This window comes from Ictidomys tridecemlineatus, chromosome 3, assembly GCF_052094955.1.
Source record: "Ictidomys tridecemlineatus isolate mIctTri1 chromosome 3, mIctTri1.hap1, whole genome shotgun sequence".
Lineage (NCBI taxonomy): Eukaryota > Metazoa > Chordata > Mammalia > Rodentia > Sciuridae > Ictidomys > Ictidomys tridecemlineatus.
Genome location: NC_135479.1, coordinates 70,042,674 through 70,186,852, shown reverse-complemented (window position 1 = coordinate 70,186,852; position 144,179 = coordinate 70,042,674). Strand labels below are relative to the sequence as shown.

At 36.1% G+C, this 144,179-nt stretch overlaps 1 protein-coding gene across 1 annotated transcript; it reads right to left on the bottom strand.

Moving 5' to 3' along the window:
* Positions 1–32,612: 32,612 nt before the first annotated feature.
* On the bottom strand, positions 32,613–120,081 carry LOC144375669 (adhesion G-protein coupled receptor V1-like). Its single transcript, XM_078041116.1, is given in 37 exon segments — positions 32,613–32,815; positions 36,927–37,131; positions 37,457–37,679; positions 43,839–43,961; positions 44,742–45,006; positions 52,951–53,058; positions 53,386–53,532; positions 53,630–53,787; positions 55,358–55,482; positions 56,226–56,401; positions 58,863–59,125; positions 61,963–62,104; positions 62,692–62,830; positions 62,950–63,028; positions 65,034–65,127; positions 67,153–67,316; positions 67,900–68,079; positions 68,699–68,798; positions 69,384–69,514; positions 76,197–76,406; positions 78,947–79,758; positions 80,533–80,714; positions 81,967–81,992; positions 81,995–82,210; positions 82,900–83,115; positions 85,783–85,998; positions 92,702–93,311; positions 94,842–94,981; positions 96,759–96,779; positions 96,782–96,835; positions 99,869–99,947; positions 99,949–100,000; positions 104,605–104,806; positions 106,932–107,112; positions 110,496–110,672; positions 118,750–119,123; positions 120,027–120,081. Coding segments are annotated over 37 exon segments (6,816 nt in total). The 3' UTR covers positions 32,613–32,644.
* Positions 120,082–144,179: the final 24,098 nt, after the last annotated feature.

Genomic DNA, 144,179 nt, shown 5'->3' with positions numbered 1-144,179 from the left:
CCCCAAATCCTAGAAGCCTACAGGACGCCGAATGTGCAAAATCATAAGAGATCCACACCTAGACACATTATAATGAAGATGTCCAACATACAGAATAAGGAGAGAATTTTAAAAGCTACAAGAGAAAGGAAGCAGATTACATTTAGGGGTAAACCAATCAGGATAACAGCTGATCTCTCAACACAGACTCTAAAAGCTAGAAGATCCTGGAATAACATATTTCAAACGCTAAAAGAAAATGGGTTCCAACCAAGAATCGTGTATCCAGCAAAATTAAGCTTCAGGATGGAAGATGAAATTAAAACATTCCATGATAAACAAAAGTTAAAAGAATTTGCAGCTAGAAAACCATCTCTTCAAAAAATCCTTGGCAAAACACTACAGGAAGAGGAAATGGAAAACAACAATGAAAACCAACAGTGGGAGGTAGGACAGTAAAGGGGGGGAAAAATCAAAGAGAAAAACAAATCAGGTTTAACAGCATTAATAAACAAATATGGCTGGAAGAACAAACCATATCTCAATAATAACCCTAAATGTTAATGGCTTAAACTCACCAATTAAGAGACACAGGCTAGTTGAATGGATCACAAAACAAGATCCAACAATATGCTGCCTTCAGGAGACGCATTTGATAGGAAAGGATATACATAGACTGAAGGTGAAAGGTTGGGAAAAATCATATCACTCATATGGACTGCGGAAACAAGCAGGAGTGTCCATACTCATATCAAATAAAATAGATTTCAAACCAAAGTTAATCAAAAGGGATAAAGAAGGACACTACATACTGCTCAAGGGAACCATACACCAACAAGACATAACAATCATAAATATATATGCCCCAAACAACGGTGCTGCTGCGTTCATCAAGCAAACTCTTCTCAAGTTCAAGAGTCTAATAGACCACCATACAATAATCATGGGAGACTTCAACACACCTCTCTCACCACTGGACAGATCTTCCAAACAAAAGTTGAATAAGGAAACTATAGAACTCAATAACACAATTAACAACCTAGACTTAATTGACATATATAGAATATACCACCCAACATCAAGCAGCTACACTTTTTTCTCAGCAGCACATGGATCCTTCTCAAAAATAGATCATATATTATGTCACAGGGCAACTCTTAGACAATATAAAGGAGCGGAGATAATACCATGCATCTTATCTGATCATAATGGAATGAAACTAAAAATCAACCATAAAAGAAGCAAGGAAAAATCATGCATCACTTGGAGAATGAACAATAGGTTACTGAATGATCAATGGGTTTTAGAAGACATCAAGGAGGAAATTAAAAAATTCTTAGAGTATAATGAAAACACAGACACAACATATCGGAATCTATGGGACACATTGAAAGCAGTTCTAAGAGGAAAATTCATTGCTTGGAGTTCATTCCTTAAAAAAAGAAAAAACCAACAAATAAATGATCTCATACTTCATCTCAAAATTCTAGAAAAAGAAGAGCAAAACAACAGCAAAAGAAGTAGAAGGCAAGAAATAATTAAAATCAGAGCTGAAATTAATGAAATCGAAACAAAAGAAACAATTGAAAAAATTGACAAAACGAAAAGTTGGTTCTTCGAAAAGATAAATAAAATTGACAGACCCTTAGCCATGCTAGTGAAGAGAAGAAGAGAGAGAACTCAAATTACTAGCATAAGGAATGAAAAAGGCAAGATCACGACAGACACTTCAGAAATACAGAAGATAATCAGAAATTATTTTGAATCCTTATACTCCAATAAAATAGAAGATAGTGAAGGCATCGATAAATTTCTTAAGTCATATAATCTGCCCAGATTGAGTCAGGAGGATATAGACAACCTAAACAGACCAATATCAATTGAGGAAATAGAAGAAACCATCAAAAGATTACCATCTAAGAAAAGCCCAGGACCTGATGGGTTTACAGCAGAGTTTTACAAAACCTTTAAAGAGGAACTAATACCAATACTTTTCAAGCTATTTCAGGAAATAGAAAAAGAGGGAGAACTTCCAAATTCATTCTACGAGGCCAACATCACCCTGATTCCGAAACCAGACAAAGACACTTCAAAGAAAGAAAACTACAGACCAATATCTCTAATGAACCTAGATGCAAAAATCCTCAATAAAATTCTGGCAAATCGGATACAAAAACATATCAAAAAAATTGTGCACCATGATCAAGTAGGATTCATCCCTGGTATGCAAGGGTGGTTCAATATACGGAAATCAATAAATGTTATTCACCACATCAATAGACTTAAAAATAAGAACCATATGATCATCTCGATAGATGCAGAAAAAGCATTCGACAAAGTACAGCATCCGTTTATGTTCAAAACTCTCGAAAAACTAGGGATAACAGGAACATACCTCAACATTGTAAAAGCAATTTATGCTAAGCCTCAGGCTAGCATCATTCTGAATGGAGAAAAATTGAAGGCATTCCCTCTAAAATCTGGAACAAGACAGGGATGCCCTCTCTCACCACTCCTGTTCAACATAGTTCTCGAAACACTGGCCAGAGCAATTAGACAGACGAAAGAAATTAAAGGCATAAAAATAGGAAAAGAAGAACTTAAGTTATCACTATTTGCAGATGACATGATTCTATACCTAGCAGACCCAATATGGTCTACAAAGAAACTGTTAGAGCTAATAAATGAATTCAGCAAAGTGGCAGGTTATAAAATCAACACGCATAAATCAAAGGCATTCCTGTATATCAGCGACAAATCCTCTGAAATGGACACGAGGACAACCACCCCGTTCACAATATCCTCAAAAAGAATAAAATACTTGGGAATCAACCTAACAAAAGAGGTGAAAGACTTATACAATGAAAACTACAGAACCCTAAAGAGAGAAATTGAAGAAGACCTTAGAAGATGGAAAAATATACCCTGTTCATGGATAGGCAGAACTAACATCATCAAAATGGCGATATTACCAAAAGTTCTCTATAGGTTTAATGCAATGCCAATCAAAATCCCAACGGCATTTCTTATAGAAATGGAGAAAGCAATCATGAAATTCATATGGAAGAATAAAAGACCCAGAATTGCAAAAACAATACTAAGCAGGAAAGGTGAATCAGGTGGTATAACGATTCCAGATTTCAAACTATACTACAGAGCAATAGTAACAAAAACAGCATGGTACTGGTACCAAAACAGGCGGGTGGACCAATGGTACAGAATAGAGGACACAGAAACCAACCCACAAAACTACAACTTTCTTATATTTGATAAAGGGGCTAAAAGCATGCAATGGAGGAAGGATAGCATCTTCAACAAATGGTGCTGGGAAAATTGGAAATCCATATGCAACAAAATGAAATTGAATCCCTTTCTCTCGCCATGCACAAAAGTTAACTCAAAATGGATCAAGGAGCTTGATATCAAATCAGAGACACGGCATCTGATAGAAGAGAAAGTTGGCTACGACCTACATGCTGTGGGGTCGGGCTCCAAATTCCTCAATAGGACACCCATAGCACAAGAGTTAACATCTAGAATCAACAAATGGGACTTACTCAAACTAAAAAGTTTTTTCTCAGCAAAAGAAACAATAAGAGAGGTAAATAGGGAGCCTACATCATGGGAACAAATCTTTACTCCTCACACTTCAGATAGAGCCCTAATATCCAGAGTATATAAAGAACTCAGAAAATTAGACAATAAGATAACAAATAATCCCATCAACAAATGGGCCAATGACTTGAACAGACACTTCTCAGAGGAGGACATACAATCAATCAACAAGTACATGAAAAAATGCTCACCATCTCTAGCAGTCAGAGAAATGCAAATCAAAACCACCCTAAGATACCATCTCACTCCAGTAAGATTGGCAGCCATTACGAAGTCAAACAACAATAAGTGCTGGCGAGGATGTGGGGAAAAGGGTACACTTGTACATTGTTGGTGGGACTGCAAATTGGTGCAGCCAATTTGGAAAGCAGTATGGAGATTTCTTGGAAAGCTGGGAATGGAACCACCATTTGACCCAGCTATCCCCCTTCTGGGTCTATTCCCTAAAGACCTAAAAAGAGCATGCTACAGGGACACTGCTACATCGATGTTCATAGCAGCACAATTCACAATAGGAAGACTGTGGAACCAACCTAGATGCCCTTCAATAGACGAATGGATAAAAAAATTGTGGCATTTATACACAATGGAGTATTACTCTGCATTAAGAAATGACAAAATCATAGAATTTGGAGGGAAATGGATGGCATTAGAGCAGATTATGCTAAGCGAAGCTAGCCAAGCCCTAAAAAACAAATGCCAAATGTCTTCTTTGATATAAGGAGAGTAATTAAGAACAGACTAGGGAAGAAGAGCACAAGAAGAAGACCATCATTAAACAGGGTTGAGAGGTGGGAGGGAAAGGGAGAGAGAAGGGAAATAGCATGGAAATGGAACGAGACCCTCGGGTTTATACAAAATTACATACAAGAGGAAGTGAGGGGAAAGGGAAAAATAATACAAAGGGGAGGAATGAATTGCAGTAGTGGGGGTAGAGAGAGAAGAGGGGAGGGGAGGGGAGGGGAGGGGGGATAGTAGAGGATAGGAAAGGCAGCAGAATACAACAGACACTAGGATGGCAATATGTAAAGCAATGGAAGTGAAACTGATGTGATTCTGCAAGCTGTATAAGGGGCAATATGGGAGTGCATAACCCACTTGAATCAAAATGTGAAATATGATATATCAAGAACTATGTAATGGAGGGGTAAGACAAGATAATACAAATGGAAGAAATGATTTACAGTAGAAGGGGTAGAGAGAAAAGGGGAGGGGAGGGGAGGGGAGGGGGGATAGTAGAGAATAGGACTGACAGCAGAATACATCAGACACTAGAAAGGCAATATGTCAATCAATGGAAGGGTAACTGATGTGATACAGCAATCTGTATACGGGGTAAAGTTGGGAGTTCATAACCCGCTTGAATCAAACTGTGAAATATGATGTATTAAGAACTGTGTAAGGTTTTGAACGACCAACAATAAAAAAAAAAAAAAAAAAAAAAAAAAAAATAAAATGTAGTATATACAAAAAAAAAAAAAAAAAAAAAAAAAAAAAAAAAAGAACACATTGAGAATGTATTACACAAACAGATAAAAGAAGAAGTTAAGCACCTTTATCAGGAGATAGAGATTATAAAAAAGAATCAAACCATAATCTTAGAAATGAAGGAAACTATAAACCAAATTAAAAACTCAATTGAGAGTATCACTAACAGAGTGGAGCAAGTAGAAGCTAGAACGTCAGATAATGAAGACAAAATATTTCATCTTGAAAAGAGTCTAGCCAACTCAGAAAGGCTGGTAAAAAATCACGAGAAAAACATCCAAGAGTTATGGGATAACATAAAAAAACCAAACTTATGAGTCATCGGGATAGAAGAAGGTACAGAGATTCAAACCAAGCGAATGAGTAACCGGCTGAATGAAATAATTACAGAAAGCTTTCCAGAAATAAAAAAGGAAATAGATATACAAATTGAAGATGCATACAGGACACCGAGCACACAAAATCACAGTAGACCAATGCCAAGACACATTGTTATGAAGATATCCAATATACAGAACAAAGAGAAAATATTAAAAGCTACAAGAGAAAGGAGACAGATTACATTCAGGGGTAAACCAATAAGGTTAACAACAGATTTTTCATCACAGACACTGAAAGCAAGAAGGTCATGGAACAATGTATTTCAAACACTGAAAGACAATGGATGCCAACCAAGAATTCTGTATCCAGCAAAATTAAGCTTCAGGTATGACAACAAAATAAAAATCTTTCATGATAAACAAAAGTTAAAAGAATTTGCAGCCAGAAAACCAGCATTGCAAAGCATTTTGAGCAAAACACTACACGAGGAAGAAATGAAAAACAATAACCAAAACCATCAGAAGGAAGTGCCTCAGTAAAGACAGAGGGCGAGGGGAAAAATAATCATGGAAAAACAAACTAAATTTTTTTTTAAAAATAAGGATAAATAATCAAACATGGATGGAAGTACAAACCATATATCAATAGTAACTCTGAATGTTAATGGCTTAAACTCTCCAATAAAGCGACATAGGCTGATATCATGGATTAAAAAAACAAATCCAACAATATGCTGCATCCAGGAGACACATCTGATTGGAAAAGACATACACAGGCTGAAGGTGAAAGGATGGGAAAAAATATACCACGCACACGGTCCTCGTAAGCAAGCAGGGGTGGCCATCCTCATATCGAATAAAATCGACTTCAAGACTAAGTTAATCAAAAGGGATAAAGAAGGACATTATATACTGTTGAAAGGAACCATTCACCAACAAGACATAACAATTATCAATATTTATGCACCAAATAATGGCGCTGCGACATTCATAAAACAAATTCTCCTCAAGTACAAGAATCAAATAGACCACAACACAATAATTATGGGTGACTTCAACACACCTCTCTCACCATTGGACAGATCCTCCAAGCAAAAGTTGAATAAGGAAACTATAGAACTCAATACCACAATCAATAACGTAGACTTAACTGACATATATAGAATATATCAACCATCATCAAATGAATATACTTTTTTCTCAGCAGCACATGGATCCTTCTCAAAAATAGACCATATATTATGCCACAGGGCAACCCTCAGTAAATATAAAGGGGTGGAGATAATACCATGCATTTTATCTGATCATAATGGAATGAAACTGGAAATCAATGATAAAAGAAGGAAGGAAAAATCCTACATCACATGGAAAATGAACAATATGTTACTGAATGATCAATGGGTTACAGAAGACATAAAGGAGGAAATCAAAAAATTCTTAGAGATAAATGAAAATACAGACACAACATATCGGAATCTATGGGACACAATGAAAGCAGTTTTAATTGGAAAATTCATCACCTGGTGGTCATTCCTCAAAAAAAAAAAAAAACAACAAATAAATGAGCTCACACTTCATCTCAAAGCCCTAGAAAAGGAAGAGAAAAACAACAGCAAATGTAGCAGAAGGCAAGAAATAATTAAAATCAGAGCGGAAATTAATGAAATTGAAACAAAAGAAACTATTGAAAAAATTAACAAAACTAAAAGTTGGTTCTTTGAAAAAATAAATAAGATCGACAGACCTTTAGCCATGCTAACAAAGAAGAGAGAGAACTCAAATTACTAACATACGGGATGAAAAAGGCAATATCACAACAGATGCTACAGAAATACAGAAGACAATTAGAAATTATTTTGAAAACCTATATTCCAATAAAATAGAAGATAGTGAAGACATTATAAATTTCTTAAGTCATATGATTTGCCCAGACTGAGTCAGGAGGATACACACAATTTGAACAGACCAATATCAATGGATGAAATTGAAGAAGCCATCAAAAGACTACCAACCAAGAGAAGCCCAGGACCGGATGGGTATACAGCGGAGTTTTACAAAACCTTTAAAGAAGAATTAATACCAATACTTTTCAAGTTATTTCAGGAAATAGAAAAAGAGGGAGCTCTTCCAAATTCATTCTATGAGGCCAACATCACCCTGATTCCGAAACCAGACAAAGACCCCTCAAAGAAAGAAAACTACAGACCAATATCTCTAATGAACCTAGATGCAAAAATCCTCAATAAAATTCTGGCGAATCGAATACAAAAACACATCAAAAAAATTGTGCACCATGATCAAGTAGAATTCATCCCCGGTATGCAAGGCTGGTTCAATATACGGAAATTAATAAATGTTATTCACCACATCAATAGACTTAAAGATAAGAACCATATGATCATCTCAATAGATGCAGAGAAAGCATTTGACAAAGTACAACATCCCTTTATGTTCAAAACACTTGAAAAACTAGGGATAACAGGAACGTACCTTGACATTGTAAAAGCTATCTATGCTAAGCCTCAGGCTAGCATCATTCTGAATGGACAAAAGTTGAAGGCATTCCCTCTAAAATCGGGAACAAGACAGGGATGCCCTCTATCACCACTTATATTCAATATAGTTCTCGAAACACTGGCCAGAGCAATTAGACAGATGAAAGAAATTAAAGGCATAAAAATAGGAAAAGAAGAACTTAAATTATCACTATTTGTAGATGACATGATTCTATACTTAGAAGACCCAAAAGGGTCTACAAAGAAACTACTAGAAATAATAAATAAATTCAGAAAAGTGGCAGGATATAATATCAACATGCATAAATCAAAGGCATTTCAGTATATCAGCGACAAAACTTCTGAAACGGAAATGAGGAAAAACACTCCATTCACAATATCCTCCAAAAAAATAAAATACTTGGGAATCAACCTAACAAAAGAGGTGAAAGATTTATACAATGAAAACTACAGAACCCTAAAAAGAGAAGTAGAAGAAGATCTTAGAAGATGGAAAAATATACCCTGTTCATAGATAGGCAGAACTAACATTATCAAAATGGCGATATTACCAAAAGTTCTCTGTAGGTTTAATGCAATGCCAATCAAAATCCCAATGGCATTTCTTGTAGAAATAGATAAAGCAATCATGAAATTCATATGGAAAAATAAAAGACCCAGAATAGCAAAAGCAATTTTAAGCAGGAAGTGTGAATCAGGCGGTATAGCGATACCAGATTTCAAACTATATTACAGAGCAATAGTGACAGAAACAGCATGGTACTGGTACCAAAACAGGCGAGTGGACCAATGGTATAGAATAGAGGACACAGAGACTAATCCACAAAGTTACAACTATCTTATATTTGATAAAGGGGCTAAAAGCATGCAATGGAGGAAGGATAGCATCTTCAACAAATGGTGTTGGGAAAACTGGAAATCCATATGCAAAAAAATGAAACTGAATTCCTTTCTCTTGCCATGCACAAAAGTTAACTCTAAATGGATCAAGGAGCTTGATATCAAATCAGAGACTCTGTGTCTGATAGAAGAAAAATTTGGCTCCGATCTACATATTGTGGGGTCAGGCTCCAAATTCCTTAATAGGACACCCATAGCACAAGAGTTAATAACAAGAATCAACAAATGGGACTTACTTAAACTAAAAAGTTTTTTCTCAGCAAGAGAAACAATAAGAGAGGCAAATAGGGAGCCTACATCCTGGGAACAAATTTTTACTTTTCACACTTCAGATAGAGCCCTAATATCCAGAGTATACAAAGAACTCAAAAAATTAGACAATAAGATAACAAATAACCCAATCAACAAATGGGCCAAGGATCTGAACAGACACTTCTCAGAGGAGGACATACAATCAATCAACAAGTACATGAAAAAATGCTCACCATCTCTAGCAGTCAGAGAAATGCAAATCAAAACCACCCTAAGATACCATCTCACTCCAGTAAGATTGGCAGCCCCTATGAAGTCAAACAACAACAAGTGCTGGTGAGGATGTGGAGAAAAGGGTACTCTTGTACATTGCTGGTGGGACTGCAAATTGGTGTGGCCAATTTGGAAAGCAGTTTGGAGATTCCTGGGAAAGCTGGGAATGGAATCACCATTTGACCCTGCTATTGCCCTTCTCGGACTATTCCCTGAAGACCTTAAAAGAGCATGCTACAGGGATGCTGCCATATCTATGTTCATAGCAGCACAATTCACAATAGCTAGACTGTGGAACCAACCCAGATGCCCTTCAATAGATGAATGGATAAAAAAAAAGTGGCATCTATACACAATGGAGTACTATGCAGCAATAAAAAATGACAAAATCAAGAATTTGCAGGGAAATGGATGGAACTAGAGCAGATTATGCTTAGTGAAGCTAGTCAATCCCTAAAAAACAAATACCAAATGTCTTCTTTGATATAATGAGAGCAACCATGAACAGAGCAAGGAGGAAGAGCAGGAAGAAAAGACTAACATTAAACAGAGTCATGAGATGGGAGGGAAAGGAAGAGTAAAGGGAAATTGCATGGAAATAAAGGGAGACCCTCATTGCTATACAAAATTACATATAAGAGGTTGTGAGGGGAATAGGAAAATAAACAAGGAGAGTAATGAATTACAGTAGATGGGGTAGAGAGAGAAGATGTGAGGGGAGGGGAGGGGGCATAGTAGGGGATAGGAAAGGTAGCAGAATACAACAATTACTAATTGGGCATTATGTAAAATTGTGGATGTGTAACCGAAGTGATTCTGCAATCTGCATTTGGTGTAAAATTGGGAGTTCATAACCCACTTGAATCTAATGTATGAAATATGATATGTCAAGAGCTTTGTAATGTTGTGAACAACCAATAAAAATAAAAGAATCTCCCCCAACTCCCCCACCCCCCCAGCCCTAAGCCTGGACCTCAATGCTGGACTGTCCTGTCTGGTCTGGGGATTGAAGCCTCATACCCTTCCAGTCTATGGGCTCCCTGAACACATGGCTTCCTCTTGGTTCTCAGGCATCTTCCTGGGAGTCCAGGCTAAGCTCAGCTGGTAAGATGCTCCGGATTTAGATGGAAGAATGGATGTATGCAAGGGAAGTGGGGGAAGGACTGAAGGACTCACTAAAGGAAAGAGATGCCTACTGGGTGCAGCCTTCCCTGCACCCAGTGCAGCCCAACTGCCCGGAGAAGAAATGAAATCAAAGTGGTCAACTTTGCTAATAATAATAAAAGAAGTACAAACAAAAACAATGTGCAATGTCTTACTTGCCTGATGGGCAGAAAGCAAAAAGGGCACGGGGGGGGGGGAATGACAGAAACAGAGAAGAAAGAAAATCTCCTAGGTGGGCAAGGGTTCAGAGGAACATGCCATGCACCTGTGCCCTTTTGTTGAAGAGTTCCCTGCCACAGCCTTTGCACAAGGTGACTCACAAAGATCTACCAAATTGCTGGGTGCAGTGGTGCAAGCATGTAATCCCAGCAGCTCAGAAGACTAAGACAGGAGGATCATAAGTTCAAAGCCAGTCTCAGCAACTCGAGGCACTAAGCAACTCAATGCGATGCTGTCTCCAAACACAATAAAAAATAGGGCTGGGGAAGTGGCTCAGCAGCCAAGTACCCCCTGAGTTCAATCCCTAGTACAAAAAAAAGTATCAAATTTTTTTAGTGATACCCTTAGACCCAACAATTCCAATTCTAGGAGTCCAGGCTAAAAAATACTCAAACAAGAACACAAAAATGGATACCTGAGGATGCTTGCTGCAGCACTGTCACTAACAGCAAAACACTAGAATGCAACTGTATGTTCACTGCTAGAGGATTGTAAGTCCTGGAGGGCTGAGAATGTAGCTCAGTGGTCCACTTCTTGCCTAGGGTACTGAAGGTCCTGGGTCTGATCACCAACTCCATTAAAACAATTAATAATTCTGGTGCATCCTCTCCATAGAGCCCCTCTGGCTGTAATGTGGAGATGTGTGATGCACACGTGGTGCTAACTCCTTCACCAACTTCACCAATCCTTAACCCTGGCTGCACATTCAAGTTTCCCAGGAAGTTTTCAAAGAAACACTGACCTGGAACCCCTTCTCAAAGACTCCAGATGCTGGGCCCAGGTCAAGTTATTATTATTTTTTGAGTGCCTACAATGATCTTAATTGTGAAACCAAAACTGAAATCTCTGCTACGTGAAAATATGAAATGAGAGTCAGTGTAGCCAGGGAGTAGGAGGTACCATCTGTGTTTAAACTGACACACACAGGTGTACACACCCAGGTCTAGTGTAAAGGTACCACTGTAAAGGCTCTGGGTAAGGGGGCACCCAGGATGCTAGTGCTCTGGGAAAAGAGTGGGACTGTTCTTTAAGATGTCAATCCCCCCCCCAGATTGAAACATGGACAGCCCTAAAGGCAGAACTCCACGGATGGACACATGGGTGGGAAAGAGGGCTCCCCTTGGGGGTCTTTATTCATGGCTGTCTCACCCAAACCAGAGGTGGGCCTCTGCTGTCCTTCACAGCCACAGAGTAGTTATAAATAAAGGTGGCGGTGACTGCTCAGGCTCTGGACCTAGATAAGGCCTGCCCCCAAATCCCAGCTCTGCTACTTCCAGCAGTATGACCTTGGCCAAGGGACTTCTGTGCCTCAGTCTGTGCACCTGTGAAACTGAGATAAGTAAATCAGAAAGCTGATGTGAGAATCTCATGGAGGAATGGGGGACAAGAGGAAGACAGAGCCCAATGGTGCCCAAAGAGCTAGGTCCTAATTATCCCTCCATGTGTCCTCCACAGGGATCAGGGCTGGTGACTCTGGATGGATATGTGTCTAGCCTGGTCACAACTGGATTACAGCAGCACCCAGATGACCAGCAACGCTTTGCAGAACACCTGGATTTAAAGAGCCTGGGACACCCCCAGCTGGGACCAACAATGCCCATCACCACCAAGTCTCCCTCTCAGACACCTGGAAACATCACCATCAAACCTCAAGCCTCTTCTAATCTGTTGCTCACCCTAAACCTTATAAAGGGCTAGAAAGAACCAAGCTGCCCTGTAGCAGATGCCCTAGAGCAGTCAACTCAGATGTATCCACTGTGGACCCATCACTTGGAAAAGAAACTTTTTTTGGGGGGGGGGTACTGGGGATTAAACTCAGGGGCACTCAACCTCTGAGTCACATTCCAATCCCCATTTTATATTTTATTTAGATACAGGGCCTCACTGAGTTGTTTAGTGCCGCGCCATTGCTGAGGCTGGCTTTGAACTTGCGATCCTCCCACCTCAGCCTCCCGAGGTACTGAGATTACAGGCCTTCACTACCACACCCAGCTTAGCCTACATTATTTTAAAACCCAAGTTTTGTGTGTTTGACACTTCTTGTGTTCCAGGAATTAAAATCCTATAGTACCTAAGAAATGCAGCTGATCCAACTGGTTCAATCCCATTTCATAGATAGAAAAATTAAGACTGAAAAAGGACACTGTCTTTCCCCAGATCATGGAACACATTGCCTCCAACCCACACCCATCCCCCACAAGAAAAATAAAGCATTTTGAGCCTCACGTTGGAGACAGGGTTGTTCGATTTTTTGTTGTTGTTGTTGTTGTTGTTGTTTTACAGAACTGAGGATTATTGAATGCAGAGGTGCTTTTCCACCTAGCTATATCCCCAGCCCTTTTGATTTTTTTTTTAAATTTCTAGATAGGATCTGGCTAAATTGTTAAGGGCATCACTAAAATGCCAAGGCTTGCCTCAAATTTGCAATCCTCCTGCCTCAGACTCCTGAGATCACTTGCTGGGATCACAAGCATGCACCACTCTGCCAGCTCAGAATGAGCCTTGGTTTTTTACTCTGGGCATTAGGTTTCCCTGTGAGCACTACCTATTTCCTCCCTCCTGCTTCCTTCTCCCAACCCTACCCCTCACTCTTAGTGCTAATCCTAGGGCAAACCCTCCGTGAAAGATGAGGAGGGTCCTGAAGGCCACTCAATGGTAGCTGAACTGCCCAGCACTGGCCAGCACCAAGCTAGTTAAGGATGTGCCATCTGACCCCTGAATCTGTGGCAGGATGAACATAAGCACCAGGATGGGAATTTATTGAGTCAAACATTCTGTTTTATTTCAAATTAATATAAAAATCTCATATTGCTTTTATCATTTTTAAAAGACTATTTTTCAAGCCTAGGACCATACAGGGCAAAGGCCCCCCGTGAGTAGCAACTACCATCTCACCACATGGAGCACCTGAGAAGGAAGAGGATGGCACAAGCCACCCCCAGCTCTGGGGCATGAGGGCTGGCAGCCTCACCTCCTGAGCAGGAAAAAAGGCGTAGGGAGACCAGGAGGTTAGAAGAGACGAGAGAGAGTAACACCAACGGGAGCCCAAGTCCTGCCTGGGAGCTCACCTACTTGCTGTTTCTCTTAGAAATTCATTAGCCACAACCTGATCATTCATTCACTTACACACTTGCTCACCAGTTCATTCCCTCAACAGTTTACACCTTCACTCATTCAGTTCAGAAGTCCTTTTATTTTTAAACACAGTAGTCCAGAATCCCAGCTTGGGTCCTCATCTGTGATGGAGCATGAGGTCCTGGAGCCCCCCCTCAGGCTGCCATGTGCCAGGCAAGGTGCTCTCCCATGAGGAAGGCAGGAACAGCCTGAACAGCTCTCCACAGGGTTGCTTTGGGGACTGGGAACATGAGTGGTTCTCTGGGGCCCCAACAGGTGGAATGAGTACACACGCACCCAAATTGTGGGAGCCAGATTGCAGATGGATGTGTGAAATTAAAGATGCATGGATGTGGCACAGAGAGAGAAAGAGAGCTCCCTGATAACAGCAGTGTTCAGGTCCAGTCTCTCTCTCTCTCTCTCTCTCTCTCTCTCTCTCTCTCTCTCTCTCTCTCTCTCACACACACACACACACACACACACACACACACACACACACACACACACATCTGAATGAAGGAACTCCAGGGTCCCTTTTCTGTGGTTTTCAGGATTCTGAGAGATTCAAAGGCAAAAATAGTAAAGGCCTGAATCTTCCCAATATACATGCCCAGCGCCCTGGCTGACCACTGTCCCTCTTGGGGGAACAGGGCATCTGCAGACACTCTTTTGGGACACCCAGAACAGGTGTACTGCTCACGAATCACCAGAGAACCCAGTGCTCTCTGCAGCCTCCACCTCAGGTGACAGGAAACTGTCCCCTTTTTTCATCTTCCAGCCACCAGCCTGCCAGCCTGCTCTCCTACCTTGTCCTCTCCCTGGGGAGTCCCTGGAGCTGGTGATTGTCTCCCGTCTCCCCAGATTCAAACCTACAGCCACATGGGGGCTAAGAACAAAACCAAACCTCTTGTTCAGGAAGCAGAAACACACTGTATGCTGCTGGTGCTCCATAGTCCCACCACACCCAGGACAAGGGGCACAGCTCCTCACCTGCCACACCCCCCTGCTATCTCCAGGAATGCCCTGATCTCTGACCAGGGCCAGATGGCCATCACTCTGCCTTTAGGCAGGTAAAATTTGGTGCCACAGGAGTTAGGTGAACAGTATGTTTTATTTAATTAGGATCAACAGAAGAGATAAACCTCACAGCAGGACAGGGAATGACAACGCTGCACAAAATAATTCATGCCCAGGTAACGAAAGGGCAAATCTCAATTACAGGGTAATCAGGGGAGGAAAAAGTTTTCCAGCACTTTGGAGGAGGCAGAGGAGGAGGAGACTGCATGCTGAGGCAAAGCCCAGACCTGCAGGCCCAACATGGGGCTTCAAGGACACCACAAATCAAGGCAGCCAGGTGGCCATCCTATAACAGCTGCTTCTCCCTTCTCCCCATCACAGACAAACCTGCCCCAAGTGCACTGGGCTGGGTGAGCTGATGCTGCCTGGGCCCTGGCAGGCAAATGTGGGAGCCACTCAAGATCTGGCCTATGGGGGCCATTAGGGGAGCTCACACCCAGCCAGGCTTAGTGTCCAGAAGAATGGCACCCCCAAAGAGAGGGCAAATGTTCTAATCCTGGGAATGGTCACCAGATCACTAGAGAGTTCCTGTCCTTGTTGCTGGCACCCCAGTCCCACTGGCCCTGATGGGGCTAGGCTCCTGCTCTCTCTTAGTGGCAGGCAGAACTGACTCACCTTTCACTCTGGAGTAAGAAAAAGAACCATGAGCTTTTGAGACTCCACATCATCTTCTGAGCCAGTTTTTTTCACATCTGCCCTGGAAGACTGAAGTTTGAACTGATGGTCTTCCCCCAACCATCACTACTTGGGGGTGGTGTCAGCTGCAATGTTGGGTATTTAAATACTACTTAAAAATGGTTAAGATGTAAATTTTGTATTATACATATTTTACCTCCATTTTTTAAAAAGGAGGGAAGCAGAGTTCTGAGCCCCTGTTCATGTCAGCCAGGTGAGCAGAGTTCTCTGGGATCCACGCCCAGGAATGAGTGACTTTAAGCAGCTTCACCATGCAACAGTGAAAGGACTGTCAAGTTGGGGACCCATACATCTGTAGGAAGCCACTCTCCCCCTGCCATGGCTCCCCTTACCTATCCCAGCACAATGCTTTGAATTATCTCAGCAGGGCTGGGGATGTGGCTGAAGCGGTAGCGTGCTCGCCTGGCATGCGTGCGGCCCGGGTTCGATCCTCAGCACCACATACCAACAAAGATGTTGTGTCCGCCGAGAACGAGTAAATAAATATTAAAAATTCTCTCTCTCTCTCTCTCTCTCTCTCTCTCTCTCTCTCTCTCTCTCTCCTCTCTCACTCTCTTTAAAAAAAAAAAAAGAATTATATTAGCAAATATGTCTCCAGCAACAGAACATCCTCAACAGTGAACTCTCCAAGAGCTCAAACAAAAAGATTTTTATTGGCACTGTCTCCCTCCCCAAAAAAACCCCAAAGGACCATAAGGAGTGCCACCCAGGCCCCCTTCTCTCAGCTCCTAATCCTTGGCCTTATGTGACATAGAACAAGCAACCCCCATTATGGAAGAGAGAGAAATTGCTGTTAGATTAGTGAGCACATCCACAGAGCCCCATTTTATATCCCAATTAAGAAGATGACATGAACATCTGCTTTCACTTGAAGACATTAATTTTCAATTATTGGAGAAAAACAAAATCAGTCCTGACAAATTGCTGGGGAACACAGGCTCTTGTCTGGTGGTTCATAATAATAACTTCGGGGGCCTACAATTAGTGTCCTCGGACGGAGTTTCCTGATGGAGCCCGTCATCTGCCGTCTGCAGTGGTGGCTGGCAGCACCAGCGCATCTCCTACATCCTGTTCTGTGGGGCAAGAGAGATGGTTCTGCAAGCCTCTGCTCCAGGTGACCCGCCTCTTCTGGGACCAGGTTAGGAAACTCAGGACTTTCAGATTTTCTGGAGAAGGGAGGGATGGTGAAGATGGCAGGTAAATAAAAACACCCTCTGGAAACATTTTCAGATTTAGACCTGTTGAGGCTTCCTTCCATTCAGTAGCAAGATTTCACATGAGGATGTAAATCTTTCCCAAGCCCAAGTTTGCCCCAAAAGGCAGACTGGAATCCCCTCAGAACAACACCTTATAACCCGATTTGTCATCTTCAGTGGGAGAATGGACTGCATGCTTCTCCTATGAGACCCCTTCCACCCGTAACAAAAGGCCATCCAGGATCCTAAATCCCAAACTCAATGGCTTTAGCTGAATGCTACATATGCTATAATAATTTTTTAAAAAAACTGTTTGTCAGGGGCCCATGTACCAGGGTACCTGGTTTAGTTCGAATTGCAGACTCTCTGAAGTGGGAGGAGGAAAAAAAAATTTAAAAATCAGCTCTGAATTTGCCAACCTTAGTGACCCGCAATCCAGAGAACAACCCACTTGATAAGAGATTATCAACACTATAATCTTGTTGGATGGGTTTTTTATATATATCTTGGCTGCTGTGGTCATTATATCAATAAGAAGCCACTGAGATGTGAATGAGCAGAAGAATTCAGAGATAATAATGTAGCGGTCTTTGAATTTGGATGGTCACAATTGAAACCAGAGTGTTTGCCTTGCTCACATGTTCAGACTCTGGGAGGGCATGGGGGGGTGCTGTTAGCACATGGAAGGGGAGGTAACCAGAGAGTGAGGCAGATTCAAAAGGAAAGGGAGAAAACAAAACAACAATAACAATACAAAATTATATCTTTAAGAAGACAATGAAAGACATTGCTACTTCCAAAGTCAACTGGGCAACTGAGCTCCGACATTGTGTAATTGACTTTGCAAGTAGAACAACAGCAACATAACAAAGAAAATGTCAGTGTTTTCACAGCACTAATCTATAATGCCGAGAGGCCCTCCCGCTGTCAGGCAGGGCTGACAATACAATAGCTTTCAAAGGGTTATTACCATCATGCGTTTATTCCTGACATCAATCAAGACAAAGAGAACCCTTTTCACAAAACATTAAAAATCAAATGGGCTACTGGATACAGGTGCAACCTTAGCATCATCTCTCGTCAAGAATGGCCAAAACATTGGCCATTACAACAAGCCACTCAATCGCTTCGAGGCCTAGGAGTGGCGACTAATCCCGATAGAAGTGCAATTCTATTAGATTGGAAGGATCCTGAAGGATGTGAAGGAACTATACAGCCATATGTATTGGATCATCTTCCCGTAAATTTATGGGGACGAGATGTCTTAGATCAATTAGGTTTGACATTAACAAATAATATCAATCAAAATGCACCCACTATTATGGCTAGACAAGGTTTTAGGAAAGGAAAAAGATTAGAAAGACAAGAACAATCTATAGCAGCACCAATACAAATAGATCAAGGAACAGACAGACATGGGTTGGATTTTCACAAAGGGCCACTGAGACAATAAAAATTACATGGAAATCAGAAAGACCAGTATGGGTTCCTCAGTGGCCCTTGACTAAAGAAAAGACACAAGTAGCCCATGATCTGGTCAAACAACAATTAGCGGAAGGACATATACAACCTTCTGTATCTCCCCATAATACTCCCATTTTTGTCATCAAAAAGAAATCTGGTAAATGGAGATTACTGCAAGATTTAAGAGCCATTAACAATGAAATGGTCATTATGGGACCTGCTCAATCCAGGATTCCTCAATTGTCTGCTTTGCCAAAAACTTGGTATGTTTTAGTTATAGATATTAAAGATTGTTTTTTTTCAATTCCAATTCATCCTGAGGATAGTCCACGTTTTGCATTTACTATGCCTGCACTAAATCATGAAGGTCCTGATCAGAGATATGAATGGAAAGTACTCCCTCAAGGGATGGCTAACAGCCCAACTATGTGTCAAATTTATGTTAACAAAGTAATCCAGCCACTTAGAAATCAAAATCCTGAACTACAAATATTTCATTATATGGATGATGTATTATTAGCACACAAAGCTAAAAACACATTGCTATAATGTTATGCCACACTTACAAACTTATTAAAAAATTATAATCTAGAGATAGCAATAGATAAAGTACAATTAAATTTTCCAATTAATTATTTAGGAGTTCTATTATCCTCAGCCATGGTCCGTCCACCAAAAATTCAAATACGAGTTGATCAACTCAAATCACTTAATGACTTTCAAAAGTTATTAGGAGACATAAATTGGATAAGGCCTTATCTAGGTATTCCAACCGGAGAATTGGGACCTTTATTTGATATCCTAAAAGGTCCATCAGATCCAAATTCACCCCGAATGTTAATGCCTGAAGCAAGAAAGGCATTAAAAATCATTGAAACATATATGGAAAATATGCATTTGGATAGAATTGATATAAGTTTGCCTTTATTATTTATTGTACTACCAACAAAAAATATTCCTACAGGAGTATTTTGGCAAGAAGGTCCATTATTATGGATACATTTATCTTATTCTCCTAACACTATTCTTACTAGATATCCTGAGGCTGTAGGACAATTAATACTCAAAGGAATAAAAACAGCAAAGGCAGTGTTTGGAATTTCTCCCCATAAAATTATTACTCCATATACTATAAATCAAATTGATGAATTAGCTAATGAGTTAAATATTTGGGCAATAATAATGTGCAAATCTAATGTTTCATTTGATAACCACTTACCATCTAATCCTTTATTGTCTTTTTGGTCATTGCATCCTGTAATTTTTCCAAAAATGACAAGAAAAACACCTATCATGAATGCTCCAAATATATTCACTGATGGGTAAAATAATGGTACAGCAGCAATAGTTACACCTGATCAAACTTTTACATTTTTAGTACCCAAACAATCAGCTCAAAAGGTAGAGCTTAATGCAGTATTACAAACTTTTGTGATGTTTAAAGATTCTGTATTTAATTTATTTTCTGATAGCCAGTATATAGTTAATGCTATAGTATCCCTTGAAGATGCTGGTAGGATTTCCCCTTCTTCTACTGTTTTCTCTTTGTTTTCCACTATACAAAGTTTAATCTGGGACAGAAAAGATCCATTCTTTATAGGACATATCAGGGCACATACAGGATTGCCTGGAGCCCTTAGTTTGGGCAATGATTTAGCAGATAAAACTACACGTGACATACATATTTTCTCTACACTAGAAGAAGCTATAAATTTTCATGAAAGATTCCATGTCAATGCTAATACTTTACAAAAGCGTTTTAAAATAACTAAGGAACAAGCTAGACAAATAATAAAACAATGTCAAAATTGTGTGACCTTTTTACCACAAGTTAATCTTGGAGTCAATCCTAGAGGATTGATGCCTAACCATATTTGGCAGATGGACGTCACACACTTGCCAGAATTTGGAAAATTAAAATATTTGCATGTTACAGTTGATACTTCTTCTGGATTTTTGATGGGCTCCCTTCATGCCGGCGAAAAAACTAAAGATGTTATAGCTCATTGCTTACAAAATTTTGCCACTGTGGGCATTCCAAAACAGTTAAAAACAGATAATGCCCCTGGTTATACGTCTACTTCTTTTAAACAATTTTGCTCATCATTTGGCATTACTCATATAACAGGAATCCCATACAATCCACAGGGACAAGGCATAGTTGAAAGAGCTCATCAAACTATTAAAATGTACTTATTAAAGCAAAAAGACGGAATTGGGAAGGGGTATATATTCCCCAAAGATAAACTTAAAATAACCCTTTTTACTCTAAACTTTTTAAATTTGGATTCATCAGGACTTAGTGCTGCAGAAAGGCATATGTGTCCAAAAAATGTACATAAGCCCAAGGTACTTTGGAAAGATATTCTAACAGGACAATGGAAAGGTCCTGACCCAGTAATTGTCTGGAATCGGGGGTCTGTTTGTGTGTTTCCACAGGAAGAACAGCAGCCGATTTGGATTCCAGAGAGATTAACCAAGGTTCTGACCCAGAACAGCAGCCGATTTGGATTCCAGAGAGATTAACCAAGGTTCTGACCCAGTGATTGTCTGGAGTCGGGGGCCTGTTTGTGTGTTTCCACAGGGAGAACAGCAGCTGATTTGGATTCCGGAGAGATTAACTAAAATCCTGACCCAGTGATTGTCTGGAGTCGGGGGTCTGTTTTTGTGTTTCCACAGGGAGAACAGTAGCCGATTTGGATTCCAGAGAGATTAACTAAAGCGATTTCTACAGACCAAAAAGAAGATGATTTAGCTCAAATCCATAATAGCTGATATCCAAAACTCCAATTTGGCTATCCTTACATCTGCGACAGAACCAGGATGCTTTTTTCAATATCTATTTTATTATTGCCCTTTCCCATATCATGAAGTTCTATTTTATTTTTTGAGCTCATACAGACCTAGCTTAATGTTTTGCTGATCAGTTCTATTTTTTTTTTTTTGACTATAGAGTTTTTAAACATTGCAATAGAGATTTTACCTGTAAAAAGTTATAAGGCCTTTACTATTATGTTATGTGTTGTATGTATTATATTATGTGTGCACACTTGTGTTTTGTGTTATATGTTTGAATGTACATATGTCCAATGTACGTATTTCCATATATCATATATGATGAGCGCTCATGAAAAGATGGATCCAAATATATTTTTTTTTATTCACGTGATTTAAATGGTTTAATTTAAATTGGGTAAATAACTGTTAAGAATTGTTTTAATATGTAAACAAAAAAGGAGGTTAACAGATCTGTTTGTTTACTCTCACCTTTCGTTTTCATTATATTTAATAATTCTCTTCAATATAATGTAAATTGTTAAGAAAATTGTTTTCTTTTAGTGTCTTCTGGAATGTTACCTAATTTTTTCTTTAGCCATTATTGCCAGAATTTCTATCTTCATCCCAGTGCCGATGAAGATAATATAAATTGTTAAGAAAATTGTTTTCTTTTAGTGTCTTCTGGAATGTTACCTAATTTTTTCTTTAGCCATTATTGCCAGAATTCCTATCTTCATCCCTGTGCCAGTGAAGACAAAGATAAAACTAATCTACAGTTTCTGCAATAGGCATCACTGAACTACTTACAGAACTTGCACTGAACTGCTTACAGAACTATGTGTCACTTGTATGCATTGTGAACTATCTGTTGGTGCAGCGACTTGTGGTAGTGTTGGGGTATTTTGCTGATGATATCATTCGTGGTACAATTTTCCCAAAAGGAGCCGTCAATTGACTTGGTATATCTTCCTCCCTTCTGCTTGTCATGATCATTCAGCTAAAATTTGGGGGTCAACAGAGGTGAGGCAAAGGACCTCACCCCCCCCCCCGCTGAGACCTCTCCATAGGTGTGGCTGTATACTGGACCGGTAGTCAATGACGGGTAAGATCCAATTACAATGGTACCAACCTAAGACAGGAGGCTGACGCCCTGAGGTCAGCTCATCCGAAGACGGGTAAGGACCATATGTAGTATTGGACAACCTAAGGCAGGCACGGTCCATAAGCCACATGCTTGTTGTTTAAACAGAGAGGGGGAGATGTTGAGAGCCACAGCCAAAGGGGCCCCAGCAAACTTCCAGCTGCCGGCTGATGATCCAGCTGCCAGCAAACTTCCAGCTGCCGGCTGATGATTGGCTCACAGTGGCCCCAGCAACATCTAGCTGATTGGCTCCTCTGCAGGGATGTTCATTGGGCTGTTTCCCTGCCCTTCAGACTGCCAGCTGATGATTGGCTCACAGTGGCCCCAGCAACATCTAGCTGATTGGCTCCTCCACGGAGCTGCTCATTGGGTGACTTCTTTGGCTCTGCCCACGCAACCCAGCCAATCGGCCTCAAGAGCAGGAGGATTGTGGGAGGTTGAGAGGCTGGTGTGGAAGAGAGGCTTGTGGAAGCCGGTGGTGGCAGTTGGGCTCTGAGGGTTTTTTCCCTGAGGAGCTGTTTTGTTTGGCATTTGTAGTTCTAAAAATAAAGTTAGTTTCTTTTGACAAGTGGCTCCTGAATTGTGCCCAGCCAGACTGCGGCATTAAAGGGTTATTACCATCATGCTTTTATTCCTGACATCAATCAAGACAAAGAGAACCTTTTTCACAAAACATTAAAAATCAAACCTTTGTACAAGAAGATAGGTAAAACAGCACTCTCCTTAAAGACAGCCATGTAGAGCAACTAGCTAATTGGTGATCCTTGAAAGCAGTATTTTTATTTACTGAGTGTACAACCCCAGTTGCTGGCTGCCACCCCATCCTGGCAGGTATGGTATGAATAAAAAGTTTCCATCTTCATCTCCCCCACTCACTTCATCCTGCCTGGCACCCACAGCAGGCTAAGGGAACTGACAGCCAGCGCTGAAAACTTCAAGTGGAATATATAATCAAATCTAGGCTTCACTAGTCCATTTTGGGTGCAAAACTACTCTGATTACAGATTAATATATCTACACACAAAACGCCCTTGCAAGCCAACGGGAATTTGAAGAAATTGACAAATTGGCCCAACCACACCTATTGAGGTTACCTATTATAACCAGGCACTAAGAGTTTCCAAGGTACACTTCTCTTTTAATTACCATAGACACTCACTCAGATAGGAAGAAACCCTGATATCTATACAAATATTTTCAAGACATAAAGATAATACTCTTTGCAAACATCAGTGCACCATGCATAGACAAGTCTGGACTTTACTTCAGTCAGGGTTCAGGAAAAGCAAACACCCAAAGCCACCTACCCACCTTGCAAAATGGATGGGGCCATCAGGAAACCTAGCTATCCACCACTAGATTACCTCAAAACAGTTAAGATGCCTGCATGTCATAAGTTAGTGACACTTAAGGAAAACCGCAGGTCCCAGAGCAGGAAGTAAGGGGGAACTAATGTTCAAGAGAGTTTATAATCTACACACTTTCTGAACCGTTCATGTATCCAGCCACCAGCCTTCCAAAAGGTCCAAGATGATGGCCTTAACACCCAAAGGAGGTCACCCCCACTCAGGGCTTGACAGAGCTCCTGGTACAGGTAGCTGCAAGTCCTAGAATGTTGTGAAGGAGGAGAGGAAGAGAGAAAGACACTTTGCTGAAGAGCCCAGACAAAGTGTTTTGTCCCTCTGATATCCAACAGATCACATGCCAAAAGTATGCAACCAAGTGGAGTCACCCTGAGACAAAGATGTTACTCTCAAAGCACCAGAGGTGCAATGGTTGCTTTTAATTTTTCAGACAGAAGTAGACACTGTTGTGTTTTTAAAAAGTGTTTGAACAGGCTCCCTTCATTTCATTGCTAAAATGGGGAGAAATGTTAAAAGAAAAAGGAGCTGGTTCTAACGCTGCCTTGAAAACACACTCTCCCACCACTGCCACCTAAATGAGTCTTTTCCAGAGCCAGGCAGTAAGTCTGCACGCTGGCCTTAGTGGTGAGTTCCTTTCGTTTACACATCCAAATGAACAGTTAAGAGAAATCAATGCATCTAATTGCCAGACTATTAAATCCTACATCAGGGGAAGAATTCCACAGCCACCAGATTAAGAGTTGGCTACTGATATAGCAATTATTGCAACTTTGTATTAGATTGAACCAGATCCCCAGGCTTCCAACTCCAGCCAAAAGAGCTGTACTCCAAGATGCCTAGCTCCGGTTTCTTCCTTGCATGGTTCCCCCTCCTCCTAATCTGTGAACGTGCTGTAGCAGGCCAAAAGATTTGCCAGGTCTGGCGGGTTCTGTGGAATTACTTTTGTGACTGTTAAGTCACCAGCATTTTTCACTTTTCATTATTAATGCACACTCGGCACCTTATGGTTAAACGTTTAGCAGGATTCTCCTGCCAGAGGCACATAGTTATCTTATTTTATTGCTTATTAAGTTTTTGCAAGGAAACAGGTGTAAGAATCTAAACAGCAATTACTAGACATAAAGAATGTTTTCTAGAGTGAAACAGGCCCTTCCAAAGCTAAGAATAGGCAACTTAATTGGGGGGATTAAATATTAGTTACCCCAATTCACATAGAAAGCTATGGAACGTACAAAGGATTTGTTTTGCCCTTCCTGCAAGAACATGTACATTTAGCCAAACAAATATCGACAATTTACATTTGTATGTGGTCTCAGATGAATCAAGAAACCTGTAACATCAGAATGCCTCTATTTATTACATCTGAATTATTTTCATGGAAACACTAGCAATGGCGAGCTACACTATTCCCAGGTCCCTAGACTACCAAATTTATAAAATGGACTTTGGAGGAGCTCGGAACTGGCAGAAGAAGACAAAGAAGGGGAGGGAAGGAGAGAAAAGTCACTGGGGTGGGGGTATGTGGACACAGCCTGAGTGCTAATTAATATTAAGAACTGTAATTAACAGGCAGTTGCTAGATGGAGAAAAACTGACAGCAGTACAAATTATTCAAAAGTTTTAAACTGAGGCTGGGGAAAAAAAGATGTATTCCTTTTCCATAGAAATGAAGCAGTTGCGTGGATCTGAGTGTTGGGGTGCAGCGGAGCGACGGAGGGGAGAAACCACACAAGAGACTCACTTCATGCAATCGCAGGGGGGAAGTTTATTGAGGATCCTGTTCCAACGCGCTGGGACTCTGTGCCCACTCAAGAAGGGAGAGCGGCTCAGAGCCCAGAGCGGAGGTCAGGTGGAGCTTAAGTACACTTTTTGGAGAGGGTGGGGGGCTTTGCATGCATCAGAACAAATCATCATAAGGCGAGGGAAAATTGAACAACAATTCTGAAACATGATTAGTACATACATTGGCGGGAACAATTTAGGCAGAGATGATTGGTCATTTCTAAGTGGGGTACACATTTAAACTGATTGGTTCTGGGGCCTAGATGCATGTCATGCTACCTAGAGCCCTTAGCTATTAAACAACCAGGGAATCAATGGAGACATTTACTAGGCAGTTCCCTCATTGTTCTAACAACTTTACAGGGATTACAAGTTCTGGGGATAGCAGAGGAATTGTAACAATAGACTTGTATGATTGTAACAATTGTCTTTTACTTTTTAGCCCAGGCCTTGTAATCTAGAAGCTTTACAATGCCCTAGTCTCTTACACTTTAACTCAAGCTCTTGCAGCTTGGAATCAGCTTAGAATTTTTACCTTTACATGAGGAAGCCAGCAGCAGCCAGCCATAGGGTAAAGGGAGACAGAGCTCCTTAACGTTGAGTGACAGAGGGAACTTCTAAGTAATCTTACCAAACCATCATCAGCCAAAATAACATCAGTGAGCGAGATGGGAACAGCCTGGAGAATGAAGCCAAAATGATCAAAGGGATCATTGTGTAAGGGGGGTCCGGCGGAGCATCAGAGGGAGAGACCACACAAGAGACTTACTCCATGCAATTGGCAAAAGGGGATTTATTGGGGATCCATTCCAGCACTGGGGCTCCGTGCTTACTCAAGAAGGGAGAGCAGCCCAGAGCCCAGAGCCAAGGTCAAGCAGAGCTTAAGTACACTTTTTGGAGAGAGCGGTGGGCTTTGCATACATCAGAACAAATCATCATGAGGCGTGGGGAAATTGAACAACAACTCTGAGACGTGATTGGCACATTCGGGCAGGGGTGATTGGTCATTCGTAAGCCGGTTACACATTCAAACTGATTGGTTCGGGCCCTGTGATGGCCAGTAGGGCGTTGTTTTAACTATCTCAGGAATTTCAGGTTCTGGGTGTAACAGAGGAACTTAATAATACCTAATCTTTTACATTCAAGCTTTCCAGCTTAGAAACTTTACCCTTTCAATTGCAACTACCACGTCGCACCACCAGGACTCAAAAAAGAGTAAAGTGTTGTAGAAAAATCAGTCAGAAAATGCGACTTTTGTAACATTCGTGAATTTTGTTTTTTTTTTTCTTTTTTATTTTTAACAAAAATCACAAGGCTTTGGAAAACCAACGAGGCTGCTCACTCCCTGCCCTACCACCCCAGCCCCCTTCTCTTTGTTGAGTATCCTCCCTCTGGTAAATCTGGGTTTTCCAAAGAAGGACAAACATCCTGGGGTGACAAATGACCCCCCACTCCAGAGGGAGGCTGTGTCCCCGAAGTGCGAAGTGAGCCCCCACCCAGGCCTGTTTGATTTTCAAAGAATCAATGCCTATGCTTTCAAATCCCACTCTCTGAGCATCCATTCAAAAATGTTACATTTCTGTCTTTCCTTCCTGCTGCTATGGGCTTTCATATTTACAAGGTCAATTATGAATTACAGTCAAGTGACTTCCAATGCAGAATGCATGGAGCTGGGGAAGTCCACAATGCCTTCACATTAGCCCTGACACGCAGCAGTGGAGGCAAAATTAAATTAAATTAAATGTAAAAGGTACCACTGTTCCTTAAGAAGCACCTTCAAGCATCTTTAAAGCTGAAGACCTTGCCATTTCAAACACTTGGTGGGAAGCTGTCCACACTTAAACACACACTTTTGAATATTGCTTTTGAGAAAGAGGGCAGTTCTTGAAAAGCAATAAATCCCTCACCTGTTATCTATTATTATCTCTTATCTATTTAAATTATCTACTCTCTTAATTCCTCCTTTGATAAGTGGTCACATCTCCACCCTATGCATTCCAGTAAACTGAATAAAAGGCAAAATGGTGATAGACAAAGGTTGTAGCTGCTTTTAGAAAATGTAAAGCTCCATAGGAAGAATCAGGGGGCTTCCAATGCTACGGTTCTGCAGAAAGGTTGTGTGGCTGGTGTGTACATCACTTCTCAAAATGCCTTTACTAGTCTTCTCCCACCTAGCTATTTTCCTTCCTCAATTTGCTTGAATTGTCAGCTACATATACACACATGTACATGTAGATTCATTTAAAATCATTTCAAGGCTCATTTCGTGGAAGGCTAAAGACCAATTCTTGAGTCTTTCTCTGAGATCCACAGAGTGGTTTTAGAATTCAGACCAAGCAACTCTAAAACACCCACCCATCTGTTCACTGCAAACTGTTCTACCTTTTCTTTCTGTGGCTTGCCTTCTAAAATAAGGAGATATGAAGACACATTACCAGGTTATAGGTAAGCAAGCTTTGAATCTTTACAAAAAAATTAACTGCCCAATTTAAAGAAAACTCTTTTTATATCCAGTAGTTCCAATTCCATTATCTTCTTCTTAAGTGGCTCTAGAAGGAGTGAGCAATGAGCCAGGAAAAGAGAAAAGAAATCAAATATTACTTAAAGCTGTGGGTGCCCTTCTATTCAGTAAAAGGACAAATATCGACCCTTCTTCCCTCTTCTCTTCTGGGAGTCTCTCTTCTGGTTTCCTTCTCTTGATCAGAACACCCTTGGTACCCCCACCTCTGTGAGACAGAACAGGCTATTCCGAATTGGGATACAGAACAAGGAGCAGAAGTAAAACCAACTTCTCCCAAAGCATAATAGAGGTGCAGTCCCGCTGCTGAAAGTTGAACTGATTTGGTTTTCTTCTAGGATGACAGGGAACGTCTCTTCAGGCTGCCTGCCACTGGCTTTCCTGGGACTTTAGAAGAAGGGAGGTGGCTAGTGTATCACCCGAGTTGCCAGATTCAGTCTCAACCACTCCAGCCAAGAGCAAGGCTGGCAGTAAGAGAGTGGGTCACCAGTGCCTTCTCGTGCAGGCCTTCAGGTGCTGAGAGCCATTGCCAAGTAGGAATGACACATGGAAATTTCCTTGCCAGAGTACCCCATGTTGCTTAGAGGAAGGACTCGTGGAAATGGACTTGCCTTGGACATTTGCTGTGACATTGCATGTATGTTTGAGAAAGGGACCCTGCTCAAGGACCAGGGTGGATCTGGGTTTAGGGAGGATCCTACTGGATCAGGGCCGATCAGGTTTTAGGGAGTAACCTGTCCTTGGGTTTAGGGCGGTTCCAGGTTTAAGGTGTACCCTGCTGGGAATAGGGCGTATCCTGCTGCCTCAGGCATGCCTGATCCTTGAGTTCCCATTGAGTTCTCATGGGATTCAGAAAGTATTTGGGATTCAAGCCTGGTGGAGTACGTGAATTTTGCAGCAGAACTTGGATTTCCCCAGAGAACGTGTTTGTAGAGGGCCAGTGTGAGTTCGGGAATCAAGAATTGCTGTTTGAATCTACAAGGCTGTGAGTGGCTCCTGATTTTGTGCCCAGCCAGACTATGGCATTCAGGAAATGAACTTTTCAGAGCAGAACTGGGCTGCGACCAGAGGTCATCAAGGGAGTTGGGAGAGGACAAGAACCTCAGGACATTAAGGCTTCAGAGGCATATAGCCACTCTCATCCTGTTCCTCAGTCACCCCTCAGTGTGTCCAGGCGGCTTAGCACCCATCCAAGGGGCTGAAATTGGGACAAAGCAGCAGGCCAGGCCAGGAGAGGGTGGCCTGTTGGGGGAAAATGGCAGGGGAGGGGCTCAGCCCATGCACTGCCTCTCCCCAGGGCCTCTGCTCTCCAGGGGCCCCTGGAGCCAGGGACGTGGTGTAAACAGAAAGCAAAGCAAGGAGAAGGAGTGCGTGTGTTTGTGTGTGTGTGTGTGTGCCTATACATCCATATCTCATCACAAACGTATGCACCCTGGGGACTCGGTGCAGGAAGCTGGCCAGCGTGCGGAAGGTGAGTACCTGGCACACTGAGAGGATGGCCGCAGCACTCCCTGGGGGATCTATGACCCTCCTGCTTGGTGCAGACAATTAACTCCTGGTGTTACTGCTGTTGACTGGTGACAAGTCCTTGCTTCCCCAATGTTGAAGAATAACACCAGAAAAGCACACGCTGAGGCAAGGTCAGAGTAGAAATTAGAAGTTTATTAAAGGACAGCAGAAAAGACTTCTCCCAGAGGAAGAAGGGGATCCAAGAAGTGGAATCCATACTTTTCTACTTTTCTACAAAAATTTAAAAGCTTTCAGCCTTTCTTTAATTCATGTTTTAGATGTAATATTATGTTGTGTTAGCTAATATTCATGTAAACTTGAGCAACAATTTATGTAGGCTTTGTAAAATGATGTCCAAAAGGCAAAGATCAGTTTCAGAACTACAGTATTTAAGACTTATGAAGAGCCCCACCTTGAGATAAGGCTCTATGTCCCATCTCACTACATGTGAAGGTGTCTATGAAAGAAGTAGGCCAGATTTCAGTACATTTAAAGTTGTGTCCAAAAGTTGGTTTTTGTCATAATTGCCAGGATCTCAAACAGGGGATATATTCCACCAAAATTCAAGGTAGCTATTATATGAACTAAATGTTTTTACTCTTGATAATTTTATCTTGTCGTTTTCTTATAAATGGCTTAAAGATTGCCTGTTAATGTTTTGCAGAGGTACTGATTTAAGAACACACAACCTGGGTTAATTTAAGTTAATGAGTTATCACCTACAGGAGAGAGAGATAGACATTAAAGCCCAGTACTTAGTATAAGGCTGTTGAAACTTATTTGCTGGATGTTTAAGATTAAGTTTTAAAATTAAAGTTAAATTAAAAGGGCCAAGAAAACCAATATTTGGCTCTTGCCCTCTGAGTCAGTCTGAATCAGGGAATAGGGTACTTCTCCAAAGGGCTTTGCAACTCTAGGCCACATAACCTCCTGATCAGGGAGATTAATGTGACCAGTGGAGGACAGAAAGCCAATCAGTGCATTTGCTGTGAAGAGGAGGGTCATCAAAAAAGGGAGACATCCCTGATGCTTCCGAGGGAAGCCACGTGGTCAAGCAAGGCCTGGACCCATTCTAGCACAAATGGCACTAGCAGAACTGAGAAGCTGCTGTGAAGTTCCCGAGGATTCCCAGGGTAACTCAGCTGACTGTTAACAATAGATAGAAACAAAAGTCAGTTTGACTTGCTTCCGAAGGAAAGAGAGAGAGAGAAAGGGAGGGAGAGAGAGGGAGAGAGGGAGAGAGGGAGAGAGAGAGAGGGAGAGAGGGAGAGAGGTGGGGAGAGAGGGAGAGAGGGAGAGAGGGAGAGAGAGAGGGAGGGAGAGAGAGAGAGAGAGAGAGAGGGAGAGAGAGAGAGAGAGAGAGAGAGAGAGAAACACAAATCATAGCATTTCTCTCCTTCTCTGTCTCCATTGTCTAAGGAGACAGATCCTAATTTGCTAAAAGGCATCTGAAGTTCCTGTTGACCAGAATTCTGTCAGCTTCTTGAATGCTATTTCCCATTATGCCCACCTCATACCCACTCTCCAACAATATGGCTACAAACCACAATTATTCAAATTGGTATTACAAGCCTATGCATCTACCCCTGTTGACGTGCACCTTGCCACTCAGGGAAGGCACTGGAAGATATAAACCCAAGAGCTTTATTAATAAAATCAGGAGTGAGAAAACTACTGCCTACTGGCCAAATCCATTTTTCATAAATGAAGTTTTATTGGAACACAGTCAAGCTTATTCAATTGCATGCTGTCTATGACTGCCTACATTATCTACTTTATATCATCTAGCACAACTGTGCAAAAAAGGCAAACTAGTTGTGAGCGAGAACAGATGGCTAAGAAAGCCTAAAATATTTACTATCTATCCCTTACAGAAAAAAAGTTCTTATTCCTGAGTAAAATAATTAATTCTTTCAATAATATAGCATACATTTTGGGTAATACTATGCACTAAATTACAAATAATTTTAATCATGCTTTTATATGAAATCTTAATTGGAGATATGTAATTCAGAAATATGACTTAGAGTCTTGGTAGCTTGCATAAAGTAAATATGAAATTCAATGGAATTTGCTGTAACATTTCTTTTTTAAAGTTTTTTAATAATATTTTTTAATTGTAGATGGACGCAATATCTTTATTTTATTTATTTTTATGTGGTGCTGAGGATCAAACCCAGTGCCTCACACTTGCTAGTCAAGTGCTCTACCACTGAGCCACAACCCTAGCCCTGCTATAACATTCTTAATACACTGAAATTCTACTCACCTTTCAAAATAAATGAAACTAGAAATGTGGACTATAATAATCAATTTTCCTTTTGGGGGATATTGCCATAAAAGTTTTTTAAAAATAATTCTTTAGAGAAGCATTTGGGCAAAACAAAACAAAAAACTTTACTAATCTATAAAACCCAAGGCAAGCTAAGGAGACAACCCATCTTGCACATCAGACAAGAGGCTTCCTGAAACCTCTTTTTGTGAGTCATCTACTTCTGTGGCCATCCTGATTCCACTCTTGCACCTGAGCTCCAAATTTATACTGTCCTTCTGTTAATGCTAATGTGATCCTCTACCCACATCTCTTCTTGGGACATACAACCCCACAGCTGCTGGGAACAACAGCTTCTGTGCTCCTCATTGGGAATGGTCCTTACATGCAGCAAATGTCTCACCCAAGATTATGTCCCACTATAAGGTGGCATGAAGTAAAGAACTACAAAAATGGGGAAGCCAATGGTTCAGCCCTAAAATTGGAATGACTCCAAAGGATCAGCTTGATTGCACAACTCTCCCACAGGATCAACTTCAATTATAAATGCACATAGATCAACTTCTCTGCCTGCACTTTCTTCTCTTCCTCTTTTTCTTATGAATGCAACTCAAATAAACCTTCTGCCCATGGTTCCTAACCTCTATCATTATACAACATTGATATACCTTTTCCAGAAGGTTGATTATTTTACCCAGGCTTATTCATACTTACCAGCCCTTCCATTTTATCTAAACATTAATAACATGTTTCCATCCACAGTTTGGGTGGCTTTATCTTTCTGACAATGTAATACTAAAAATTTGATATATTGAACCTCAAGAGGGATAACTATTTACAGATAATTTGGGTTTTTTAGAAAAAAGGAACAATAACCATAGCAACAAAACTAACCTCAAATTGTATTTCTCTCTGTGGTAATTTGTAAGAATTCAGTGTTGACATTTCATCACTGAGGCAGGATATGGTCTCATATATCAACAGTAATCATAATTTGTATGTGTCTTCTACAATTTTTGAACATTACATACCACTCCCGAGGTAGGAAATATATCATCAATACTTCCATCAGCTTCCCATACTACAGTTATATGGCCATATGTGCCTTTTAAGCGCTCAACATTCAAGGTTACGAGGCTATCTTGCTCCATTTCTTCTATTTGCTTAAATAATGAATTCTGAAAAATACACCAAAAGTCACAAGGATTGACTTGAAATCACCTAAATATAGTCTTTTCTTTATTTCATGTTATTATGCTTTTGTAGATTTCATGGTAATAAGCAATGTGAAACAGTAAATTAAAATAATAGTTAAAAATAGTAAGAATGACTATGGTTTTATTTTTAAACATACAGGTTTAAGTAAATAAAATACTAGTCAATAAAGATTTAATTTTATAGGATTATTTTTATTTTTGTTCTATATTTTTCAAATTTTGTTGAGTGAACATATTATTAATTTGATAAGCAGAAAGCATGTTCTTTTATAAAATAGTACTTATAACATGTAAAAAGTTTGTAGAATGGAAAGGACAGGGAGTCAGGTGAGCAAGAAGCCTTTCCCCCAGAGTAAGGTCTGGCAATCCCTCTAGGTCTGTTCTTCCTAATGGTAAAATGTGTTGGACCTACAAGGTCTCCAGCTCCCACCCCAGTGCAGCACATCATAAGAATGAAGGTGCTCCTTCCAATCATTTGCAAATGTAACTTTATACTTAAATTCACATCCTCTAACCTATTTCTGTTCATGGTGTTTCATATCTACCTCACAAACCTTACAACTATTTTACCAGCCAGAAATCTTCCTTTGCTTTATATTAGAATTTCTTTCTTCTCACCTATGCTTCCTAGCCTCTTACCATTTTTCCAAATTAATTTGTACCTCTGTGACTTAATATTCTTCACTGAACACACAACAGAAGATCTCTTGCCAGCCATTTAATGAAATTTCCTTCAAATGAATATTTTAGATAATCCCTTCTTACAATATATCCTTGGCTTCTCAAGGGTAATAAGAAAAAAATATGGAGTTTTAAAGATTTTTTCTTTCCAGTAAGATTTTTCATGTCTTTTTACTATAATAATCTGAAAAGAGACTCCCCCATTAATTTCTTAAAGCTTATGAAAGCTTCTATTTAGAATGCTAATTTCAGTAAAGATTGTATCCTACAGTGATACTTCACACAGTATTTTAACAAATTGTTACAGATGTTACAGAGTAATAAAATCTTGTTCAAGGCAAACATTCCTGAAGAAAATGCCCTGATTTTAAAATATGCATATAATTTATTCAGAAAAGACAATGCCTTTTTAAAAGAAAACACATCCTCTCTGGCACTATATTTTCCATAAAGGAAGGTTAGTTAAATGAGGTCTTCATGCAGCCAGAAATATTCAAGATGTTCTTGTCATCTACTACACCTCATCTTGAAAGGAGACTGTCCAGACAAAAAAAAAGAGCTGTGTTGAGAAATTCTGAAAGGACTAAAGGAATCCAGGGTACTTACCTTGGCATAGTGACACCACAGTGATTTAGTGTCTCTAGACAATTTTTAAACAAGGTTCCTAAAGTGGAATCTACCGTGCTCATACAATTGAGGATAGACTGTGCTCTCTATCTGCAGAACAGCTTCAAGGTAAGAAGATGGACACACGCTGCAGAACATGAGGGTTCTTGTCCCAGTAATGCAGCTCTGCTCTACATACTTGTCTGTTGTCCTGCAAAGGCTTTGGAAATGTTCTGTACCCCTCCACATGCAATGACATGATCATTGAAGCACCCTTGCAAACAACTGACTGAGGACATTAGAATGCCCAAAGCTTGTCATCTTACATCCCCCAAACTTGCTCCTCTCACAGTTGTTCATATCTTGGGGAAGGGTAAATTCATGCTTCCCATAGCTCTGCTTATTTGCTGAATTACTGCAATAGTCTCCTGAATTACTGCAATAGTCTCCACACTCCTGTGGGAGTGGGAAGGCCCACTCACAGTATGTGTTCAATATTATAGTCAGAGCATTCTTTTTACAATGAATCAGGTCACACATTTCTTCTACCCTAACCCCTCCAAAGGCTTCTAAGAGGGCAAACTCAGTACGATGCTAAATAAGGGACTTGTGTACAACAATATTGACATAGCAGTCCTGATTGTTGTCCCTAAAAAGGCCAGCTCACAGGCTGGTCCTCAGCTAGTGTTTGGGAATATGAATTTCAGGAGGGTTCCCACCATTCTCAGAACTTCTGTTTTTAGTACTGGAGGATGAACTCGAGGATACTTTACCACTGATCTATGCCCCAAACCCTTGTGTTTTTTTAATTTATAGAGAGGATCTCCAGGAGAATCCTCTCTAGAAATTAAATTTGTCTTTTGATCTTCCTGCCTTAATCTCCTGAGAGAATGATAAGATATGCACCACCACACCCTTCTCTATTCCCAGAGCTCTCAAGTTGCTCCCTGTGCCCAAGCTATTTGTACAAATAATGTGATTAACTAACATCTGTTTTCCTTCTGGAAGTGTAGAATTTTGGTATGTGCCAGGCAGATGGTAACCACATGACCAACTGCCAATTAAAACCTTGGGCACTGAGTCTCTAATGAGCCTCTGGTTGGCAAAATTCCACATGTTGTAACAACTGGATGCTATGGAAATGAGTATGTCCTGTGAGACTCTGCTGGGAGGGGATTCTTGGTAGTTTACATCTGGTTTCCTTTGACTTCACCCATGAGCATTTCCCCATGGAGAATTTTGAGTTTATATCCTTTGCTTTCATGAATCATAGCTATGAGTATGATTCAATACTAAGTATATGAGTGCTCCCAGTGAATCATCAAAACTATGGATGGTCTTGGGATTACAGGCCCCTGACTAGCCTCCTGGACCTATCTCCCCCTCCTACACTGACTGTAACCAGTGACTTCCTTGTTGCTCTATAAGGACAAAAGGGCACTGCAGGCCTCTGCTCTTGGTAATGGGTCCCTATCTGAACTGTTACTACCCCAGATGTCAATATAATTCAATTTTCAACCCCTCCAGGCCTATGCCCTTCTGTAACTCCATACAGCCCTTCCTGACCATTCTATTTTATAATTCCTATCTACAACCCACACCCCCTTCTTTCATGCTCCATATGCCTTCTCTGCCAGATGCTTCTCAACAGCACTAGCACCATCAGATATAGTACATGTTTTATTGTATCTTTGCCTATTGTCAGTGTCTCCTTGATCCCCTCTAGGATAATGAAGGTAGAGATTTTTATTGTTTCATTCTCTGACATCTTTAACATCTGGCAGAATATCCAGAACATAGTGTTTATTAAATATCTGCTGCATTTATGGAATAAATGAAAAACCAACTGATCAGGTTTGTTGCCCAGTTCTGGTCAATGAGAGATAAGAAGTTTTTGAGAGGCTTTGGGGAATTTTTTCTTTAATCAAAATGGGATATAAAGTATCTTTCTGTCCCTAACTGGACATGAATAAAAAGCAGTAGCCCAAATAATAATATCAGTTTTCAAACAACCAATGAAGGATCCATTTTGAACTAACAAAGTAGAGAAAGAGAAAGGACCTCTATTGACACAGTACAATCTCCAACTTCTTTCTCTGTGGACATGCTCTTAACATTTAAGCTAATATAAATTAAGTTTTCCTTATATGTAGAAGATTTCAGAGGAAGAGAGATAATAGCTGTAGATATAACTCTAGTTCAAAAGTCAGAATACACCTAGCAAATATAATACATGATGCAACATGAATGGCTGTTTTTTTGCTCACTGGCAAAAGCTGATAAAGGCTGTGTGTGGAATATATTTAAAAGGATTAGCATGGCTGGTTTTCCTCAAGACAAGACATCTGCATGTGTGTAATGCACATATAGTTATATCTCTCTTCCATCCTCCCCAAAATAATAAAATTTTATGTGATATGTATGACACAACACAGTGTATAGTGTATTAAACAGTCTGTCTCATCATTGCCCTCTGGTAAAAAGGCTAACAGCAGAGCCAAACTCCTGGACCAAGAACAATTAATTTCAAATTGAAATAAAAAGAATAACTACAAAAAAAATTAGGACAAGTTGATCCAGAGGCCCCATTGTGTAAGACAGCAAATTCCAAGATGCCAGAAGAATTCACCTTAGAATGCAGAACAGGGGATAAAGCCATGGCAAAGGAAAAGAGAACGGCTGCAGGGAGTATGATTCACTCACCAAGTGCAGAAAAGTCCTAATTTATAAATGAGAATGAACAAATCACTTTGACTTGTGAGTATAAAATCCTTAGTATTATTACCTGAGCAAATCCAACAACTCCATAGGCATCATCATTAGACAGAATAGTTATTTTCACATAGCCATTGCTACCAATCTCTGCTCCACCTTTGGGATTTTTAAGCTGAACTTTGAAGGATTCTTTTTCTTCTGGAACTACATCTTCAAGAATATTTACTGATATTGTAGCTTCTCTGTCCCCAGGTTCAAATATCAGTTCACCTGAACTAGCATAAGAAGCGTACATAAAATAAGTTAACAACAACAAATTTAAAATACACACATACTCGATTACTCATGAAACACATTACACTGAGTAATATTAAAGTTTTGGAAGAATCACATTTCATAAATAAATTTTTAATTAAAATTATGTATAGAGTACTGAAGAACTTCATAGAATTCATATTAGAGATATGGATAACATCTCTATTTCTGGCTTAAAAATAGCTGTTATATTTTATATATTCCTCAGTCATTGAGACTTAGAAATTTGATGCCATATGAAATTTTAGTGAGCATACAGACACCTTGCATAAGTGTTGGACCTACCTAAGAATAAAGTCAGACTGGCTGAAGATTTAGGCCAGCTCATACATGTGTGAGTGGGCAGCTCCCACAACAGCAATTAATTTCTTGCTTGAATTAAGGGACTTTACTGTAACAGAATATACATCCTGAGCAGAAGGTGCTTCCAGAACAAATGAGAACTGATTCAGCTCTGAATTCCAGCAGTAAAGAGCAGACACTTCTTGGCCAAGTACAAGTATGTGGACTGCAAGAAAGAAAGAAAAGGCATCTTGGGGTGAAAAGTGAACTCTTTCATACACTGTCTCCCCCATTTCCAAAGCAAAACTTTTCCCAAAGTTCCATTTGGACATCTCAAATTAAGTAAATATAATGCTATTTCTAAAAGTACCTAAATATAAATAATAATTTATGAGTGCTGTGGAATGATCAATCCAGCTGGACAATGCACCCACATGCATTTAAGAGAAATGAAAACACTGTCTGGTAGCACTCACATGGGTTTTGTATTCTTATATCTATCTCAATATCTATTTATAAGTACTTTTTAAAAAATATATATATATATTTAGTTGTAGTTGAAAACAATATCTTTATTTATTTATTTTTCTGTGGTGTGAGGATGGAACCCAGTGCCTCATACATGCGAGGCGAGTGGTCTACCACCGAGCCACAACCACAGCCCCTATAAGTAATTTTTTAAAGTAAAAATATCCATAATCACACCAGTAAATGTTTTAATTTTTATGTTTTCCTCTCTAGTCACTATATTAATTTATATCTGACAGTTATAAATAGTAAAAAATTGTATAAAAAAATCTAAGTTAAGAATTTTATCCCATATTTTTAGGTTGACACAGGATTATATGTTTATATGTTGCTGTGTAGTATATAAATTCATAATTTTAATGCATAGATAATAATATGTAGGGTTGATCTTCAAGATATATTTAATAATTTCCCTACATTGGCTATCTGTTGTTTTACATTTCATTTCCAATATTAAGTAAAGACAGAATTTTTATTATTTCAATAGATAAATTATTCAAGGTTATTAGGCCAAAGTGTATGAACAAATTCATGACTCCTAAAGTATATTCTGCCAATGCTTTTTGAAATGTTATCAGAAAAGTGTATTTTTATTAAATTCAAAGCAATAGCACACATTTGTATCTACAGAAGTTGGGAAGGAAGAGGGCATACATGTTGTATATAATACTAAACAATCTTGAGGCTTAATACTGGCCAAGGTGGGTAGGGGGTCCATGTAGAAACATCCAAATTCCAGCACTTAGAGAAACTCAATGGAACATAAACTCCCAAATAAAACTGATTGAGTGTTAAAATAGCACATGAGACCAGAAATCATGAGGGTCTTCTAAACTGTTAGCCCATAAGTTATAGTGGCAAACCCCATATCCTTACTCCTACATATCAAGAACTACTGACCATATTTGTTTACAGCAATTAATTTAAGTACTATTATAGTTTGTAAATGTTGTGTAAAAGACTAAGAAAAGTCTTATTAATACACATGAATCTTTAACTATCCATATATTTTGCATAAAGCTTTATAAAACTGGAGATATTCAGAAAAAATAAAACTCAAATGGATCTGAAAGCTCTCAAATTTAGCTGACACAGTCTCAACCAAGATCAAAACTAGAGTGATCCGAGCACCACTGATTTTGGTTCTCCACCTTCATAGATATTCCCTATTCACTTCTCAATTGGATTGGTATGAATAGGAAACAAGTTGATAATGAGATGTTCACATTAAAAATATGGGTGCTCAAATCTACTTACAGATACTCTTCAACTTGTAATGAAATTATGTCCTGATAAATCCATAATAAGCAGAGAATAGCATCAGTCAAAATGCACTCAATACTGTTAACCCACTGAACATCACAGCTTAAATTAACCTGCTTTAAATGTGCTCAGAAAAAGCCTCCAGTTGGGCAAAATCATCTAACACAGAGTCTATTTTATAATTGAATATTGAATGTCTCATATAACTAGTTGACTACAGTACACCACACAGAGCAATCTCTGCTGTTTGCACCGTGATTATGGGGCCAACTGGAAGCTGCACTCCTTGCTGCTGCCCAGCATTGCAATCATGCTGCATATCACTAGCCTTGGAAAAGGTCAAATTTCAAAATATACAGTATGGATTTGACTGAATATATATCACTTTCACACCATCATCAAGTCAAAAATGGAAAATCCTAAGCACAGCCATTTCAAGTCAAGGACTATATATATATATATATATATATATATATATATATATATATATATATATATATATATAATGAGTATTTCCTCAGAAAGTAAACATTTATAACATTTCAAAAGCAGGAAATTGGGTCAGAGAATTGATAACAAAAAATCTTACATCTCTACTCTGGGACATGGAAGTGTAACTAGTACTCATACTCTTCTTCCATTTAGCAAAACAATAAAAAAAGCAGAAGTTATCTCAAAGAAAGGCAACCAGATAAGACAGTTTAAGAAGTGTAGATAAAGAAAAGTTTGAGTACTGAATGGTAGAAAGTAAGTATTCTTAACATTTACAGATGTGAGACTTTAAGAATGAAGACAGTAAGAGACAGTGTGGCCAGGAAGAGCTACAGAGGAAGCAGCAACATCAGGAGAGAACTGAGTTCCAGCGTAAGGAGAAGGAAAGATTTTGAGGAAGGTCTGAGATAACAGTCTGTCTGTTCCACAGGGCCTTATGGGAGCATGTGGGGAGTTAAGGGAGGTGGGACAGGGCATCTGGCCTAGACATCAGGGTTTGTGTGATCTACAGGATGTACAGACCAAATGAGGATGAAAGTCCCTTCACCTCCATGTGTCCTGGACTTCTCATGAAGACTAAACAGAGATGAAGAGAGCAACCATCTATTCCAGATGATTTCCAAAAAGGATGATGTCCAGAGGTCATAGTTTTGGTGAAGCTAACAGTTGGGGGACTAAGAAATGAGGGTTAAGGGGCCTTCCAAGCAGTATCCAGAGCTTTGAGGTTTAAGTGAGATTTAAAAGGGGGGGGATGCTAACTAGGCCCTGGAACATAATAAACATTCAGTCTTTAAAGGCTATAGATTTCCTTATGTTCTGAATCCCTTACCAGCCCTTTAAAAAAGTGGAGTTCAACAAGGTTCATTTTGAGTTCTTTTTCTCATACTACATAGTCTCTTTCTAAACCATTCTATATCAGCCTATACTAAAATGATCCTCTGTACTTAGTGACTTCCATTGTTTATCTGTGACTAAGGATTCTCTTCTAAACTCCAACCAATAATATTTACTCAAAGGCATCTCAAACTCAACATATCCCAACCAAATTCATTATCTTTGTCCCAGAAAGGCGCAGTCCTCCCACATGTCACCTCCGTGATAGTTGTTGTATCATGTTTCCATTACCTGCAGAAATGAAGGCTATTGACAACCTCTCTCTCACCTACCCCAAACATCTTGCTGACCATCAACTCTTACGGATTTCACTCATGAGATATCTGAATCAATCTACTCCACCTGCATCACCAACTTATTTTCCACCTGCATCACCAACCTATTTTCCACCTGCATCACCTACCACTTTCCAAGCTAGCTCTAGTCTAAAGTATGTGTCTCCAGAGTGTGTCTTCAAATACTTTTTCTTAGTAGCCTCTAAGTTTTTCTACCATGACAGTAAAAAGCTCCCCTTTAAAACAAACTCTCTCTCTCTCTCTCTCTCTCTCTCTCTCTCTCTCTCTCTCTCTCCCTCCCTCCCTCCCTCCCTCCCTCTCTCCCCATCCCTCTCTCTCTAACTTGTCTCCCTATATTTCTTCATAACCTTCTCATAAAAAGTACCCCAATACTTCTAGAAGACAAAACTCTTTCAAGTCCCCATATGATTTATCTGTTTAATCTTTGGTTACACCCCACACTACTGTCTCCTCCCTGCCTGTTTTGGGTCACACTGGTCTTCCTGGTCCTTCCCTCAAAGCACCACTCACCATCACCACCTGACCTCTGTACATGCTGCTGCCTTTGCCTGGAGCCCATCTCATGCTCAATTCTTTGTCTCATGAACTCTTACTCAACCTATAGTTCTCAGCTAAATAATTCTTCACTAAGAAAGTTTTCTGGTTCTTTCTTTAGACCAGGTCAGTTTTTCCCCATTTTGTATTATGAAAGTACAATATTCCATTCTTTTTATTTGTTTATGGATAGAAAATTGTGTGCTACATATGATGTCTCTCTTCCCTACTATGTGCTAAACTTCTTCAGGATAAGGACAGACTATATAATTTTGCTTACCCTTGTTTCCCTAGGTTCTACCTCTGTGCTTGGCACATAATTGGCATGTAAAATACATCTATTAACTAATAAAGAAGAGAAGGGTAAAGGGGAATATGAGTTTATATGTCCTTGCAGTCTTTGTTATATTAATTCTTCCCCTTCCATATAAAGAACTCAATCACTACCCAATGATCTCTGTCAAGTCATTAATCAGAATAAAATATGTGATCCTCACAGTCATGGCAGCAATCTAATATTTTTAATAAAATATTTGACACATACAAAATAAGAAAGCCCCCGAACATTCTTTAATGCATAATTTCAGCTTTCAGGGGATCTATAATAAGCCTCTCTGAATAATTACCTACAATCTTTTCATACTTCCACAACCTCAAGTCACAGAAACAAAAGAAATAAAGAGACCTCACAATGGGTCCCTTAATAAACCTCTGGCAGAATTTCCCACAAATTCTTTTAGAAACTTTGCCTATTATATTTTTTAAAAATCTTTAAAGGCAATTCTATAACTTTAATTAATGGCTCATTCACGCAGCACACTTCATCCTTAATTTATTAGACAACTATTTTCAATAATAATAAGTGCCTCAAATAGACACAGTTAAGCCACTTGAAAACTTGAGGTATAAGAGAAGCAAAAATTAAAAGGCATAAAATTAAGGGACAACTGACAAAAGACAAACAAGTATATGATGAAAGAAACATAATTTATTCAGCAAATCCATACTAAGCAAACACGAAAATCAATCAAGCTGTATATCATAAGAGAGTGCAGCAACACAGGACTTGCATCAGTGTGTGGACAATGTAAAGAGATAATCTGAGGAGGGGATAAGGAGAAAACAGGCAGGCACAGGGTTTTGACAGCAGAATGAAGACAAGTCTAGAGACCTGAAAGCCATGCCACAGTCCAGATGGAGAGTAGTGGGGTCTAGGAGAATATATCATGGAGGCAGAGCTGAGGAGGAAGAAGTGGAAAACACGAAAACGAGATGCAGTGACGTGTGTGTGTGTGTGTGTGTGTGTGTGTGTGTGTGTATGAAATGAGAGGTAAATAAGCTGTGATTCCTGGTCAGTGTTGAGGTGACTTAGGGTGACAGTCACAAAGCCTAACAGAGAAAAAAGCAGTCAGGCACCTAAGAGAAAAACTGCAAATATAGACTGTCTCCTATATTTGCACCAAATCCTCCAGTGTTCTCAATATGCTTTACTTTATACGTTTTAACTTTTGTGAGTTAGATTATCCTCAAAAATCAATATCTCTGAAATCCAACCCTCTAACAATCTCTCTATCCATTATTCAATAGTGTCTTCATATTTTTATTGCTTCTCTACTCAGACATTAAGACTATGAAGTTAGGGAATTCTTCATATCTACATAACAATGACTTACATATAATATTTAATTAGTAAAAGTGTGCTGTTTCATTCATATGGAATTGGTATGTCTCAATCCAACAGCAGGACTGTGATTCATTTGGACTAGCCTGTGTAGCCCCTTGGGCTTGGCTTCCAAGTTCCTCTGGGCATCTCAGCAGCATACATGAAGATTCACCAATTTTGTGTTGTCCCTGTACTGTTGACACCTTCCCTAAAGGCAACCTGACCAGCTCACATGGCAACTGGACTCAGCTGCTTCTCTTTCTCTACAGCCTGCCCAAGTGATTCCTCCAGACAGCAGATATACTACACATATATCCAACTTTCTGACTTTTCAAAAAATCCTTAAATGCTAATGTTTCCTCTCTTCTTATATATACTTTCATATTTAAATATATATATATATATATATATATATATATATATATATTTAATGTCATTTTCATTTTCTCTAAATAAAAGAGACAAGAGACAAAAGAAGTATCCTATCTTTCTTCTTCATTAACATTTTCCCCTATATTTTAGTCACTTATTCTCAAGGAGCCTTTTGAAATTCTAGGACTTCTGGAAAGATTGTTGTACAGATATTGATTTTACACTCTTTTTAAAATACCCAGGCTCTGGAATGTGACAATTTTATGTCTAATTCAATGAGATTCAAATAATCCTGTTTCACACTGCCTTTAGGATGACTAGTTAGCAGTTGAAAAGTCCTCACCTATTCCAGAGGCTGGTGTGAAGGAATGAATTCTGTTAACGGTAGGAAAATCCAGGGATTGGAAATATCTGAAAGAAGACTGTCCTATCTCTCAGAGGAAAATATCAATGGAATTCTGATCTCCTACAACAATAGAGTAATAATCAAATCTTGAAGTAAAAGTTACAGAAAGAAAATGGCAAAATTGCCTAGTAAGACTATAAAAAAATGGTAATTCTAATTTAAGAAACAAATTTCATATGAATCCATTTAGTTCAACAAAACCATAACTTTTTAGATACTGTTTCAAACGTCTTTGCATTTACCACACAAAGTATATATATATACTTTGTGTGGTAAATATATATATATATATATATAGTTAGTTAGTTAGTTAGTTAGTTAGTTAGCTATTGTCCATGACCCAACCATAAAGAAAGAAAAGAAGCAAAATATTTTCTTTTTTTTAACATTGTTGAAATTTTATCTAAATTTTTGGTAAGAAAAAGAAATCATATTCTTATTTAGAAAACATTTTTGAAACAATATTGTCAAAAGTTGCTGAACACTTTTTATTAGTACTATAAATTATTCATGACACCCCAAACATATTCAGATAAAAAGTTACCTGTTTGCACTTGTCTATGAAATCTTCATAGATCATTCTATTCTACCCAACCACCCCTTATTTTATTTTAACATAACTTTAAATTGGTGGTTCAGGGCACTACAAGAGTACTGGAATAATGATTATTTTTCCTCAAATTGCATTTATACCTGATAATTAACATTATCCCTCAAGAAATAGTCAATGGATTACCTAAAAAATTGTTACAAGAGCATTTTCATATAAAACAAACATTATGAAGGCTAGACGATTTGGGTAATAACTATAGTTGCATTATAACCACCATGTCATCTTACCTAAAAAGGTATTTTTGGCAAAAATTAAGTAAATATCATCTCCTGAAGACAAAGCTTCAATTTGTGTCGTTCCACTCACTGGCACTTCTTCAAAGTAAATAAATGTGCTGCCAGACCATCTGAATAAAAGGACGTGTAGCCTGACATTAGCCTGGGAAATTGCTAAGAACCAAGAGTTGCCTCTGTTGAATAAGGCCATGGTCAAAACACCCCGGACAGGAAGATTCTGTTGCAATGCAAAGCTCTGTCCATTCCATCTGAAGACCTGTAGGAAATGTTCAAATATAAAAACCTTCATGACTAGGAATTTAGCACTAGGAAGAATTTAGCCAATGTCACATGTCTATTCTCCTGTATCCTTTTATTTAGTTAGGATGATACTTTTATTAAGTGGGAAAGTACCAAGCCTAATGCCTTCTCCCCTTTTTTATCTCTCTGTGTGTACACACATGCATGCAGAATAAATGAAAGAGAAATTATTTGAAAATAAATCTTAGAAGTGAGTACAAGATCTTCTGATGCTGCTGCACATCATTTCCAACGTCTTGATCAACAGCATATAGAGAAATGCCTAAACTATTTTCATCCTCATGGTGGCAATACATACAAGGCTTCAGGGTAAGTGTTCATAATATTTAAAATTAAAAGAAAGTGTATAATCGATCTGGTTTCCTATATAATTTGAGCACTTTCACAACAAATTATACTTATTCAGGAGATGGAAGATAGTGGAGGAGACAGAAGATAACGAAGTAAAGGAAAGCTACTTCTTAAGCTGTATCCTGGTGTGGTAGGAGCCCTCTTCAAACAAAGACAAGAGGCACAGCACAGCTAGTAGATGTGTGCACATGCAACTCTGTTGAAAAATGTGGCACCTTTAGTAACCAGGTTTGCATGTGTTCCCCAGAACAAAGAAAGGCAGTGTGGCACACTGAGCATGCAAACGCCACTCTGCTAACACTCAGGGCACATGTGCAACTCTGCCAACACCTCCAGTGGGCCTGTGCAGCTCTGTCAAAATTTCCTTATAGAATAACCACATGAAGTGTATTTTTCCATATAGGGGAGCAAAGGAGCTAATATGTAACAGGGGAAAGGGAGACTAGTAGTAGCTATATAAGGCAAATCCCTGCTGCAATAGGGGCTTGGCTTTTGGATGAAAATCCACCCAGTCTGTCCTGGCACAAAATAAACATTACTCTTATTAACCACCTTGGTGTCATGTCTCTGTGTGTGAACCCCACAACAGTGGCCTGGAACCAAAGCAACAGGTGTACAGCTTCTTAACAAGGTGGGTAAAAGAGGAATTTCAATAAAATTTAACATTAGACACTGAAGTGGCTCAGGGATTCAGGAATTTGGGTACAGTAACTGAACAAGAAGGAATACATTGGAGCAGACCTGGCAGCCCCACCACCTATGCAGAGTCACCACAGACAGAGGGAACAGAACACAGTCTTCATAGAGAGAAACCTGAGATCAAAAATGCTACCTATTCTTAACTGATCCAGAGGCTGTACTGCATGCTAATGCTTGAAAAGCACGCTCTATATTTCAAATGGTTACGGAGAGATAAGGCAAGTCACAATGTCCTGCACACAGCTTTCTGGGGACCTAGGCTGGGCCAGATGGAAAGTGAGTAAAACAGTGACTACACCCAGAGCAAAGGGAGCCAAATTCACTTGTCCTTTGTCTCAGGCAGCTCATGTGACCAGCTGAAGTCTGAGCTGGCATGGTGAACACACTAAAGGACTAGACCAGAGAAGACAGTGCTCTTGAGCAGCAGTGAGTAAAGGATCAGCAACCCCCTGTCCCATGATTGGATTTTTGGGAGGGTCTTGAGAACCAGACCTGCAGATGACATTGGCTATTGTCTAATCTAGAAGTGTGTCCATCTAGTCTTTCCAAAGAAGCCCCAACCAACAAAGCCCAGGAGGCCTAATGAGACCTCAGCCCTACCTGCTGGAACTTCCCTCACAGGATGCTGCAGAGGCAGTTCCTTGGGAGTGCACCAAACTGGTCCAGATGGACAAAACACCAGCTGATAGTTTGTCCTAACTCACCCCACCTCATACTAGTGAGAAGGGAAGCTGAGTCTTACATACTACATCAAACAGCTTCAATCTTAGGCTGTTCCAAGTGGCAGCTCAGAGAGCAACACAAAACCAGGAAGGACTAAACAACCCCACCCTTTGCTCTCTCTATCTGTATACAACTCAGAAGAATTGAAAAGAAAGACTGTTGACATACACAAAAACCACCCAATGTCATCAATTACTTTGTCTAATTCAATGGAGAAGTGTCCTTCACTATTCATTCTTCATTACAATTTTTAAAAATTCTTTCTGGGGCTAGGGCTGTAGCTCAGTGGTAGAGCACTTGCCTAGCATGGGTGAGGCAGTGGGTTTGATCCTCAGCACCACAGTAAACAATTCAATAAAGTTATAAAAAAGTATTAAAAATTATTTCCATGTGTGCATCATAAACAATATTATAAATCAAATGGATCAAATGTACATCTATAGAATATTCCACCCTATAACAGCGGAATTTATCTTCTCCACTGCACACAAAATTTTTTCCAAAATAGACCATATTCTAGGCCATGAAACAAATCTTAGCAAATACCAAAAAAAAAAAAATCAACATATCCCATGTATCCTATCAGATAATAATGGAATGAAACTAGAATCAAAGCAAGAAAAATAATAGAAACCACAAAAAAGATGGAGATTGAACAATACTCTCTTAAATGAAGAAAATATCAAAGAAGAAATAAGAATAGAAATTAAGAAATTCTTAGGAAAAAAGATAAAAAGATACAATAGATCAGAATCTCTGGGACAGTATTAAAATAGTTGTAAGAGGAGAATTATAGCACCATTATAAAATTAAAGTATTGTCAAATAAATATGCTTATGCTTCACCTCAAGGCCTTAGAAAAAGATGAACAATCTAACCCTAAAACTAGTAGAATACAGGAAATAATTAAGTTCAGAGCCAAAATCAATAAAGCTGAGAATAAGAAAACAATAGAAAGGAACAAGATAAATAAGATTAGCACTTAGCCAAACTAACCAAAAGAAAGAGTGAGAAGAAGCAAAGGAAATACCAGCAAAAAAGGAAATACCAGCAAAGACCCTTTTGAAATCCAGAGAGTTATCAAAACCTGTTTTGAAAATTTGTACTCCAATAAGCTGGAAAATCTTAAAGACACTGACAAATTTCTAGACACATATGGACCTACTCAAATTGAATCAGAAAGATGTAGAAAACCTAAATAGACCAATACTAACTAATGAAACTGAAACAGTAATTAAAAGCCTTTCAAAAAAGGAAAACCCAGGACCTGATGGATTCTCAACTGAATTCTACTAGATCTTTCAAAAAGAACTAACACTCTTTCTCAAATTATTCCATGCAATTAAAAGAGAGGGAACACTCCTAAATACATTTTTAGAAGCTGGTATAACCCTGATGCCAAAACCAGATAAGATGCATCAAGGAAAGAAAACTACAGAATAATATCCCTGATAAACTAGATGCAAAATTTCTTAATAAAATTTTAGCAAACACCATTTAAAAACACATCAGAAAAGACAATACACCATGATCAAGTGGGTTTCATTCCAGGAATACAAAGTTGTTTCAACATAGGCAAATCAATAAATGCAATTAATCCTTTAACAGAATTAAGGACAAAAATCATTTGGTCATCTCAATACATGCAGAAAAGGCCTTTGATAAAACTCAACACCAATTCACATGAATAAATGCTGGAGAATCTAGGAATCAAAAGAACTTACCTAATCATCATAAAGGCCATTTATGACAAACTCAAAGCCAACATCATACTCAGTGGAGAAACACTAAAAGCATTTCCTTTAAAAACAGGAATAACACAAGGCTGTCCACTCTCACCACTCCTATTCAATATAGTCCTCAAAACATTAGCCAGAGCAATCAGGCAACAAAAGGAAATGAAAGGTATACAAATAGGGAAAAAAGACATCAAACTATTTGTTTGCCAATGATATGATCCTATATCTAGAAGACCTAAAAAAACTCCACTAGACCACTTCTAGAGCTTATAAATAAGTTTAGCAAAGAAGGAGAATACAAGATCACCACTCATAAATCAATAGCTTTCTTACACTCTAACCATAATTCAGCTGAGGAAGAAATGAAGAAAACCATCCCATTTATAATAATATCCAAAAAAGTGTTAAAGAGTTAATCTAAAAAAGAAGGTAAAGGAACTCAGCAATGAAAATTATAGCACATTGAAGAAAAAAACAGAATAAGACCTTATCAAATAGAAAGACATCCCATGTTCTTGAATAGACAGAATCAATATTGTCAAAATGGCCACAGTACCAAAAGCAATATAGAGATTCAAAGCAATCTCATTTAAATAACAATGATATTTTTCACAAAATTAGAAAAAAACAATTCTTAAATTCATTTGGAATAATAAGAGAAACAAAATAGCCAAAGCAATACTAAGCAAGAGAAGAGAAGCAGGAGGTATCACAATACCTGATCTGAAATTATATTTCAGAGCTATAGTACCAAAACCAGCATGGTATTGGCATCAAAATAGACATGAAAACAAATAAAACAGAATAGAAGATGCAGAGACAAATCCACATACTTACAGCCATCTGACATTTAAAAAATCTGTCAAAACTATATTTTAGACAGACAAAAGACAGCCTTTTTAACAAATGGTGCTAGGATAACTGGATAGCTATGTATAGAAAAATGAATCAGACCCCTCTATTTCACCCTATACAAATCCAAATCAACATGGATCAAAGACTTGGGAATTAGACCAAAAACTTTACAACTACTAGAAGAAAACATAGGCTCCATAGTCCATCATATAGATGCTGACAAGACCCCCAAAGTGCAAAAAATAAAATGAAGAATAAATGAATGCCATAAAACTAAAAAGCTTGTCTACAGCAAAGGAAACAATTAAGAATATGAAGAGAGAGATGACAGAAAGGAAAAGAATCTTGGCCAGCTATTCTTCTGATAGGGGATTAATATCCAGAAGATTAAAAAAAAACTTAGCACCAAATATAATAATAATAAGAATAATAATGCAATCAATAAATGGGCAAAAGATCTAAACAGAAACTTCTCAAAAGATGAAACACAAATGGCCAACAAATATACGAAAAAAATGTTCAACAGCTATCAGGAAAATATAAATCAAAATTACAATACAATGTAATCTAAACCCAGTTAGAATGGCACTGCTCAAGAATATGAATAATAATTGCTGGCGATGTTGGGGGGGAAAGGTATCCTTGAACATGGTTGGTGTGACTACTAAACAACTCTGAAGAGCAGTATGGAGATTCCTCAAAAACCTAGAGATGGAACCACCCTATGACCTAGCTCTCCCACTCCTTGGTATTTTTCCAGAGAGACATAAGATTGACACACTGCAGGGATATAGCCATCTCAAAGTGTATAGCAGCAAAATTTCAATAGGTAACTTATGGAATCAACCCAGATGCCAATAAATAGATGACTGGAATAGAATGGAATATATATATATATATATATATATATATATATATATATATATATATATATATTCTTAATATGTATCACAATTATGATACATACACACACACACAATGGAGTTTTACTCAGCCATAAAAAAGAATGAAATGATGGCACTTGCTGGTAAATGGATGAAAATGGAAAATATCATGTTAAGTGAAATTAGCCAAACTCAGAAACTCAAAGTTTATATGCAGAAGCTAGAGTAAAATACGGAAAAAAGGAGGAAAGGAAAGGATAATACAAATGAATTATATATTAAATAATAGACAAGTGAAAGGAAGTCTAGCAGAGTGGAGGAAAGGGATGGAGAGGGGAAGGAGGATGGAAGGGAAAAAGAGGAGGGAAAAATGGATACCATGAACTAAAATAGATTTCCATGCATGTATGAGTTTTTCAGGATGAATGCAACTACTATGTATAACTATAAAGCTCTAATTTTAAAAAGAAAAAATAATAATTATGCAGAAAACAGTTAGGACTTTTGAGACAAGCATTAATCTAGGAGCCTGGGTACACTGACCTCCTCCTTTATCACTCTTATTAACGATGAGGAAAAGGCAAAAACTCACATAGCAATAACTGAACAAATGATAACCATAAATTAAAACTGGTACTGAAGCCAAAAGTCAGGATGATATGATGAAAGAAATGTATGTATTAGGGGAATGAAGATAGAAGGAATGACATGACAGTTTCTAAGATACAGATGGTTATGGTGCTCTGAATAAAAACTAGCCCAGGAAGCTGACAGTGCTAAGAGGTTGAACAGTCAAGACAGGAAAGGGGAGGTCATGAAGTATCCTTTCTTGGGTGACCATACAATTACCATTCATGTAGGGGTTCTTTAGAGATTGAAATATTAATAATAATTATACAAGGACATGGCATGATCCAGTGCTATCCTGGGCTAGAAGAAATATGGTTATCCTACATATATAGCATACTAACTAATGCTAAATTTATTATCATTGGGAATCACTAAATTTTTAAAATGAGTAACATGAATCAATATTTTTAAAAGATTACTCCCGCTACCAATAGAGAATGAATCTGAGGAGATCAGAGAACTTCAGAGACTAGCTTGGAGACTAGCAGTTCAGGTAAGAAAAGATAAGAACTAGGCTTAGACAGAGATGAGCTGAGGTGGAAAGAAATGTCTATACTCAAAAATATTATGTAGACACAGATTCAAAAACACTTAATGATCAATTAGATGTGAAAGAAAAAAAAGGGGGTAATTCAACAAAATATATCACAGAATTCTCCCTTGAGCACTTGCATTTCTGAGGTTACTATTTCCCAAGATAAAAGCAAATACTCAAACACAAGTTTCATAGAGAAAATTAATTACAGTTCAGTTTGATATACATTATAACACACTCCTAAAATATATTTAAGTGGATGCATCAATAGGCAGTTAGACATTCAAGTCTGGACTACAAAGGAAAGGTTGTAGATATGATTTGAAAGACATTAGCCTATAGCTGATATGTAAAGCTAGCCTAATGTTCCTATGAAGAGCTACAGAACTGATGAAATTTCCCAGAGTAGGTGAAAAGAAAGAAGAAATATGAACTAAAACTGAATTATGGAATACTCTAAGACATATTGATTCAGAAAAGGGAGGAGGAACCAGCAATGGAGACTGAGCAGAGTTCTTAAGAAGGAAAGCCTTGTGGTATCATAAAGCAAGAGTAGAGGGGGTTGAGATTTGGGGATGACTAAGTCTCATGCTGGTGGGAAGTTGTATATGACAGTGATAAACATATCCACTGGATTTGGCAACCCAGTCGCCATGGGTGAGCATGAGAAGTACACAAAGCTAGCTGACACTTCTCTCACAACGTCCTACCACAAAGGAGAGACAATAAATGAAAAAAAAAGAAATTAGAAAGGGAAGAGATCAAGGGATTTTGTTGTAAACTGAACAATTCTCAACTATTTATGCCAACTGTAATAATTTCGTGGAGAAAGAAATGCCAGCTATGGAGGGAATAACAAAACCTTATGAAGGCTGAGGGGCAGCCATGTGAAAGGAAGGGCTTCTCCAGAAGGACACTCCTCCACTGCAGCAGGAGGGAGGGGCAACACTGGCTTTTAAGTGGGATTTTGAATTTGGTGTTGGGAAAATAAGTAATCTCCCTCCAGTGACTTTCATTTCACTGAGGTCATTAGTTGAAAATGAGGCGATAAGAAGCATGTACAGAAGCACGAGAGACAAAAATTATCAATTAAGCATTAAGGAGATTATAAGATGTAGTGTGCTAGAAAAATGTGAAATTTCTGGGGTGATGCTGAGTGCCCAATTGGCAATGTTAATCATGAATTTTTAGTGATACCATCTGTCTAGCTGTGTGATTTTTCTCCATAATGTTTTCCAACTCAATTAAATTCTGATTAAATGTTCATGTTTATGATTACATTTGCTTTGGCTCTTGAAGAACATATAATATTCATAACTGTTGTTTAAAAGTTAATTGGGACCAATCAATATTCATATTCTCCTTTACTACTTTACCACAAACTATGGTTTTCTTTTATACCAAATCTCTAGACCCTACCTCATAACTTTCAATTACAGTATTTTTTTAAAAGTTGGGGAGATCTTCATTTTCAAAGATCAAACCTGAGTTAATTCGGAATCCTCTCTTTGACTTGCAACAATTAAATAATCTTGACTGTCTGAAGTAAAATATCTTACTTGGGAACTCTCAGAAATAATGATTGTTTGCACCTGCAAGGAAGACAGAAAAGTGGGAATAAAAATTTAGAGTTTAACTCAGAAAGGCACTAAATATTATACTAATGAGTTAGTATTTGATGTTTAAGACTCGATGTTTAAAACTATTCTGATCACTAGGTATGCATATATCATAAGCATACATCATTTCAAGCCAACAAAAATAGCCCCAGGTTAAGATACATGCTACAATTTGTATCAACTTGCAAAAAGTCCTGTTACTCATTAACATAGAATATACATTGTCATCCATTTAGATCAGTCTTACAAATCTGAATTTCTTTTAGGTAAAGCAATATAAAATGAAGATTTTGTTTTTACCAGGAATAACTGGAATCCAGATGTGAAGGTATACACACTGTTAACAGAAGACTTCTCTTCATTTCTTTCTTTATGAGTAATTACAAAGTAGGGGGAAAGACCAATCTTAAAGGCCTCACAAGTTTTAGGATTTTGTATCTTTAAATCCTAGAAAATGAGAATTACAAAAAACAGTTAATTCATAACTCACATTTACTTGTATATTTTATTTTGTGCACTATGGAAAAAAATAAGCAATGTTTACCTTTACTGGAATAAAAATCCCTTGCCATTGGTAAATAGTAAATGATGATTTTCTTAACATTATACCATATACTGAATCTTCCAAAGTAAAGAAACACCAGCCAGAAACTGGCTTGTCCAAAAAACTTTTAAATATGGAAAAGACAACATCCATTCCCCCTAAAAAACATGAATCATTATTTACCAGTGCATAATTCCTTCTCAAACTTATCTTCTCTAATTTGTTATTTAAACATTGAGACTAATGACTTCAATACAAATGAATTCCCTATGGTGTGTGTGTGTGTGTGTGTGTGTGTGAGAGAGAGAGAGAGAGAGAGAGAGAGAGAGAGAGAGAGAGAGAGAGAGGGAGGGAGGGAGGGGAGAGAGAGATAGAGACAGAGACAGAGACAGAGAGAGAAAGAAAGAGGCTAGAAAACTTAAAAATAGTAACTTAAAATAACAATTATGGATAACAAAAGGAGTACTAATACTTCACTCTATAGCCATATGAACTTTCCCAAGGTCTATTTAAATATAAATACTTGCTAACTGTAATTTTAAAGGAAAATATGCTAAAACATGTTTTATTTCTTTCTTTTCTTTTTTCCAGAACTGGGGTTTGGACTCAGGACCCTGGGCATGCTAGGCAAGCACTCTGACATTGAGCAATAGCCCCAGCCCATCTCCCACCCTTTAACACACTCTTCTAGTATTTGCAATCTACTGTTTTCTCCTGTATTTCTCACCAGGTCTCCAAATCCCCTTCGTGAGATCACTCTGCTATCCCTAGCCATTCAATCTGATGCTTTTCAATTTTCAGGCTGGGTCTTCTTGCCTTCTCTGTCTAGAGCTCCTCTTCTCAGATTGTTAAGTCAATGTCCATGACTTTAAAAACAGTAACACATGTCAGATCCCTAAGTCTATCTTGCAGCAGAGACCTTCCTTTGAGTATAAACGCCTTCTCAAAAGGAACTCAAACTTAACATGTGCTAAAACAGATTTATTTTAATTCCCTCGCCAAAACAACACCTAGCCTTCTTTCACATATCTCTTAGTCAGTGGCAAGACACTCTATCCTACCACACAAGCTGAGGAACTAGGAGTCATCTGGGTCTCAGCCTCACCCTTGCACCCAGTTCATCACCTTCCCTAAACTTCCATCATCTGTTGCCCTTTTACTCATCTCCATGCATCCTCTCTTCTCTGCTATACCAACCAATTCTTTATACGGTCCTATGAATAACACTTAAAAATGCAAACATGATCATACCATACCATCTTCCCCATGCCTAAACCACTCAAAGGTTTTCCATTAACTCTGGGATAAAAGATTGACATCCATAAAATATTTCTCAAGTTCTTCAATGATCTCTGCATCTCCCCTATTTCTGTACTCCCTATTCACTGAGGTTCTTCAATTATGACATGTCCTTTTATGTCTGAGTTTCCTGCCTCTAAAGCTTCCCCCTCTTGTCTCCCAGGTTCCTCCAACCCAGTTCTTTGCATAATTGATTCCTCCACATTGATTTTTAATTATTTATTTTGGTACACCTTAAATTCTAAGCTCCATGAGCTCAGTACCATGCCTAGGCACTCAATAAATATTCTTGGATATAGTAATAAAATTAAATATCTGTTTCCCATTTTTAATAAATCCATAAGTTATAATTCATGGAAATAATGTAAATCTTATACACGCAACATTTCTGAGTTACAGCATTTTGTTCTCATAAAAAACTAAACATACTCATGCCAAAGGCTGTTTCAGATATCGTCTCCCACTGCACACTCACAGCTAAATTAATGTCATTAGTACACGACACATTTAAATATACCATTCTGTTGGTTTCTTCAATATCTATAGAAGTGTCTCTGAAATTGTAGAAAACAAAAAAAGAATATAATTTCTACATATTTAAAATATATGTAACATTACCAGCATATGCTTAATATGCTTCTACATTTATACAACCCAAATGACATGCACAAATTTGATACATGAATATTTTCAAGACAAATGGGTGCTTGAAAATATTCATTTATGGAGTTTTTTTAAGTACAAATGCAACACTCATAATCAGAAAATACTGAAGATCAGTAATTTAACATTACACATTTTAAAACTGTCTTTTTTGAATTTTTCACACATAAATCAAAAATATCTGACAGGAAAAAACAGGAAATTCTTAGTATAGGAATAAAACTAAATCTCTTAAAATACTGTAGATAAATATCTGTCAGTTTCCAAAGGAAATTTTATAACTATAATCATTTTAATATGTTTAAAGAGTCATGTATTTGGATTCAGTGACCAAGTATATTTTATATTTTTTCTTGCTTTTTATTTCCAAAATCACAAAATAATGCAGGCCTTTTCCTAGAAGTGTGAACTACGAGAAAATAAGAATTCTGATGACACCATTAAGCAGGCCATGGTTAAGTCTTTGATGTTCTCTGTTATAAGAGAGCTTGTGGACTATGGATCTGGCTTCTGGAATTCATTTTAAAAGTCCACTTTACATAATCACACCTCAATTTTCTTTTGCATTTTCTTATGTCAAAAATTATTTCTTTCTTATTTTCAGAAGTGATATTTTATTATAAATAAATTATACCTATTTTCAATAGCAGAAATACTGAACAGCCCCAAAGGGGCCTGATTTTGTAATACTGTTATCAAAGTTTGAACCTGCACCCCTAGTCTAGCACCTCCTGTCGGATTAAACAAGGTGCAAACAAAATGCTCATCCATTTCTGGTTCTGAGTCTAATACAGCAGAAATGTGCAGGGCCTGAAAACAAAATTAAAAAAGTAAAGTTACTAGAATAGAATATATTTGCAAAACACATACAGAGAAATTTACTAAACATTTTTTTTTCTTATTTATTTTTTAGTTTTCGGCAGACACAACATCTTTGTTGGTATGTGGTGCTGAGGATTGAACCCGGGCCGCACGCATGCCAGGCAAGCGCGCTACCGCTTGAGCCATATCCCCAGGCCCTACTAAACATTTTAGAAACCAAAATAATGTCTTTCAAAAAACAGCACCTCTTTTTTATTTAATAATGGTCCCCATAATGTGATAGCTACTTTGGGGATTTTCATGTTATTACTTTTGGGATTTTCAACACTGTGGTACACTACATGGAAGTGTCTAAAAAATAAATGACATTTCTAAATAACACAGAATAAAATATTAAAATATTTAATTCATGTCCTTTTTTGGGATACTTTTTTATCCTGCTCTGGCTATATAAATTCATGTCTTTCTAGTCTAGGATTCACCATTAAAAAGCCATGGTAGAGGGGCTGGGGTTCTGGCTCAGGGGTAGCACTTCCCTAGCATGTGTGAGGCACTGGGTTGAATTCTCAACACCACATATAAATAAATAAAGGTCCATTAACAATTAAAATATATATATTACAAAAAAGCCATAGTAGGAACAAATCAGAAACAACCCAAATGTTCATCAACAGGAAGATGGATAAACAAATGGTGATCTGTTCCATAAAACTCTATTCAACAATAAAAAAGGATCAGCTATGGATGTCTGCAACCACACAAAAGAAGCATGAAAGAAGCATGAAAGAAGCTAAACACAAAAGAATAGATACTATAAGGCCCTATTTATACAAAGCTCAAGAATCAGCAAAAATGAGTCAATTAAAACATTACAAAGTGGTTTCCTCTTGAAAAGGCAAGACGCAAAAGAGAACCATCTGGGTAATAGTAGTGTTAATATCTTTAATCTGAGTGGAGGTATTATGTTTTGGATATGAAATGTTGTCCAAAGTCTCATGTGCTCAGAGGTAGACTTTTTGGAAAGTGATAAATCATGATGGCTCTGATCTCATCAGTAGATTAATCCACTGATGGCTGAATGGATTACTTGTATTAAGTGGGTCACAAGGGATAGAGGTTGTCCTGGAAAGGTCTGGGTTCTCTCTCTGGCACTTTCCTCTTGCTTTCTGTTTTCCCCAGGTGCAATAAGCTGAGCAGCTTTCCTCAACTCCACCCTTCCACCAAGATGATTCTACCTTGGAGCCCGATGACATAGACTGAATCCTCTGAAATGCTAAGCCAAAATAAATCTTTCCCCACTAAGTTGTTCTTTTCAGTATTTTGTTCATAGTGATGAAAAGCTGACTAATACAGGTCATTATATGTGTGTATACTATGTTTAAAATCATTAATCCATATGTTTGGAATAGGTGCATTTTACTATTTATATGTCAAAATAAAAACGTGGAGCAAAAACAGTTGTGTGAGCCAAAAATATTTAATCCAATTTTCTCTAATGTTTAATTTACCAAATGAACAAAAGTTTTACTTAAATACACACTGAGAAAAAGACACAAAATATTACAGTAAAAAAATTTTAAATATTTTAAATTACAAAAAAATTATTAAGAGAAAAAATGTGAATAAAGCAATGACAAATTTTAATATACTTCAAATTTGAACTTTTGTATTTTTCACAATTTAAGTGTGTCTTTGAAGAAATCAAAGATTTTAAATTTGGAAGAACGTTTAAAAAATGAACAAAAAATATGTTGAACTTTACAAAAACTTAAAATTGAGAAAGTTATTTGATTGTTAGATGAATTAGTTTAGAGGAAAGGGCTGCAAATATATTTCTTTAAAGCAGTATTTTAGCTAGCTTGAAAAATGTCTAAAAATAATGCGATGAACTAATTTAAATTTCAACTCTATTTTTAAAAATAAAGTTTAGTAGGAACAGAAAATCAATATACAGGAATGGAAAATATATAGAAAAATAAGTTGGGAAACTAAACTTATGTAAGGATAGATCACATTCATAATTAATCTCAAATCCAAGATTTTTCTCTTTAAAACACTATTCCTATTCTCAAACAGTTTGAAGCAGCAGTTACATGCTGTTTAATTAAAATATAGCAAAAAGAAATGACTGACTGGGGCTAGGAGCTTTTTTTGGCTTATGCTTTACATATAAAGTAAAGTATACCATTTAAATAAGTTTGGAATTTAAAATAAAAAACAATATGTGTATTTTTATTATTTACATATTTCTCTATTAATAGTAAATTCCTTCAGTTGCTCTCTATACATATTATATAGTACATTAGCACTTGTCACATAATAATCTAATCATGTCTTTATTTCTCACCTAAGTTGGAAATATCTTTTTCTTCTTTTGAGGATGCAGGAAAAAATATTTTGTAAATATTAGAGTTATAAGGTTCATCCTTATTAAAGTTGCATACTGTACCTTGAGTCGAACACCTTCTTCTAATACAATATAGCCTTTGGAACGAGTCAGGTCCTTGGATTCTGTTGAAGAATTCACTTCTGTGACAATGAACTGAACTGTCACAGTTCCAAACAGTCCTCGTGCAGGTTCCCGAACAATGTACAAGACTGCAACGCTTTCCTGAACATAGAGAGCTGCTGGCTCTCTCAGGAAAAAGTGCTCACTGTTGTTAAATGATAGAACTCCAGGGCCATCATCATTAGCAAGGATGGTAATTACAGCTGTCAAAACAAAAATATTCAATGATAAATGAAAATAAGAAGGGCTGTTATAAATGCTGAAATGAGTGTGGATATTTCATTGGAAAGAAGGTCAACTCTCGACTTCAAGTGATCATTTTAAGAGTACCTTTTCCTTTTTTTTTTTAAAGAGGTGTCATTTTTAAAGCATTACATAAAATTTCATATTCCTTTATTATATGAAAATACTCTGCAATCTTAGAATGGAAGGTAGGTTTGTCAACCTGATGTGATGCTACCTCTCAGAAGTCAATAGCAGAGACCAAATTTAATGATGAAACAGTGAAAACATTCCCAGTAAAAACAGAAGCTAACCAATCCCTAAAAAACAAATGCCAAATGTCATCTTTGATATAAGGAGAGCAACTAAGAACAGAATAGGGAGGAAGAGCATGAGAAGAAGATCACCATTAAACAGGGATGAGAATGGGGAGGGAAAGAGAGAGAGAGAAGGGAAATTGCATGGTAAAGGAAGGAGACTCTCGTTGTTATACAAAATTACATAAAAGAGGAAGTGAGGGGAAAGGGGAAAAAACAAGAGAGAGAAATGAATTACAGTAGATGGGGTAGAGAGAAAAGATGGGAAGGGAGGGGGGATAGTAGAGGATAGGAAAGGCAGCAGAATACCACATACACTAGTATGGCAGTAGGTAAAAAAGTGGATGTGTAACCGATGTGAATCTGCAATATGTATTTGGGGTAAAATTGGGAGTTCATAATCCGCTTGAATCAAATGTATGAAATATGGTATGTCAAGAGCTTTGTAATGTTTTGAACAACTAATAATAATAATAATAATAATAAAAGAAAGAAACAAGATAATGATGACTGCCAGCACTGCTACTGCTCAACATGTCCTGGAGCTATCCATCAGGCAAAGGTAATGGAAAAGAAGGTCCAGAACTTTCATCCTTAAATGAAATGCTTGTCTACTAACAAGATGCAAGAAAAAAATTATCATATGATAAGAGTTTGAAATATAAATTTAGAAGAGATTCAAGATAGTGGAATAGAGGAAGGTTGCATTTCCAGTTGCTCCATGACTCCACACTCAAGCAGCAGGAGAACTGCTTCTCAACAAGGTGGGTAAAAGAGGGAACTCACTGAAATTCAATTTTAGACAATCATGGTCTCTTAGAAACATAGAAATGAAGATGCATTGAACAAAGAACAAGAAAGAGTACATTGGAGCCAACTTGGTTGCAGCAGCAGCAGCAGTAGCAGCAGCACTGATTGGCCACAGAGGGGAGGGGTAATATATATAGAGAGAGACACAACCTATTGGCATGGAAAAACCTATGGATGATAAAAAGTCATAATTTAGCTATCCAGAGGCTGCACAACAGGCTCTTGTTTGAAATGTGCTTGTTGTGAAATCTGTTTCTCTCAACTGACAAGGGAAGACCTGACATGGAAGTCATCTTGAGGAGGCCACCTTGCAGTTTGCTGCTGCAGAAGCCTGTAAGATCAAACAAGAACTGCCATAATGTCCCATCATGTGGCCCAACGTGTACCTAGTAGAACACAAATGCAAGAGTTACGGAGAATATTGTACCCATGGTGATTCAAGTAAGAAATACAGAGGGGAGTGAAACTCACTAACCCTTTGAGCCTGGTGGCTCACATGACCAGCTGAAGAGGTCATGAAACTGAACAAGTGGGTGTGAATACACTTAGGGACTAAGTGTGGGAAGGCCATGTTTGTGGGCAGCAGAGTGTGTAAGACTTATAGAGACGTGAAACACGTGGAGAAGACTGGCTTTCCTGTCCTACAAATAGAATTCTAGGGAGATTCCTGAGATCCTGGCAGCGATTGCCATCAGCCTGTTCACTAGGAATGTGTGTTCTCCAGGGAAGGTAATACTCAACAAAGTCCTTAAGCTCTGATTAGACCTAAGCCTAGCCACCAGAACATCACTACTAGGACTGTGCAGAAGCTTCACACTCAGAGTGCATCAATGTTATCTGTCTGCACAAAACTGCAGTTGATAGTACTTCCCATTCCTTCCTATCTTATAATGGTAAGCAGGAAAGCTGAAAGCTATTTCAAACAACTTCAGTGTTAGGCCAATCCAGTGGGCAGTTTAGTGAACAACACAAAAAGAGGAAGGAGTTAACCCCCAACCAAGGTTGTGTCTCTTACTCTCAATACATAGCCCAAGAAGAAACAGAATGACAGTTGAGGATAGGCACTGACATCCACCTTTATCAACACTTTGAAACACCTAAGTGGAGATAATTCTTTAAGTGTGCATGTGTGTATGTATTCTTGCTGGAGTGATTCGTTGGTAGACATACATACATACATACATTCATACATACATTTTTTTTTATCTCAGTTTTAGCATTTTTTAAACATGTTTATTTTTCCTTGAATTGACCCTTAAGGGTCTGTGTTTTTGTCTTGTTAATTTTGGTTTTGTTTTGTTTTTACTTGTTTCTCTTTCTCTCCTTTTTTTTCTTCTCACAGTCAAATTCTCTTTTTCATTCTTTTTCTTTCCCTTTATTTTGTTTTATCTATTTTTTCTCCTCCTTCTTTATAGCCATCACTTGAGACATATTTTCTGCATTCTCTCTGTTCATGTTTTGAACATTCTAAATTGAGAAAATGACTCAATAGTATCTTTAGTACCAACTAACTCTTTTTTTGTTCTTTACATAAATATACCCATTCAAAAACACTGACATAAAATTCCAAGATGCCTCATTTAAAATGCTTTTTTATTCTAAGTAGAAATCATCAAGTCTCTCTAATCTGCCTTTCCCCCTATATTAGGGAAACCAGCATGAGAAAGAGGTGAGAAGAAATTGTCAAATACCTATTGTCTGTTGCCCCAGTTCCAGTCCAGGAGAAGGATTTGTTAAAATGAGCTGAAATTTTTCATCTCCTTCTGGAATGTCATCATCAAGAATCATGATTTCTATATTTTTATGTCTTTCTCCATCAGAAAAATGAAGAATCTGGTTAAAAGTTAAAAGAAATAATATCATTTAAAAAAACATTTTTTTTTATAAAATGTTTGGGATGAAACAATATAGTTGCGAACACAAAGAATTAGCTATCTTAATTTATTTAAATTGACAGTGTTTTATTTTAAAAGTAAAATTTATGGAGGAAAAGAAGAAGCTGAACATCTGATTAAGGGGAAAAAGTTACTAAGAAACAAAGTAAAAAGTTTTTAAAGCACAAAGTGTTTCAGTAAGTTAAAAACAATGAAATAAAGGATAAAAATTTCAAGATAAGAAACACTTTGAGAAGGTCATCTAATGATATGAGTTTCTTAACACAAGATCTGTATTCTCCAATATCAATTGTTACAATAGAAAAATTAATCTGCACAGAATAATTGTTACAATAAGACTAAATTTATATTACTTACTAAAATACTAAAATTATTTTGCCACATGAAAATCTGTTCTAATTTACTGTGAATTGGGTTATATAATAGTGTACTAATTTATGTAGGACATAAGTAACTATAATTCTCAGGGAACAGTAATTTTAAAATAATGCATAAAGGTCGTCTGGGATAGATGTTAAGACCTACCACTGGGGTGAAGATGTAATCCAGCCCCAGCTGTGCTTCCAAATTCTGGGTGTACACAAACAAGGACACATGGCCAAGAGTCTCTTCACTCCTGTGAGCTACCAATATTATACTTTCAAGGGTTTCATTTACTTCAAATCTGTAAGAACAGAAAGAGAAAGTAAAGAAAGTATTTTTTTTTCCCTATTTTGAACTTCTATTTGGTAGATGGTAAAAGATCTGAAGCTTGGAGAAGGGCTCACAGAGCCTTGGGATCACCTGCTGTGCTGCCATTGGATCATCCCTCGGGCACCATCATTGGCATCAATAATGATTTGTGCAGTCAAGCCTTCTGAATCTGAAAAATATGCAGATGTATTTAAATGAATACAAATTTATTACTATAAAATTTGTATAAAGTTTTATTATTAAACTTTAAAATTTTATTATGCTTGATCTAGAATTTAAAGATAGTCCCTATGAGATTATATAATTCCTAATATGAATATTGCTGATATTACTCAAAAGATTTTAAGACTACAAAGGCACCAATGCTAATAACATCTGAAAAAGACCACTTTGCTAACAAGAGCCACTGACTTATAAAACTTAAATCAACCACGAACAGCATGAAATAATAAGCAACTAAGGTTATGGAGCTTTTCCTATTATTTTAATAAAATTTAAAACTTGGCATCTCTGTTCTGTAATAGAACTGTTTCAGATGGGAAGGAGTAGAGAGGCAGAAAAAAGAGGTAAAAGAAATGAGAAGAGAAGGACAGGCCAGGAGTGGCACAGAGACAGAGACAGGTCTGGTAAAGAGACACAAGGACAGGGATACACAAACCAGAAAGCAAGAAAGATGAGGTTTCTATTAAGGAGAAGGAGAAGGAGAAGGAGAAGAAGAAGAAGACTTTGTAGAATGAAAAAAGAAACTAAGATTGAAGTGAATTTCTCTTATCATTTTTATTTGTACTCTGTCCATCAAGCTTAATATGTTACCAATACCTGCTATTCAGTCTTGAAATATTAACTAACCCTGTTACTTATGTTTGTTGGTTGTTTTTTTTTTTTTAATATTTGCTCTTTTCCTTAGTCTAGGTTGCCTGTGACAGCTGCACAGGTAGAGAAAGGAGTAGGGGTTTATGCACTTCTCTCTAGATTGAAGAGAGCAATATTGAGAGAATATAAAACCAAGAGAGAATACAAAACTAGGATTTGTGCCCATCAGAGTATCCCAGCCCTGCCATTTCATAGCTGTGTGATTTTGGTCATATTATTTAATTTCTCTAGCCTCAGTCCCCTCATCTATAAAATGAGAAGATGTAAGTAACAGCAGTTTGTCACTGAAAACATATGAAATAGGAGCATCATAATGCATTGAACATCACTCACCTACTCAACCCACCTCTAATATGAATATCACAGAAACAGGAAGTATTTTATTAGTTTTCTTAGTATGAAAAATGTTTATCATGTAATCAGACTCTATGGAACAGCCAAGTCATTGCACTTTTCTATTTTTTTGCAAAAGATCTGAAATTTGTCAAACAATAATATGTAGGAAACTAATTACTTCCTTTCAGTGTTCTCAAACTTGTCACAATGAGTCTCTGATGTGAATAAGGAATGCTGTTCCTCAAGCCACTGGGCTTGCCCAGGCTTCTTCTTCACCAGGTTAATGTCCCCTGGGTGCAATATTCTTTCTACCCTCATGATGGGGCCATGGAGCTGGGCACCCTCTGTGCTACTCACCCCCACCCCCTAGTGGGCCATCACACACACACACAGGCTTCAGACAAAATTCCTTAATACTAAAACATTCAAGCTGCAAACAGGAGGTTTTGTTCCAACATGGGAAGTCATCTTTTTAAAGGAATCTACATAAATCTATACCAAAGTTCAAATTTTACCTTTCAGTCTGTAATGAATTAACTGAGTCTTTTCTAAAGCATGAAAAGAAAAAGATCAAAGGTCAAAAAAGAATCAGAGAACACAACAAACAAACAAAAGATCTCTTACCAAAAAGAAAATAAAATCACCTGAAAGTTGGAGAACTAATGAAAATAGCTAATTAAAATGTTTAAAACATGAAAATAAAATGCCTTCCCAAGAACTAATTCTATTTTGAGGATTACAAATTTGCTTATAAAATAGTTGTAAAATGTAAAGACCACCACATAATAATTCTTAATGTGTTTATACTATCCAAAGCCCAAAACCACAATAATGCTGCTCTCTAAAATAAATGTAAAAAGCTCACATAGTTGAAATGAACAAACACACTTCTGATTAAAAATGAAGTTACTTTACTTCACTGGAAGGAAGTAAAATGAAACAAGCAAACAAAAGAGCCATCATACCTAGTCTTGGAGGAAAAGAGGTTAAAGGGGCCATGATAAGTTCCACATAGGTTAAATTCACCAGGAAATATTCTTCTAGTTCAGGTGTATCATCCTACAAAAATTACATCCATTAAATTCCTTTAATTATGCTTTCAAAAGAATTACAAATCAAAAGCTATTTTTAAGTTGTCTTACAAATATATATGAATCAAAGTATACAGAAAGTATCAAAATGAAATTGCAGCAGAAAATATCTAAATTGGAAAAAAATAGAAGTATTAAACTTATACCTAGCTGTATAGGTTGAACAGTATGAAACCACTTAATAATATATTTTCAGCCTAGACCTACATAATACACAAACCAATTATATAAATATATAAACCTGGTTATTTTAAATGTAATATGAACAAAACATTTTAAATTCCATAATATCCAATGTTTAGAATGAGGGATAGAATGATATCATTATAATACACACACACACACACACACGCACACACACACACACACACACATTACATATATGCTTTGCAATGAAAGAGATCTTCAAAATTCTATAATTTTAGGTAAGTTGCTTAAATATTAAGGCTCCAATTCAATCATATTTATAATGGAAGAAATAATAGCTACTTTGGGGTGAGATTGTAATAATAATTTAAAATAATGTTTGTGGAGTACATAATCTACAGACAATACTTTTTAAGTGATAGTTATTATTATTAATCATTAGACCACATAATACCAATGAAAAACAAGGCTGGTGCCCAAAAAGTAAAGATAAACAAAATTCATGTCAGGAGGAACCAGCCAACCACTAACAGTTACACACTGTGTAACTATTGCTTTTGTTTATCAAACCTGCAGTGTTTTAATCTAGTGCTACTCAAAGAGCAGAAAATGTTGTAAAGAGCTAGAGAGAAAGAAAAGTGAAACTGAAAACCCAGGTTTAAAAATTTAGACTATAGAGGGAAGAAAAGAATGGCTATATATTTTCTGTTTTTAAAACTAACATAACTAAGGAATAATCCACTTACTTAAATTCAGTTACATTAACAGATGAGACATTTGAAAGATGACTTGCCTGTGATTTTTGTCAAATCCTGTGTTACCTATTACATACTGATATAATATTACCTTTTATTTTATAGATTTGGAATTCTCATAATGCTACCTTAGCTCATAGTGCCACAGAAATCAATAAAAGCTACTCACTTCAGATGGCTTATCCTACTTTTAAATTAATAAAAATAAAAGACCCTGAGAGAATAGAAGCTCTTAAAAATGGAATCCCCAAAATACATAGTAAATTGAAAAATATTTTTTCAAATGAAATATTCATACTCCACTACATACCATCCCCTAACCTCACTATAATACTATTTTTATAAACCTCTTGGAAATGTATTTTAGTAGCTGAAACACTAAGCCCTAAATCAACATGGGAGTTCACAATATGAAAAATTATTTAAAGTACAATTTTGGCCACCAATGATTACTTTAAGCTTGACCATAATCACATTTTATGGTATCAGTCTCTAGTGAGGTTCCTGCTGTCTCTAATTTAACAGGTTCTACCCAGAAAGACTGTAACCTACATGAATATGCTGGTCCAATAAATTGTTTGGAGTAATCAAAATGCTCCTTTGGAACCTCTTAGGCCAGTTTCTTCCTATAGGAAACTGCCCTGAAGAAATTCTCTTTTTCACAAGATGTTTCTATACGCAAAAGCACAAAAGCAGGATAGCCCATCTAAACAGGAGGAGAAACTTCTGTGTGATTTGAAAAAAAATTCATGAAAAATAATAAGCTGATTTAAAGGAACCAGAAGAGGGAATGAAACAGAAATGAATTCAAGAGTTTCTGGAGATTATAGTTGTAAACTATACCAACTTTATATTAAAGGCAGAGAAATGTTTTAATATAGAGAGAATTAAAAATTATCACATTATCTTAGCTTTCATGAAATTCATTACTTAAAAAGGTCTTGCATGTTTTGCTTGCTGACTTGTACTTCTACTGTTTGGTAGAAATCTCTTCCTGGAATATTAATATGTTTTAGGATATTCTCTCAGGTTCTACTTTGGGGTTACTTCAGGTTTATTATAATAACAGGAAAATAACAAGAGATTTTTACCTCAAGTATGGTGATGATGATGGCTGCTGCTGCTTCCCCTTCTTCTAAAATCAGAAAGCCAATTACTGGGACAAAATCAACTTCTGCTTCTGCAAGATTTCCCTCAGTTTGATTCTTCAGACTCAACATTCCAGGAACGGTGGTATAGGTAACATTGATAGCTCCTAATTGACTTGGTTCAAAAAGATTTTGTAGTTATTTAAACTTCTAAATAAGTCTCACTGTGTCCTCGGCTTTTCCTTTAGCAACTGCAGTAACTTCTACTGTTGACCTCAATTCCTTGGCCTTTCCTATTTCCACAGTCTTTACCATGTGAGGATCAGTGATGGCCCTTTCTGGGTAAGGCATACAAACCCCACCTGGGGACTCAGTTTGTGTAATAAAATTGATGATATGCTAGTCATGAGCCTAGACCTAAGGTTTTCACTTGCTTTCTTGTGCTTCTACTTGTCCAGGAGAAGAATAAAAAACATGGAGAACAGCCAGCCCAGCCAAGCCCAGTGTTATCAGTGAATCCACATGCCACCTCCTACCACATGCTACTGAGATTTGTTACACATCATTTCTGTGCAAATAGATAATTCCCTTGGAATCTTTTTAAAATTAAAGAAGTTATAAAGTACTAAACCAAATTAATAAATATTATTTTTCCTTCGCTGATTTAGTTTAGTAATGGCTTTATCCACACAAGTAGAATTCTTAGAAAGCCCTTGCCAAAAACCCCATTCATTCTAGAGCAATACAAACCTAGAGATCCAAATTCTCTGTTGATGAAAAGCTGAATTGTTATGTTAGCCTCCTGCAGTAAGACAAATCTTGATGAAAGAGCAAAATTTAAAACTCCATGTGGTTCATCACTGGCTTCCACCGTGAAGACAGCTGAGTATCCTTGAGTATCAAGCAGAGCAATTCCTGCTGGTGGAACTCCTAAAAATATCAGGGACCCCATTAGGAAACCTAACAGCAATTTGGCATTAACATCTAAATATGTAAAACATATACCCACTCTAAAGCATTTTAAAGTCACCAGAAAGGGTTCTCCTTTGTCACATCTCTACAGAAATCTCCAGGTGACAAAGATCCTGCATTCCATCTACCCTTCCAGAGAGTAAATCATGAAGTTTTCACTTGGCATATATTATTGTCATTATTGATTGTATTTGTTATCTGAATTTCAGAAATGGAGTAAAATCTAAGGAAAGTACCTAGATGTCTACTCAAAAATGACTAAATTTGAATTGTTATATACTATACTTGGTCTAAAATCCAAATGAGTTTGTTGACATAAAATTAATTTCAAAATTGTCTACCCTTGAAATGTATTTTATTCCATAAATAACTATTTAGCAAAATATTTTAGAGCTTTTTTCACTTGTCCACAAAGTATTCCCAATCCTGTGCTAGTGTTTTTTGGATCTAACATTTCTATGGAACAGACAATATTTAAAGTAACATTTTTAAAATTGATATTTAATTGTTAGAAATACAGAAAGCAATACCGTTTCTTTTTTGAAAAGAAAAAGTTCAAAACTGAATTCTGAACTACCGTGTGTCCTGACATCGTACAGAATGACTCGATACACTTCTTTTTCCTCAGGAATGTTATCATCCAACAAATGCACCAATATTGTTTGATTCATTGTCCCCTATGTCAAAAAGAAAGAAATCCATCTTTGTTTTGTTACTGAACATAAACGATCTCCTCATTGTATTAACCTTATAAATCATGCATCCATATTTTTATTTAAACAAACATGTCTGTGAATTAATGAAATTAATTAAATAATAAATATTGACATGAGAAACAAGGCTTAAAGCAGAAAGGAGCTAAGTGTGGAAGATTCTGAAGGCTGAGTTAATTAATGTAAATATTATCTCATGAACACTATTAAAACCTTCACACAATGCAGTAAGTTGGGGAGATTTTTACAACAGTGGTGAATAGGAAAAAAAATGAAGAAAGGGAAAGAAGATACCAATGTTGTAGAGATGTCAATTACACAAAGTTCACTGTAGTGCACAGGCAGAGGTAATAACTATTTGACTTAATACTCAGAAAGTGAAAATGAAAAGAAAAAGAATGCATACATCATCAAAGAAGAATTTATACAATAGGTGTTAAAAGAGAGAATGATGATAACTACAATACAGTGATGTTGATTTCTATCCCATTTTCCTCAACACCGTTATTTCCTAGAAATTTATGGTGAAACTTTTCTTTGTGGTATTACCTCAGGAAATAAGAGTTGTCCAGTAAAGTTAGAAATATTGAATTCTATATTTTGTCCAATAATTTTCCAGTTAACAGTAACATTTCCTCTACCAGGAGGTGTTCTTATTACATGGAATTGCAACATTTCTCCTGCAAGTGAAATGTCCTCATTGATAAGTACTTAATGGAAAATGAGCATTTACATTTGAACTCAACAAAACCCAAATCTCAAGCATGCAGCTACTGCAGCAACTTTTCCAAGAACATTACAAAGCTGATCTGTTTTATATTCTCTAGAAGCCTTATTCGTGCTTATTGCTCATTAACACTGAAATTCCACTTCTAAATACTTTCATTCAGGAAATTCAGTATATAAAATTTATAAGAGCACATGCTAAAATGGGAAACACAAACTAGAATACACTCCAAAACATGCACTAGAACATGAATGTTCTGCAAGTCAAAGAAAATAATAAAGTCCTCATGATCAAAACTATAACATGAGCAAATTCTTTCTTCACTTTTCAAAAGGAAACAAATTCCTTACACCGATATGCAATGTGATTTTACATAATGCATGCATAAAAATGCTTGAAAATACCTGAAAATCACATTTCTTTAGATTGTAACTTACATATACCATCAATGATTTTGTTTTATAGAAAGAAATACAAAGGAAAGGTGTCAAATCTATATATCAATGTGTGTAACTTCATCAAAGTCACAGTCATTTGGCCCAGATAACAAGTATTTTAGATACTTCTCATTCCTGGTTTTTATCTGTATGTATCATTTTATCAAACGGGAGAAAATCATAAGAGTTTCTTTTTCATATTGCTAGAAGTGGGAAGAAAATTGCTAAGAAAAATAAGCTGATGACTATGTGACTTGCTGAAAAAATACTCAATTCACTCGTTTTATATGATGATGAATACATGTGAATGTATTCTAATGAAAATAAAGAATACTGTTATCGAAAGATAAATAGAACAATGCTTAAAAGGTTTAAAAGAACGCATCCTTATTCAAATTTTATAACACAGACATATAATTGAAATCCACAACTATGCATTTAAAAAGTCACTTTTACTCAGTTATCCAAATAGCTTTAGCAAGAACTCCAACATTTTTAAAACAATGGAGTAAAGACAAAACAATAAAATGTAATATTTTATCAAACTACTACAGTTTATATTTCTAAAGATAATAAAATGAATTCATATTTCTAATAGAAATTTCTTAAATAAAAATCATTGATTTATTAATTTAGAAACTATTATATTAATTGCTAAAAACAAAATAATTTTTCATACTAAATTTTAACACATAAATTTAATGTAATGAATCATTTTTGGAGAGTAGAGAATACATATGAAAAAGATAAAAGCATTAAAAAAAGTTTCATTTTTGTTTCATTTTAAGTATTTCAATACAAACATTAGTACTCTAAGTATTGGCTTTTCCTTTTCTTTTCTTTTTTTTATCTTAGCACATAAATACTACAGGTGAAGAATCAAATTCTCTAAAATATTAGGTATAACAGAAAAAATGTACATTCATCCATAATTGCCAGCATACTATTTAATTTTTTTATTTGTATAACTCATTTGAATAAAATATAGACAGACAGTACTATCAAACTCTGGAGTTTCTCTATTGTACAAATTTCTTATAGAGCAACTTAGTGTTGAAAAATAAGTTTGTTACTGAAAAGTATAGGAAAATCCTTGAAGTTAAGATGTTTCACCTGCAATGTTGTCTGCTTACACAAATAAAAAGGTCCTAAAGTCATAATTTTCAAATATTTATGAATCAAAAGTCTGATAATAGTTCAAAAATAAAATTATGATAGTTTGTTTAAATGCAAAAAAGGCAAAAAAAAAACCCACGAATAGCAAGAAAATAAAATGTGGGTCAATAAAGATCCATGTTGAAGGGGGACTTAAAATAATAAAAAAATTATGGCTGAAATTTGTATATGAAGATTTGGGAATCAATGTTCCATTCTCAGGTTAAAATAAAAGTGAAATGTTGAGAGAAGAAAAAAAAGTATTCCCATAAACTTACTATGTGGAAAAGTATGCAGTATAACACTACTTTAAAAATTTCACTTCTGAAAATTTAACAAGTTGCCATAAAAATAACTTTCAAGAAAACATTGCAAGAAACAAAATTCGAAGTATGGGTACAATGGGGCACACACACATACATACACATCCAGATAAGTGAAAAGTAAACAAAGTATTTCTTAAACACATAATCTTATAAACCTATTGCAAATTTATCATGCCAAAAGTAAGAATAGTGTGCAAATTTTTCTAAACCATAAAATGTTGAAATTGATTCTTCTTCCTAACACAGACACCTAGAAGCTAGGCCTATTTAAAATGCATCTGAGAAAAAAACAGTGGATATACCACAGGGTCACCTTCTACCAAAACACAGAGTTGACCAACAAAGTTAAGGGAAAACAGGAAGACTCAGAAACAAGCGTTTAGTCTTCAAAATCTAAGATGAAAGACAGTAGGAAAATTCTTGAGAGTGTATGTTTAAGTTATCCCATAAGAAACATTTTCCTAGGTGCTATACTGCCTTCTGGTTTTTCCCAAGAATGAAAGTTGGAGGAACACCCTCAACTATCAAAGTCTGACCACATTACTTGAATATCATCTTGATATAAAATTCACGAAGTCCACCCAAAGTGGACAACACATTTCAAGCTTCAGGCAAAAGATCTATCAAATAGTGTCTAGACCTAGCCTAATACAGATAAAGAAAATAAAACAAAAATGTTTCATCCACTTATTCCTCAAACCAAGATTCTTTTTATAAAGATAAATGGCAACTAAGAGGTACATAAAATAATAGAAAACAAAATACAGAAAAATAGCTTAGTCAATAAATGATACATGATATATATGGATCACCCAAATTTATTGACTCTAAAATGAAAAGAAAATGGTTAAATATTATAGGAATATGAATAATTTGAATCATAGACTGCCAATGTGAACACTTTGAAAAAAACAATTTGTAATATAGCATGCCAATATTGGTATTTTTAAAAATAATTACATTTCTTATTCAAATCTTTATGTAAAAAAGCTTCATGCTGTCTCTAATAAAAGAAAAAATTTTAAATCTATTGAACATGACATGATGATTATGATGCTAAGTGGGGTGAGTGAAAAATCTAACACAGGTTCATAAAAAGTACATTTATGCATGATTTGCAATCACAGTAAAGTCCATTGTCCCATATTTCTAAATTCTGTTCATTACATTTGGAAAAATTAATATTTACCACTGGTCATCTCTCTAATTGCTTTAGGACAAAACATAGAAATAGGATTCCTCAGAATTCAATACATAGCAATTCCTTCCTGTAAATCACAAATGGAATTCTAGAGCCCAAAGTCCAGTATCATCCACATTTTAAATCTAATCACACAGATGAAGTTCCAACACTAGCCAGAAGCAATGTTAACATTGTTGAGAGCCCACAGAACACGATTTTTTACTCTATTTTTTAGCAGTTATCCTTGAAGAATCACCATGAGGTTTTTATTAGTTCACTTTAGTAAACTCATCTTAATACACATTTCTCTATGAAGTTTTTGTAGTAGAATTATAAAGAATACATACATAAAATACTGAATTCTTGAGGTTCATTATGATTTTGAAAAAATAAAATTAATTTAGGCTGTCAGAAATGGCTTAGGAATAAAGGGGGGGGGAGTAAAAAAATAAAAATTACCCTTCACTTTTATTTGAAAGATGTAAAATAGCTATGGAGTGCTCATGCAAGCAATAAAAACAATTCAGTGTTTTCTTTCCCATACCAAACACATAATCATAGACTGGTATGCTGATGCAAATTTTTAACCAATAACCCACTTGAACCATGTATTTTAATTACAAATCCATTTTCCTCTTTGTGTCTCCTGCAGTACCCAGCTGTCGATAAATGAAGATACCAGAATACGGTTTTCAGGTGAAGTTCATCCAACCCAAAGAGAATACAGGTGCTGGTGTCTGAAATTTCTCCAAGATCTTTGGTGCCCAGAAGGAGAGCCTTGGTTTCTTTAGAAACTATGCATTACTATCATCACCACTAGACACTCACAGGATGCACGTGCACAATACTAGGTATCTTACAGTTAAAAACTCCTTATGTTAATGCTGGACATTAATATTTTTTGTATTTTTTAAAAATGAAATTCCAGAGCTGGGGTTGTGGCTCAGTGGTAGAGCACTTGCCTCATATGTGTGAGGCACTGAGTTCAACTCTCAGCACCACATATAAATAAGTGAATAAAATAAAGGTCCATCAACAACTAAAAAAATATTTTCTTAAAAAAAATGAAAAATTCCATCATATCACAGCAAAGCACATGTCTAGTCTAGCTCTAAATTCCTTCTTTCATCTAACCTTCCCTGACCTTAGCTTTATTTGTAGCCTCCATACCATCAACACTTAAATTCTCTATTTTTACAGTATTCCCTGCCCAAGTTTCTTCAACAAAGCAAAAGCAAATTCAATATACTCCTCTTTAATTTATTTTCTCCAATGTTTCTCCTTTCCTTGTTCTCATGGCCAAAGAGCAGTGCTTCTCAAAATTTTATACTATAAAAAGGCTGGGGTTGTAGCTCAGTGGCAGAGTGCTTGTCTAGCATGTGTGAGGCACTAGGTTCCATCTCCAGCACCACATAAAAATAAATAAATAAACAAAATAAAGGTATTTTTAAAAACAGAACACATGGAATACAAGCCCATAGATAATGCTTCTGGATGTCAAAGCAAAGTGAAACTGATGTAAAAGTTTATCTCATCATAGACCATTAGCACTCTGTGAATGCAAATAGGCCTGAGGACACGAGGACACTGCTTTTTTTTTTTTTTTTAGTTGTAGATGGACACAATCCTTTTATTTTATTTATTTATTTTTATATAGTGCTGAGGATCGAACCCAGTGCCTCACACATGTTAGGCAATCATTCTACCACTGAGCCACAACCCCAATCCGAGGACCCTGCTTTGAGGGCACTCCCCAAAGGCCACTACATCCTTTAGTTTATCCTTAGATATCATCTTTCTATCCCCAATTTTTCTTTATAATCCATCCAGAGCTGCTACTATTTTCTCTAGCCCACTTGAAAATCTTACTTGTTGGTTACATTAGTATGAGACCCATTGATTACTTCCTTATTCTGGTAATTGATGAACATTTCTCCCTAGTTTCTTCTGACTCTCTTAGTCCTCTGAGCGATTACTTTCCCAGCATCTTAGCTTGCTGTTCTACATGGTAACCTCCTTGATAACTTGTTTTCTCCTATGTTCCCAAAGATTGTATTTTCCTGATTTCAACTCTTTGAAAATTCAACTTCTATCTCTGATAGAATAAAGTCTCTTACCAAATTCTTCCTTTCACACGGACATTACTACTCACATTCATTACTCTTTCAATTAAAATCACTTAACATATTTATCAAAAATTCTTGCATTATAAGGTTTGCAGCAAATACAATTTCAAACAAAACAGTCTCTCCTCACAAGGTGCACTGTAGTGTGGGCTTTGGATCCAGTGTAGCTAGGTTTAAAGCTCCACCTCTGATCTCCAATTCAATTTCCTTATGTAAAAATCTTGTGTATTCAATTATACCCAGTTCATAGGACTGCTGCTAAAATGAAGTGAAATAACTGATGTGGAGCAACTATCACACAGAAAATACCACATAAACATTCTTGTTGTCATTAATATTAACTATTCCAGCAGTGACATTTTATTTCTACTATGTTACAAAAAAATTTTTGATAGTTAACGATTTGTCTTTAGATTGGGTTTATGGCAATTTGTTAGTCACTCTTAATCATTGTTGCTAAGACAACATGCAATTCTAAACCATTAACAATAGTAAAGTGTCAGAAAATGGCTCAAACATTTGCACAGATAAGTTCAATAAACTTGCAAGTTGGGAGAATATACTAAGGAGACCGATGGTAAACACTGAAATACATTCAGTTTCCAGCAGAGTCACAAATTAGTTATTTGACCTTGTCAAGTCATTTGATTTCTCAGCTTTGTTTTCTCATCTGTAGAGATCCATATACATGATCTATATCCTTTTCATTTCTTAATTCTTTAAGATAAAATTATTTTTTAATTCCAAATACAAACTATGTGCTGAAACAATCTGTAAATTTTTTTGAATCTCAAAAGAGGCTTATTCAAAGATAAACAAAATAAAACAGTTGTAATATCTAAAACACAAAAATTAGCCTATATATGATATTCAAGAAAATTACAGTGTTTCAAGACAAAAAAATAAATATTACATAAGATTTTCCAGTTTGGCACTCTTTATAAAACATACAAAAATAATATAAAATCAAGGCTAAAATGTTCACTGATTTTAATCTAGTACTTGTTTTTTAACAGGAAGCCAATATTTCACTGTTTCATAGTAATAGCATATACTAAAAAGCATATACTATATTTGCCAAGAACTGTGCCAAGCACTTTATACTTATTAGCTCACTTAATCCTCATGAAGAAACCTATGAAATAAGTAATATTTTGCCATTTAACAGATGAAAAACCTGGACATCCCACACCAGTGGAGAGTGGCAAGCTGGAACACAGTATCATTCTATAAGCCTCCTACATCTAGTTAAGCAGTTCACTAAGACTCCTCCCAAACATGTCCTGCTTGGATGAAAACACACAGTTCAACAAAATAATTAAAGGAAAAAATCACAAGCTTTAAAAAACTAGGCAAAAAATGATACCCATAGAAAAGAAAATGAATGTGCTCAGAAAAAAGAACCCACCTTCATGGCCAATGACAGATTTGGAAGCAGTCTGAAAGCTAACAATTCCCGCCACATTGTCATTGGCCAAAATGTTCACTCTCACAGTGTTGGAACTGGGCAAAATTCTACTTCCTCCTTCAGTGTACACCAAACTAACTATGATGCTTTCATCATCCTCTGGATCATAATCATCCAGAATGGTTAAAATGGCTGTCTTTTTGGTTTCATCTATAAAAAAATATTAATGGAATTAAAAACCAAAGTTAAGAAAATCACCAATGTAGAGAACTCAAAAAGGCCCCAAATAATCTCTACCTTAAAAAGTGAAGTAAAAAATAATGTGAGTTCATTATAATAGCTCAGTATTTTGGGCAATATTAACACCATTAAAATCAAAATTTTTTTGTTCATCTATATATTTTTTTTACACATAAAGCACCATAAATATTCATTAATGTGTAGAAAAGAACATTCTGAATTACTAAAAAGTTAAAGGGTAGAATTATTTCAAAGAATCATAGCTTTATTTCCTGGTCTTTAAAGAACAATGACCTAAGTAGAGAATAAGCTTTAAAAGCATTTTATATCTAAGAACAGTTCCTTTAAAGACAATGGGGTCTCATTCTCATTCTGGCATTATTGTGGAAAATTTTTAATCAGGTATTCAACCTAACACCTCCCTGAATAACCAGAAGCACATAAGGAATTGTGATCAAAATGGCAGAATGGGACAGGGGCAGGAAATGGATGACAAATACTGAGTAAAAGAACCAGCATGAATAAGATAAGTCTTTGGGTAATTAGACAATGTCAAGTACCAACTTCTAGGATGTAGAGCACTGTGGGAAGCAGGCAGAAAATAAATTCAAAGGGAGGCAGGATGGCCAGAGGGGCCTAGTAATTTGCTTTGCAATTTGATCTAGGACCCCAGTAGTAGATAGGGCACCAGTGAGCAACCTAAAAGCAAATACTGCATCTGTGGTTCAGCCCATGATGTCCCAATTTACTTCCTCCCCACTCTGGGAAGAGGATAAAAGAGAGTAAAAAAGGAAAGTTAGGAGAAAGCAAATTAAATGCTGATGTTCTTTCCCTCCTTACCCTGATGCAGTGTTGAAATTGCCTCAAGACAGTAGATATTATCTAATAATCTAAGTTAGCTATGAAATATAGTCCATTTTGTGTGATGCAAAAATTACAATTCAAGAAAATAATAATTTATATAATGCTATTACTCTGTATGATAACTTTCTTTGTAGTTTGCAGAGCCAACAGAAAATCTAAATTTTTATCACCACTCTGTCCTCATTACATTTTCATTATTTCTTCTGAAACAAGGGAAAAATGTTATCAATTACAAAACTACCCCCTTCAATCAATTACATCATATTCCCCTATTCCCCAAATCATTTGCTAAGCCATTACGAAAATGTTTTCTACTATTTAAAAACCGTATTATAAAACATAGTGCTGATTAGATGCTTCAAAAAATTTACCTTTTCAAAGGATGCCCGTACCATACCCTTAACTAGTTTATGAAAAAAAGTGTTTGTGTTAAAAAGTTAAACAACAGATATAATGGGCTGATCCTAGAAATGGAACTATGAATTAAGATTTATTTCCAGGCTGGGGTGGTGGCTCAGTTGTAGAGCAAATGCCTAGCATGTGTGAGGCATTGGGTTCAATCCTCAGCACCACATAAAAATAAATAAGTAAAATAAAGGTATTGTGTTAGACTACAACTAAAATTTTTTTTTTAAAAGATTTATTTCCTTCACTTCATTGCATATTGTGAGGATCTTATGAGTAGTCACTACTTTTTCAATCAGGAAAACACTGTATTAAAAAAATTTTATGGAGTCTATAATTGCCCAAAGCAGGATTTCAACAATGATTTCAGTAAAAACTTTCCCACACCCAATTAAACTAAAAATCTTTGTTTTGTTTATTTCGTTTTTTATGTTTGTTTCTTTGTTTTTTTTAAATGTGGTTCTGGGAATCAAACCCAGTGCCTCACTCATGCTAAGCAAGCGCTGTGCCACTGAGCCACAACCCCAGCCACCAATTAAACTATTTTAAACATATGAACTTTTCTGATCTTAAATATTAGATGATTGGACTAGTCCTTAAAAAAATCAGTGATTCTGTCCCTAATTCTAATTTGTTGACCATATTATATATAATTATACTACTGATAAAATTTTTTAAATCCCACCTAAGAACAGAATTATAGATTAATTTACACTGTTTAATTTAATGTGAATGGTCACCAAATTTTATGCTATTTAACTTTTAAGTTATTTTCATTGACGACTTATCCTGACTTGTCTAGTGTATTTGAAAATGCTCACACTTTGCATAGGTAGTACTGCTTACCCATATAGTAGTTTTAAGTACATAACATTCTTGTAATTTTTCTTACAAAATTAAAACCTGCCTTATGGTTGCCTCTAAAGGCATTGCTATCGTGGATAAATGAATAAAATTCACATATTCCCTGAAAATCGATAAACACTATAACCAATAAACTATACTATTCAATAACTAAAAAGATACATGCAGGGTCATGTCTGCCTAAATATGTCACATCAATCATTAATAAGCTAACCAAGTCCTATTTTTTCCAAAACCATACTATACTTCTACAAGTTAGCAAGAATATGCATACAGGAATACGCATATTAGCAAGAGTTGTCTTGAACATTATCCAAAAAATTGACTCTAATGACCTTACCAGGGAAAACTGAAATCCATTTAGAACCACGACTCACCTTCAGCAAAAGTCAGAATGTCTCCAGCACCTATAAAATCTAAACCTTCAGTAGCTATTCCACCAACAACACGCCATTCAACAGTCACCTGACCTAAGCTGCCTCCTGTCCTGTGTATCACCAGCTCCACTGAGGTCTGAGGCTTCTCCTGAACTTCGACAAACAAGGAATCTTTGGAGGTATTGGGACTAATACTATAAATCACAAACACTCCAAAGGAATCACCATTTAGTGTGATGGTAACTGTAGAAGTATTCGGCTGTCCAATGGTTGGCTGATTTTCAAAAGTGGCTGTGATGTTCATGAGATGAACTTCAAGGAGAGAAAGTAGGAAACTCTCATCCATCTCTGGAAAATCATCAGGAAGAATAGAAACTGTGAGGTTTGCAATTTCATCACCTTCCAGCATTATGGCCCACTGCCCTGTCACAGGCTCATAGTCACTACCAGCCACAGCTTGACCACTAAAAAGAGATGCTACCCTGGTCATGTTTTTCCTGTAGGTCCAGAAGTCTGAATGATTGACAGATGGGTTGATGGAGGATGTTATCCAAAAACACTGAGGACCCTCAGAAGCACTGAAAAATGAAAACACTGAGCAAGCATGTTCTTTGAGGCACAGAGTGGCACAGGTGTACTGGGGCTCCCCTGCTGCAGAGACATTCACCCAAGTTCTCCAAAGTGGGTCAGGCACCCCTTGAATTGGTGATTCATAGTAGGACAGTAAATCTTCGCCTTCCTCAACTGCAAGAGCCACTACATCAATGTCGGAAGTACTGTAGAACAACAACAGCTGCCCAAAGTGCCCTCCACTAAAAGATGGAGGGACAATTAAGACAGGTTAAGCACTCAAAGTCATCTGCATATTGCACAAACAAAAGAGCAGTGCTGATTGTGGTTTTTTTTATGTTTAAAATAATAATACAAACACAATGTGCTTCCTAATTGCATGTCTTTCAACATTTTTTTCTTAGGTAGGGAACTTTTGCTAGTTTTCAATCAAACAATGATTTTTAATAATATTTATTTTTAAATTGAGCTATGAAAATATCTTGCAAGATATGCAAATGGTATCAATTTCAGAATTTCCAAGCAGAATTACAAAATGAGTTTTAATTACTAGATTTTACTGAAGATAACAATAGTAACAGTACATTTGGAAGAAATGTAATGACTTGCTCTAAGGTCCCTCAATCCTACATTATCTGTTCCTAAAGGAGCTCAGTGTAAACTATGCTGCCTTCAAAAAGAAATGCAGGAAAAAAACAGAATCTGAAAATCAAGCACTTCAAACAAAATATGAGTGTTCTTTAACTTAAAGTTGTATTTAAGTTCTACAGACAATAGCTTAAAGTAATAAATTTATGAGATTAGAAAACACAAAGGTGTATAATCTACTATTCATTTCACTAACAACAGGTATAAGTATGACGGATCATTTTATTAATAAACATAATTCAACCAACACATTAACCTATAAAATAAATTATAATATGGAAAACCCATCAAATCCAAACTGTTTAATTGTAGAAGGATCCTTCTTCACCATCCATAATTCCCATCACTCCCAAGATGCAAGAAGCCACCTTTGCCTGACAGTGATGTTAGCACAGGAACTTCTTTCCAGAGGCTCTTGAACATGATAAACTGACTGAACAAAGGCTACTGGGCCATATGGATTATCATTGGCAGAAATAATAATATTTGCCACTGGATCTAACCCAATAGTACCTCCACCAGAGGTATCAGTTAGTTGCACTTGGATAACCTAAAAATAGAGTGAAAACTTCCTTAACAGCATCCCAGCTCTGAAATTAGAGTAAGAATGATGCAGGTAAAAAATCAGCAAACATATCCATACAAGCATAAAAATAAAATGGACTAAGTATAAATGGACTCAAAGAAAACTCCCCCAAAACATTTGCAAACCCAGCTTGGAATAGAATAATTCATTATCAACTTAATAACAGAGCATGATTATACATAAGAAATACAGGCTGTTTAAATTCCTTAATATTCAGTTTTATAATCATAAAAATCAATTTTAAGATTCCTATTTATGTTTATCATTTCAATGATATGACTTTTATGTCCTATACCTTTTTATTGAGGGGAAATATTGCATATGCATTTTAGCTCAAAGTTAAATATATTATGCTTTATTTTCCATGTTATCCTGAATGGAAATTCTGACAAATCTTATAGGAAAAAAACATCATATTGTATCACAACCTTTAGAAAGAAGGAAAGAGAAATATTTTCTACATATAAATGAATAATATTTTAGAATTGAATTATAATTTGCATTCAAGAGAAATTCTATGGACTCCTATACAATTTAATACTATTAAAGAATAAATGCTAATATATAATACTTTTATGAGGTATAAGCTTTAGTAATACTTGAATTTCATAAAATAAAATTATCTTCAGACAATATGTTAGTGATGGATGAATCAGCTTTCCCACTGAGACTCTAATTTTAGTTGCCACATTGCTTCTTCATCATGAAAAATATAAAACAGGAAAATTACCGAGTTTATTTGTTAAATAAGCTCTGAAATTAGAGTAAGAATGATGCAGTTAGATAGTAAACTCTTAATAATACTTGAAGAATAATAAATGAAGAGTGGAAAGTCAAAATCTACACTTAAAAAAGATTGGCTTGCATCCAAGCCAAAAGAGACCATGAATACAAATTAATAAAAACAAATGTAGAAAAAATGAACATAGTTTTATATATTTTTTTAATTATTTAACACCATTATTGAAAAATACAATGTAATTGCACAAAAAAATTGTATACTAATAAAATCTTATGTAGACAAAATCTATTTCTAGAATATTCCTCCTCTTGTTATTTGTAAAGATCACTTTTATCCTACCATACTTTGAACATTCTTGCAGAAATAATTTATCTGACATCCTCTCTAAAATGTCATAGCCAGAGTCATCTGTTCTAGTCACTCTAAGACAAGGCACAATTTACAGTGTCATTCTATACTAGCCATTCCTCTCACCTCTTCAATCTCCGGAACGTCATCGCCAGGACCTCTAACAACAAGGTTTGAATGGTTTCCCCAGGGGCAAAGGTCACATGACCTGAGACAACTCGCAGGTCGCCAGCAGCAAGCTGTCCATTAATGGTGGCAACCCACTCAATAGTAACATTGCCGAGTGTCCCAGAATTTCGGATTATTGGCAGGTTTACCTTCACTGAGTTAAACTCAGGTTCCTCTACAATAAGTTTAGTAATCTACAAACCTGGAGGGAAGACAGATAAAAAGTTTAACTGAGTCAACACAGAACTAACAAAGACCCTTCTGCAGTGGATTCTTTCTCCCCTAAGTAGCTACATCCCATAAAAGCAGGGTACCATGCTGTGACACAACATTGTCAGGCCTGCCAAAGTTTCCAACTGTTATTTTTCATTGTGCTAACAACAGAAATCATAAAGTGAGATGTCAACAGGGGTCATGTATATACCAGCCATGAGTGAAATAATCCAGTGGGAACTGTGGCTAACTATACAAATGGCCTGCCTGGTCCCCAGGGGTAGTTGCTATTTGCTCCCATGACTGATACTATGAAGGAAAGGGGGGCTTGATGCTGCCAGATTTTCCTACTTATCAGGAAAGCCCAGAAAATCAGATCTGATTGCAATTTCTACAAATTAATTTTTAAAAGAATTATCTAAGACGCACAAAATGCATCTGGGAACCAAATCTGAACAAAAAGCTAAAAATTTGTGATTTCCATCTCTATGTTACTTACTTTTATAAAAAATTACTATCCATGCCTGTCAGTCTACATAGGGGTCCTATGTATCACTAATAATCAGGTTAAAAAAGGACACTTAATCAAATCAATTCTGAGTCTCTACAGAAAAGAAATGACCATTATACTTGACTTATACAAACAAGTAAAAAAGAGATGCAAACAAGCCCAATTACCAAATAATCCATAGGGGTCATCAGAAGCCTCAATAATAATGACAGCCTGTGTCAAAGCCCCTAGTTTCGCTCCTCCTGTTGTTTGATTCAGCAGCTGCACAAGGAAAGATTCTTCCAGTTCAGGGTAGATGTTGTTAATTATGTATATTGGCACAGCTTTACTGGTTTCCCCTTCCAGCAAGACCACATCTGATGAATCTATACTGTAATCTTCACCTGCAAGGACAAAAATCAAAATGTTAACACTTATTCAGAATATGATAAACATTCCAAACATTAGGGAAACAAAATTTATCCCAAACTTTATGGTATACTTGGGGAGACATTTTCGAGGATATTAACTATATCTATTCTAAACAAAGTTTTCTAAAACTAATAAAAGTTGGATTTGATAATATCATAAGATAATGGAAAAAAACTTCTTAAGATTGTCGAACTTCATGTCTTCATTTTCAGGAAGATGCTTATATACTTTACTACAGATTGATTCTCTCCCTCCCTCCTTCCTTCTCTTTAGAGTGAGATAGACAATCATTACCATAACATGGTTCCTTCTCTACAAAAAAAAAAAAAAAAAAAAAAAGCGTACAATACTTTAGAACAAAGAAAAGAACTAGAATTCCAGTTTCACTGGGGAAATAAACTATACTATTGCAGAAATGGCATGTTAGCATCCTCAGTGATACAGCTGGAAATGACAAACTTTCCTACAAAGCTGGATAAAAAGATGCTGCTGAGTACTGTTCAGGGTGGCAAGAAAACAAGCACTGGATAAGGAAAGGAGGGAGATTCCCTTTGGATCCTACAGGCTAACTCCTCAGAACACTAATTCCCCCCACCTGTCAATAGATGAGGTTGTCTAGAGGCATTCTTAGGTCTGTGCATCCTCTAATGTGCACAGATGAGGTAAGCCTGGCTTGTTTTTCCTTTTCCTTTTTTTTTTTTTTGAAGATGGACAGAATGCCTTCATTTTATTTATTTATTTATTTAAAATTATTTATTTATTCTACTCTGTTATAAATGATGGCAGAATGGAATTCATTTCATATTACACATAGAGAGCATAATTTTTTAAATCACTAATTGTACACAAAGTATTTTCACACCATTCGTGTCTGCATACATGTACTTAGGGTAATGATGTCTAACTCATTCCACTATCATTCCTACCCTCTTGCTCCCTCCCTTCCCCTCCCTCCCCTTTGCTCTATCTAAAGTTCTAACATTCCTCCTATCCTCTGCCCCTGTCACCATTATGAGTCAGCAACCTCATATCAAAGAAAACATTCAGCCTTTGTTTTTTTGGGATTGGCTTGCTTTACTTGGCATTATATTCTCCAATTCCATGCATTTACCTGCAAATGCCATGAGTTTATTCTCTTTTAATGCTGAGTAATGTTCCACTCTGTATATATACCAAAGTTTCCTTATCCATTCATCTACTGAAGGGCATCTGGGTTGGTTCCACATTTTAACTATTGTGAATTGTGCTGTTATAAACATTGATATGGCTGTGTCCCTGTAGTATGCTGTTTTTAAGTCTCTTGGGTATAAACCGAGGAGTGGGATAGCTGGGTCAAATGGTGGTTCCATTCCAAGTTTTCCAAGGAATCTCCATACTGCTTTCCAGATTGGCTGCATCAATTTATAGTCCCACCAGCAATGTATGAGTGTGCCTTCTTCCCCACATCCTCACCAACACTAATTGTTTGTATTCTTGACAGCTGCCATTCTGACTGGAGTGAGATGAAATCTTAGAGTAGTTTTGATTTGCATTTCTCTAATTGCTAGAGATAGTGAACATTTTTCATATGTTTATTGATTGATTGTATATCCTCTTCTGATAAGTGTCTCTTCAGTTCCTTGGCCCATTTATTAACTGGGTTACTTATGGGTTTTTTGATGATAAGGTTTTCGAGTACTTTATATATCCTAGAGATTAGTTTTCTATCTGATGTGCTTGTGGTAAAATTTGCCCCCATTCGGTAGGCTCTCTATTCACCTCACTGATTGTTTCTTTTGCTGAGAAGAAGCTTTTTAGTTTGACTCCATCCCATTTATTGATTCTTGGTTTTAATTCTTGTACTATAGGAGTCTTATTAAGAAAGTCAGGGACTAAACTGACATGATGGAGATTTGGGCCTACTTTTTTGGATCAAACCCAGTGCCTCACACATGCTAGGCAAGTTCTTTGCCACTCAAATACAGCCCCAGCTCAGGCTTGTTGTCTTTTATTTTTTTTAGCAAGAATCATGTTCAGATGATTTATGTTTTAAATCAGGCATCATATCCCCCTCATTCACACTCCTGTTCCTTTGAGTGAACGCTAGAGTTCTAACTGAACTGTTATTGGGCAAATATTCCTCTAAATTCTGGATCTCCTGGATCAAAGAAGGCAGTCTCCAAATGTGTGCATTTGGCAGTCAAATCATTCTGCTTATACATAAAATAGTCAATGCTAACCATTGTCTCTTCCATATTCTTCATAAATAAACAAGTAAGATAATGGCAGAAAGAACCAAAATTAATGGCTACTCATTTTTTCCTGCATTCCTTAGTAGTCATTTACACATAAAACCCTTTCAAAAAAATGAAAAAAATTCAGAGAAAGCCAATGACATCCTTAGTTTACTTTTCATTGGCTTGTGCATACTTCAGCTGTCATAACTTTTGAATTTTGGTACAATTTTACCAGTGTTTTTTCATGAATTCTACGAATTTGGAGTCACAGATATGTAAAATTTCTAGATTGGTATCTAAACAGACACAAGAGTACCGATGCTTTCTAGTTGATTTTTCGAATTATGTCCTTATGTGGCTTTGTTAATCCAGACACATTACCCTTTAAAACACTTCCGCTGCTCCTTAGACATCTTTTCTTACCAGCTACTGCAGTTATTGGCACAGCTTTAAACTTCACAGAAACATCTGCAAATGTTCCTCCTGTTCTAGTCACATTGATAATGGGTCCAACATGATTTTCTGTCACTCGGACCACTGGCGCTGAAAGCTGAAGGGTTCCAAATGCATTGTAGTTGGCAAGGATAATTAGATGGGCTACAATTTCTACCTTAGGTCCCAGGCGTGGAGAATTTGGAACTAAAAGAGAAGAAAAGCTAATATATAAAATTTCTAAAAATGGGTTAAAAGTCATCAGGAAGACTCAATAAAACTGCATCAGCCAGATGTCTCTCTCTACTATTTATATTTCAAAGGATTTAAATCTGTATATGCACCACCATTAAACTAGACATTGGAAATACAAAAATAAAGTAAATAGAAAATCCCTGCTCTCTTGCATCTTACAATCTATGGAGATTTTTCTTCATATAAAAGCTTGGCAAAGGAAAGATTACCCTACACAAGTATTTTTAATAAGTATTGGAAACTTCTGAAAAAGCAGTGAAATGGTTCAAGTATAATTAATCATCAATTTACATGATATTACAAGTCATAATGAGCCTACATAATTATATGCTTCTATTTAGGTCATCATCATGCCATTACAGATAAACAACACTCTGTTTATGAAACTGAGTAGAAAAGGCATTTCCTTCTAAGTTCCTTGAGCTTAAAGACCAGCCTCAGACTTCAGTCACCCCACTGCACTACAGAACACCAGAATTTACTCCTACCATCTAACTGTATTTGAATACCTATAATCCAACTTCCCTCTCTCTTCACTTCCTACTACCTTTCCTAGCCTGTAATAATCACTCTAGCCATCTACTCTCTTTTTTGAGATCAACATATTTAGCTTCTTCACATAAGTGAGAATATGCAGTATTTATCTTTCTGTGCCTGGCTTATTTCACTTTTGATAAAGTTCTCCAGTTCCATCCATTTTGCCACAAATAGCAGGATTTCATTCTCTTTGAGAGTCGAATAATCTCCCCTGTACCATATTTTCTTATCCATTCATCTGCCGAGACAGATAAAGACAGGGATATATATATATATATATATATATATATATATATATATATATATATATATATATATATTGTTCAGCAGATTAGAAATCAGGCATAAAGAAGTTGAAGAACTCATGTAAGATCCTCTACTAGTACCTATCAGACACAATGAGGAGGTGTACTAAATGGTTGGCCTCGTTTTCTTATTTCCTATTTATGATCCCCACCATATCTGCTACCTGACCTTTGGCTCTCCACCACTGGGCACCCTGCCCTGCACTTGGGTGCAGGTGCTAACAGCTGCTCCTCTCATGGAAGTTGATGATTATACTTAGAACACAGCAGCAAAGATCCTAGCAGGCCCTACACTGATTTGTCTACTAAAATTTGAGTCATCAGCAAGTTTATAAGATGACAGAATAAAGGAGATTGCTTTCCTGACTGTTCTGTGGCATGAAACCAAGAAAGCAGACAGCAGCTTCTCAGTGAGCATTTCTGAAGGCAGTCATTTTTCATGGGTCAGTTTTTTGAGGACTAGGAGTTTTGTTTTGTATTCTTTCATTTTTAAAAAAATTTTACTTTACATATACATATGTATTTTCTCTTACCTGTTCTGCTTGATTCTCTCTTTTCTTCCACTAATAGCCTATCTCTATTGTTCTCTCTTTCACTCAGTTTTTTACATCTATCTTCTTTCCTCCTCCCTCATAACCATCACATTCTATATTGCTTCTGTTCTCCTCCTGTCCACCATTTGAAATGGAAAACCCTTTTGCAAACTTGCTGTTTTCATTGTAGACAACAGCTGATCACATTATTTCTGTTTATCGTGATAATTAACACTATAGACATCATAGTAGAAACTATTTGGTTTAATGTTGTATATTGTTTGCATTGGTTGTTGTTATTATTTGTCTTCCCCTAAAGAGTGAGGTTCTGGAAACCTTCAGGGATACCATAAGTCCAGCGGGCAGAAACTCTACTGCCTCAGAACAATACTGTTAGAAGGGTGGACACACAAACAACATGAAAAAGCAAGGAGCAAATCGTCACAAACAAACTGAGATACGCCAATAATAGAATCCATTGACACCACAGTGGAGGAAATGTCAGAAAAGGAGTTTAAAAGGTACGTAGTTAAACTGATCTGTGAAGTAAAGGACTGAATAAGGAGTGAAGTCAGAGAGAAAATATAGGAAGTGATAGATCACTTCAATAAAGGAATAAATATTCTGAAACAACAACAACAACAACAACAAAACAGCAGAAATATTCAAAATGAAGATATCAATTGCAAATTAAAAATACAATTAAAAGCATCACCAACAGACTAAATCACTTGGAAGATAGAATTTCATACAATGAAGACAAAATATAATCTTGAAAACAAAGTTGACTCTAGAGAAAAAAATATCAAGAGACCATGAACAGAACTTTCAAGAAATATGGGATAACCTGAATAAATAAAGATTTATTGGGATAAATAAAGGCTGGGAGATACAAACAAAAGGAATGCACAATCTTTCTAGGGAAATAATATCAGAAAATTTCCAAAACTAATGAATGAAATATAAAATCAAATACAGGAGGATTACAGGACCACAAATTTACAAAATTACCCTCATTAAGGTACATTATTATGAAAATGCCTAACATACATAGGGATAAGGATAAAAATAAGAAAAGAATTTTAAATGTTGCCAGATAAGATGACAGGTAACATTATAGGGAAACCAATCCAGATCTCAGATGATTTCTCAACTCAGACTCTCAAAGCTGAGAGGTCTTGGAAAAATATATAACAAGCTCGGAAAGAAAGTGGAAACCAGTCAAGAATACTATACCCAGCAAAATTAAGCTTCAGAATTGATGATGAAATAAAAACTTTCCCTGATAAGAAAAAATTGAAAGAATTTACAACTAGAAAGCCTACACTACAAAACATACTCAATGTGATATTCTATGAAGAAGAAATGAAAAACAAAAATGAAAACCAGCAAAGGGAGGAACTACACTAAAAGAACACTGAATCATGGAGAAACAAATTCTAATTAAAAACTAGAAGTAAATCAAAACTACAGGGAATTTCTATCATATCTCAATAATAATGCGGAACGTAAATGAACTAAACTCATCAACCAAAAAACATAAACTGGAAGATTGGATTTTTTATAAAAGGCCCTACAATATGCCATCTCCAAAAAGACTTACTTCATAGGTAAAGACATCCACAGACTGAAGGCTAAAAGAAGGGAAAAAATATCATTCACATAGATCTCATAAACAAGCAGGGGTTGCTATCCTCATATCACATAAAGTGGACTGCAAGCCAAAGTTAATCACAAGATACAAAGAAGGATATTTCATACTGCTTAAAGGAATTATACATCAACAAGACATAATAAGAGTAAATATTTATGCCACAAACAATGGAGCATCTATGTACATCAAACAAACCATTCTCAAATTCAAGAAGCAAATAGACCACAACAAAATAATACTGGGTGACTTTAACAACCTCTTTCACTACTCGATAGATCCTCCAAACAAAAACCAAACAAAGAAGGTATAGAACTAAAAAATATAATTAATAATTTAGGCTTTACAGGCATATATAGAATATTTCATCCATCAATGACTGAGTATACTTTCTTTTCAGCAGCACATGGATCCTTCTCTGAAATAGACCATAGCTTATGCCCACAAAGCAACTCTTAGCAAAAACAAAAAATAGAGACAATACCTTGCATCCTATCAGATCATAATGGAATGAAATTAGAAACCAAAGATAAAATAATAAATAGAAGCTACTCTAACACCTGGAAACTGAATAATACACTATTGAATGATGAATGGATAAGAGAAGAAATCAGGAATGAAATTTAAAAAATACTTATTTTTCAAAGGAAGGAACGCTTCCAAACTCAGTCTATGAAGCTAGTATCACGCTGATACCAAACCAGACAAAGACACATCAAGGAAAGAAAATTTCAGACCAATATCCCTGATGAACATAGACACAAAAGTTCTTAATAAAATACTCACAAATTGCATACAAAAACATATTTAAAAGGTGGTGCACCATCATCAAGTGGGATTCAGCCCAGGGATTCAAGGTTGATTCAACATACAGAAATCAATAAATGTAATTCATCACATCAACAGACATAAAGTCAAGAATCACATGATTATATCAATAGATGCAGAAAAAGCATTTGACAAAATAGAGCACACATTTGTGCTCAAAACACTAGGAAAACTAGGGAGAGTGGGAACATACCTCAACATTGTAAAAGCTATATATGCCAAATCCAAGACCAACATCATTCTAAATGAAGAAAAATTGAAAGCATTCCTTCTAAAAACTGGAACAAGACAGGGATGGCGTCTTTCACCACTCCTATTCAATATAGTTCAAGAAACTCCAGCCACAGTAATTAGAAGAAAGAAAAAGGGATACAAATAGGAAAAGAAGAACTTAAACTATCCCTCTTTGCTGATGACATGACTCTACGTTTGAAAGACCCAAAGATATCCTCCAGAAAACTTTTAGAACTCATAAATAAATTCAGCAAAATGTCAGGATATAAAATTAACACCTAGAAATCAATTTTGTTCCTATATATCAGTGATGAATCAACTAAAAGAGAAATTAGGAAAACCACCCCATTCACAATAGCTTCAATGAAAACCTCAGAGCACTAAAGAAAGAAATTGAAGAAGAACTTAGAAGAAGGAAAAACCTCCCATGTTCTTGGATAGGCAGAATTAATATTGTTCAAAATAGCCATACTACCAAAAGCATTAAACAGATTTAATGCAATTCTTATTAAAATTCTGATAACAATCTTTATAGAAATAGAAAAAGCAGTCCTGAAGTTCATTTGGAAAAATAAGAATCCCAGAACAACCAAGGCAGTTCTTAGCAACAAAAGTATAGCCAGACGCATCACAATACCAGACCTTAAATTATACTACAGAGCTACAGTAACAAAACACCATGGTATTGGCACAAAAGCAGACATGAAGACCAATGGTACAGAATAGAAGACACAGAGACAATCTTATATAAATACAGACATTTCATATTAGACAAAGACACTATGAATATACATTAGAGAAAAGAGAACTTCTTCAACAAATGATGCTGGGAAATCTGGAAATACATATGTAATAAAACAAAATTAGACCCCTATATCTCACCCTGCATAACCCTCAACTGCTGGCACATACACACATTGGAATTCTACTCAGCCATAAGAAGAATTAAATTATGGCATTTGCCAACAAATGGATAGAACTAGATATTATCATGGTAAGTGAAATAAGCAAATCCCCAAAAAACTAAGGCAGAATGTTCTCTCTGTCATGCAGATGTTGACTCTAGGCAACAGGGAAGGGAAGAGTAAAGGTTCACTGGATTAAACAAAGGGGAATGGAGAAAGGGGGGAATGTTAATGGAAAAGACAGTACAATGAATCAGACATAACTTTCTTATGCTCATGTATAAATACACGACCAGCATAACTCCACATCATGTACAACCACAAGAATGGGATATTTACTCCATTATGTATGATATATCAAAATACATCCTACTATCATGTATAACTAAAAAGATGAAATTTTAAAAATTAAAAAAAATTGAGTCACTATCACAGACTTACACTTAACTGTTCTTTCTTTATCCTACATTATAGCTATGCGGAAGTATGCTGCATGGTTCTGGGAACAGAGAAAACATAAAATATACATTGATTGTTTCTCCTCTCCCATAACACACAGATACTCTGCATATATATAACACTTTATTATTAATAATTGCTGATATTTATTGATAATGTTTACCTTGTGCCAGTTATTATATTAATTCTTGCATATTTGCTCATATTTAATCCCTATAATACATCTGTATTATAAAAAGGGAAACTGGGACTTTAGATGATTATGTCCAATAGCTTATTATTATAAATTTTAAAATAAGTTATCTGACACCAACACACACAACTCCTGACCACTATGATGTGCAATAATCCCTTTTAGTTTTATTTCTATTTTGATACCTTTGTGCTCAAAAACCAGAGTGCATTCTTTAATTCTTACTTAATAAGGCTAATTATTATTTTAATTTCTCTGTTATTATAACTATTCCAGCTTTTTAAAAAGTGAGGGGTATTGTGTACGAATTTTTAACCTTGGCTGTAATTTTAAGATTTAATGTTAGCAATTGTAAATTTCCTCTATAATCCTGGACTACAATTACATTCATTGTGTTTAAGAATGTGGCTTCCCATACATAATACATTCACACAGGTGTTGAGACTCAGGGGAAGAAACTTACTTGTAAAGAGCTTTACATACTGACTTTGAATCTTACATTTTAAGCTAAGTAAATATGCTAATTTTAGAATCTTACATTTTAGCCTACGTTATTCCACAAATTTTCACAATTCCTACCTCTACACAGCCCTGTCCCCTTCCTTCATACACGTTTCTTGTCAATAAAAAGAGCTTTGGTGGGTTAATTAATTTCCCAAAAAGAGCTTTGGTGGGTTAATTAATTTCCTGAAGAGATCTCAGGCTCTTGTTACTAGGATTAGCCCTGGACTCACCAGAGAGATTCCAGAATGCTTTGAAACTACAAGTATAATAGTATAATAGTAGTAGTAGATTACACAGATTATACAGAAGCTTCTAAAATCTTGGAATGTAACTGACTTCTAAAACATGATTTCTAAGAAAAAGATGTATTCCACATCCAGTTGTCTTACAGATAAACTTCTATAAGATGATCTTTTCAAAGTGAGAGCTTACTATTTTTATAAAATTTTCTGTTATAACCAACTCTAAAAATTCATTATTTTGGCAGCACACTAATGCATACTTACTTGGGCGATCCTGCACTTTCTCTATTAAAGTAGAATTGAATAGTTCAATAAACACAGACTCCAACCTTTCTGGTTCATCATCATCCAAAATTGAAATAGTTATTGTGGCCTCAGTCTGATTAGATCCAAAAACAGCAAATCCAGAAGCTGATATATAGTCTATTCCTTGACTTGCTCTGGCTAAATTAGGTGGAAAATAAGGTAGTTTTTTCATATCATCTACTGTAGCATAAGAGACCATAACTTTTCCCATAAGGCCTTTCAGCCTTATTATTGATAATGTGATGTTCTGGGTTGCTTCCTCAACTTCAATAGGTCTATTCTTCTCAGAAAAAATGAATACCCCATAAGGATCATCACTAGCCAAAATTGTTAATGTGGCACTAGTATGAACTCCCAAAGAACCATTGGAGACCCTCAGGATTGACACACAGAATGCCTTATCCAGCTCTGGATCTTCATCCGGCAATATTTCCACTGGGATATGGACACTCCTCTGACCAGTCTCAAAGGTGATGTTGCCAGAGGTGAAGGCAAGATCCCCATCAGGATCAGAGTCTATGTTCCAATGCAAAGTCACCAGAGACAGAGCTCCATGACTCCTCATAACCTTCAAAATAGAGTATTAAAATGTTTCAAAAGAGAAATTGAAACCATTGACCTAGATGTTTACAAGTACATAATGACAAGTGCATAATAAATTTTAACTTTACATAAATTCCTAAGATTATAAGATTATTGAAGTCAGGGACCATACATTATGCATCTCTGAAGAATCTCAGAGAGTTGTACAGAAAGTATTTAAAAAGTTATTGTTACATGAAATCACAAGTTGATGGAAAATTTTTAACTTCTGTCTAAACTTTAGCTGTATCTCATATGGAGTTATAATATATAATAGTAATGAATGAAATGTGACTACAAACTTATTATATTTAAGCAAATCCTCTTGAAAGTTTTAACATTTACTGCAAAACATGCTGTATGCTTCATTGTACATAACACAGATGGGTGCAATTTTTCTGAAAAACTAGTCAAAAAATTTATTTTTAAGAGAAGTCATATTTTTTTTCATCTTTGATATAGCAAATACAAAAACATGCTTGACTCAGTATAATACAATACATTTAAGAGGCAAAAAATGCTTTTATCAATCTATTAAAAATCAAAAACTTAAAAATTATTCCATATTTCCCCAAATAATGTTTATGTAGATAAAATAGTGTTAAATTCTGGACAGCAGTTTTATAAAAATGTGATCCACTCCCTTAATTTTTTTTTCTTTCCTAGGTAGTTTCTATTTCTGAACTTGCTAAATTAATTCCACAAAAATTTAATGAAGACATGCCACAATAATAAAGAAATACAATAACTCACAAACAAACATGTTTGAGTTAGTGTGCTTAATTATTTGTACAAAGGCTAAGGAAGCTGAGTCATTAAACAACAGAACACTTCTTAATTTCTTTGTAACAAAGCAGAGTGGACATATACACATATCAAATAGAATTGTTATTATTATTATTGCTATTCACAAATGTTTTGGATTTTCCTTCTTTCTGAGTAAGAGACAAAATAGAAGGCACTTCACCCAATGACATTAGGTATGGCCATGCACCTTCTTTAACCATAGAAATCTAAGTAGAAATGATTTAATCCGATTTACAAAGAAGATATAAGGTCAGTATGCAGTTCTCAACACCCACATTTCTTGTCTCTTTTATGAAGGTTGGTATATAGCCAACTGTAATCCATGGTCCCCAAAGTGACAGAGACCCTTTTCAATTTAAGTTGGACATATACCATGAGTGAAAAATAAATTTTGATTGTACTAAAGATTTTGGACATGTTTGTTATCACAGCCTGCTTGAACTAATACTAAAATCTGTGCAAGTTAAATACTTGGAGTACACTCCATTATATTCTTTGAAGTGTGAGGTAATCTCAGAAAAATAGTCTTATGAAAAATTAAACATAAACACAAATGCCAAATGACTACTCAATTAACAATTCATAATGTCCACATTATAGCTTCATTCATTTTTACCTACACACAAAAAAGAAAGCATAAAACACACCTTCATAAGAGAATAAAACAATTTTTATAAGAAAAGAATGTATGTAGGAATGGAGTACTCACATTTAACATAACAGTGCTATATCCATCTTCTGGTTCCGTTCCATTGACAAAGAGTGACTCCGGGCTAAATTCAAACACACCGTGAGCATGGTCAGAGGCTGCTATTGTCACTAGAATCTGGGAAGCCACTCCTAGACTGGCTGCATGAACAAGTTCCAATGAAGAGCAAAAATAAAAGAATGCTAATTAGTAATTGACAAACAACAGGAAAAGCCAAGAAATAACTTCATGAAAGAGCTGTTGCTTTGACTGAACACATAATTTGTTTTAGAAAGAAAGGCAGACACAAATGGTTGCCACACATATTCATTTTTTATGACCTTTCTCTACTTTGGCACCAATGTGATATACAAGTGCTGCATAAGCTCTTGGAGATAAATAAGGAAAACTTGTTTTACTTTTTTGTCTCTGTGAAAGAGAACATTCTTTCACACAGTGTATATAAGGAAGGTCTCTCATGACCTTTGCTGACCTCAAAAGAACATGAACCAGAATTACTCTAACCTTTATGAAACAGTAGTTTCACTATGATTTTAGTCAACTGGACTAAACAGATTCTTGGTTTCAAATATACATTAACTCTGATTCTATTTTTTGCATCATATTATAATATCGATTTGTCTCTCTGATCCCAAATAGAACATGCTAAGATCTGAGGAAGAATTTAAAGTTTTCCTAATACCCATTTTCACTCTTTATGTTTTATTAATATTTGCAGACAAGAAAATGAACAATTCTAAAAATAATACAGAGGCTATATGTACAGGTTATGTGATACATTGATGGAAGTTAGAAATGAGGAAAAGGAATATGAGTTCTGACACTGGAAAAATGAACATTTGAGGGTTAGAAAGTGCTCTCTTTCTAAACATTCTAAACAAAATTATTCTAAACATCTATCCGCATATGTAAAAATATTTGAGGTAAAAAGCTGAATCATGTTTGTATATGAATCTACTTGAAAAGACATCTTCTTTTCAATTATCCCCCATTAATTGTTAATTTATTCTCCTTATCTATTTCCTTCCTAACTTCTTTTTCCCATTTGTTTTGATCAAATGTTACATATAAAGACTCATGGTTCTTTTTTTACAGAAAGTAAATGTGATACACTTAACATGAAAGTGTTCTATTTCCCTCTTTTTAGGTATTCAAAACTATCTTTTTTTTTTTTTTTAGGTACTTGGGATTGAACTCAGGGATACTCTACCACTGAGCCATATCCCCAGCCCTTTTTTGTATTTCATTTAGAGACAGGGTCTCACTGAGTTGCTTAGGGCCTCTGCTGCTGAGGCTGACTTTGAACTCAACAAGCCACTGGAATTACAGGCATGTGCCAATGTGCCTGGCAAAAACTACCTTAGATTTTTTAACCACCATTTTTATAAATAACATTCAAACAAAATTCTCCAATCAGAATCAGGAAATTGTAGTAAGTTCATACAGGGAGGAAAGTCTGGGCATCAGAATCAGACATCGATATGATTCTGACTACATCACTTTCCAGCTGGATAACTAAAACCTAGAGCCAATAACATGTCATAAAGATGCTTTGACAGTCAATGAGATAAAATATGTGAAAGACCTATACTTAGTTGGTGCCAATAAAGATTTCAGTACTACCAAACACAGTGGTGGATGCCTGTAATACCAGCAACGTGGGAGACTAAGGCAGGAGGATTGCAAGTTCAAGGTCAGCCTGGGCAATCTAGTGAAACTCTATATCAAAATCAAAGTTAAAAAGAACCAGGGTTGTAGCTCAGTAGTAAAGTATTTGCCTAACATTAACAAGGCCATGGGTTCAGTGTCCATTACCAAAGCACGGAGGAGTGATTATAGTCTTTTTGTTTCCAAAAAGAGAAAAAGGAGTGAAAATAAAAATATATACTAGTAAAGAACCTTGGAACAGCTACTTACCACGTTTGTGAATAGTTGGAAGAATTCCATGTCCCAATCACCCCTACCCCTGCCATCAACCCTAAAGAGTTCAGTTACTTCACAGGAGAGACACAAAGACACAACCCACACAACACATATTGACACAATGAGAAAAATAAGAGCTCTTAAAAATATCAAGCAAAGAGGAAAATGAAGTAACAATCATTTGATGATAGTCATTCTTGCACAGAATACAGATCATTTTGAAAGATAATGCCGTAACATCTGTCATACTACCAAATTATCAAAACTTTTTTCATGGTTTCAGGAAATGCTCCATGAAAATTATGATTGGCATTTCCCATTTCCAGCCATTTAAATGATTCTACTTTTAAAATTTCACCTATTTACAAGAATGTAAATTGCTTTCTAACATTTTAAAAACTATTCATATGAATATTAACCAGGCTCAGCAGCACATGCCCATAATCTCAGCTACTTGGGAGGCTGAGGCAAGAACATACATTGGAGACCACCCTTGGTAATTTAGGAAGACTCTGTCTCCAAATGAAATAAAAGGGATAGGGATGTAGCTCGAGGTAGAGCACCCCTGTATTCAATCACTAGTATTGGGGTTGGGGGAAGTGTGTGTGTGTGTGTGTGTGTGTGTGTGTGTGTGTCTATGTGTGTGTTGTAATCATATATCTTGTCCTATATGCCTGTGACAGTCATCTTGCCACTCAGAACCACCAATTCAAAATTTGGGAAATGCATCAAACATTTCGCTTCCACACATTCAAATCCCTATCTCAATCTTGTTCACCCTCTTGCCACTGACATTGTGGAGAGAGCCTTAGATAAATAGACAAACATTCTCCTTCAGCCCTGGTTGTGAAAGACCCCCATTTTAAAACCATCAGCAATACATTAAACTCCGTGGCATCTCAGTTTTCTCACCTGCAAAAAGTCCTGTCTTTGACAGAAATATTGTAAAGTAATAGAAATATTGTAAAATCAAATAATATAAAACATGATAAAAATATAAAATACCTTGGCAATATATAAGTATCATAATAAAGATTAAGCAGTTATACACCTTTGATCCAATACATCTTACATGCCAACCATTATATTTGCCAAATGTTTACAAAGATGATGGAAAGGGCAGTGATAATAGCAATTAAAAAAACAGAATAAGAAAAGCAAAACCACAGCTATACATATGTGCTCCTGCCAATATACTTGGTTGACAGGCAAGTTTAAGGTCAACCTTGTTCTCTGTTTTTTCTCAATAGAGTTGGAAACTTATAGCACCCAGGACCTACAACCATCTTACAGATGTAAGAAGCAAAATGGATTCCCAGCAGCTATCTAGGCCTTGCTCTCACTTCTACATGATTATATAGGAGTCATAAGAAACAGGTATAAAGTTCAGCATCACATATATTTTGGTTAGCATGAAACATCTAATCTGACTGTGGCTATCTTATGTAGAATCATTTTAGAGAGAAAAACAGTATGGAATAAGAACTGCTTCCTGAACTTTGAAAGAATTTAGCTCCACAAGCTATTTTACAATTAGATTAGTAAGTAGTCCCTAAGTGTGAATGAGTCTAGGAGTCATTGTTTGGATACCTTTTCCTGCAATCCTAATTCACTGAGAAAAAGTAGATTCCTTGCAACTATTATTTATTAAGAAACTTCAAGATTCGTTTTCAAATGAGAACTCCTGCTCAATTACTATGTAACAATATATATTTGAGAGACCTGAAGGAAAGTTTCTACGGAAAAACACAAATATCGATATGATCATAAATATCATCTCAAGAATATTTGATGTTTGGGGTTGGAGCTGAAAGTCATGGTAAAGCACTTGCCTGACATGTGAGGTCCTAGATTTGAGACTCAGCATACAAAGAAGGGGAATATTTGATGTTTCATTATTAATTAGTATTGGGTACAGCCACTAACATTCTTTCTTTTAAGTAGATGAGTATTTCTAATTCTAAATGATTCAAAGGGAAATTTCTCAAATATTTTTTGTTTATTTTTTAATTAATGATTTGAAGATGTGAGGACTTGTCTCTGGAGAGCAAGCAAAGCTGGCATTTTAATATGCCACCTGCCAGAGGTCATCCAGGACATTTTTACTACTTCATGCATTCACCAAGCTGAGGCACTGTTTATTTAATCACTGCCTTACTTCCAAACACTGGCTCAGACTCTGTTGCTTTTCCCTGGCCTTTAGGAACATAGGAAAGGTTTTGCATAGTTATCCTAAGTCCTTATTTATACAAAAAGACAATTTTAATATATCTATGCTACCCAATCTCTACCTTTGGATAGCTTATACAACATGACTCTCTTCATATAGATGATGCAGATGATGGTAATCATGATACAATAATACTAGGTTTTGTAATGAAAGGGATTGTGCTGGTGAATACCCTACAAATCTCAATTTATTATACTTACAAAGGTAATACAATGCATACCACATGTATTCTATAACAACCCTAGCAGCCCCTGAAAATCACACACATTAATACTTGTGTAAAGAAGCATGTAAATAACTCAGCTAAATATAACAAATAGCCTCACTTGGATGCACATGATATGTAATATGTTTTAACTCCAAAAATCTCTGAAAAATTAGAACTTTCTGAATATCAGATTGAGAATAAGGTATTAATGACCTTTGTTTTTATATGCTTTATATGTGGAAATAGCTTTAATAGGGCTATTATGAAAATTCAAAAGGGAAGAAAGAAAAAGGGTAGTTTTAGGGGCAGTTAGTGTGACAATTATAATTTGGTGATTTAGAATAAGTGTACTATTTTGTTCTAAAAGCAAATATACTTTAGGGAAAGATCAAAGTGTAATAAAAGTGAACTGAATAATATAATATGTGGTATTCATATATCATATAATAAATTGAGATATTACTGAGAACTAACCAAAGGTTACAGAAAATTGAGTTGAATATTAATTTATAAAAGTAATAACTAAAATTTCATAGAGAAAGTAATTCATTCATTAAAAGAAAAAAATGTAAGGTTAATTCAAAGAAACTTCTTTAATGGAATCTGCTGTCACCACAGTATGTGGAAAAGCATATATTTGATGTTTTTTTAAATTGTCAGTCTTACCTCCTCCCTCCAGGTTTAACAACTCAACTTTAAAAGATTTTTCCAGTTCAGGGATAGAATTATTAGTGATGTTGACAAAAAATGTATTTATATCTTTCTTCTGGTTGAAATTCTAATGTGCCAGCAACATTCCGAAATACAAATGAAATGTTAATCAATTAAATCATAATCATTGTATATGAAATCAAAAAGTGAGAATGTTTGCTTTATATCACCTTGTTAGATATTGAAACAGAAGAAGATAAGTAAATGCAAAATTTAAAAACTTCATTGGATATTAATGGTGTTCAATGCAAATTCTAAATACATATTCTTCAACTAAATAAAGGAGATGGGCTTCTAATTTTTTAATTTGTGTATTCATCAAAAATGTAGTCAAGACAAATGATAAATCATTGGCAACATTCACAAATTCCTATAATTACTTTAACGAGATGCAAGGAATTCTCTTGATCAAGTATATTTAGAATTATTACAAATTATATAATTGAGAATTTTATATTCTCAATGTATAATAATAATGGCATTTTTCATCCTGAGAGTCTCCTCAAGTAATAGCATATATTAGTCCATTTGGCAATAATCCTTCCTGTATTATACTTGAAACTGGAATTCATAATGTAGATCTCAAAACAGAAGAGTTCACATACTTGCAAAGAAAGAGTTATTCCAAATCGAAGTCTTATTCCTTCCATTATTTCATATAAATGTTTTCCTCTCAAATTATGAGAATAAGTTTTAAAGTTGTTTAATCCTTCTGTGTTAGTTTCTTTAGGCAATTGTATTTTACCTTGTGAAGCTATTAATGATTTTAAAGTTAAATTAAAAAATCTAGTATGAAAATCAGCTCTAAGTTAACTCCATGTTATATAGAACAGGAATGCCTAGCTCTAAGCTATTCCATTTTATAAATCATCAGTTTGCCATGAGTACCTCATTTTGAGTACAAGTGCTAACGTTTAATGTCTTGGTAACTTCTCTGGGCAAACAGATAACCTCCATATATAGAACCTATTGGGAAGCATAAACCCTAGCTTCCCAGCACAATCATAAGGCACAAACCAATAAATAAATTAATCATGTTAATAAAAAATGACCACATGTGGCCTTATCAAATTAAGTCAGAAGCACATGTACATATGGTCATATTAAACCTGTATCAGAGAAATTCGGTGCTGAGATTATCCATTTCACCATACGCAACCCCCTCAACCTGAAACTCGTAAAAGAGAAGCACCTAAGACAGCACCTAAGGAAGAACTCACCCACAAGTACTCATCATCTTATCAGATCATGTGGGGAAAGCAAGATGAGGTCCACAGGTGATGGACTCTCAACTTTGTCCCTGATTCAGCTCAGCTTGAAGTCCCTGCATGATGTGGACCTCTTAAAAACTGCCTGCCATCCAGACCATGGCCAGAATAAGTTTCATTCCCTGAATAGTTCTGTGCTCTGAAAAAAGTTCCCCATGGGTGCTAATCTCTTCTGAGCACCTTTAGTGACCCTTTTACCTTTGTATCTGCTCTTGCCTTTGCACTCAGTGCAGTCTCCAGAACCCTGAGGCCATTGATAACCCCTGTCTTAGACTTTCTGTAACATACACAGCACTGTGCAAAGTGTAATATGTGACTTGAGTGTTACAGATATTAGTAATAAAGTTTGAAATGGAATAAAAAAAACTTGTGATTGTCCTGGGTACCATTAATACTCAGTGAATTAATGGTGATGAAAGTGATGTAGTGGTTTTTCTTATTTATTGGTTTTTTTTTTAGTTATACATGATAGCAGAATCCATTTTGATACAATTATACAAGCATGGATGTGGTTTGTGAATTGTCACTCAATAAATTCTGACACTATAGAAAGATACAAATGTAAAAAAATAAAAATAAAAATAAAAAAATAAAAAAAAAGAAAGATACAAATGTGTCCAATGTATGTTAATAGAATAGCTTGCTCACAATCAAGTACCAATTTCACTTGATCCCTCATTTTATTCACTTTTACCACACAATCTAACACATAGCATGTGCTAGCACAATTGCTTGGGAGAGAAAAACAAGACAAATCTTTGTCTCTATGAAGAACATTCTAGAAAGAATTTTCTAAAATTACATTAACAATAAAGTTGGAATATAATAATAATAATAATAATAATAATAATAATAATAATTGCTATCCAACACATATAGTTTCTCAGTGAGAAAGTAATTTTGCCTATAATTTTGTAGACTGGAATAATTCTACAATTTTTAACAACACAACTGAAAATTGTTTTCTTTCTAGGAAATATTCTTATTTGAACTCGGCAATCTCTTATACAACAGGCCACTTTTCTTCTGGAACATATTCTTCGTTGGTATTCCACGGAACCAGACTGTCTGCTTTTTCTTTTTATCTTTTTACCTCATCCTTTTCAGAGTTCATTGCCAATTTTAACATTATCCTATGACCTTTAAAAATTATTGTACATTAGACTCTTTAGACTTTCTGTCTAAATAAGTCCGGCATTCTCTAGGTTTTTATTACCATGTATATGTTCCCACCTTCCAAATTTCATCTCCAACCTCATATTCAGACTTAAATTTGAAAATTTTCCTTAATTTCTATGAGAATCTCTATGAGATCTTTCCTTAAAAACTATGTTTCATCCAGTCCTGTCCATAGCACTAAATGGTGAAGCCCTATTCTTTTAAGTAAATTACCATCAAACCTTGCCATTTTAACTCTGAAATATTTCCTGAGCCTACTTCCTTCTTTTCGTTTACCTTGCCACCAACCTGATTCAAGACTCCAACACTTCTTGCCTTGCTCCATGAAACAGATTCCTCTCTTGTCTTTCTGCATCCATATCTGTACCATCTAATCCATTCTCCATGGTTCAGTCTAGTGATCTTTTATGAATGCATAACACCTTTCAAGTATTTCACCTTCTTAAGAAAAAATAAGTCCAAAGAAGTCTAGCTGATCTGCAAGGCCCTGAATGAACCACTCTGTGTACACCTTGTCTTTTATCACCACACCTATCTCTCCACATTGTGGAAGCACTGTTCCTCTTTCATTTCCTCTGACAGCTTCTTCCCTAACTGACACCTTTGCTCAAGCTATTTTACCTGTCTCAAGCATTTCTTGCCTCTTCGTCTGTCTTTCTTCTCTGTAAACCTCAGGGATCAGTAGAAAGCCTTCCTTCACTGTCCAGTCTGCATCAACACCCACCTCTTACAGATCTCATATCTTGAATACTTTCCACAGCTGTAACTCAGTAATTATCTATCTGTTTAAAATCACTACAGATAGCTGAGATCTATGCACCTGAGTAGTGCAGATCACTTGTAACTTGGTACATGAGAATAAAGTTAACAACAGTGATATCTGAAAATTCAGTTGTTTCCTCTTCTGTACATGATGCCTCCAGTCGCCTCCCCTCCCTCAATATAAGCATAAACACTTACACACCTCATCTAAGAAATCTTACTCTTATGCTAATACACACCAGAAAGAGTTGACACATTGTAATAAGTGGTGACAGCAGAAGTTATCAGGTTATCACAAATTAAGGTAACAGTATAAAGTGGTGACAGGTAACACATAGGGCAGCTAAGTACCCTGAGAATCCTCAAATATCCACCTAAGGGCACAATAAATGCCAGTGGCAAAAAAATATAACCTAAGAAAGAATTAGAAGAAGATGATGACATTCAGGACAACTTAGCTAATTGGACTGTAGTTAAAATTAATGGAATTCAATTAGCCAGCATTCTGGGGGTTGGGAGGAAAAACACACAAAATACAGAACATTGCACCTTTGTGTGGGTCTTTTTAGGAAGAAGGTGAAAAACAAGAAAATGAACATTAGATTTAAATAAAAGGAATCTTTGGAAAAACAAAAATGTTGAAGGATATAAAATCTTTCTCAAGGAGAACTGCCAAAACCGAAAGCATTTTCTCAATAAGAATCCTGGCAATAATAAGAAGAGGTAGGTTACTGGGTATTACTACAGGTGCATCGTGTACAATACAAGGCACTTCAACATAGCCATTTATCTTCAGAATGACCCTGCTATATGATATATCTCCACTTTTACAGGTAAGGAAACTGAACTTAGGAAAAACTAAGTCTCCCAAGGCCACACATTTAAAGGTGAGGTTAAATCCCAGTTCTGTCCATTCTAAATCTGAAGCTTTTTTATGGCACTCCCCACTTGAAGAAAAAAATGATTAAAAAGACACATAATTTCTTTACAATCTTGATTCTGTCTGATGGAGATAACAAGATTTGAAATATTATTTAAGAAACTTTTTTCTTTTTCTTTTCGAAACAGGGTCTCTCACTAAGTTGCCCAGGCTGGCCTCAAACTTGGGATCTTCCTGCTTCAGCCTCCAGAGTCAGTGGGATTAGAGGTGTGCACTACCATACCTGGCAAGAAACAAAATCTTACATGTATCTGATCCAAACCTACAACATTAAAACAAATAATATGAAAGAAGACTATGACAAGTATAAATACAAAAAAGTACAGTAGCTATTTAAGTGTCAGGTTTCAACACAATAAAGCATCTTAATTTGCCTAAAGTTAAAAGGTCAAAAGGCTATCAGCATTCATTTTCTTTGTTTAGTATATTCTGCAAGTCCCTTCCAGTCCTCCAAGGGTAGTGTCCTTATTTTTTCTCTGCCTTAGTTATTAAAGAAGTTATTTTACAAGGACGAATGGAGCTTCAAAGGATAATGACGTACCTGGTAGTCCTCGGGACTGAAAGCTGTCAGGGACACTGTTCTATATTCCGCAGTCACCCTCCCCAGGAGTCCTTGTGCACAGACGACCAATAACCGGACCTCTCCATCCTCCTCCTGCACAGTGATGTTTGGCACACTGCTTGCCGGCAGGCTCATGGAGTCCTCAGGCTGTGGGGGCAGCCCTGTGGAGAACAGCAGCAAGCCTGGAGGAGGCAAAGAGACAGGGCATTCTTCTCCCAGTCGCCTACAGGACAATTCCTCCTTCATTTGAAGCAATCTTGCACAATCATTTTAATCACCAGGCCAAAATTCTGAGGGCCTTAATGTAGAAAAGATTTTAGGCAAGGGCTGGAGTTGTGGCTCAGTGGTAGAGCACTTGCCTAGCAGGTATGAGGCACTGGGTTTGATTCTCAGCACCATATATAAATAAATAAATAAAAATAAAGGTCCTCAACAAACTAAAATAAATAAATAAATAAATAAATAAATCGAAAGATTCTAGCCAAGATTTTTTTTTTATAATTTAAATGTATTACTTTTATTAGACATTTATGGTTAACTGATACATAAAAACATGAAAATTACACAGATTTTGGAGGCTATCATGTAATGTTTCTGTATATGTAAACATAATTTACTTATTTATCTACTTAACATACTGGGGATTGAACCCCAGAGGCACACTAACACTGAACTACATCCCTACCATCTATTCCCTCCCGCCCCCTTTTTTTTTATTGTTTGTCGTTCAAAACCTTACACAGTTCTTAATACATCATATTTCACAGTTTGATTCAAGCGGGTTATGAACTCCCAACTTTACCCCGTATACAGATTGCTGTATCACATCAGTTACCCTTCCGTTGATTGGCATATTGCCTTTCTAGTGTCTGATGTATTCGGCTGTCAGTCCTATTCTCTACTATCCCCCCTCCCCTCCCCTCCCCTCCCCTTTTCTCTCTCTACCCCTTCTACTGTAAATCATTTCTTCCATTTGTATTATCTTTTCTTACCCCTCCTTTCCTCTTATATATCATTTTGTATAACCCTGAGGATCGCCTTCCATTTCCATGCGATTTCCCTTCTCACTCCCTTTCCCTCCCACCTCTCATCCCTGTTTAATGTAAATCTTCTTCTCAAGCTCTTCGTCCCTACCCTGTCCTTGTTTACTCCCATTATATCAAAGGGGTCATTTGGTATTTGTTTTTTAACGATTGACTAGCTTCACTTAGCATAATCTGCTCTAATGCCATCCATTTCCCTCCAAATTCTATGATTTTGTCATTTTTTAATGCAGAGTAATACTCCATTGTGTATAAATGCCACATTTTTTTTATCCATTCATCTATTGAAGGGCATCTAGGCTGATTACACCATCTTGCTATAGTGAATTGTGCTGCTATGAACATCGATGTAGCAGTGTCCCTGTAGCATGCTCTTATTAGGTCTTTAGGGAATAAGCCGAGAAGGGGAATAGCTGGGTCAAATGGTGGTTCCATTCCCAGCTTTCCAAGAAATCTCCATACTGCTTTCCAAATTGTCTAGCCAAGATTTGATGAACATGCTTTGATATAAAATGTTTATAAGCTTTAATAATGTTAAAAGTATAAATGCTAATTTCCCTTGTCTTTACCAAAGAAAGTTTTTTTTCCAAAAGAAACACCAGGAAAAGGAACAGTGATGGGTTTTTAAAACATACATTTTCAAACACATACTTTTATTTGACCGGAGTCTCTTATTAATTCTTGAACCCATTGTGGAACAGGATTAGTGGGACCTTAAACGATTTATACACTTAAAAAAAATAACTAAAAAACCAGTGTTTCCCAGGTTTCTACTTAGATTTATATTACTTTTCAATACAAAAGTATTCTTAATTTAGTAGGACAGACATCTATGATAGTTCCCTAATTAAAAAATAATAACTTTTAGGCACACGATCTAAATTAATTAATATAAATAGAGATAACTTCACTTCTTAAAGGCTAATAAAACATAAATTAGAAAATACTTCAATTTGTTTACATATCACCATACACTAATTTTTAAATTAAAGTAATTCTGATAAGCATAAATGAAATTGCTTTTTACTTTTAAAATATCCTGAAAAACTTTCCAAAATATATTACTTAAGTTCAGAAATCTCTTTTTATTTTCTCCCATAAATAATCTCTATCAAAATGGCAGTTTAGAAATTAAAGACCATAGAAGTTAGAAGGTCTCAAAGAGTTCTGCTTCAATCATTTGCAAAAAGTCCCTTAAAAAATAAAATAATAAAACCAAGGACACACAGAGTAGAAAGAAAATCTTTTGAACAGGGTGAGTTACCAAATGGATGACCACTAGCTTTGACGGTGATATCTGTTGTTTCCTTCTCAGGATCTATGCTTGCACCACTGGTAGGAGTTGAACCTAGTTTCTCATCTCCAGGAATTGCAGAAACAAGTGTCACCTGAAAATACTCATTAAGTTCAGGAATATCATCATCAAGAACATATATATTCAGGACCTATAAATTTATAAATCCAAAGGCATTAAGCAATGTGGCATGGATAAACTACTTACCAGAGGAAAATAAAACAGTTAAATTAAATTTAATTGAAATTTCTATTTAATATAACATTTCTACATAAGCTTACACAATTAAAGCAAACATGTGTATATGTTTTTATATATGTGTGGATATAGATATACATGTGTACATAAATCTATTTTTATTTTATATATAGAGAGAGGGAGAGAGAAGATGTGGTGAGAAGGTGCCATAACTATGAAGCAGAGAATGATCCTCGCCAGACACCAATTCTACAAGCACCTTGATCTTGGACCTCCCAGGCTCCAGAGCTATGAACAATAAATCTGTTGTTTAAACTTCCCATTATAAGACATTTTGTTATAGCTGTCTGAACAAACTAAGGAAGGAGCTGCATAGTAAAATTTTCTGTCTTAAAGTATCCTATTCATGCAGTAATATGTAACGTAAGATATATTGATGTGCTATATAAATATCATATCATATCCTCATACCAAGGTCACCGGTATTGCCAGTCTCAGGGTAGAGTTCCTAATGAAGGAACTACATGATAGCATGTAGTAGGCTGGTAAGAAAGGACAGAGCAGTATGCAGGTGTCTAGAGTCTAATACCACTAATAAGTATTTTAGAAAGTAGATTTACATTGAGAATTAGAAGTCTAGCAGAAGCAAGTAGTCCAAAAAAAGTTTTGAAAGAAGTAACCATAACTCAACCATGTTCCATAAAATTTACAGCAAATAAAAAATTCCTCCTTTTTATTAATGGATATATCTAGTGTCCCAGAGTTTAAACACAGACCCACTTTCCAAGAAGCTTATAATCTGTTGTAGGAGACAGATATATAGAAAAACCTTTAAAATGTAATGTAGAAATGTCATGATAGAGTTGTGTGCAAAGTGAGAAAGAAACAACTAACTCTACCTGGTAAAGGTTTTACAGAAGAGGCATTTGAAGCAAGCCCTACCTAATGGATTTATTACAGTTGAAAATAATAATCAGGAAGGATATTCCAAGCAAAAGACAAAACATTGGCAAAGGCATGTGCTGGGAATGGTAATTAGGTCATAAATTCTGGAGCAGTTGAAAGAGCCAGATGAATGGCCAGGAGTTGGTACATAGAAGATATTTATGCTTCTATCATCAAGAATTTAGAATTTATTTCATTAGAGAATAGAGGTAAACTTCAGAATCCTAAGCAGAAGATGGACAAAATGAGAAATCTGCTTTAAGAGGCGGACCACGGTACAATGTACATAGCATGGACAGAGAGCAAAAGGAGATGCAAGAGGAATCCTTAAGAAATGACTTACCTGAAAGGATGGAATTCTGAACCAATGCAGTAAGAAAAGACAAGTAAAATAGCTGGATTTGAGAACTGATTGGCAATAGATGAGGACTGAGGGAAAAGGAGGAATGAAGGGTGACTTTCTGCTATCTCCCAGAAAGAAATGGGGCAACAGTCTGAAAACAAACCAAATTCAAACAGTCTCCAATCACTGACCACTGGCCTAAAAGTACCCAGACAACTTGTTTATAAAAATGCTTTTCCGAAGATTTTGATTCAGTAAGTCTGAGGTATGCTCTAAATTTGGTTTCTAATCTCATTTAAATCATATTTTTATGATTACAGTTAATAGATGAAATAATCAATGTGTTTTTTAAAAAAGCAGTCTAAAAATGACAGATATTACCTAAATATCATCATTATTATTGAATCATGTGGTTATTTTCTTTAGGGAAAAGGAAATTTAAAAATTATAAAACATAATATTTAAATAATTCTTGACTAAAACATTTGTAACTATTTTACTTACCAAATTTGATTTACTATTTTATCTCTTCCAAATTGTATATGAATGTTATAAAACAATGGTTCCCAATTACATTTTTATCTCATAATTGGTAAAAATTTCCCAAGTACTGGGGATTGAACACAGGAGCACACAAAAACACTGAGCTACATCTTTGGTTTTTTAATTTTGAAACAGTGTCTTGCTAAGTCCCCTGGCAGGTCTCAAACTTGCAATCCTTCTGCCTCAGCCTTCCAAGTCACTGGGATTACAGATATGCATCATCAGACGGGATGTAGCTGGTAAATTTTCCACAAGAAAATCTGGGGTATCAAGTCTGTTTTGTCAAATAGAAGCATCAACAAGTTATCACACTCTTATCTTATTTCACAAAGAAAGTACACCTTGCTGGTCATGGTGGTGCACACCTATAATCCCAGAAGCTTGGGAGGCTGAAACAGGAGCATAGCAAGTTCAAACCCAGCCTCAGAATGTGAGGCCCTAAGTAACTTAGTTAGACCGTGTCTTAAAAAAATAAAAAAGGGGGTCCAAGGGATGTGGCTCAGTGATTAAGTGCTCCTGGGATCAATTCCTAGAACCAAAAAAAAGAAAGAAAGAAAGAAAAGAGAAAGAACAGTTCAAATCCAAGACAATATTAAAAAAAATATTATTCTACAAATCAAATAATTTTAGCTGTATGAAAATTTATTGGTGTCCTCATTTTACCAAAGATTAGCAAATTCTTCTTCATAGACCTATTTGCAGGTAATAGGAAACATTTGTTATAAATCATTTAATTCGTTTCTTTCTTCTCTCAAATTATATAGATTTGACTACTGTTCGGCTTTTTTATTTTAAAAATGTTGAAATGATCTCTCAATTTTGTTATCCAATTAATTTGTTAAGTCCCTCAAACTCTCCTCAAAGACTATTTATTAATTATAAGCTTTAAGTTATTTGTATGAATGCCTGATGAACTATAAGCTATTTATATTTTAATGTAAAAAATTATACTGATATGAATATTCTAACATTATATATTAACCAAATATTTAAAATTCTGATAAAGGAAGAAATTTCATTCCAGTTTCATTATAGGAAGTATCATTTATTTATGGAGCATCTATTCAGCAGTGAGACTATTTTAATAAAACTGGAGGTAACTTCCACTTTTGAAGTACAAAACAAGTATCTCATTTCTCCAAATTTAATGTAAATAAAATGAAATTACAGTTAAAAGAATTTCTCATTGGCTGATTGGAAGAGTCCCATTAAGAACTGAATGGTTTCTCTCTGTATCAGTTATAACAAAATACTCAAAACGATATACTCTCAAGCTATACCACTCTTATTATATTGGGATTAAAGAATCAATAAAACTGAACATATATTATTCAAAATTCTTAACTTTTCTTTTACATATACTAGAATATATATGCCATGATATACACCTCATATCCTAAGTATTTTAAGTTGCTTAAATAGAAAAAAGCTGCAACAAAAGTACAGAACAAACACAGCAGAAAAACCTTTCCAGTACACTTTCAAAGAAACAAGACAAGGTTTACCTCAGACCTCTGCCAAGGAAGGAATGTGATCGTTCCACTGGCATTAGCAAAATCATCAACAAGGTAATAAATGCCATTAGATTCAATCTGTGAGATGGTGTAAAAAACATGTACACAATCCAGAGCTCCCCTGGTTCATTCCACCACACATGAAATGGTAGATCCCTCCGCTGCAATCTGAAATGGAACATAAATTACTGACATGTGTTATGAATATATCTATTAAAATAGGTGATAAAATTAAAATCTTTCATGAAATCTTCTCTTTAACCAGAATTTATAACTTTCCACTTTTCTAAAAGGGACTAGAAGGCCTCTACATTCCCCCAGGTATATTTCTGATTGCTAAGAAGTATTTACAATCATTTGTTTCCTCTCATTCATTCATATAGATAAATAAAGCAAATGAATCATGACCTCTAAACTGTATATGCAGCTCACTCATTGAACTCTTGTGTGCCATGTTTACAAAAGATTTTTTTTCCTTTCAAAAAATGCATAATCCTTTCTCTGCATAAACATAATCCTAAAGAGAAAGACAAATTTGGGATTATTGATGATTTCAGCACAGACCAGACCACATGGGGCCAGAGGTGGGGGGTAGAGAATGAAACCTGACATCAGGAAGAACTTTACAGACATAAGAAGAAATACAGTATATCCGGAGGAATTATTCTGGGAATGATATCAAGTACCAAGTGGAGAGCCTCAAGGAGGCTCTAATGTGGAGACAACAGTCAGATCAAAAAGGACATTTGATGTCATGCTTAATATGTTTTTAATATTTTTGTCATACATATATACAAGTATAAAATACATGTGTATTTTTCAAAAAGGTAATGTTTTTATCAAAAAAATTAATATCAGTTTAAATATGGAGCAATAAATTGAAACATTTTTAAAAAATAAGTCTTCATACTTTCAAACTCTCAGGCTATTAGTTCAGTTTTAGTTTTATGTTAGCAGATACGTAATTTGGAGGGAAATAAAGAACAAAAAACTGAAGAGATTAAAAATACAAGTATTAGCTATGCACAGTGGTGGATGCCTATAATCCCAGTCACTGGAGAAGCTGAGGCAGGAGGACCACAAGTTCAAGGCCAGCCTCAGCAAATGAGTAAGAACCTGTTTCAAAATAAAAAGGGGTGAAGAAATAGCTTGGCAATAGAACATCCCAGATTCAATCCCAAGTACCACAAGCAAAAAAACAATTTGAATAAAACCTGAGTTTTGCATGTGCTTTTAAATGCAATTTCATCCACAAAAAATATGAGGAACACAGGAAACTGAATCCACCCAAAACAAGCTATATAGGAACACACACACCTCCAACATCTACCATCTGCCTCAGTTCACCACATGTGCTGCTACCACACTTCTCTACTTCTAGGGTTACAACTGTTCCTCCAATTTTAGATAACCTTCCTTCCTTCACTTTACAATGGCACACAAACTGAAATCCTTCCAATGCCAACTTTTACAAATATTCATAAGGTCATTTTCAAGGTAATATGCTGTATATACTATAGTGTGGAAACACTAAACATTTAATGTACACAACGTTTTAATTATTCCCTTTCTTTTTAAATGTCACTGACCAAGTTTTTGAGTAGTGTTCTCCTAATCCCATCTTTTCCATAAGCTCAATGTTTCTCACTAAATAATCTGGCATAGCATGATGGCTTTTAGGGACTCATCAACCATGTTATGTTAGAGTGAACTGGTCTCTGGGTAAGGCCATCCAACCTTAAAGGGTTGGAGAGAAAAGAAGGAAGTAACAAAAAGACACAGATGCTTAATACAGCATCCTATTTAATTTCCACATAAAGTTTTGCATCTGAATTTTCATACTGGCAAAATAGAAACTGAGCAAATTGTCTGGTAGAAAAAGTATGGATTTAATGTCATAGACTCCTGAGTGTCTTCATTCTACCACTTATCAAACATTCTCAGTCTCTTCCTAAAGGAGGACCATAATGTTTCATGGACTCTGTGGAGATTTATTGCCCCTTAAAATACAGACATACATGCATAATTAAAAGCTACATGAAAATACTATCTCACTTTATAAAAAAAGAAGCATGCATATATCATTAAAAAGCAATCTGATTTCCATATATTTCAATTCTCATTACAATAACAATGGATTTTCTCCATTTCCCACCCTAAATTTTTTTGAGAATGAATATTTTGAATGAGTTAAATTAATAAATCATTCATCTAAGTATATAAATATTCAGCCCTTCCTTTCTTGGCAAGAGGCATGAATCAAATAGATCCAAAGATTCAGGAATCTGTGAGGGTTCCTTAGCAACTTAAATTTTTCTAAGTCAGAGAATAGCCATGCAGCATCCAGGCCTAAGGTAAGAGATTTTTGTTTGCAAGAATCACACTACATTTTTCAGTTAGTAAAAGCATCATCAAAATCTATAATTTTCTGAATGTTTTCAGTTTTAAAAAGGAAAAAGCAATCACTATCCTTATAAGAGTGTGTATGAACATATGCTATATATCAAAATTGTATAGAAAATTTAACAGGTTAGTACTATATTCCATAAAGCAAGCTTTATAAATTTCCAACTAGAGAAGATCCTTTAAATATCAAGGGTTTGTTTAAAAAAATCACCTAGGATGATATGTAAAAATCTACCTTTAATTCTTATGAACTTAAAGAGAAAGGACATAATATTTGAGGTTTGCTTTTAAAAGTATTTCAGATGAAACAAGATTGGCAAAAGCCTGATAATTACTGAAGCTAGGTGATGGGCACACTGGACCAATAATTTTCTCTTGTCTATATATATATGAAACTTTTCATCAAGAAATATTTTTCATTCCACATTGCTTTTTCCCTCCCCCAACCAGGTACGTTGATCCAGGAATGGGAACCTGAATCAAGGAGGTTTTCCAGTGGTATGCATTAAATATTTTCACGCAAGGTCTTCTGTAGACAGCACCTCAAGAAACACCAGACTACACAATATAATTATTAATATGAATAAGATTAAAACTAGGGGCTAGGGTTGTGGCTCAGTGGTAGAACACTTTCTTAGCACCTGTGAGGCACTTGGTTCCATCCTCAGCACCCCATAAAAATATATAAATAAAACAAATATTTAAAAGGACTAAAACAAAATTAAAACTGATAGTATTTTCTAATATAAATATTCATCTAATTGACTTTTGAATCATGTTACAAACATTTAGGCCAGTGTGTGAAAATGCAGAAGATCCACAGTACTCTTCTAAACCATTCTCGATAATTTCACAATAGAAATAACAGTCCTCACTACTGTTTCCTCTTTCAACTCAGGAATTTGCCAAATCTTCAGATCAAGTATTAACAAAGGTAATCAAAAAAACAGTTTTTAAAATGTATTTACTAGGAAAAATAAAACACAGTGTTCTAAGCCATGAATTGTCCTTCTGCATTGAACAGAAGATTAGTGTTAAACAATTACAAACTCAATTAATTTTTAATTTTCTTTCATGTTTGGGTGATGATCTGTGCTTTCAGATTATATTGATAATCACTTATTTCATTCACATAACATATGGCAGGCACTTAAAAACAAACACAGTGTAAGAAAATGTAAAAGTGTAACATAACTCAGAGAAGTATTTTTAAAGTATCTCTCTTGCCTTCAGAAAATTTGAAAGGATCAGGAGGGGAAAAAAGTGGAATTTTCAATGTCTTTGCAACAATACAATGGAAAAGAACTTATGGAAATGACAGTAGTTTTTAATTGTGAAAAACAAGCAAGTTCAAGTTAGAGTGAAGACAATCCCATGCATAAAGTAAATCCAGTTCTCAAATATTTTCTTTTAAGGACCCCTGAACAGTCATAAAATTACTGAGAACTCTGAAGGAGTTTTACCTATACTGTTGAAGTCTATTGATATTTATCATATGACAAATATAAAATGAACAAATTAAATATTATTTAATAACATACCTTAAATACCTATGAAAGGGCTGGGGATTTGGCTCAAGCGGTAGCGCGCTCACCTGGAATGCGTGCGGCCCGGGTTCGATCCTCAGAACCACATACCAACAAAGATGGTGTGTCCGCCAAGAACTAAAAAATAAATATTAAAAAGTTCTCTCTCTCTCTCTCCTCTCTCATTGTCTCTTAAAAAAAATACCTATGAAAAATCCATCTGAGCAACATATCTTTATACATAACTATATTTAAAAGCAAAATAAAACCGTGATAAGATCACACTGTTTTACATTTTTACAAGTCTCTTTCATGTTGCCTTAACAAAAAACAGCTGGATTCTTATGTCTCCTTTTTGAACCAATTGTTGTTCTCTGTTATTTTACTTGAAGTATATAAAGACAAGTCTGTCCTATCTAAATACATAATTGGAAAAGGATGAAGATTTGAAGTATTTTTCAGATGATTGTATGTTTTTATCTGCAATAGTATACCAAAATTTGACAAGAGGAAGTTCCTCAACATTTAGCTGCAATGTTCAAGCATATTTTATTACATTAAAATACATAGGCCTACTTTGTACTCTGAATCAATGTTTTACACATGCATGATATTATAATAATATGCAATGATTATTTGGAAAATATTGGTTTACTGAGTTATACATATATTCTCTTTGTTGACACATTTCATCATACAAAATACTTATACTGGTTGATATCACTGTCAATCTTATCTGAAAAGTCTAAGTAATGGGAAACAGTCAAGCTCACTTTGGCAGATAAAAGTGCTACAAAATTCAAATTTTCATTTGAAAGATTGAATTTTTCTTATCATCAGCAAGAACTGTCAGTTGTTTTTCTTGTAATCAATAGCTCACTCTGCTTATTTTCATGAAAATGTCTGCCAAATATCCAAGTCTGAATAACTAAATGTCAGTCATTTTAAGTGAAACTGGTGTTCCATGAAAACAGAAGCTAGTTAAACTCATGACTCAAAATTTGTATAACCACTTTTCATGGAGACAATTACGGTGTTCTGATAATATAGCAGAAGTACTTCATTTGTACTTCTTATATCATGAAATTAGCATGTTTTAAACTATGGATAGTGAATAAATAACTGGTACAATGTGACACTGCAACCTTGATTTGTGTAAAAGCACTAGAAGCTATGTTTTTAGTACAAAATGTCATTAAAAGGAAGAAATAAAAAAACTGAAGTATTATTTAAAAAGTTAGTTTTGACCTTGTAGACCCCCTGGAAAGGACCTCAGGAAACTCCAGGGGTCCTTGGAAATGGACTCTCTGGGTTACTTTGAGAATGACTTAAGTATGCAAGCAATAAATATCATTGTTGTTTATGATGATATTGAAAATATTTGAGGATTCCTACCTCAAATCACAGAGATTAAATTTTCTATTAACTTTTTTAAGAATGAAACTGTGTAATCTTCCTGAAAGTCAACAAAAATTTTCCTATTTAATCATCTAAATATTTCTTTCTAATGTGGACACATTCTATTTCCATTCCATTTTGTTCTTTCCAGAACTTCAGCTTGGGTACTATGGTCTATGGAGGAAACTTCTCTCTTCTGCATTGAAAGGCTTGGCTAGTCATGTTCAAAGTCAGAAGTCAACAGGAATATAGCTACATACCTAGATAACTAAACCAATACTCACCACAATCTATCAATGAAATTTGAGAGGCAAGCCAGCATTGAAATCTTAACTATAATGGCAGGTTTTAAAATTTTGTTATGTATTTTTTTCCCCATCAGTCTGGTTGTTCATGTAGTTTTAACTTAGTCAAAATACATCTTAAATCTTAACTGCTCTATGTATTTTTCATGTTTTAATATTAAAATATATTCATAAGCTCCAACAAAGATTTATTGAGTACTTATCATGCTCCATTCTTGGTAGTATAGATACAATAATAAACAATAAGACCATATTATACTCAAAGATCTTTCATTTTTGTGGTGGAGGGGGATAACCAGTAAATAAGAAGAATTTAAAATAACAGAAGGAATTTGGGAGTATGATCAATGCTATGAAAGAAAAAATAAAACTATGGATGGATAAAGAGTTACAAGGCAGAAATAGAAATCAGTTACTTAAAACAAGATGTTCACACAGAAAATGTCTTTGGAGCTGAGGTTCCAATGACTAAACATGAAGATGTGGATCAACAGTGTTGCAAAGAGAGATCAATAATGCCCAGAGGTCAAAACTGAAGCCACACAATGTGGGGAGCCATTCTCACACATGACTGGGCGACTCCCTTTGGGTTTGAGGCGTTCTGGCTGTGTCGGAACTTTCCCGGCCCTCTCCTGATGAGAGAACTCGTCTGTGTCGGGGTGTGACTGACCACTGACCCTGGGCGCCCAATCACTGACCCTGACCTTGGAGTGTGGTCCCCCCTCAACCTTCATTGGATGGAATTCTCCCCTGAATTTCTTGTTCCCCAATAAAAGGCTACTCCCTGGTGTGCTCCCTCTCTCTCTCTTCTGCTAGCCCTGAGTAATCCTTGCTGCCCTGCTGGGCAGTTAGAGGTGGGAACCAAAGAGGGGAGCCATCTTGGACCTGGTCATAGTAAAAAGGTAACTGAGTCTGTGTGTTTTATTTTGATCTCTGCTAGCTAACTTTTATGCCAAGAACCTCATTAATGAAACCATTGCGCTGGCCGCATGGTGGAACACAAGTCAGACAGAAACCAAAGAAGAGAACAACATGAGGACAGATCTTGAAAGGAATCTGAGTTTGTGTGGCACCCCAGTAGTTTTTATAACTTGATAAAAGCCATCGGTCTTTTTAAAAATAATGATATTAACAACTTAGAGAGAAAGATAGCAGCTTAGAATCACAAGACACATGTATGTTCAAATTCCAGTTCTTCCCATTGTATCTGAGAATCAAAAGGGGAAACTAATATTCATTAAGCACTAGTAATCACTAAGCTACAAATCAGTCATATGACTTGATCATTTCCCACTTACTTCAACTTGGGTTATCTTCTTCTTTTGCCTGAAAATGACAATTTCTTGTTCTTTACTATAAAGAAACTAATAATTAATATGTGCTGTACCTATAATATGGACTTTCAGAAAGGCACATAAAATTTGATATATAAAAGTTCTCTGAACATTCATATAAAGTAGTTTCACAGTTGATGAACATTTCTCTTTTAAGTTGCAGATTTGTATGATGTGTGTTCTCTCTAGTTAAGAGGTACTCTACTTATGATATAAAAAATATGACCACCATTTGAAGATCTCTTATGATATCACCAAACCACAGAGCTAAAGGGACTATGTGACATTTCAGAGAGCCAGGCATTCCCACTTAAGCTACAATGATGCCTGTGCTGTAGATAAATTTTTCAAGTCCTATACACCTCTACTTTTCTTAATCATTTCAATTTACATAGACATTCTTCTAAATGTATTAGAATCAACTTTCAAAGGGAAATGTTCTCCTGTTTCTTGGCAACATCCATAGACATTGAGCTGTTGCTGTCACACAAAACACCTGTGAAGTAGTTTCATTCACTCTCATATTACTGAATGAGAAACCAAGATGATTACTAATCTTTGAAAACATGGAAAGAACTGATAAGCACAGTAAAACTGCTAATGAATTTAGCTGGCCAAGAAGATTGGCAAGAAAAGCATCTATAGACAACACTGAAGAATGTTATAACAACTAAAGTATGCTTTGGACAAGGAAAAAACCTCAAAACTCATATTTGAATAAAATTTCATTAACAATTATATATACTAGCTTTCAATATATATTAGTTTATTTACTTATACAGTATCCAAAGCAGTACCCAAAAGTAAATTATTTGTGGAATACAACTTGAATTTTCAAAATGCAGTAACTTTAAGGATAATTGCTAAGATTTACTTGCTGTCTTGTTTACTTTTTTTTTAAGTACCAGGGATTGAACTCAGGAGCACTCAACCACTGAGCCACATCCCCAAGCTCTATTTTGTACTTTATTTACAGACAGGGTTTCACTGAGTTGCTCATTACTGAGGCTGGCTCTGAACCCGCGATTCTCCTATCTCAGCCCCAGGAGCTGCTGGGATTACAGGCGCGTGCCACCAACTCATTAATTTGAATCAAACTCTGAATTTATAAGGGCAGAGACTGTAATTTATATTTGTAAGCACCACCTATACCACACACTTCTGGCCCCAAAAGTAAATACTTTGGCAATCTTACCAAATAAAAGAATGCCCAGACCCAAACAATCTCACCCATAATCAAATTTTTAATTACAAAATTTTCCAGCTCACTGCTTACCTCTGGTATACAAGCTCCTGTGAAACCAAACAAGCCATTGGCATTGTCACTCTTTTGTATGATTAATCTTGCTGTAGTATTTTCTTCAGAAATGTGAGCTCCTCCATATACAGAGACTAGTTTGAGAATGAATAACTCTTCTCCTTCTTCTTCATTGTCATCTCTTGCAGAAACAATAAATGATTTGTTAGTTTCTCCCTGTCTGAACTCCACATATCCAGAAATAGGATGTAAATCATTCTTTGAAGGCATAGCATGAAGTTCATAAATTTCTTCAAGGGTCAGTTTCCTCTCATAGGACCTTACATCCTGCATCAGACCTGTAAACCGGTCATTACCATTCATTCCTGCTCCAATTCTCAATATTCCAGGACCTGAAATGAGACAGAGGTTTAAATGCTACATATCAACTGTCATGTCCTAAATTGTAACTTAATTTAGAAAGCAATCAATATCTTATTGAAAAATATTTTTATATGTAAAAATTTAATATAACTGATATACAAATCCATCAAGAAAGATACATGTGTCCATAGATATGAATTAATGGGTTGATTTAAGGTAGGAGACTACTAGAAAAGGTGTACCTGACAGACTTGCACTAAGCAACTACTGTGTCACTAAGACCCTTTATCACTTAACTAATATAGAAAGTGAATTCCTGGTGCTTTTTGAATGTACAGGTCACCAAACTGCTACAAAAGGGAAAGGAAAATAGCAAGTGTAGCTAGAATTCCATTTCTGATGTGATGGTACCTGCGTGCCTCTGGCTTTTTGGTTTTCTATTTCCTAGTGACATGCAAGACATTAATTTTTTGTTATTATTGTCTGTCACTGTCTTTCAGGTGCTTGTGACACTTCACCAACATTGCTAGAATGAAAGAAAAAGAGATAAAGGAAGGAAGGGAATGAGGGAAAGGAAGAGAGGAAAAAATTGAGGGAAGGAGAGGAAAGGGTACAGGAAAAAAGGAAAGGAAAGGGGGGAATAAAACCTAAGAAATAATTTAACCAATATCAGCTGTTACAGTAAAAAATGGAGGAATGGAAAAAATAATTTAGAAAAAATATAGAACCCTTGCACTATGAGATTTGCTGAGTCCCTTATTCATTTTTTTTCCATGAAAATAATGATTTTTTGGAACAACTTACATGTACTCTGCCCCCATGAGGGCTATGAACTCAAATAACAAATTGTTCAACAAATATTTCTTAAGTGTCACTTCTGTGCCAGACCCAGGGCAAGCCATGGAGAAGACAGAGGTAAATAAAATGTCAACCTGGCTCCTCTGGAGCTTCCCAGCTAGAACAGGCATTCCCATTCAGAATCTGCATTCTCCTTGAGGATGAAGCCAGGGTTATGGGTTTTCCTTTCAGGACATACACATGACAAATTCAAAATGGATTTGATATGATTCATGAAATCTCCAACTCAGAACTTCTTTCTAATCAGACGTTTGAAAGACAATTAGGTATAGTTAAAATGTCACTTGTCCTAATTAACTAAAGGTTACCAACCAATGAGCTGGCAGGATATAACAATTTTTCCTGACAGAAATGTAACCTCCATTTCTCCAGGCCTCATGAACTTATAGGCATAAATAAAACCACTCACGCAGAAATAATTCACCCTTCATTGGCTCCCATTCTCACCTACTACAAAGGTCAAACCATCCTTCTACTTCTATCTTGGAATGCCCAAAGGCATCTCAGAATCAGAAGACAATCCAAGAAGCACACTTCTTGCCACATGCTTCTCCTCCATGCTCCCTCCACTTGACATCCACTAATCAAACATGACTTTTATAACACTGGTACCACCCCTATCTTGTGATATGCATAGCTTCCCAAAGTTGCCAATACTTGAGGTCCAGAATAGCTCTGACAGCCCCCAGGGGGATTGTCTCTCACTTACACACACCACGTGCGTCCCAGCTCTCATAGAGTCCTCAGGGAGACAAGTTCTTCAGTTCCTGACTGCAGCTAGGCATTTCTGAACCCAAAGACCAACATTGCTCAAGTTCAAACTGGAGTCCTTGATGAAAACCCTGCTGAATTCTGGACTCCTGTAAAAAAGCCAGTAAACATAAATGTAGTTCATTTATTCTTTAAAAAATGCAGAACACCTATTTACATATTGGATAGTGGGAATATATTGATAATTTTTTAAAAGACACACTCCTTATGCTTAAGAAACTGATAAGTCCAAGAGACAAATATATAGTTACTGAGACAGTGTGATGAAAAACAAAAACAAAAACAAAAATCCACACTGATGGAGAGATCTTCATAAGCACACCCAGACACAAAACACAGCCAACAGTCTCCAGTTGTGGAGTTTATGACAATGTTCTACTGTCCCTTTATGTGTTTACTAGTGCAAAGGCTATGAGTTGAGATAAAACATGGTACAGGTAATTCTTATAACTCAACAGTCCTATGGAAGGCAGCACACTGTACTTTTTCCTTTTAATGATAAGTCACAGACTACCACCAGGTCATTAAAGAAGACTGGAAACTGCATTTAAGCTACTTAACTTGAAGGATTATGCTGCCATGAGTATGTGATCTCTGAAGTGTTAAGTCTTTCCATCTTGGTGCTGTCTGCAAATTTGATAATGCTCATAATTGCATTATCCAGGTTAGAGATTTTTTTAAAAAGTATTAATCCAGTGTTATCAACTGACAATGTTAACCCAAGTGGATAGATATTAAGTCAATTCTATCATAAAATCACTCCTTATTGATGTTAATGCCATGTGAAATGAAATAAAATGCACTAAAATCTGAATACATTTTGTCTGTATTGCCTTTTCCATTGGCACTCTGCCCAAAGGAAACGAAAGTCTCTGGACATGAATAGCTCTTCATAGAATAACTGGATGACCATGCAGTATTCTCAGGTATTCCCTGTATTTTCCAACTAAAGTTTTTATTCCTTTATGACCCCACATCAGAGACACTTTTCCTGGGGACTTTTCTGTGTCACACTCAGCATGAATTGAATTATTAGAGGCTGTTCACATTTAACATTGCTGTGGTTTGGGTTTCATTTTCCTGAGATTTTATGTAAACAAACTTTTGAAAATATTCCCCATGAGGTCTTGGGTTCAATCCCCAGCACAAAAAAAAAAAAGAAAGAAAGAAAGAAAAGGAAAGGAAAGAAACACATCCCAATGACTTCAATTAAAATTTCAAAGAATATTTTCCAATGAACTATGTTGGCCACAACATGTATAACCTAATAACATCCTATCTTTGTCATTGTGCAACCCATATTAATTTAATAGCCTATCCTATAATGTGCTGGGCAAATGGACAATCAATTCATGTGTTCTTTAGATGCTAATTATTAATGCATTTATTAGACTAAGTCATATCAATTCAGGTTTTCACTGGATGCTCTCACTGATCTGGAAAACCTGAGTTTTAAGAATTCATTGATTTCTTGCTATTTTTCCAGATATTTGATATCATCCAACAACTTCTTGTCTAAATAAATATTACTTTAAGCAATTCCCAAGTAGGCTACAAGATATTACTAAGCATTTCAGTATTGTGATATATAAGTATCACATACATAATGTAATACATAACTTAGGAAACTGTGTTAGGAAAATAATAAATATAATTGGTACTTTATCAAATTACATATTGTCACAGTGGGTACTGTATTGTGTCCTCCAAAGGCAAAAGCAGCCAAATCTCAGAAATAAGAATCTAAACACACACAGGTACCTACACAACCCTGCATTTAAAAGAGCCAGATATCAGTCAGACATGGTGGTGCACACCTATAATCTCAGCAGCTTGGGAGGCTGAGGCAGGAAGATTGCAGGCTTAAAGCCAGCCTCAGCAAAAGTGAGGTGCTCAGCAACTAAGTGAGACCCTGTCTTTAAATAAAATACAAAATAGGGCTGGGAATGTGGCTCAGTGATAGAGTGCCCCTGAGGTCAATCCCTGGTACCCAAAAAAGAAAAAAAAAGAGCTAGATATCTACGTTCAGAAGAGAAAATTCTACAGCAGCAGAGTTAGAACTTCCCAGTGCAGCTCAACTCCCTGCTCTAGTCCATGTTCACTACAAGAAAATGGGTTCATAAATCCCAGGAGGAACTGGCTCTGAAAATTCTTGTATCTCCTTCACAAGAATTTTCAAAGCAAATAGAATAGACAGTGATCTTTTTCATGCTAACTTCCTTGTATACCTAGCAAATTAGTATGAATCCTTAACATTTCAGCTCAATTTCCAACTCTTTGGCAATATTTTCAGTGTCTTTGCACAGCAAAAAAATGACATTTTACAAACATTTTACTTGAGTTCCTATTGTACTCATATATACTTCCCTAAGTACCCTTTAGTGACTGTATTGGATTGTTTATAAATCACCCTCCTCACTGTTTTGTGAGCCCATTAGGAGTATGAATTTCATCCATGTCTTATCAACTTCAATCTCCAATGTCTAGCACAATACCTGGCATGGAACAGACAGGCATTCAATAAGTATTTGTTAAATTTTTAAAATAATTAAATTAAATTAAAATTGATGATAGACTTATTTCTCATCTCTGCCAGAGAAATTGGATGGAATTGATCCAATACTTTCACACTTTACTTCATTAAGTCAGTCTGTACTTCCATTTTATAGTTCTCAATTATTTTTGAATACTTTACTTGACATTACTTTGACCTAATCATGTATATTTTTATGGAAGTGATTACCTCTCATCTGTATGGATGAATAAAGTGAAATGAAGGAAGGAGGAACATATCCTCATTGGGAAAAAAGAGTGCAAACTGCGGCTCCAAATCATGGTTCGAACCCTGCTGCCTGAATATTCGTAGGCAGATCAGTTCTGCTCACTGAACTTCAGTTTTCTGATTTGTAAGTTAAGGATAAAAATGCCTCCCCCTGGATGCGGTTATGGGAGTCGGCTGTTATACACAAAGCCTTAACAGGGCACTTGGTACACAGAGGGTACCATAAAACATTGCACTGTAAAGTATTAATAAGTCAAAGTACTTTCTTTTTTTTTTTAAAGAGAGAAATTGAGGAAGACTTTATTTATTTATTTTTAAAGAGAGAGTGAGAGAGGAGAGAGAGAGAATTTTTAATATTTATTTTTTAGTTCTCGGCGGACACAACATCTTTGTTGGTATGTGGTGCTGAGGATCGAACCCCGGCCGCACGCATGCCAGGCGAGCGCGCTACCGCTTGAGCCACATCCCCAGCCCATCAAAGTACTTTCTAAGCTAAAGAACTATATAAATGTTAGTTACAGCATTATGCTCTCTTGACATTTCATAGCTAGATTTATTATAATACATAGAAAAGAACCTAGGAGGCCGAGTGTGGTTTGCACACCTGTAATCCAGCAGCTCAGGAGGCTTGAGGCAGGAGGATCATGAGTTCAAAATCAGCCTCAGCAACTTAGTGAGGCCCTAAACAACTCAGTGAGACCCTGTCTCTAAGTAAAATACAAAAAAAGGGCTAGGGAAGTGCCTCCGTGGTTAAGTGCCCCTGAGTTCAATCCCTGGTACAAAAAGAAAAAAAGAAAAGCACCTAGGAGAAAGCCACAGCGAAGCCCAATGATAGCCATAGTAACTTAAAAAAAGGAAAAACAGGGCTGGGGCTATAGCTCAGTGCCTGTCTCTCACGTGTGAGGCATTGGGTTCGATCCTCAGTACCACATGGAAATAAATAAATAAAGATATTGGGTCCATATTCAACTAAAAAAAAAAAAAAAAGAAAAACAGAAAAGAAGTACAATGTGCTTATTCTTTATGGATGAAAAAAACAAACTTTCCTTTTCCAGCCAAGTGAGTCCTGTTATGACTTCTGTTCATTTTTATATCCATAGATGTCCTAAGGAATTGCCTGATTCTTTGTATTTGTACAACTACCATCACTTGCAAGGCTATGACTTCAGTTATGACCACCATACATCTTCTCTGGGCCTGCTCTTTCCACTCCCCACCCCACATTCTCTCTGAGGTTCCTATAACAAAATCCCATAAACTGTATATCTTAGAATCAACAAAATTTATCTGAAAGTTCTTGAGGATAGAAAGTCAAAGATCAATGCACCGACAGATTTTTTGACCAGTGAGGACACATCTTCTTATATATGGTACCTTCACTGTGTCTTGCATGGTGAAAGGTGCTAGCTACTTCTCTAGGTTCTCTGTTACAAGGATATTAATTCCATTCATAAGGCCTCATAATTTAATCACCATCACAAAGGCCCATCTTTTAAATTTTTTCTCATTGAGGATTAGGTCTCAACATGGAATTGGAGGATGGACAGAAAACATTCAAACCATGGCAACCTCCAAAGGGAGAAACAGAGACAAAAACCAATTGAAATGGGAAGTTGGATCAGTACACCTTGCTACATAAATAGCCAAACCCATCTCTAGCCAAATGGCCAGAAAAGGATCAGGCATCCTGATGGAAGTGAGACCAGAAACTGGAAATGCATTCCCGAAAAGTGTTATTTTTTAATTTTTCATCTCTGCTTGCCTCATTGATTCATTTGTTTTTAATTTTCTAAGAACTATTTTTCCTGTTTCTCAATTCAGTCTATAACTCACACATTTCCAATGATCCTCCATTTTTACATGGTCTGCCATTCTAGCCACACATAGAAGTTAATTGAATTGGTCATGAATTCTGTTCTCTTCAGTTCTGGTAGGGAGAGGATGAGAGAGCATAACATGTGGTAGTGTGTCACTATGACAAAATACTTAAATGAGAAATAGTTTATTTGGGGCTCACAGTGTTATGGTTTAGTCCATGGTCAGTTGACTACATAGATTTGGGCCCAAGATGAGATAGAACATCATGGTGGAAAGGCATGACAAAGCAAAGCTGCTCAGCTGATGATGGGCAGGAAGTAGTGAGAAAGAGAGAGCTCAAGGAGTCAGGAAGGAGATAGAGTCCAAGGCCACACCCCCAGTGTCCTACTTCCTCCAGTCATACCCCATCTGCTGACAGTGATCACCTAGTAACCCATTCAAACTATTAATACATCAAATGAATTAATCCAGTGATGGGATCACAGTTCTCATAATCGGTTCACCTCTGAACATTCTTGCATTGTTTAACACATGAGCTTGGGGTGGAGGGATGGAAGATACCTAATAGCTAAACCATAACAGGAGGTTAATCCAATCCCTGTGGATGAATAGGCAGTTCTTGGGCATAAAGATGATTATACAGGTAATCAGTTGTGCCTATAAGTATTCAGATTTGCACAAATCAATGTATTTGAGAGTCCAAAGCATATAGTAATATAAGAATTAATTAAATCAAGTCATGCAGATTTTAATAATTCTAACTACCATTGCTTCCCCCTGACCAAAGGCTGTTCAGGTTTTAAATAGTCAGTAAAGTTGCACGATAGACACCATTTGTCTTTATTCTACTTAGAATTCCCTCTGTCTGCTGTTACATTGCCTTGCTAACTATACGTCTAATCTTTGGAGCAAGACTGTTTAATAGAATTAGGCCTGCATCTGAGTTCTGATTCCATGACCTTGGGCAAGTATCTTTACTCCTCAAACTTCTAGATTCACATTTGTAAGATGAGAAAGTCATGTCTACTCTCCCTGCTCTCAGGATTAAAAGGATATTGTCCACAAATAAATGCTATAAACATTTTGAAAACTATAAAGCATTTTTTGAATTGTAATAATCACTGTGGTTAAGGGCTCTGACCCTGAGAACCCTCCAATCTGAGATTAGATCCTGCCCTACCTCTTATTAGGATGTCATTTGAGCAAGTTACTTCACCCCTTTTAATTTCAATTTCTTATCAATAAATTTAACATAAAATACTAAGTGATAGGTTATTATGAAGATTTAATATGATAATGTGAATAAATTACTCTACATAATACCTCAAATTCAAATATTCTTAATATAAAATATCTATATCTATTGAGGTTACAGATTAAACCTTTGGGTTCTATGCAAATCTAACTTAAACATTCAGTTTAGATTTGTAATCCGTTCAAACTATTAATACATCAAATGAATTAATCCAGTGATGGGAATCACAGTTCTCAGTTCCCTCTTCCTTTTTTTGAAAGGCAATTGTGGGTTTTCTTTTTTCAAGTAGGACACAATTCTCTTTAATTTTAATATATACTAATACCAAATCAGGGCTGAAGATGTTCTTTAGTTGAGTGTTACTCTGCTACATTGGAATTTTTAATTTTTATTTTTTATTCAAGCATTTAAATTATATATTGTAGTGGGATTCATGACACCATATCAGTCTCCCAAATAATGCAGTGTGTAACTTTTCAAAGTGTTGGGAGGGGGCAATACTCGGGATTTAACTCAGGGGCACTCTACTACTAAGCTACTCTCTCAGACTTTTTGCTTTTTATTTTGAAACAGGATTTCACTAAGTTGCTAAGGTTGGCCTTGAACTTGTGATCCTCCTGCCTCAGTCTCCCAATTCACTGGGTTTACAGGTATACACTACCTCACCTGTCTCTCAGTTACCTCTTTTACTAGAAAATGATTGTGGTATTTGCTCTGACTCTAAAGAAGACTGTTTCCTCATATCCACATGTGCTTATTAAGTTTTATGAATTTAATATTTTAATTCTAACATATATTACTTTCCTTTTTAAAAAAATATTATTCTGACTGTGTAGTTCTATCAACAATCTTGAATTTTAAAATATATATCATGAGAATTTAACACTCCAGCCTTGTATTTCCCCACATCCCTGGCAGGCTTGCCTTTTCATTAACTGAAACATACACTCTTAAATCCATATTCTGTGCCTTTCAAAGAGACAGATAGATAATATCATTTTAACTTAATATATTTAAATAACTCAATTTAATGTTAATGTGATGTTGAGGAGCACCAGGTAACATATAAATCTAAATAACAATATGTTTAACTTGTAGTGTACCTAGCCCAGGGGCAGATCTTGCTGGACAACCTTCACACCTGGTAGGAAACACCCAGTATTAAAGCAAATATTTGAAGCAGAAGAAAGTCTTGAAGTCATAGCTTCAAGTCTCACCATGAAGGTGATTCCCTCTCTTAAAGCTTGCTCTGCCTGGAGGAGCTGGGAAATCTAGGAGACTAGACCTGGCAGGGTGTGCTTCACCACCCAATGCGTCTTACCCAGGAAATCAAGAGAATGGAAAATGGACATGAAGGGTAGAAATCCCAGAAAGTTTTCTTCCAGATCTAAATTACACCCATCGTGTACAGTCTGTCTCATGAAGCAAAGGAGAACAGCTTTGCTAAGGAACGGAGCTCTTCGTGGCCTTTGCATCAAACGTAGGGATCTGTGCAGAGCGACACCTAGTGGTCTCCAGAATTCTTTAGAAGCAAGAGTGGCTAAGAAGGTGTGTTTGAGCATTTGTAAAGGAGTCCTTTTTCTTCCTACTTATTCATAAGCTGTGAGCAAGCTGAGTTGTTAATTGGTTTTGATTCCAATACAGCATCTCTCTGAATGCATATACACTCATTGTTAAATCACAGAGATAATTAATATTTAATACTTGAGCAGCCCGTACAAGTCACTGAGTGGAAAGAAACAGTGATTCTTATAGTTGAGAGAAATTGTTTTTTTCCAAATCTAGAATATTAAAGCCACAGTGTGAAAAAAAGCACTATATCCAACCCAATAGATTTCAAAGAACCAATAGCTTTTGTAGATGTATTCTTCCAGATTCATGTCAGAATTCAATCCCAAGAATCCTCACTGGGCCTTTTACCCTTCCTTGCAGTGGACCTATCTAGTTACTCATCTCTACTCCTGGTACAGGGTAAGTTGGAGGCTAAGACATTTATAATGTACTGAGAAAATTATAGCTTACCCTCTGGATCTGTTGTGGTCCAAGAACCATTTACAACTCATTTGTGATGCTTCAGGATATTTGTACTTCCTCTTGCAATAAATTGTGTTCTAAAGTGGGCTCTGTAAGTTAGAATTTAGCTTCCTAAGACCTGAGTAGACAAGGACTTCTTAAGTAACATGAAAAATAAAAATGGTGGGGCTACCCCTCTAGAATCTATCAAATTTAAACCTTCTTATAAATTTCATTTTGATGCTCACAGAATTAGAATATGATAAATATGACTGAGATTGACCACCAAAACAGGTAGTGAGAGTAGAACCTGGAAAATAATAACAAGAGGAAAAATTTGATTGAAGAATTTCAAATAGCTCCCATTCTAGTAGAAATCTGGGAGAACTGGATTTCCCAATTGGAAAAACTGAAATTTAACTGGCCCAACATTTGCAGGACCTAGGCTATTTTTCACCTAGGACCTGGGATTTCTTCATTATATTTTATAGCTGATTTTAAAACTTCAGGCCATAGTAGGCAAAAATCATATTTCCTATCACAGAATTGAATGGTATATCCTGATAATTTGCAAATGTGCTTTTCTTTGCCATCTCTACAGGCAAGACTCTCATGTTGTAGTTAGAATTACGTTCTGCTGACCCATTAGCTTAGTAGTTGTTCAATCTCAAATGTTAGTTTCCTTCTTGATATACATCACATCTGTTCAGCCAAAAGAACAAGCAAACTTTAGGCCTACTTCTCTCTCCACTTGCTAAAGTTTTGTGGGCTTTGTCAAATTGAAGTAAAATCTGTTAAAATTACAACATACAATTTTGCCCTGTATAAAACTTTCAGTTCTATAATCAGTCAATTATAACCAAAATTGCATTATCTCAATAAATATTTCCTTTTGGTGGGAGGAAGGTACTGGGGATTGAACCCAGGGGTGCTTTACCACCGAATTTGATCTTCATCCCAGTTTTGTTTTGTTTTGACACAGGTTCTCCCTAAGTTGCTAAGGCTGGCTTTGAACTTGTTATCCTTCTGACTCAACCTCCTGAGCCAATGGGATTACAGACATGTGTCACCATGCCCAACAGATTTCCCATTTTTAAAATGAATATAAAATCTATCTCTTGCCATATGATTAAGGATATGGCTATTAGTATATTAGTACAATGTTTTAAAAGTTATCTTAAAAATATTTTTTTAAGAAATAATTTCAAATAAGGTAAAATAAGGACATGTCTGACCTTCCCTTTAATCAATATATAGTGCTTGGTTTGGGGGCTTGGGGTTTTGTTTTTTTTTTCTTTTTAATGACCTGAATACATGTTTCCCCATCCTCAGAAACTAAAATAAAATAATAAAGATAAGATTTTTCTCATGTAGCTTTTTCAGTCTGTTGTCATGCATTTTGTAATTTTTTCAGGTAATAACATTGTTAACAGACTGTCAGCCTTACATCTTACACCAAAAATAACAGTCAAACAGGTAGTAGCCTAGGGGATCATTTCTGAAAGATATCCTCAGCACAAACATTCACAGGATAAAGGTTAAAAACCCATAAAACAAAGTAAGAGATTCAAGTATTTAGATGAACATTTTATAATTCTTAGCTTGTCCAAGGTAATACATTGTATTTGTGTTTTACCAATATGTCCTATATGGGCATTTGAGGAAACCTCTTATAAAATATCTCTAGCCTAATAATATAATGGCAATGATTAAGTATCAAAATTTTAGTGTTTAGATTATCATTGTTCAGTAGACTGGAATGAATCTGAAACTACTTCTAGTGGAGAGTTTAGGCCCAGCCTAGGGGTGCCACCTGTCTTCACCTTTTCATGCAGGGCTCCAGGGAAGTTATCAGGGAGGAATGGTGTTTTATTCTGAGTATGTGTCCTTCTCAGTTTCTTTGCTTTTTTTGAGACAGGAGAAGCCCTATCCCCAGCTCTGCTCAGTGGAAGAATGCTCACCATCCTTCACTAACAATATGCACAAAAGATTCTACCTGGTGCTATTCCCATCAGAGATGAGTACTTTGATCTCAAAGTCACTCAATATTTTTCAAAAGTTGAATTCAGGTTCATAATACTTACAGAAAATCTTTGGTAGGTCTTCTAGCTTTTTGGCCACATCTTGAGTCAAAAAGGTAAGTTAAGAAAAGTGAAACGATAAACACAGAAAATTACTGCCCAAGAAGAGGCATTAGTTAAAAATATAAATCAAAATTTTAAAAATTAGATATTCCTAGAATTGTTTTCCTAGAAAAGTTTGATGTATCTGTACTTTTTTGAGATAAAACCATGGAAGATAAATATATGTATTATCAGAATTATGAATATATGAATATAAATTTTCATGAGAGTGTGTATGAGTGTGCCTGTGTATTTGTGTGTGGAGAAATATATCTATTCTTCCATTTACAGGTAAAAAGTTAAAAAAAAAATCTTGGTGTGTCTGGAAGATGTCAGACCCTAGAAGACATGTGTTCTTGTTTCCATTGACATAAATTCACTTCTTTAGGAATATTATAGTCAAGGTCCCAAGACAACATGGAAAACATGCAAGTTCAAACAGCCTTCTAGGTTTCTGGACCATTGAGGTAATACCTTCCTCCATTATCCCTGGATGGTGCAGTACAATTTTCCACATAACATAAAGGTAATATAATTCTGTATTCCACTCCACCCACCTCCCTGATCCTCTGCTCCAACCTGTCTAACTCAAACAGAAAATTGCCTGGTGCTTTTCAGGCAGTTTGTATACCAATTGCCTAACTGTCTCTCAGGTGTTTGTTGGGGAGACACCAAAGGCAGAACAGATTGTTTAGAAGAGCCTTTGTGGTGGGGCAAAAGCACCTGCACATGATCTCTGTGCATATGTGTCTAGGGACACCCACTGCCCGATGTTTTCTCCCTTAAGAATTCCCAAATCACAGGCCCCCAAAACGTGAAACAAAACCTGACAGAACTGAATATAAGACAGATAATTCTACAAGAATATTTAGAAACTTCAATACTTCACTTCCAATAAGGGAAAGAACAACATAACAGAATACCTACATGCAAATAGAGGAAATAACTAACATTATAAACAAACTATATTTTAAACTGACAGTGATAGCAATGCCATCCCATAGTAGCAGCAAACATTTTCTTCTGAAGTTCACATAGGATAGTCCAGGGCAGACTATGTGAAGGGATATAAAATAAAACTTACAATTAAAAAAATAAAAAAGAGGAATGATACAAAGTATATTCTCTGAAAACAATGAAATGAAATTAGGTAAGTCAAAACAAGAATGAATATGTATAATAATAAATAAATAAGTCCAAAATATGTGGAATAACCAATGTGTCATAGAAAAAATGGAAGAAACCTTTCCATCAACCTTACAGAAGCAAACAAAAGAAAATTATAAGGAAATATGAAAAACTATTACATGCCAACAAAGTAGATAAAAATTTAATTAAAATCTTATCTAGATAAAATGGACAAATTCCTAGAAAGATATAACCTACCAAAGTTGAATCAAGAAGAAGTAAAATATATGAACAATGTATACCAAAGTAAAGAGATTATATCAGTGATAAGAAATATTTTTTTAATCTTCCCAAGATGAGGTGGCTTCACTGGTAAAGAATAATGAATAACCAGGAGTGGTGGCACACACTTGTAATCCTAGCTACTCATCAGGCTGAAACAGGTAAATCACAAGTTGAAGGACAGTCTAGGCAACTGAATTTCCCCCTAAATAAAAGGAGGACAGTAAAACACAACATCCTTAAATGTTCCTTTCTGTTTCCCAAAACCTAGCCACGCTAAGGGATGAGATCAAGCCTGGGTTGGAAACTCCAGATACATTTTATCTTGAAGGCCACCGGCTTTCTCTTATGTACTCTAGAAACTAGGGCAAGTTAGTGTTTTCTGTCGAAAACTACTTTCTTGCATATATGCCAGGACCATTGCTCCTGGGAATGCTGGTCATTCAAGCAAAGTAAGCAAAATGCTGATGATGTCATTGCTTCTGCATCCTAACATAAAAAAAAAAACTATCTCAAAGTGAGGACAGGCACAGAACTGAGGGCATTTTGGAAATGATGCATGTCACTCATCTAACTAGCCACTACTGGACAGAACACTGTGAGGGCCTGAGGTTCTCTCTGACTATCAAAATTGAACTCTTCTTGGAGCAGTCCTGATCTCTTGTAAGCTTTTCTCAATAAACCATACATCTCCCATGCTGTCTTCAGGCACTTTCTTTGGTCTGTTGGCTACCTAACCTGTTTCCCTGGCACAACTAGGCTATGGACTGCATAGAAAATTAGTAAGACTCTATCTCAAAGTAAAATAAAAGTGCTGGTGATTTAGCTCACTGGTAGATTAATTGCCTAGCATGTGTGAGGCACTGGGTTCAATCCCCAGTACTCCAAAATAAGAAGAAGGAGGAGAATGAGGAAGAGGAAAAGGAAGAGAAGGAGGAGGAGTGGGTGGGGGAGGAGGACCAATTCCTCACAAAACTTTCAACAATTTAGCAGAGAATATTTCTTAATTTATTCTCTGAGGCCAGTATTACCTTGATTCCAAAATAGACAAAGACATTACAAGAAAGGAAAACTTTAGATTACCCCTTATAGAAACAAATACAAAATTCTTCAATAAAATGTTAGCAAGGGCTGGGATTATGGCTCAGAGATAGAGTGCTCACCTACCATGGGTTCAATCCTCAGCACAACATAAAAATAAAATAAAGATATCGCATCCACTTATGATATATATATATATATATATATATATATATATATATATATATATATATATATATATATAAAACAAATAAAATGCTAGCAAACCAAATACAGAGATGTATATTTTTAAAAACAAAACAAACTACAACAACAACAAAAAAACACCATGACCCAGTGAGATTTGTCCCAGGAATGTAAGATTGGTTCAATATATAAAAACCAATTATGTAATATGCCATAGTAACAGAATATATAATAAAAACAACACAATCACTAGACACAGAAAAAGAATTTGACAAAATACACCACAATTTTATAAACAAAAATACTCAACAAATTAGGAATTCAGGGAACTTCTTCAACCAGATAAACAGCAGATATGAAAAACCCACAGCTAACATTGTACTTAATAGGAGGGGGTGGCTTAAATTTTCTTAATTGTCCAACATCCTACTGGTTAGGGAAATCAGAAAAGAAAAGGAAATAATAATCATTCATAGTAAAATTCAAAGCCTAGCCAAGCTAAGGGATGTCATGATTTTATATATTGAAAATCCTAAGAAATTCACTAAAAATAGATCCTATTAAAACTAATAAACAAATTCAGCAAAACTGAAGAATGTCAGATCAACATACAATGTCAATTGTATTTTTATATACTACTTTTAATGGATGATCTGAAAATAAAATTTCAAAAATCCCATTTTAATAGTACCAAAAGGAATAAAATATCTAGGGATATTTTTTTAAATAAATTTAAAAATATACTCTGAAAATTATAAAATATCATTGAAATAAATAAAGATTCAAATAAGTAGAAAGACATCCCATGAGTTGAAATGTTAATATTTTTAAGACAAAATTGATCCCTAAATTGATCTACAGATTAATGAAATCCCTATCAAGATTCCAGCTGATTGATGATATATATATATATATATATATATATATATATATATATATATAGATAGATAGATAGATAGATAGATAGATAGATATAAATATAGATATAGATATTTTGCAGAAATTGACAATCTCATATGAAGTATAGATGGAAATGTAAGAGACTCAGAATAACCAAAAGAATATGAAAAAGAACATTTTTGGATAGCTTAAATTTCCTGACTTCAAAGCTTATTGTGAAGCTACAGAAATCAAAAGTGAGATTCTGTTGTAAGAATAGACATAAAGAAATTATAAATCATAAACAAATCCAGAGTATAGAAATAAACCCTACATTTATGGCCAGTTTATTTTGAGATATCAACTGAAAATAGGGAAATCCATAGAGATGGAAAAATGGATTAGAGTTATCAGGGATTAGAAAGAGAGAGGTTTCTCTTTGAGTGATAAAAATATTGTGGAGTGTATAGTGGTAATAATTGTACAAATTTGTGAATATACTAATACTACTGAATTGCACACATTTTTTAAAAGAATGAATGGGTGGATATTCTGAATCATTCTCATATTTCTGGGCACTTATCAAAGTTTACCCTATTATATAATTATTTCTAAACATATATGTTCTCACCATACAGGTTGCATGAAGATTGAGGATATGAATTACATATCACTCACCATTGTGTCAAGCAAAATATTTGTACCTTGAACCCTGTTGAATTAATTGGTATCCCCAACATTTTTGGGTTTTCCATCACCTAGTGTTTGTCTAAAAGCCTTGAGATGACTTGAGTAGACTCCAGAAACCACAGATCCAGCATCACCCACACAACTTCTTTGAGATTTGCAGCAGTTACTTGCTAAATAATTAGAACCAAGAGCTTGTTTATGTCAATGCTGATTTTAATCCATTCCTTGTCTGAAGAGTTACTTTGCTGGAGTGTTTTTTCATCAGGAGTTCAGTCATCCAATTTTCTCTAGTGGTCCTCTTCCAGTCTCCCAGGTCCCTCCTGACGAATAATCCAGTCTCTATACTTTTCTATCCCTCTTCCTCCTCCATCTCTCCTGTCCTTCTAACATCCCCTCAATTTAGAACTCTGTATCCAACAGTGAATATTTAACCTTTTTTATTGCACTGGTCTAGTGCCAGGCTGATGGTTACCTCTATCTTCTGCTTCAGTACTCATTCATCCAGTCAGTCCGTCAGTCAATAAATTCATAGCAAGTAACTAGAATGTAACTCATGCTGTTCAAGTTGCCCTGTTGCCTTGATTACCTTTTATGTTTATTCATGATGTGGAAATGGAATGTTTATTTTCTTATGCAACCAAATGGATTTATCTCACATAGGTAATAATGTTGGAGGAATTTGGTGTTTGTAATGTTCTAATACCTAGTGATAAACAAGTAGACTCACTGATTAATAATTTCCATATTTGAAGGATCTCAAAAAATGAATCAACTCTTTTCATCTACTATAGGCATCAGTATTTTAATCAATTCCAATTTCAAATCCATCTTGCAATTTAAGCAAATTGCCATCTGTTGCCTGGGTTGTACTGGTTATGGCTTCAGTGTTACTGTTACCTTCACAGCTTAATAAAAAAAAGAAAAATGAATAAGAAAAATTGTTGAGCAATGACATCCCGCTTGTGTATGCATTCATACTGTATAATTACTGGCAGCTCTCCAGAAAATGTGGCCTAGTTTCTAGAAGCCTCTTCAGTCTGTGATATTAAAAGATGCACAACAATTTAATTAACTCAATAATTTGATTATCTGCACCTATGTTTTTTTTCCTTTTTAATAGTGCAACAAAACCCTTCAGTCACATTTGAAGAAGGTCCCAGGAAAAACTGGTGAGCTTCACAATGAGGCTGAGATCATTGGTCCCAGGGATCCCTGGATGTTCCTGGATGGCGGCCTGAGCAACGAAGTATAGGGTGGGCAGAAACTCCAGGTCTGGCCTGACAGATCCAGTTTCAGAGACAGTTTCTGAGCACAGTGCTTGCACAGGCCTGCCCCTTTCTCTCACTTCTCATATTTTGAAGGTACTGCCTGCAGAGAAAAGGAACAAAACAAAACAATTTAAATCAAGTCTCATTTGGTCTTCATGGACAGCTGCCCACCTTCCTGGGCTGCCTCTCAGACTGTGTGTTTGATCTGTCAGAACTGGCCTTTCTCCACAGGTTCAGACCTCTTTCTAGTAACTGACTGCCTACACCTGAAGTTTCAAATGTTTTTAAATCTTGTAGACAACTCAGGTTATTGTAGGCCTGGAAGCACCCTCAGAACCTCATTACTTTAAATTTAGTCCATGGACCTGCAGTATCAGTGTCTCAGAAACTTGCAGAAATGCCAATTGTTAGATGCTATTCCAGACCTTGACCAAATAATCATCTTGGGGGCTGTATTTTTCAAAGCCTCCAGGTGATTCTGATACTAAGTAAAGTTTGAGAAACCCTGGCATGTCTGTTATCTGGTGCCACTCTCCATACCTTGACCTTGGCCTAAAGCCTTTCCCCACCCCCCTCCCACATTCTGTGTCTTATAGATTTCTATTCCGTGGTTTCTTATCCCTTCCACTTTGTTTCTCCTAGATTAGGTTCCGGATTCCAACCTCTACTGACTACTCTACACTGAAGTCCATATTGGTACCTGATTCCTGCATTTACCCTCTCTTCTTTTTCAGTCTCTTACCTGCTGCCTATAAAAGCCAACTTTAAGCTTCATTATCAACCTACTTCCTGCCCACAGCTCCTGACCTGATTACAGAGGGTGAAATCTACACATGAAAGCCACCAGGGCATAGTGCTCTCTGTCATCTGTCTTTCCCCTTGCTGTCCCACTTCCACATGGCTCCCAGTTGCTTCCCTAAAGAACAAAATTGATATCACCCTCTGCCTAAAATTTCCTGCGGATTTTTAGTTTTCTGCAGGATCAAATCCAAACTCCTTAGCATAACATCCAAAGCCCTCCACAGGCTGTAGCTACTTTCATTGTTATTGCTCCCCTCACCCCAGCATCACCCCTCTGTCAATTCACTTTTCAGTCTCATCTAGCCATTCGCTTGTCAGACCTCAGTCCCTTTGTGCTTGCTATTTCCTCTGGCTAGATTGCTCCTCTCCTTACTTTTCCCCTGGGAAAATGTCTACTACTCAAGACTCAATTGAACTGCCATCTCCTTGGTAAGACCCTTGCCACCCCCTCCAGGCTCAATTATATGCACTGTCCTCTGGACAACTCAGTCACAACTCTAAATTCATTACTTGTGATATTGTGTTTGAATTCACACTTCACACATTGTCTTCTCACACTGGAAGCTGTTCTTGGCCAGAGGTAGTGTCTGGTCTTAATTGAGATACCCAGAGCCCAGCACAGTGAGGGACACATTGTAGAAACTCAATAAATACCGTCAAATGAATATTCAGATTTTAAGAACTATGCCTCAAGGAATATTGTTGTAGGTCAAGTCACTTTATCACTGTAATAGGAAGCTTTATAAAAGTGCATGAAGTAAACCCCTTTATAAATCAGAGAGCCATTTTGCGAACAAAAGAACTACTCTGTAATATAAAATAATCAATTCCAATTTCTCTCTAACAGTATTTTCACATCTATGATTATCCTAATATGGAAGCATGCTTATTATTTTTCTAAGAGTGTCTGCAATCTCCAGTATCTTTCTAACTCAGGAAGTTTCTTGTTTCTTTTGAGTACCTCAGAGTTTGATGTATTCCAAGTTGTGATAGGATAGGGTTTCTTAGAAAAAGACAAAAGAATGGTGTGAGTTCATGATTATATAATTTTTTTTAATTTAAAATACCTCATAAGGCTTAATTTTTAATATATGTAATAAATTTTATAGGTCTATGAGGAGAGAAACATAACAATTAAATAATTGTTACGTAAAATATGAATATGATATTTTCACATGCAATTTCACTTGAGCCACCCAGCAAGCTTAAGGTTTTTATTTGAGAGACAAAAATAGTCATTTGACTAGTTATGCCCTCTGGGACTATGCAGTGTACAAACTGTACCATCATTCTTTTATTTCTTTTTTTTAAGAGAGAAGAGAGAGAAATAATTTTTTAATATTTATTTTTCAGTTTTTGGTGGACACAACATCTTTATTTTATTTTTTTGTGGGGCTGAGGATTGAACCGAGTGCCCTGCTCATGCCAGGCAAGTGTGTTACCACTTGAGCCACATCCCTAGCCCTGTACCACCATTCTTGATGGCCTTGATGCAAGGGATTTATACTTTAATATAGACAGTTCTCTCCTAGCACTCAACTGGGCCTCTTCTAGACCAGTAATTGAACTGAGCCTTGCTTTAAACCAGTTAAATAGACTCTGTGGGTGGACACACATATTAGCTTTTCCGAATCTATGGGTCATTTTCTGTGAGCATAATGATTGTAGGAAGATGATGCTCCTCAGTTGGCAGAACACACAGACCATATGCTTCCTACACTATGTGGCCAGTCCCTGAAACAAAGACTCATCTTATGTCCTGCACTATTATTTTATGTGCTGGATTTTTTCGTGTTGCTAAAAAAAATTGTTTATAGCCATTTTATCCTTGAACCGAATTATGTTTAACATAGAAGCACAAAGTATTTTTGACATTTCTGTTGTTGTTGTTGTTGTTGTTGTTGTTGAGTACCAGGGATTGAACTTGGGGGCACTCAGCCATTAGGCCACATCCCTAGTCCTATTTTATATTTTATTAGATACAGTGTCTCACTGAGTTGCTTAGCACCTCTCTTTTGCTAAGGCTGGCTTTGAACTCACAATCCTCCTGCCTCAGCCTCCCCAACCACTTGGATTACAGGATTTGTGAAGTTTTAATATGGCATTTTTCAGGAATGCAAGTATCCAATAAATAGAAGACTGTTCTTTTTTAAAATTCAGAATTATACAATGAGTTCTTGGAAGTAGGTCTTTTCCATTTTAGAAATGTATGTGTATCACTTGAAGCAATGCTACTTAAGTCACCCTCATAACACATCTGCATTAATCTGTATTTGTAGCTGTTAAATTCATAGGAGATACTATGCATAGGTGCAAGCATATATCTACTGTATGCTACTTCTATGTCTAATGTAATTGTATCTAAGCACTTAAATATTGAAATACATAAAATTTTATAAGTGTTTTCTTTTAATTATCTTTGTATTTTAGCTAGAGAATTGTATTAATTTTTTTAATGTATTTATGTAGGTTAACTATGAAATATATCTAAAAAAAGTAAAGAAAGCCGTACAAAATATTTTTTCTTAATGAACTTCGGTCATCCAGTGATCTATTTTTCCATCACAATTTCTTCATTCATTGGTTCCTACGCTTAACCTCATCATCACCAATAACTATAGCTCCTCTATAATCTCAGTTTAAAGCATACTCTTCTCTGCTCATGTTTCTCTATTCTGACAGTTCACTGCTCTGAGTTTTCCTTTGCATCAGCAATTCATTAAGACTTCCAACACATTGACTTTTCCCCTTCCTCACTATGTCTGGCTCCCCTGTATTCTTCATCAATCCTCTTCTTCTAAGCACCACCCCAATGTCCTCCTGTCTCCCAGGCTTGTTCTCAGCCTAGTGCTTGGTATTTATTAGCTGTTCCCCCTGCCAGAAATACTCTGACCTCATACTCAATGGCTCACTTCTGCTCATTCCTATTTCAGCTTAAAGATTACCTATTCAAAACATTCTTCTAACATTCAGTCTATCTGGGATGACCCTCACACTCTTCATTTTAATTCCATGTAAAGTATTTAGTACCAATAAGATTTTTTTCTTTGCTGATTTATGCTCCAATCATTTCAGTATAAGCTCTATAAAAGCAGAGGCCTTGTCTGCCTTGTTCATTGAGAAACTGTACCTGACACCAGACTGGTTACTCAATGGCTATCTGAAAAGGTAGAATGGAAATGTTATATGTATAAACAATGGAGTTTTATTCAGCCTTTATGAATGAAATTATGTCATTTGCAGAAAAATGGATGGAACTTGAAAACATTATGTTAAGTGACACAAGCCAAACTCAGAAAGCAAATGTTCCTGTGTTTTCTCTCATATGTGGAATGAGGAAAAGAAAATGAGGGGATCTCATGAAAATAGAAGAATTGAGGGAGATCAGTATAGGAGTATACTAGGGGAAAGGAGGAAGGAGAATGATATTGACTGAAATATATTGAGAAATACTGGGGAATTATATTGGCCAAATTATGTTGTTATGTTGTCTGCATGTATGAGTATGTAACATTGAATCTCACCATTATGTGTAATTCTAAAGCACCAATAAAAATATGGAACAAAAGGGTTAGTGGGTCTGGAGTTGTAGCTCAATTGTAGGCAAGCACTCTATGCTTGCCTAGCATGTGTGAGGCACTGGGTTTGATTCTCAGCACCACATATAAATAAATAACAATAAAGACCCATCAACCCATCTCTCTCTCTCTCTCTCTCTCTCTCTCTCATCTATATAGACAGACAGAGAGAGAGAGAGAGAGAGAGAGAGAGAGAGAGATAAAAGGGTTGGTGTGGCTGGGGTTGTAGCTTAGTGATGGAGCACTCACTTAGCATGTGTAATACACTATTTAGTTCTAAGCATCACATATAAACAAATAAATAAAATAAAGGCCCATCAAAAACTAAAAAAAAGTATTTTAAAAAAAGGGGCTAGCAGGGTGTCATTCATTGGTGGATACTTGCCCAGCATATGAAAGACCTTGGGTTCAATTCCCAGTACTGAAAAAACAAAGAAAAAATAAAACAATAATCACAACAACACAAAGCTGGATACAAAATTAAATATGCAACATGAGTTCATTTCCTCATTTTTGTTTATATGAATATAAATCCTATTAAAAATCTAAAGAATATTTTTTTGCTGTTGCTGATCTATGGCTTCTGATTCTTCCGTGATGAATATGTATTATCTATGTATTGAGAAAGCCCATAAAATCATTATCTTAAAAACAAATGCTGAATATTATTGATCTTGGAATAAAACCATGCAGTCACTTTCTAAAATATTCATTATTCCCAAATAGATTTTATATGATATTTGGGATCTTAACGGAGTTATAAAATTAACCAACTTTTCAAAGCATTCGCAGATTCATGCACACGGACAAATCTGTCACATTTTTTTGGTCTTTATTCCAACCCCCACTTATCACTTCAGGCCAATTTGTATCATTTCCCTGGCCTTCTCAGCATTTGTGACATTTCCAATTCCATCTGCAGATTTAAGTAACATGCTGTGTATTCACTCTTCCAAAGCACTAATAACTGGAGATATAAACTGGATGTAGTGCTCCCTGCTGCTCCACCTTGATACCTCCCACAACTGGACAGCTCCTTCTGCTTTACCTAGTTTTCAAGCCAGGCTGACTGAAACTGATTTTGCAAGTAAAATTCACTCAGACATTGCATCAAATGATTTATGAAGTCCATGCAGCTGTGTGGTGTCCCATTAATCACAGACACTACAATAATCTATTTGTGTGCAGCAGTCCTTATAAATCAAATAAAATAAATTCCACAACCACATCTTCAGCTTTTGCAATAAGGTACATGGTATTACTCAGGGCACCATCCACATAATGCAATGTTAGCAGACTTGCAGATTCCTGAGCTTGGTCAAGCAACTAAAAATATGCTTTCATTTACTAATGCATGCCAAAGCTAAAGGAATTACTGCCTGTTCATACACTGAGTGAGTGAATTTCTTTAGGGCTCAGGTCTCAAATTTTTTAATGAAAACTGATGTAAATAAACAGAACAAATGAGGTACAAAAATAAGACCAGTATGAAGATTTTTTTAACAAACAGTCCAGAATTACACCTTCACATATTGAGCACTTGAATGACTTCTCCATTTGGAGATCTTCTTTCCATTATATTATAAAACAATTTTGTAAATTCTCTTTTGAGACTGATCCACGTTTCACATAAAGAAAGCTTGTCTTCAGACATGGCAAGACCACTTCATTTGTGAATATGCTTCATGTCTTAAAAACAGTTCAAAATTATTGCAGTCTGTGCCAATGTAGATCATATGTGTATGAACATTTTTTCCAGAATTTTATTTATATATGATATCTTTTTGTATAGTGATAGGATATAAAGTTAAGTATAAATATAAATAAAATTAGATTCTACCATGATTATTATCATATCATTCCTTTTTAAAAAAATCTACAATGCATCATGAATATCTTTACAGATACAATAAAAATTTGTGGTATCTGAGCTGGTAGTGGGGGCACACACCTATAATCCCAGTGGCTCAGGAGGCTGAAGAAGGAGGATCGTGAGTCCAAAGCCAGCCTCAGTAAAGGTGAGGCATGAAGCAACTCAGTGAGATTCTGTATCTAATTAAAATACAAACAACAAACAAAAAATAGGGCTAAGGATGTGGCTCAGTGATCAAGTGCCACTGAGTTCAATCTCCAGAACCATCCGTCCCACAAAATTATGATAACTGGATCAGGAATATATCCAGCTAAACTTCATATATGTTACCAAACTTCTCTCCAGAAAAAAAGGAACTGTGTTGTAGTACTATCAATAATTCACGAAAGTCCTTGTTGCCTCCAGCCTTGCCAGTCTGGATATTGCCAGTCATTAAGGTTTTTGTGAATCTAATAGATGAAAATTGTTTTCTCACTATAATTTGCATGTCTTTGACTATATTTGCTTAAACTATTTTTGTATGTTTATTTGTCATTTTTATTTCTTCTTTGGGGAATTAATTGATTTTGTGTATTTCCATGAGGGACAATATTCATCAATTTTTTTGATTGAAGGAACTATTTTTATACTAAGCTAATGGTGTTTTAAAATCAAAACCAGGCTAGGAACATAACAAGTCTAATATATATAACTGGATCAAAGGGCAGTTCCAAAAATATTTTGGGGAAATGTCAATATTCTTAGGAAATGGGTATATATATTGTCTCAAGGTAACAGCATTATTACTTTGAAAAACAACACTATCTATAATTTTCTGTTTGTTTAAATAAAACATTATAATTCTTTATGTTTGATGGAAAGCTTGTGCTCTGAAATCAGATACCTTATCTCCAAATCCTGACTCTCCGATTGATAACCTATAACCTGATCTAAGACAAGTTGCTTAACTGATTTGTGCCTAGTTTTCCTCATCTATAAAACCATGATAATGGTCCCTGTTATGGAGAATTGTTTGGGGATTAAACAAGAGAATGTACATAAAGTCTGGGAACAATATACATAATCAACAAATAATAGTTACCATTAATTTCATTAACTGTAATAATATTTGTATTCATGGCCTGCTGAAACCTAAACCACCAATTTTATTTTTACACACACACACACACACACACACAGACACACACACACACACACACATATATATATATATATATATATATATGTTGTAGATGGACACAATACCTTTACTTATTTATCTTTTTTTCATATAATGCTGACAATCGAACCCAGAGCCTCATGCGTGCTAGGTGAGTGATCTACCACTGAGCCACAACCCTAGCCCCAAGTTTTACTTCCTGAAAGCATTTTTTAATGTGTGTTTCACTGCATCATTGGCAAATAAACTGCTCTGATGATATGCTTAGAGTCTCAAACTTTATTTTAGTAACTAAAAAAAAATAAAGTTCAGAATGAGAAACAAGGAACTCTCCCTTTAATCCTTTGGTGGCTTCAGAATGTAACAATGTCAGAATTAAAATGTAAAATCTTCACACAGATCTGGACACTGACATGTACAGTTTCTGCCTCATCTAAGCAGGATTTAGCGTAGTAGTAAGATCAGGATGAGCTGGATGTTGGAGAGTTAAGAAAACCTGTAAGCCCAGTTATCCAGTAAGACTTGGGCATACTCCTAGTTCTAAACAGGTAAATGTCCACCACCCTGATCAGCAACTAGG